This window comes from Aegilops tauschii, chromosome 2 (genome assembly GCF_002575655.3).
Source record: "Aegilops tauschii subsp. strangulata cultivar AL8/78 chromosome 2, Aet v6.0, whole genome shotgun sequence".
Lineage (NCBI taxonomy): Eukaryota > Viridiplantae > Streptophyta > Magnoliopsida > Poales > Poaceae > Aegilops > Aegilops tauschii.
The window spans coordinates 597,375,312-597,519,490 of record NC_053036.3 but is presented as its reverse complement, the minus strand read 5'-3'; the positions used below and the strand labels follow the sequence as shown (position 1 = coordinate 597,519,490).

The 144,179-nt window shown below is 46.2% G+C and overlaps 1 protein-coding gene across 2 annotated transcripts in view; it reads left to right on the top strand.

Moving 5' to 3' along the window:
• Positions 1 to 143,150: 143,150 nt before the first annotated feature.
• The window catches only part of LOC109786328 (universal stress protein A-like protein), a 2,574-nt gene continuing 1,545 nt past the window's right edge, over positions 143,151 to 144,179 (top strand). The window contains exons 1-3 of one of the 2 annotated variants that reach the window (XM_020344906.4): positions 143,151 to 143,495; positions 143,572 to 143,687; positions 143,848 to 143,966. In XM_020344906.4, the coding sequence (XP_020200495.1) occupies positions 143,315 to 143,495; positions 143,572 to 143,687; positions 143,848 to 143,966 (416 nt within the window). In that variant the 5' untranslated portion in view covers positions 143,151 to 143,314. The remainder of the gene's footprint in view (positions 143,496 to 143,571; positions 143,688 to 143,847; positions 143,967 to 144,179) is intronic. The other variant, XM_020344907.4, reaches the window with a different exon arrangement.

Genomic DNA, 144,179 nt, shown 5'->3' with positions numbered 1-144,179 from the left:
AAATATATGTCACTGTTTAAATAACCGTATTTCGTATTTGCACAAACAGGGATGTCTGTCTCCATATCGTTTCGGGATGTCTGTCTCCGTATCGTTTCTATCCGCGCAATCAAAAGCACACACCTTAGTTTTAGTAGAACTGCGCAAAATGAGATGGCTATCCCTCATTGTCGTTGTCTAACCACCCGTCTTCCAGGTATTCCTACATCGGTAGTTACTAGATAGAATGACAAACGCAATCTAAAAGAAGATGATTCATACGTTTTACTCCCTGATTGCAGTGCAGGGACGAGCGAAAACATTTGCATCCTAGTCCGGAATGCACTTTCTTCCAGTTCATCCATGGACCGAGGACAAGCTGGCACGGCTGCACGGAGGTTTTTGTTACAGGTGCGCGGACAAGAGGCATTGTGGTCTGCTTATTTCTGCAAATAGCGGCGCTTAAATTTAGTGGAATGCACAAGACTTTCAGCTGGTCAGTACACTGCATGGTTCAGTTCAACATTCCAGCTGAGAACACAATTATAATTGGTTATTCTGGAATGAGAGAACCTAACCCTGGATGGTGGCAACAAGAAAAACCAGAGTGAACTCCAGGAAATTTAAGACTGCCGGGAGGCCCTTTGCTCAGAGAAGCCTTGCTTGTTTTTTCCTGATTTGTAAACCTTCTCACAACTTTGTCTTTTCCTATTAACTAGTATATGTTTGTTATGTTCTATGAATCATTGAGATGTATAAAATTGCTTAACTTATGCTTTTCAAGTTTTTTATGAAGCCGAGTTTAATGTGAGTGTTCCACATGAACGCTGGACTAGCGTGTGAACGTTTGGAATTTACATTGTGGCCTCAGTTAACTGCATGAACCACTGTAACAAGATACATAGTTGCTTATATGTCAGACAGCAGATTGTTGATTGTTAGTTGGTCGATATCCTAGTGTTGAAGCGAGCTGAGCCAATGTGCCGTGTTTTGCACAACTGCTTACAAGTGGGGTAGCACCAACAGTGTTTACAAGTACTTATGTATACGCTGGCGCACAGTTCTCGAACGAGTACTCTATTTCATCAAAACACACACTACTCATATGATAAAACTAGTGAGGACGCATCTGTTTCGGCAACAATTACGATGATTCACGGGCACACAAAAGTAGCAGCAGTTCCCATAGACGGATTCAAACAGAGTACTAGCCCCAGAGGGCTCGATAACAGGCAAGGTTCGGATAATTAGACAGAATCCAAACTACTATTAAACACTAGCTGGGGCAAGTATTTCATGCCTCGATCTAATTTGGGCTGGACACAAGACGGACCTTGCCATGAACATCATCGAGGACGTCCGGCAGCAGCTCAATCCTGTGAACCTTCATGAAGACAACCTTGTGGCCTTGCCACTCATAAACTTGTTTGTGGAGGCATGCCACATCATCTTCCTGCGTAAGCTTGACAAGAACAGTATGCCTCACAAACGAAGGATTAGATTTGAACTTCTTGTGCTTCAGTACACCCTGGACAACACGCCTGACAACAGTGAGGCTGGAATACAACTCTTCATTGGTATAAGCGCAAATGGCTTCCAGGATCCAACAGCCTAAAAACTCTGTTTTCCCAGTGCGTATATTCAGGTCATCCGCCTCATAGCGAGTGACATATACAACCACACAATCCTTGTCTGCATCAGGGCTCTAATTGAAACATAAACAAATTCTGAATTACTTTCCAGTATAAGAAACACAAGCTATTTAAACCACTATGTATAGCATGGCATCGAAGCTAATAAAATTTTGCATTATTCATCACCACATACTTAGATGAAAATCACAATCGAGATCGGCAAAGAAGAAAATCACCTTGGGCAGCTCAGCAGGGGGGGACACATCCTCGAAGGGGGAAAACTGCTCCTGCAGTGCCACGGGGGCTGTAACCTCAAACGGGGTGTTGAGTAGTGGCCTTGAGCGTATGTGGGGTCGGCTCGGTGGCTGCCTCCATCTTCTTGGAGCTCTCTGTCTCGTGGGGATCAGCCTCCCGCGTCTGCTCCAATATCGGCAGATCTTTGCCTGGTTCTCCTTGGTCCATCATGAAACTGATGAATACTAGGAGACCACTGAAAGGAAAACACAATCGCAATGACAATGAAACAAAAAAAGAGAGTGAGGATCGGTTACTGCTTTGCAAAAGTTCTTTTTTCTTCTCTGAACGAAAATATACCAACATCACGGATCCGCTTACCTTCCCTTCGTTGGGAGAGAAGAACAGTGGCCGATGCGAGTGTTGCCTTTCTTGAAGACGGTGAGGGAGAAGGGGATTCAGCGAAGAGTGAAATGATGGTTGCTTCGTCCGTCAAACTTAGACTGCGGGGAGGTGGGGTTTTGTGATACGATGGCTCGTTATTGCCGCGCTACGACCGGGGTGACTCTCCGCCTGCATACTGCCTTCTAATTTGGTGGATGGCATTTGGGCCCGCGTGCTGCATGGCCCGCATGTCGGTGAACAAAAGTATAACGGCATTCAGTAGAGGGAGACGTTTCGATGACCTAGGAGGAGCCAGAAGCGGTATTGTATCCACTGTACTAGTAGTAATTGTTTTTCTGGGTAGCTGTAGAGTGTCCCCACTGTACTAGTAGTAATTGTTTCTCTGGGCCCAAGACAAAACAGCCCATCCACCCTAGTAAATAGTAAAATCAATTCAAAAGTCCATATATTTACTGAAGGAGAGGCGCTACCCACACCCAGCACACCGCCCCCCAAAAAACCTGGGTGTTCTTCTTCCTCCTCACTCCCACCCATCTCACGTCAGCTCGCTCCACTCGTACCCCCAAATTCCTCACCTCGCTCCTATAGAAAACCCCAGCTCCCCTTCTTCCTCACTACTACAGAAAAACCCCAGCTCCCCTTCTTCTTCACTCGCACTACAACTAGGCTCGTCATTTGTTACTCTGCTCAATCCGTGAGCGCGACGCGACGCCCTCGAGGAAAATGGAGTCGGCTGACCCCCAGCGCCAAGAAGATGAGGCTCCCGCCAGCGGCGATGCCTATTGTAGATCCCGCACCCGGCAGCACGGGCAGAAGCGGCGACCCTGCCCCCACCGGATCCCAGGAACCCGTAGAATCTCGGGTGGACCGCATCAGCGATCTCCCGGACGCCGTCCTTGGGGAGATCATCTCGCTTCTCCTCACCAAGGATTGCTGTCGCACTCAAGTCCTCTCAATTCGGTGGCGCACTCTATGGCGCGCCGTGCCCCTTAATCTCGACTGTCGTCAGCTATCTCTCTTCAATGATTTTGAAATCCCCAAAGCCATCATCTCCTCCCACCAGGGCTCCGTTCAAAGCCTCTGCATCCCGTCATGCTACCTCAAAAAACATACCATGCCCTGCACGGTGGGCGCCTCGCTGAAATCCCCTGAATTCACAGAACTACAGCTGCTTGAGTTCTACTATTCCCCTGGAAATCACCTACCAGATACTGAACGCCATCTACCTGTGCCCTCAGCACCGATGTCCATCTCGCGGTTTTCCTCCTCTCTCCACACCGCCACCTTTGCGCTGTGCGACCTACCAGACAATCTGGTACTAAACCTTCGACTCCCGTTTCTCAAGAAACTTTCACTTGTGCGGGTTCGTATATCGGAGGCCTCGTTGCACAGCATCATCCACTCCAGTTTCCCTGCCCTGGAGTGCTTGGTGCTTGTTTTCACAGTTAGAATCGGTTGTCTCCAAATAAAGTCGCCTAACCTTGTAAGAATTGGAATTTGTTTTGACGGAAGGCAACTCATCATCCAAGATGCCCCTTCACTTCAAAGGTTGATCCTTGATTCTAGTTATTCACCGTTGCAAATAACCGTCCTCTCTGCGCCTAAACTGGATACCTTGGGTGTAATACATGATCTTTGTGCTCATTTCAATATGGTGTTTGGCTCCACGGTTCTTCAGGTACTTTACATTATCATCTACACTTGTAACCATAAGCTGCATTTTCAATTTCTGCGCATAAGTTATGTGTCATCTTGGAGTACACATTTTGTACTAATATTATGTTCTATGCTCAATGAAGAGTTTCTCCATGGATGGCTTATCAATGGTGCTGGATTCTGTCAAGATCATATATATCCAAATGAATAGTTTTGATCTGAACAAGATTATTGGCTTGCTGCAATGCTTTCCATGTCTGGAGAAGTTGTATATAAAGGTGATAATTTCACGCACATTGGAAGCCCGCATATAGTGTACTAGAATTAACCGTTCAGCTGTTGCTCTTTCGACACTCTTTTTTAGACCTTAACTATTTTCAATCTTCATGTCTATTTAGGCAACTGGACGGGGTAAGAAAGTTATAACCAATCGGTGGATTCGTAAGCATCGGGATTTTCTCACTCTCTTGAGATTCGGTTGAAGACAATAACGCTAGAACGATATGTAGCCAACCGTGCAAACACTAGATTTGTCACATTCTTCCTGCTGAATGCGAGGTTACAATTGTCCATCAGGCTTAAGTTTATCAGCAACATGGTTTTGACAGATGGGTATGTGGAAGAGCAAAAAAAGGAGTTTCAGGTGGGCAAAAGAGCTTTTGAACATGTCGGGCTTCTATTTACAACATATTGTGGTCATAATCCAGTAAATTTTACGACCCGGGATGTTCACTCTATGGACCTGACCGATCGATTTGACTGTGACTGCCAAAAACAGTGCTGGAGTTAGATGTTGTTGCCCTTTTCAACCTGGGTTGTTTTGTAAACCTGGTGAACAATTAACCCTCATGCTTTTGTACAGTTTGTAAGATGGAGTTAGATCTTGCCCTTTTCAACTCGGCTGTGACTGTCATATTTTCTTTGAAGCAAGGCAAATGGCTTGCCAGTCGTTTAATTTAGAGTGAAATATTGTAACAACTAACAAATCCCAACCAAGGGAAATGACATCACTCTCGCCGGCTGCTTGTCAGGACCGGTTTTCCAATAAAACGTTTATTGAGAAACCGTCCCTTTTATCGGACCAGTATAGAAGAATCCTTCTTACTGGTAGACAAAACCTTGATACAGAAATCCAGAAAATACTAAATATTATACAGGGTTGAGCTGAGGCTGCTCAACAATTTATTACAAGCACGCCGATATCATACATAAAGGTGGATATGACACAAGGGGTTGGGTGGCATAACTACTGACTCGTAATAAAAGTGGTGGTGGATATGTCACAGTGAAGTAGGTGACATGACTCCTAAATCTTACAACTCATCGAGCGTCGGAGTGAGGCTCGAGGACTTTTATTCTGGGTAGCGGAAGCGTATATAATACAAGTGACCAATTCCAGGATCGCATGGGACTGACTGGGACTCCTCTAGGCGTCGGACTCGCTATCGAACTCTTCATCCATAAGATCGCCTTCCTCAACATCTGGCCAAATCAACAAGCCAGGTGAGTACTTTGAAAGTACTCGCAAGACAGTTTGGACATAAGATATAACAAATGCAAATATGATGCACATGAGCAGATTAGTAATGCGCACTCAGATAATAAAATTGCACTGCATGACAAATAAAAAGGAAGTCAGGTGGTAGTCCTCCCGAAATCCCAATGAAATAACTGAAGACCAATCGAGTGTCTGAAACGACGCCTCGAAAGGTAAAAATAAATTAACAATGCCGCAGTCGGGCGTCAGGGCGACACCACATAAAGGGCTCATATTGGAATATAAACGACAGTGCGTGCCACAATCGGACGTCTGAGCGACATCACATAAAGGGCTTATATCAAAAGTAAATAACAAGAGTGCCACAGTCGGACGTCTGAGCGACATCACATAAAGGGCTTATATCAAAAGTAAATGACAACAGTGCCACAGTCGGACGTCTGAGCGACATCACATAAAGGGCTTATATCAAAAGTAAATAACAAGAGTGCCACAGTCGGACGTCTGAGCGACATCACATAAAGGGCTTATATCAAAAGTAAATAACAAGAGTGCCACAGTCGGACGTCTGAGCGACATCACATAAAGGGCTTATATCAAAAGTAAATGACAAGAGTGCCACAGTCGGACGTCTGAGCGACGTCACATAAAGGGCTTATATCAAAAGTAAATAAAAAGAGTGCCACCGTCGGACGTCTGAGCGACATCACATAAAGGGCTTATATCAGAAGTAAATGACAAGAGTGCCACCGTCGGACGTCTGAGCGACGTCACATAAAGGGCTTATATCAAAAGTAAATAACAAGAGTGCCACCGTCGGACGTCTGAGCGACGTCACATAAAGGGCTTATATCAAAAGTAAATAACAAGAGTGCCACAGTCGGACGTCTGAGAGACATCACATAAAGGGCTTATATTTCATTATTCGAATTCAAGTAGCTCATGAATTTTATTCATCTCGAGGAAATGCTCATGTACGTATAATAAACTGGTTAGTCCATCCACAGGAACAACATTCAACCTGGTTTACCACTCATGTTTGTTCACCGGGGATTTTCACTGAGACTGACACAGAGACTGACGCTGAGACTGATATGGATACTGATATGGATATGTTGACCAAGGTCCTTGACCATGGACACGATTACTCGGAAGGTTTTGACTCTGCAGAGTTTGTACTTTTAACCACAGCCAACGGATTTCAGTAGTCACAAGGGACTAGTTCCGTTTATGGTGTTTTAGGCGAAACACATCTAACCAGTACACACCCATTCCATATTCCGCTGCCAGGCATCTCCCTAGTCAACGTTCAAGAAAAACCTTGAGACGGGGAGGCTACAACCTCGCGTAGCATGGGATCAAATTTATATCGCGCGCTCTAAGGGGTGCCCCCCTCTCGGTCCCAACCGGAAACACCCATTCCCCCTAACCGGATGACTGGCTTTAATCCAGGGCCATGGAACCCTCATCATGGCCCCTCTATTTGGTGTGTACAAGGAAAGAGGTTTGCAACTTACTAAACCGTATTCTTTGCAGAAAACATGTGGCAGCACGAAAGGGGACGGACGGTAACGTGGCTCGGTCCACGTTAACGCCGGAGTTTAACGGTTGACATAAGACTGGCATGCTTCAACAATACCATCTTACCACCTTTCATGTCACCACATGATCAGGTTATCTCCCATCAAAGGATCACATCAAGTTTTGAAGCATACTGGTAGTTTCCTTGCATGCAATATAACACTCACTGATACCCATATAAACATGCCATGCACAAACTATTCAAGCAAACATGCAAAACACTCATCATATCAAAGGTTCAAACATGCTTGCCTGGTTCGGAGTAGTCGGAGTCTAGCTCGGCGAAGTTCGCAGTTCCGTCACCTCCTCTGGTATCTATGGGTTCACGGTGTCCTTCCGCGTCGGTGGGTGGTGGTCTTGGTCGTCGGCGAGCACCACGTCGACGGCGGCCTTAACTCCGGCGGACAGTGGTTCGGACGAGGATGATACTCTCCGACGGGAGCTGCAACTTGAGCAAATCTTGTCGGATCCCCAAGCGGGTCGGGGCGGCCGGAGTCGGGGAAGAAGGCCTCCCTGAGGTCTCTCCAGTGGCTGGGCGTGGTTCTGGTGAGGTGGAGTGGTGGTGCTTGGTCGAGATCGAGCTCGGGGCCTCCTTTTATAGTCGATCCGAGGCGGTTGCCGTGAACGGGATAACGCCGGCGGGCGATTACGGCGAGGCAGGGGTCGGGCAGGCGGTTTAGGTGATTGGGCATCGTCGTGATGGTCCACTGGTACCGTTTCTCAGTTAAATCTCGGTCGGACTTGGGCGATACTCCGGCCCTCGACGGAACGGCCTCACGGGCACGTCGGCGGCAAGGAGCGCGCTCTGTGCCTTCCAGTTCACGATGATGGCTCTGCAGCATGCACAGGGAAGGGGACGGCCACGCGGAGGCTTCTGGTGGTTTGGGCGGTGCTGGACGGCGCCGTCCCTCGCTGCGCCTCTCTGGCAGCCGCAGCAAGTGCTGCTGCCGCCGCTCACGGGGCGATTCTGCCAGCTCGCCGCCGACGCCCGCAACTGTCCAGGCAACCGTGCGGCGCGGTGGATAAGAAGGGGGAATAGGGAGCAAGGCGCCACTGCGGCTACTGGCGAGATCGACGTGAGGCTCTGAAGAAAACGACACCGATGACTGAAACTGAACACTGAACTCTGAACCTGCACAGAAACAGTGTATGCCAGGTGTTCGACAATATGTTTTGGGCACGAGGAAAATTTTTCTGGAGCTGGGACTTGGTGAGGTGACCTCTTGATGCATCTAGAGGCTGCCTGATTTTTCTCAGATTTTTAGGAGAAGAAAACAAATGAATTTCATCAAAATGACAAATCTGGTCCAAACTTTCAGCAAGCAAATTTTGAAAATTTTGAACTGTGGACCAGTGGATCTTCATGGATCTTGGTTGAGGGTTCTAAGGACTAGCCAGGGAAACCTGTTTGGAATCAAAACTCAAAGGAATTCTAGTGGTTCCTTTGTAAATCTCTAAGGGCCCAAAATAGGAGACAGAAAAGATTTTTGATTAAAATAAATGGAAATAAATTCAAGGGGGAGTTAGACTTGCTGGATTTGAAGCTTGACTTGACACAAAGTGGGAAGATGGCTTTTGGGAGGGGGATTTCAACTTAGGTCATGGCAAGAGATAATTTTTGAAAGGGGAAGGATCACTCCATAAGCCATAGGGTTATTTTTAAAAGAAAAGATTTCACAAACTTTCCCAAAGAAAAACATTTGTGTTGAGTCAACACAAGATGAAAAACCCTCAAGACCAAAGATCAAGTTTTGGATGAACCCAAAGAAAATACTTGTCATAAAAGAATTTTTTTGAGAAGGAGAGTCCTTTAGAAAACTTTTTACATAACCTCCTTCAAATCAAATAAAGAATTTGATAAAACCAAAATAAAAATTTTGGGGTGTTACACTGCTTGAGCTCACTGTGCATTACAGAAGCCAATTGATTAGCCCCCACCAGCACCCACAAACTTATTTCCAACTAGCACATCAAATGGGCTGTAAATTTTCATAGGAAGGGTTGCATGACCGTGACAGATTTGGATTCTGACATTTGGGACCCACGAGGAAATAGCCTATCCAAGGTGGTGTCGACTTACTAGCCAGTCAACAAACGATTCTGCCTACCAGTCGTTGGATTGACATCCAACATCTGTCGTGTATCTTCTATCTCTTGTCTTCTTCTTCCTCCAGCCACCCAAACTAAACCACCCTGTCGGCTCCGCCTGCTCCCGCCTCCCATGGCTGGCTACGCCTCCGCCGCCCTACCGTACAAACCCTCCAACGTTGGCCAGTCCCTCCCTCTATTCCCCCACACGTCCTGTTATTCTCCGGCGATGTCAGCCCCAACACGCACCCGCACCCGAACCAGTCAACCCTCGTACTCCCCTCCGCCTGCGACTGGACCGACGCATCTTCCACGGCTCCTGTTCGTTCCGTCCGAGGCCTCACCGTCGTCCTCCGCCCTGCGGCCTTGGTTCGCTCGCCGTGCGCGGTGCATCGCCCTCTTGTGTTGTCAACGTCGTCAACAACCGAGAGGAACAAGGAGATGACTATACGTGGAGAGGATGACAGTAGGGACCCACCAGCGTCATAGCAGTACGCAAGCAAGTGCCTCTATATTACAAGCCCAAAAATATGGTTCCTCCTAATGGTTGGACATCTGGCGCTCACGCCATTGTCAACGTAGTCAATAAACGAGAGAATTACACTACGAGCGGCTAACACCAGGGACCCAGCAGGTCGCGCGGTTTTTTTTTGAGGAACAAGCAGTTGTTATTTATACTAGTTTTAGCGACGGATCAGGGTAACAACGGGGCTGTGCGGGGGCTGTGGCCCGTCTAGCCAGGGTTTTATTTATGTTTACCACATCATGAGCCCAATTGTGTTTTTTTCTTGCTGAAAATGGCTAGCCCAGTTCTATTTTTTTAAAGAAATACCCAAACGAGGCCTACTTGCTTTATCAGCCTTGCTGGGCTGCAAATCTTTCAAGACGAGGAGAGTTTCATTCGGTTTGCCCAGATATGGGCTGTACATTTTTAAAACACATCAAACCGGGAATTAGTTTCAATTTTTTTTCATTACAAGATTTGAAATTCCATTGATTTTTATGCGTGCACAATTACTTGGATTTTATATTTATATAAATTATTTTTCAAAATAGTTTGAATGTGAATCGATATTTTGGGATTAAAAACAGTTGACCGCACCGAAATATGCATAAAATTCGTATACTTTTTAACCGTGGCCACAATATGGGGTGTAATGCTAACAAAAAGAAGATGGACTCCAAAAAAATTCTTAAGAATTAGCAAATGGGCTGTACATTATTAGAAATAATGCACACGAGAGCAGTGACTGTTGGATTTCCATCCAACGGCTGTCGTGCTTCTTCAATCTCTGCTTTTCCTGCTCCAGCCGCTCAAACAAGCACCGGCGGAACTGCCTGCTCCCTCCTCCCGCGGCCGGCTATGCTGCCGCGCAGGCCTCACCGCCCCACCGTACTCCCATTGCTAGCCTAGCCATCCCTCTACTCACCCACACCTGCTGTTATTCTCTGGGGATGGCAGACGAACCAGTAAACCCTCGTACTCCTCCGCGTGGGAAACAACTGCCGAGTCTTCCCTGGCTCCGTGTCGTTCCCTTCCTAGGCCTTGTCGTCGTCCACCGCCCTGGTGCTCTCGGTGCGGCCTGGTCAACATGGTCAATGAACGACATCCATCGGAAGTGGACTGTACGTGGAGAGGCTGACAGCTGGGTCCATGGCCGCACGCAAGGAAATGCCTCCTTATTACGCGCAAAATAATGATTCCTCCATCTGACAGCTAGGACCCACGGGAAGGGCTTCTGTATTTCGTGAAAAAAATGTCCCCCCCCCACCCCGCTGACAGGTCGGACCCACCAGCTATATCTTCGCATGCAAGGAAGTGTCTCCTTATGATGCACAAAAAAATGAATACCCCCTGCTAGCTGGGACCCACCATAGTGGGTGGCTGACTTGTGGGCCTACTAAGTTGACGGGGACAGAGGGCTTTGTCAACTTAGTCAATATGAACGATTCTAGCTCCAGTGACCGTACGATGTCCATCCAACGGCCATAGTGCTTCTTCAACCTCTGGTCTTCTTGCTCCAGCCGCCCAAACCAGCGGCGGTTGTGCCGCCTGCTCCTGCCTCCCATGGCCGGCTGTGGTGCCGCGGAGGCCTCACCGCCCCCATACTACTCCCACCGTTGGCCAGGCCATCCCTCCACTCACCCACACCCCCTGTTATTCTGCGGCGACGGCAGCCTCACACCACAGCCGAACCAGTGAACCCTCGTACTCCTCTCAGCGTGGGCATCCACTGCCGCGTCTTCCCCGACTCTGCGTCGTCCCCTTCCTAGGCCTCGCCGTCGTCCACCGCCTTGGTGCTCTCGGCGCGGCGTGGTCAATGTGGTCAACGACTGACTTCCATCGGAAGAGTACTGTACGTGGAGAGGCTGACAGTTGGGTCCACGGCCGCAGCTGGGTCCACGGCCACAGCCCAGTTTTTTTGTGATTTGCCAAGTAAGTCGCTTTGTCAGGCCTGTTGGGCTGCAAATCTTTCAAGACGAGGAGAGCTTCATTCGGCTGGCCGAGAAAATGGCCTATCAGTAATGAGAAATGGGCTGTACATTTTTAAAACAGATCAAACCGGCAATTAGTTTCAAATTTCTTTTTTTGATTTCAAGATTTTAAATTGCATTGATTTTTATGCGTGGACAATTTGTTGGATTTTATATTGATATACATTTTTTTAATCAGTTTGAATGTGACTCGAAATTTCGGGATTAAAAACAGTTCGGACCGCACCGAAATATGCAAAATTTCGTATAATTTTTTAACCGTGGCCACAATATGGGCTGTAATGCTAACAAAAAGAATATGGGCTCCAAAAAAACCATAAGAATTAGCAAATGGGCTGTAAATTATTAGAAATAATGGTAGATGGGCTATATAATGTATTCCACAGATTTGAGGCTTTCCTTAAAAAAGGTTGACGCACAAGCAGTGACTGTTGGATGTCCATCCAACGGCCGTCGTGCTTCTTCAATCTCTGCTCTTCCTGCTCCAGCCGCTCGAACAAGCGCCGGCGGGACTGCCTGCTCCCTCCTTCCCGCGGCCGGCTGTGCTGCCTCGCAGGCCTCACCGCCCCACCATACTCCCATCGCTGGCCTAGCCATCCCTCTACTCACCCACACCTGCTGTTATTCTCCGGCGACGCCAGACGAACCAGTAAACCCTCGTTCAGTCATACTCCCCTCCGCGTGGGAAACAAGTGTCGAGTCTTCCCTGCCTCCGTGTCATTCCCTTCCTAGGCCTCGCCATCGTCCACTGCCCTGGTGCTCTCGGCGCGGCCTGGTCAACGTGGTCAATGACCGACATGCATCTGAAGTGGACTGTACGTGGAGAGGCTGACAGCTGGGTCCACGGCCGCACGCAAGGAAATGTCTCCTTATTACGTGCAAAATAATGATTCCTCCACCTGACATCTGGGACCCACCAAAAGGGCCTCTGTATTTCGCGAAAAAAAGTTACCGCCGCTGACAGCTCGGACCCACCAACTATATCTTCGCACGCAAGGAAGTGCCTCCATATTACGCACAAAAAAATGAATACTCCCCTTGTTAGCTGGGACCCAGTATAGTAGCAGGCTGACTTGTGGGCCTACTAAGTTGACGGGGACGGAGGGCTTTGTCAACTTAGTCAATATGCATGATTCTAGCTCCAGTGACCGTATGATGTCCATCCAACGGTCGTAGTGCTTCTTCAACCTCTGGTCTTCTTGCTCCAGCCGCCCAAACCAGCGCCGGTCGTGCCTCGTGCTCCTGCCTCCCGTGGCCGGCTGTGCTTCCGCAGAGGCCTCACCGCCCCCTACTACTCCCACAGCTTGCCAGGCCATCCCTCCACTCACCCACACCCCTGTTATTCTGCGGTGACGGCAGCCTCACACCGTAGCCGAACCAGTGAACCATCATACTCCTCTCCGCGCGGGCTTCCACTGCCGCGTCTTCCCCGGCTCCGCGTCATCCCTTTCTTAGGCCTCGCCTTCGTCCACCGCCCTGGTGCTCTCGGCGCGGCATGGTCAACGTGGTCAAGGAATGGCTTCCATCGGACGTGGACTGTACGTGCAGAGGCTGACAGCTGGGTCCACGGCCGCAGCAAGGAAGTGCCTCCTTATTACGCGGAAAATAATGATTCCTCCACCTGACAGTAGGGACCCACCTGACGGGCAACCGTATTTCATAAAAAAACGTTTCCCCCTTGACTGCTGGGACCTACCAGCGACATCTTCGCACGCAAGGAAGTGCGTCTGGGCAAAAAAACGATTCGCCCCCCCTGACTGCTGGAACCCACCAGCTACATCTTCGCATGCAAGGAAGTGCCTGACAGTCGAGACCCACCTGGTCGAAGCGTACGTAGCGTTGTCATTCTGGTCGCGAACGTGTACGTACATACTGGTCGATGTAGAGGCACGCACGTGTCGTAGTAGAGGCGCGCACGTAGCATGTACACGTACGTACAGCGGCCAGGGTGCAAGAAAGTAAATACGGCCACGTACGTACATACGGGCGGGGTCTCGAACGCCTACTCGCGTGTACGTACGGCCAGCGCTCGTGTACATGGCTGGGTCGGAACGGAGAAACAGCGTCGTCGTCGTGTTCATGGGGAGCCAACCGGCTGGGTCGGAACGGAATGCGTCCTCGTGTTCATCGGGAGGGCTTGGACGAAACAGCCGATGGAAACGAGGCTTGGCGTACCGTAGAACGGAGGAAACGGCCTTGTGTTCGACCGGCCACGTTCAAAACGGGATCCTGTTCATCGGGAGGGGTCTGGCGTACCGCAAAACGGAGGAAACGGACCTCCTACGGTCGAAACGGGGGTCCTGTTGATCGGGAGGGGTGTGGCGTACCGCAAAACGGAGGAAACTGACTTGTGTTGGAGCGCTACGGTCGAAACAAGGGTCCTGTTCATCGGGAGGGGTGTGGCGTACCGCAAAACGGGACTCCACGGGATACTGTTCATCTCCACCATCGACCCCCTCCAGCCTCCACGGGCTACTGTTCATCCACCGTCGACCTCCTCCAGCCTCCACCTGCGACTGTTCATCCACGGGCTCCTGTTCATCCAGCCTCCACCGCGCGCTACTCCACCGGCTACTGTTCAACCAGCCCTCTCCACGGGCTCCTGTTCAACCACCCCTCCACGGGCTACTGTTCATCCAGCCCTCCACCGTCTACTGTTCATCTTGCCCTCCACAGGGTGGTCCTGTTCATCCTGCCCTCCACGGGGTCCTGTTCATCTAGCCCCAACCGGCTCGATCGATCGGGGTCCTGTTCATCCAGAGGCAACACCACGGGGTCCTGTTCATCCACCCCCACCGGGAACTGTTCATCCAAACTCCCCAGCAACACTCACTATTCATCCAGAGGCAGCAACGATTGGATTTAGTTAGCAGCAGTAGCAAAGGAATCACTCGATCGGGTTCAGTTAACAGCCATCGATCGATCGCTCGGGTTCAGTAACGCGTAGCCTGTAGTGCAATCGCTCGGGTTCAGTTAGAGCCCAACGCCTCGCTCGGGTTCAGTTAGAGCCCAACGCCTCGCACCCACGCGCGTGCGTGTATGGGAGAAACGCGCATCGCTCAGCCCCGACCACCCACTGTAACCGGGAACACCCCGATATTTTCCTCGCCCTCGCTTCTACCATGGTTTTTTCCGTCATGGACGGCCCAAAGAATGTCATCCAGCCGTGTCACCGGCCCGCCCAGGACGAAAAGCCCATTTTCTGTCATGATTTTTTATCATAGAAGTAGGACCCCACCACATCTATGATGATACCGGATTTTCTCACAATTATCGTCATAGAAGTGTCATAAGTATGACAGAAAAAAATTCGTTCGGCCCAAAATGTCACCGATGTGTCTTTTTTTTGTAGTGTTCAGTTTTTTTTGTGTTGTGTGCTTATTTTCATGACTCTATGGTTTTCTTTAATGAGTTTTTGCCATAGAAAAGTTGGAATACAGTAGATATAATACAAAAATAAAATATGAATTGGTTTGATACAACACTTATAGTAGTGGTTTGCTTTCTTTTACTAACGGATCTCACAAAGGTTTTGTTGAGTTTTGTGTGATTGAAGTTTTCAAGTTTTGGGTTATCTTACGATGGATGAAAGAAGGATAGAAGAGCCTAAGCTTGGGGATGCCCCGGCATCCCAAGCTATTATCCAAGAATGAGCAACCAACTAAGCTTTGGGATGCCCCCGAGTGGCATCCCCTCTTTCTTCTAACGACCATCGGTGTTTTACTCGAGACTATATTTTTATTCGTCACATGATATGTGTTTTGCTTGGAGCGTCTTGTATGATATGTGTCTTTGCTTGTTTTATTTTGTTTTTTAAGTCATCAATCCTTTCTGGACACACCTATTTGAGAGAGCCAAAATTATATCATGACTTGTTAGAATTGCTCTATGTGCTTCACTTAAATCTTTTATGAGCTAGGACTTGCTCTAGTGCTTCACTTATATCTTTTTTAGCACGGTGTGCTTAGTATTTTTGAAGAAATGCTCTCTTGCTTCACTTAGATTTATTTGAGAGTTAGTAAAAAATTTAAGAAATTCTCTCTTGCTTCACTTAAATTATTTTGAGAGAAAGAAAAAATTTATGCTCATGATCTTCACTTATATTTGTTTGAGCTTATGAAAAGCAACACATGAAAATTAGTCCCAAAGTGATAGATATCCAAGAAGGATAAAGTAAAAAAATGTCATGAAGATCATTGGACAAAATAAACTTGATTCTTAGTAATAGTTTTGAGATATGATGATGTGATCTGTGAGTTATGTTGATGAGTAATTATGCTCTAGTAAGAATATTGGTGTTAAGGTTTGTGATTCCCTATGCATGCACGAAAGTCAATAATCATGCAATGAAAATTATATCCTACATGTGGTGCATTATTCGGTGTTAATTATGCTTAATGCTTGCTTATGAGATTATTCGTTTCTTGGTTGGTCGCTTCTCAATCTTTTTGCTAGCCTTCATTTTGCACTAAGTATGACCTCTACTTGTGCATCCAAAATCCTTTAAATCAGTTTTGCCACATGAGTCCACTATATCTACCTATATGCGGTATTCTTTTGCCGTTCTAAGAAAATTTGCATGTGCCATCTCTAATTTTCAAAATAAACTTCTCTTTTGTGTGTTTGTTTCACTCGCGGAACGGTAACGGGTGGCTAATATTTTCCATGCTGGATGTGTTATTCTCACGATGAGTGTTTATTCACTTGTCATTGCACGAGAGTAAGGCAAAGGTTTTAGGGATTCCCAGTCCCGAAATGCAAAAATGAATTTACTTTATGTTGTCAAATAATAAATTCCTTGGAAGGTGTTGGTATGGAAGGCACCCGTGGATACGGTTAGCCATGGAAAGTGAAAGTATGGTGGAAAAAGGAATAAACTTTATTTTCAGTTTGGGAACCGCCTATGGCATATCTAGCATGGAAAGTGTTCGTTGCTCTACGTCGTTTTCGTTCGTGGGATGGACACACGTCCCAAAATGTTTTTATCTCTATTTTTGCTTTGAGCTCTGGCACCTCTACAAATCCCTACTTCCCTCTATGATGGGTCTTTATTTTACTTTATGCTATTTTTATTTTGAATTTGAGTCTCCATCTTCTCTTATAAAAGCACCAACTAAGAGGCAATATGATCGTGCTTAAGTATTGGGTGTACCTAATATTCAAGTGTGTTTCATGAATGGATCAATGTTTGAGCATGATGGGCTAGGGATAACTTGTTTTAGCATTGATATTTTGAAAGACATGGTTGCTTGCTGATATGCTTGAGTATCTAAATTATTATGTCAAAACTAGACTATTGCTTCACATAAAACTCCAAATGCCCATGCTATAAACAAAAGAATATGATATGACATGATAAACAACACTCCACATCAAAAATTCTGTTTTCATCACTTACCTACTCGAGGACGAGCAGGAGTTAAGCTTGGGGATGCTGATACGTCTCCAACGTATCTATAATTTTTGATTGTTCCATGCTATATTATCTTCTGTTTTGGACATTATTGGGCTTTATTATTCACTTCTATATTATTTTTGGGACTAACCTATTAACCGGAGGCCCAGCCCAGAATTGCTATTTTTTTGCCTATTTCAGAGTTTCGCAGAAAAAGTATATCAAAGGGAGTCCAAACGGAATGAAACCTTCGGGAACGTGATTTTCGGAACGAACATGATCCAGAGGACTTGGACCCTACGTCAAGAAAGTTACCAGGAAGCCACGAGGTAGGGGGCGCGCCTACCCCCCAGGCGCGCCCTCCACCCTCGTGGGCCCCACGTTGCTCCACCGACGTACTCCTTCCTCCTATATATACCTACGTACCCCCAAACGATCAGAGACGGAGCCCAAAACCTAATTCCACCGCCGCAACCTTCTGTACCCACGAGATCCTATCTTGGGGCCTGTTCCGGAGCTCCGCCGGATGGGGCATCAATCACGGACGGCTTCTACATCAACACCATAGCCTCTCCGATGAAGTGTGAGTAGTTTACCTCGGACCTTCGGGTCCATAGTTATTAGCTAGATGGCTTCCTCTCTCTTTTTGGATCTCAATACAATGTTCTCCCCCTCTCTTGTGGAGATCTATTCGATGTAATCTTCTTTTGCGGTGTGATTGTTGAGACCGATGAATTGTGGGTTTATGATCAAGTTTATCTATGAACAATATTTGAATCTTCTGAATTCTTTTATGTATGATTGGTTATCTTTGCAAGTCTCTTCGAATTATCAGTTTGGTTTGGCCTACTAGATTGATCTTTCTTGCAATGGAGAAGTGCTTAGCTTTGGGTTCAATCTTGCGGTGTCCTTTCCCAGTGACAGTAGGGGCAGCAAGGCATGTATTGTATTGTTGCCATCGAGGATAACAAGATGGGGTTTTTATCATATTGCATGAATTTATCCCTCTACATCATGTCATCTTGCTTAAAGTGTTACTCTGTTCGTATGAACTTAATACTCTAGATGCATGCTAGATAGCGGTCGATGTGTGGAGTAATAGTAGTAGATGCAGGCACGAGTCGGTCTACTTGTTTTGGACGTGATGCCTATATACATGATCATACCTAGATATTCTCATAACTATACTCAATTTTGTCAATTGCTCAACAGTAATTTGTTCACCCACCGTAAATACTTATGCTCTTGAGAGAAGCCACTAGTGAAACCTATGGCCCACGGGTCTATTTTCTGTCATATTAATCTCCCAACAACAAGATATTTCTGGCGTCGTTTTTATTTTACTTTCTTTACTTTGCATCTTTATCATAAAAGTACCAAAAATATTATCTTATCATATCTATCAGATCTCACTCTCGTAAGTGACCGTGTAGGGATTGACAACCCCTTATCGCGTTGGTTGCAAGGATTTATTTATTTGTGTAGGTGCGAGGGACTCGTGTGTAGCCTCCTACTGGATTGATACCTTGATTCTCAAAAACTGAGGAAAATACTTACGCTACTTTGCTGCATCATCCTTTCCTCTTCAAGGGAAAACCAACACAGTGCTCAAGAGGTAGCGGGGCTGACGAAGGCAATTGTTTCGACGGTGGCGCTCAACCTTCTAAATCAGCCCCATTGCCACCCTCTCCGCCGATTTGCCCCGCCGCCGCACCGGACGGCCATGGCAGCGCCGACGTCGAGCCGCCCTGCTAGTTCCACGGCCCAGCCATGACCGTGGCGCAGCCCACCTCGAGCGCGGGTCCTGGTGACAGATCTGCCTGCAGCCTTGGCCTCGCCATTAGCCTCCCAGTGGCCGCCCTACTATCGTGGCCTCTCGCGGAGCCCCACTTGCCTTTTCCTACCAATCTCAACCCGGCTCGGCTCGTAGGCATGCCCGTGTGTCGTTCGGTGTCTTGTCGTCCTTCCTCTAGCGAGATCCTTCATCCCCCTCGAGCACCTTCTTCTGCAAAATCGAGTAGGTTCTTGGTCATCTTGCATCTCGTGTCCGTCTTTCTTGTTGAATTTGGTTCTCATGGTGGTGAATTCTGCACGTATTGGGGATCGAAGGTGTTTAACTGTTTTGCTCGCTGTTGACAGGTAGCCAATCTCCTGCAGTTTTGTGGGTGCCTCACTGCTGCGTGCATGCATCCTGTTTCCTGCTCCTCTCCACCCTCCCTAGAGGGCATTCAGCTTGTCAGGTGCCGGCGTGTGTGTTTGCAGGTCCTACCGTCCTAGCAACCGATGGGTCACCCCTTTTCAGCGAGCACTGCGTGCAGTGCGGGCGAGCATGGCATGCAGTGCGGGCGAGCGTGCCGTGCAGCTCGCCGGGCGTCTGGGCGACGAACCTGACTTGCAGCTCTCTCTCCTCCACTCCTTGTTGTTCGCGGGAAGCAGGGGACAAGCGCACTGCACTAGGGGTGGCCGGTGCACTAGGGGACATAGCAGCCGCACGGGATGCCGCTGAAGGCGGGCAACACGTCGGCGCGGCGCGGATACTGGACTGCATCCTGAAGGCCGTGCAGCGGTCGGCGTCAGGGATGGCGGGAGATGATCCCACGTGTGAGGCGATCAAGGAGGAGCTGCGCGACCTGAGCGCCCGCATGGGCGACCAGCGGGAGTACCAGTAGACGGGGCACGCGGCCTTGCTGGCCGGCATGAGCTCGCACGCGCAGCAGCCCGCCTCGGCGGTGGAGCTGCAGTCGGGGAGCAAACCCCGGGGCGTACCTGACTCCCAAGATGGAGGAGATGGTGGAGACGTCGCGTGAGCAGAGCAGGAAGCATGGCAACAGCAGCGGTAGCGGCGGATCCAGCCAGCTTAATAAACACGTCAAGCAAGACCTGACCGACGACTAATTTCTCTCCCTGGTGAAAAAAACAAGACGCATGTTGATTATGTTATATATGATATGATGCCTTTTTATTATTCCGAAGTCTAAACAACTTCTATAAGTAATTGTTGGTCCTCGTCATCTATGCGTGTGTGCAAAAACATTAAAAATGAAGTTTGCCTTTTCTTGCAATTCCTATTATGCTAATTTTTTGAGTGGATTTTATCATGCTACTATATATACTACTCCTAGTGTTATTCATTAATGAGAACAGATATAAAGAACAATTTGCAGTACCAAAAACAGTGCTCTACAAAGTTTTAACATTTGCATTTTTATAGCATTGATATTTTTTACCTAGATACCACTTATGTCATTCGTAAAGAAACTCCTTTGTTGTCCGCTTGATGAACACAAAACAAAAAAGATCTCAAAAAAGAAGCTCGCTTCTATATTAGATGTAGTTCACTCGCTCAATCCTTGAGGTCCACTCGCTTGGTCAACGCGCGTAAAAAATTAATAAGTACGAACAAAAGACAACAAAAACGCATGAGGTTCACTTTTGGTAGTATCGCGGTTCACTTTCGGAAGTGTTGCGGCCCACTCTCGTTAAAAAAAGTTGAAAAAAAGACAACAAAAACTTGTGCGACAAAGTTTATGTCCGACAAAAAGAAATCATGAAGTTCACTTGACTGCCTGCTGCAGTGCGGTTTTTCGTTTGAAGCAGTGCGTTCTTTTGTCCGATGAAAGGTCCACTCGCTTGGTCAACGCGCGTAAAAAATTAATAAGTATGAAAAAAAGACAACAAGAACTCATGAGGTTCACTTCGGGTAGTGTTACGTTCACTTTCGGAAGTGTTGTGGTCCACTCCCGTTCGGAAAAAAAGTTGAAAAAAAGACAACAAAAACTTGTGCGAGAAAGTTTATGTCTGACAAAAAGAAATCATGAAGTTCACTTACTGCGTGCTGCAGTGCGGTTTTCCGTTTGATGCAGTGCGTTCTTCTATCCGATGAAAGGTCCACTCGCTTGGTCAACGCGCGTAAAAAATTAATAAGTATGAAAAAAGGACAACAAGAACTCATGAGGTTCATTTTGGGTAGTGTTACGGTTCACTTTCGGAAGTGTTGTGGTCCACTCTCGTTCGAAAAAAAAAGTTGAAAAAAAGATAACAAAAACTTGTGCGAGAAAGTTTATGTCCGACAAAAAGAAATCATGAAGTTCACTTCACTGTCTGCTGCAGTGCGGTTTTCCGTTTGAAGAAGTGCGTTCTTCTGTCCGATGAAGTACACACGACGATTTTGCTCTTGCGAAAAACAGTGTATGTTTTTCGGTAAAATCAAAACCGCTCGTAAACCGTAAGAAATTAGAGAAGTGTTCTACATGAAAATTTTGCGTCTCATCGATATCTTTCCAACAACATATGATTTGAATCATTTCGACCAGCAGTTCGGAAAAATTTAGCAAAAAACCGCCGCCGCCACTCGTCGTCTGCCGCACGATTTCTAAAATTAACTTAAAACCGTAAGAAATCTCAAAAACATTACCACATATGAAAGTTGTGCCTCGTCCATAGCTTTTCAACGGCGTATCGCACGCATCGTTTTGACAAACGGTTAAAAAACTGGAGCAAAAACAGTACCAAAAATTTGAATTTTTTGAAAAAACAGAACTCCGCGATTTAGTAAATTTGAAACTGCTCTTAAACCATAACGAATTAGAGAAAATAATAGATATGAAAAAGATGCGCATCGATGATATCATTCCAACGGTGTATCATTTGCCTCATTCCGATGAGTGGTTTAAAAAAACGTGAAAAAACGCTCGCTGCCACTCGTCGTGGGCTGCACCATCTTCAAAACTGCTCTTAAACCGTGAGGAATCTCGAAATGTGTTTAACATGGAGAAGTTGCGCCTAATTTATAGCTTTTCAACGGTATATTACATGCGTCATTCCAACAAACGGTTAAAAAACTAGAGCAAAAAAGCTACCAAAAAACACAAGCGTGCAGTTTTTTCCGACGCGAAAATCACTCGCCTGAGTACTGCAGCACAGTTGGTTCAAACAATGACGCGCACTTGCGTTGAGCATGCAGTATATATATATATATATATATATATATATATATATATATATATATATATATATATATATATATATATATATATATATATATATATATTCTTCACCCCCCTGTATTTTACCACCAATGCACTATAATTTTACATTCCGTAAGTTTTGTTTTATTTTTGACGTAAAAAGAGACTGTAAAAAAATTAATCGCCGTAAAAAATATTTTATGTTATGTAAAATTACAAACGTAAAAACATAGTGTAAAATATATATAAACTCCAAGTTTCTTGTCTTATGACCTATATTTTTATTTTCTTATACCAAATATTACGTAGTGAATCAATATAAATGTAAGTATTTGAATCCAAATGTAATTTAATTATGAAATGATCGTAAGATTACCTCGGGTGAAGAATAACTTTTTCTGCACGCTGGGTGATGAATATTAGCAGAATAACTATTCTGATAACACTTTCGCACTGCATGCTTAACGTAAGTGAACGTCATTGTTTGAACCAAGTGTGCTGCAGTACCCACACGGGTGAACTTGCCGTCGTAAAAAACTGCACGCTGTGTTTTTTGGTACATTTTTTGCTCTAGTTTTTAACCGTTTGTCGGAACAAGACGTGTAATATACCATTGAAAAGCTATGGATTAGGTGCTCCTTCGCCATGTTGAACACTTTTAGAGATTCCTCACGGTTTAAGAGCAGTTTTGAAAATGGTGCGGCCCATGACGAGTGGCAGCGAGCGTTTTTTCGCGATGTCTTCTAAACCGCTCGTCAGAATGAAGCAAATGATACACCATTGAAAAGATATCATCGAGCCGCATCTTTTTCATATCTATTATTTTCTTTAATTCATTACGGTTTAAGAGCAGTTTCAAATTACTAAATCGCGGAATTCTGTTTTTCAAATTTTTTGAAATTTTCGGTATTGTTTTCGCTCCAGTTTTCTAACTGTTTGTCGAAATGAGGCGTATGATACGCCGTTGGAAAGCGCCGTTGGAAAGCTAGAGACGAGGCGCAACTCTCATATGTTAAAATGGTTTTGAGATTCCTTGCGGTTTTTAGTTAATTTTGAAAATCGTGCGGTTGACAACGAGAGGCAGCGGCCGTTTTTCGCCAAATTTTTACAAACCGTTGGTCGAAATGATTCAAATTATACGCCGTTGGAAAGAAATCGATGAGGCACAACTTTTTCATATAGAACACTCTCTCTCATTCCTTACGGTTTAAGAGCAATTTTGATTTTAACGAAATGCGGACGCACTGTTTTTTCGCGACACCAAAATCATCGTACGTACTGCATCAAACAGCAAACCGCACTGCTATAGACTAAAAACCGCACTTCATCAGACGGACAAGTGCACTACATGATTTTTTTTTTGTGGGACGTAAATTTTCTCAAACGAGGTGGAGTGCACTTCGTGTCGAGCGTTGGTGAACCGCAACACTATCGAGAAGTGAACCGCATTACTTTTTTTCATTCCCGTAACAATTTTTCTGTACTTCACATTTGAGATTAAGTGAACCCCGACACTACTGAAAATGAACCGTGACACTACCGAAAGTGAACCACATGGGTTTTTGTTGTCTATTTTTTCATAGTTATTACCTTTTACGTGCGTAGACCATGCGAGTGGACGACATGGATTGAGCGACTGAACTCCATGATAGGGGCAAGCTAACTGCATTGTTTTTTTAGAATTTTTGTTTCAAAAAATAATTAGATTTTAATAGTTTTTGTTTATAATTAATTGCATTTTTAGTAGGGGATGTGAGCTTCTCAAGAGTTTTTATTATCATGTTTTCTTCACAAAGTAAACCACATGAGGGTTTACATTAAACTGCATCTATCTTTTAACATTACTGACAAATAGGTCGCTGGATTTTACTCAACAGGTCTCAAAACCAAAATACAAATACAATCGGTTCCATTTTTCTTTTGCACAACTGCTCACAGTACCGAAGTGTACTGCTTCTAGAGTAAACATTGGCCATGTGCTCCCACTATTTCTTGGACTAAGTGCTGCACCATTGTCGTCGGTGAGCAGAAACAAAATAATATTGCGAGTACTGCACCACTTTTGCTAGTGCACTGCATGACTAAGTATAAAACTAGAACAATTTTGCGAGTACGGCACCACTTTTACGAGTCCACGGCATGACTAAGTGTAAAACTAACAACCAGATAGCCTCCTGCAATTTTTCTGAAAATGGAAAACAATCAACTTCACAGAGCCATAGATAACTGAACCACGAGCTCATCGTCGGGGCCACCAGTGTGAGCCCACACAGCCGCCAAACAGCCCAAATGAGAGGAACTGCGTGCACGCGAACCTGCCGTCGCCCGAGAATGCCAAACGGCCATACACGGCAGCAACAGAACTAAGTGTACTAGCCACCAAATTTTTCATAACGAACTTGCAAAGTAGACAAGAGTAGTGAACTCCAAGAGACTCCTACATGTTTCTTTTTCACAATGTGAACCACAGAACCTTTTAAAGAAATGAACTTCATTCGTTTTTCTTCAACAATTTTTTATACACAAATTAAAATGCCACTCGGGTGATTGCGGAACTGCACGGTCGTGGACCAGCGCACTACAGGGGTGGCACATGTGCAAGTGCACGAACAACGTACTGAAAACACACATTCATCATAAGTCCACAAGTTCATCAAGGGGTGAAGGAACTTGCTGCTAAACCTTGCCGGCATCACAAGGGCACATAACAAATTTTATCATAGGCAGGCAGCACATAAAAAACGTATCGAGAGAACTGCATGAAATAGCTACCCGAGCCGCATGCCCGCGCAAACTGAGCTTCATGCCGCTCGGGGCCGAACGAAGTGCACGTCCACAAAGAACGTACTGCCCATCAAAACAAAGTGCACGCCACGGCCGCCACACCGCACCGCAATGTTTTGCAATCTGTGGACTCCGCACAGAAAAGAACTAGCAGTCCACGAGCGCTGAACGGCACCACGCCCCTAAAAAATAACTGCACATCGACGACGCCGAACCGCACGCGGCCGGTGGTGAGCTGCGCGTCCATGATAGGGAACTGCACACTATGAGACGAATGGAGGAAGCCTTCGGGGGTGGAGGATCTTGATCCGCAGAGGCGCCAGATCCAGGCGCCCGAAGTCCCTACACGGAGGCAGTGGAGAGTGGGATACGCCGGATCTCGCCGGATCTGGCAGGGCGGCGGCGATGTAGGTAGCCGGGCCGTCGCAGGGTGGGGAGCAGTGCGGCGCGCGCAGGAGATGGGGAGGTGGCTGCGTTGGGGCTTGATGGTCAGGGGTAGAGAAGGTAGGAGGGCTAGGGGAGGGCCTCGGGTAAGCTGGCCAGCGGGAGGAAGAGGAGGCACTCGTTGGGGTGGGGTGGGTCGGGCAAGGAGCTAGGTGGGTGGAGGTGGGGGTCTTGGGGATCCAGTGGTAGCGCCGGCCGGCGGCGCAGAAGAAGGCAAGAGGGGCACCGGCGGAGGTGGCCAGGTGGGGGCGCTGCAGGGAGGGAGAGGAGGCATGGCGGCTCTGGGTGGGTGGTTGGTGGAGGGGAGGAAGAAGAGGAATTGAGGCCAGGATGGGAGGATGGTGGCCGGTGGGTGGGGGTTGTGTGGTGATTGCGGGAGGTGGGGGTGGGGTTTGCGGCGTTTGTTTTTTCTGACGGGTGCGCGGTGGAGTTTGTTCGGTGTTAGCAGAATAAGGCTCTGGTGTTAATAGAATAAGGGTCTTAACGGTGTTATCATAATAGACCCATGCTGTGTGTGTGTTTGAGTTTCATGTCCTCAATAGCATTCACTTATTGCTAATTCTTTAAGTTGTTTTTCTTCTAAGTGAACGTGATCGGACCCGTTCCCCCTCTATGCTAAACTCAACCCAGTCTGTTCACAAATTCTTCACGTGCGTTCTATTTGGAACATATTCAAAATGTTCAGTGTGTCCTTGTCAGCTGAAGAATTTGCGAACGAAACATTAAAATTTTCATATCTAAATTTTTGGCTTTTGTCGCTCAAACCATTCCGCATCCCATGATGGATTAAACTACTCATCCACAATCTACCACGATCTCCACCTCTCTATACATGGGTGACACATGTCGTTAGAAGAGTAAGGGTCAGGGGCATGTTCGTCCAAATTCTTCAGACGGGCAGTTTTTCACCGTGGCTATAAATACCCCTCCCCTTCCTCAGACCTCACTTACTCCGCTCGGCTGCAACTCTCCTTGCTCGAGCTCTCAGACCTAGTGCCGCCGCTATGCTCCATCGTCGCCGTTGAGGAAGAGCTTCACTGCCTCGACCTTGTCGTCGTCGTACTCGCGCCGGCCGCGGAAATCTTCACTCCGCCGCCGCCGTAGCCGTCTCTCGCTGCCAAGTTAGGGCGTGGGAGATCTGAACGGACGAACTTCTCCAACTCCACTCCTAGTTCGTCGTGTTCTTCGTCCAGGGTAATTAAAATCTGATTTTACTGCCCTTCTTTGATTCTCATGATTCCCACAAAATCTTGAAAAGGTGTTTATTCTTCAACTTCTCATTCCTTAAACACCTAATTACATGAGTACCTTGATTTGTTATCCAAGCTGTGTTTTTCTTCAAGATTCCTCAGTTGTGTGGATTTACTAATCTATACAACTCTGGAACCTAAGTCAAGAATGCTTAGTGAAATTTCTCAGGACACCCATGGTCAAATTCCTCAAACTTGATTCTTTTGAAAAAATTCTGAGAACGCATATGACCTCTCCAAATTCTTCGCACCTATACTCTGTTCACAGGTAGAAAAATGTCTGCTGCTGAATCACTAGGTTCTCATCAACTTAACTCATTTGCAGCGTTCCTCGAAGATAAATTGCATACTTCCTCAGAAACATCCATTGTTCAAAATCCTCAAGTGAAGAAAATGGCTAATGGTAAAAGACCTCAGAAGGGAGGAAAGAGACCAGAGTCCAACACTGCTTTTGAGATCCCTGAGGATATATATGTTGGGTACTGTACTCCTGATGAGAAAATTCATGGCAAAGAAAACAAGAATCAACGCAAAGTGTGCATACAAAGAATTGAGAGGAGATGGGCCAAGGAATGGAGGGAATATCGCTATGTCACTCCCAAGTACATGAAGAAATTCGTTGTACACCCTCCATGTCCAAGACCTGCATTGGCTCCAGGCCAAGAAGCTGATCCCTCAAGCATCAGGAGCGGTGAGGAATTTCCCAATGAATGGGCCAAACGCCAAGCCAAATTGGCTAAAGTGGCAAACGAAGCAGTGAAGAAATTCAATAAAGATTCTGTTGCTGCTGCTGCTGAGGCCTCTACAAGTAAGCCTAAGAAGGCTTTGCCGAAGAAATCAGCTGTGAAGCCGAGTTCTTCAACAGCAATGCCCTCACGGCCATCATCAACGCCCTTAAGGCAAATTCCTCAGGCAACCTCTTCAAGGGCAGCTCCAATTCCCTCTGTTGCCACGAAATCCTCAACTGCTACTGCAAAGTCCTCAACACTCGTGCATCTTGGAATGTGCCAACAGACTACAGGATTTTCTATTGCTTTAGGAGCATCTACAAGTTCCTCAGCTACACCACAGTCCTCAACATGTCCAATTATGTTGAAGAAAAAGGCCACTACTGGATGTGGGTCGAGGCCTAGTCCTCATAAGAAGCAAGTGGCTTTTCAAGTTCCGTCTGATGACGATGAAGCTGATGATGAAGAACTTGCTGAAATCATCAGGGACATGCAAGAAAGGGCCGCTAGAGCCAAAGGCAGTGCTGTGCCTCTCATGCTGGATCCGAAGAAGATCCTGGATTATATTGATCTATGGCACAAGGATCCCAACACTCCTCTACCTGACTTAAACCTCACTCCAGGTCAAAGTCATATGTTAACGGCATTCATCAATGAAGAAAAATGGAAATTTGAAAAGGGGAGGCAAGTCAAGAAAGCTCAGTACAAGGAGGAGCGATTTCTGAAGAAAAATGTTCTGAACATGTCTCCTGAAGAACTTGTATCTTTGCAAAAGGATATCAAAGGCCTCAGTGATGAATTTGACACCTATTATGCAGACTGGCTAGGTGCCAAAGTCAGATTTGTCAAACTGGCCACGAACCTCAAACCCAATGTTGCAGCTCCATCGCAACAAGGCTGAAGCATCTGCTCAGCCTACTGAAGAAAATGCAAGCACAGCTGATGAAAATCAGACTGCTGATGACACTGAGAGTACCAGGGCTGCTGAAGAAATTCCAGCTCCTGAAGAAACTGCCAGGGCAACCACCAATGTTGCGCCTGAAGAACAAACCAGGCCAGCTAAAGCATTTGTTGCGCCTGAGGAAACTGAAAATACCAGAGCGACTGCATCAGTCGTGCCTGAAGAAACTGAACCAACACCATCTGCCTCTCCTGGAAAGTCTTCAAAGATGAGGAATATCAACCTTCCTTCTGCATCAGAAGTGAAGAAACCCAAGGCTGCGGAGAGCGCTGCTGTGAAGAAGAGGAAATCATCAACCTCTGCAGAGTCCTCAGCTCCTAAGAAAGTGAGGACTTTGACGAGCTCTTTCAACAACCCAATTGATGTTGTTCCAATTTCGATAGTGCCATCAAAAGAAATTGTCCCATTTGGTGAAGAATATGTCATACCAGATGACATTGATGAGGAAAATTTTTGATGCTTCCTCAGAGCGGTTGGATGAAGAAATTGAAGTGGACGATATCATTTCCACTCCACTGGTATCATCGCCTATGCCTCAGTTCACAGTTGAAGAGGCGGGCGTTGAAGAAATGGATGAGGATGTGGACATTGGTTCTACAACTCCTGTGCTGAATGATGACTATTGGGAAAGGCATCACCCCAATTCACCGTTGACCACACCTCTGCATCAAATTCCTCAGTCCCCTGTGCAAACTGAAGAAATTCAAACGGGATCTGAAGGACATCAAACTTCACTTCTTTCCATTCCTGAAGAATTTCCAGCTACTATAGCTGAAGAAATATAGACTCAACACGCTGCTGAAGAACCTGAACCTTCAATTCCTCAGTCAGCAGCTCTAGAGATTTGAAGCAAGAGGCTGTGAAATCATCAACTGCTAACCTTCAGCCCAAGTAGCAAAACCCTCATGCTAAAAGGCCAAAGTTCAAGGCTGATGATTTCTTCGCTGAGCACCATTTCTTCATGGATTTCAATCCATATGACTCAACAAGACTTCGACGCAAGCGGTTCTGGACTGCAAGCTAGATGAACTTCTATTCTTCACTCTGATGGTGTCGCTAGGACTACGTCGGTATTTCTCCCAAGAGGAGAGGATGATGTAGCACAACAACGGTAGGTATTTCCCTCAGTTATGAAACAAAGGTATCGAACTAGTAGGAGAACCAAGCAATCACAACATAAGCAGCACCTGCACACAAATAACAACACCTCGCAACCCGACGTGTTAAAGGGGTTGTCAATCCCTTTCGAGGTACGGCGCCTCAAGATAGGCAAACGGACGGGACAAAATTGTATTGGATTGAAATAATAGGTCACAAATAAAATAAAGTGCAACAAGGTATTTGTGTATTTTTTGGTTTAATAGATCTGACTAAAACGCAAAGGAAAAGTATATCGCAAAGCAAATATATGAGAAAGAAGACCCGGTGGCCATAGGTTTCACTAGTGGCTTCTCTCGAGAAAAATATCAAATGGTGGGTAAACAAATTACTGTTGGGCAATTGATAGAACTTCAAATAATCATGACGATATCCAGGCAATGATCATTACATAGGCATCACGTCCAAGATTAGTAGACCGACTCCTGCCTGCATCTACTACTATTACTCCACACATCGACTGCTATCCAGCATGCATCTAGTGTATTAAGTTCATGGAAAAACGGAGTAATGCAATAAGAACGATGACATGATGTAGACAAGATCCGTTTATCTATATGGCGGTAGATATAGATCTCGTATTTATCCTTAGTAGCAACAATACATACGTGTCGGATCCCCTTCTGTCACTGGGATCAAGCACCGTAAGATCGAACCCACTACCGGGCACCTCTTCCCATTGCAAGATAAATAGATCAAGTTGGCCAAACAAAACCCAAATATCATAGAAGAAATACGAGGCAATAAGAGATCATGCATATAAGAGATCAAAGAAACTAAAATAACTTTCATGGATATAAAAAGATATAACTGATCATAAACTCGAAGTTCATCAGATCCCAACAAACACACCTCAAAAAGGACTTACATCATATGGATCTCCAAGCACCATTGTATTGAGAATCAAAAGAGACAGAGGAAGCCATCTAGCTACTAACTATGGACCCGAAGGTCTACAAAGAACTACTCACGCATCATCGGAGAGGCACCAATGGAGGTGGTGAAACCCTCCATGATGGTGTCTAGATTGGATCTAGTGATTCTGGACTCTGCGGCGGCTGGATGAATATTTCGTCGACTCCCCTAGGGTTCTGGGATTTTTGAGGTATTTATAGAGCAAAGAGGCGGTCTGGGGGGCACCCGAGATGGGCACAACCCACCAGGGCGGGCCTGGGCCTCCTGGCGCACCCTGGTAGGTTGTGCCCCCCTCGGGGCACCCCCAGGTGCAACCAGGGCCCATTGCCTTCCTTCTGGCCCATAAAAATCATCGTGGAGTTTGTGGCATTTGGACTCCGTCTGATATTGATTTAATGCGATGTAAAAACATGGAAAAAACAACAACTGGCACTTGGCACAATGTCAATAGGTTAGTACCAAAAATGATATAAAATGATTATAAAACATCCAAGATTGGTAATAAAACAACATGGAACAATAAAAAATTATAGATAAGTTAGAGACGTATCACACTCATGTTGGACAAGGATAAGGTATTTGAGCACCGTCAAATTCCTCATGTTGACATGGAGTCCATTCCTTGCTTCCAGCCGGTCTTAAATTTTCTTCACGAAGCTGGGCTTCTGGACTTCTGTGCTGACATCTGCGATTGGAATGAAGAGCTAATTCTTCAATTCTATGTCACACTGCACCTCACTAGAAATGTGGCTGATGTGAACTCATGGGTGCTTGACTGGATGACTGAGAACACTCACTACAAAGCCCCGGTCTCTAAATTACTTCATGTCGTACCAGTCAGTCCTCCTGCTGAAGGCGCCAGGCTTACATATGAAGAACCTGAGCTTCCAAATCATATGATGCAAGTGCTGATGAAGCCTTTGAAGGCTGGCCAAGCTCCAAGAACCACCCTCGTAGTGAAGGATTTGCTCTATGTGCCAAGGACAATCTACCGCATTCTGACCAAAACCCTCAGTCTGATTAAAGGCCACAACTCTGAAGAAGAAGAGGTTGTTGGCATCATGAAGAATCTACTGTTCAACATTATACATGGTATTCCCATTAACTACCATGATTTCTTCATGAGGACTTTGGCGAATGTTGCACTACCACCGTTTGAGTTGAAGCCTTATGCTCCCTGGATAATGAAGTTCTTCAGAACCAGGTCTTTAATTCACTACCAGGTTGATTGTCAGAATCACCTCAGCTTCTTGCCTCCTATTGAAGTCCTCAAGCGGACCATTTCCTCGGTTGATGAAAAAGGCAAAGCTGCTGTTATTGATGAAGGCTCTCGTCCATTGGAGGGTAAGTTTCGCAAAGCTGCATCTTATTCCACCAATGATGACTCTACAACTCAAGACTCTGCCGCAAAAGCTTCAAAGCTAATTCCTCAATCCACTGCTCCACGAGTGATGATTGATCGTGAGCTTCTTCTAAGTCTTCATCAGAAGGTCGATCATAATCACAAGTGGGTCAAGCGTCAATTTGGCAAAATTCTTCAGAATATGACTGTCACACAAAACTCTGTGAAGAAAAATCACTACTATGCGCATGAAATCTTCGATTGCAGTTGGGCCATATTGTCTCACCTCTACGGTGATGAAGACCTCAAGCAGATGGGATTTCAACGGGACTTTGACTGGTCTCAGCCACATTCAAAGAAATTCAAGAAGGTCAAAGTTCCTTAGCTGGCTACAATTCATATTCTTCATCACGCGAGATGGCAGGCCCTACCTCAACGGACGACCCCAACAACACTGGTGCTCGTCCATCGACATCATGATGATATTCTTCAGGGGCGTTAGTCCTCATTTTTCGTCCCTTTTGGTCATTCGATGACAAAGGGGGAGAAATTTGAGTTAGTCTTCAAGCGGGTCTTATATATGGGTTGTTTTTTTGTTAAGTTACAACTCTTGCTCTTCTGAGGTGTTTGCTCTGATGAGTTGTAAACATAAGTCCTATGTGAAAGTGCGTTAAGTCGACTAGAGGGGGGTGAATAGGCGATTTTTATGAATTCTTCACTGAGGAATTTCAGGGTGAGGAAATTCCTAAGCGAAGAACTACTTGCAGCGGAATAAGTACTCAGATGCAAACATAACAGAGCATAAGCATGGTCATCATGAAGAAATGAAAACAAGCATAGAGTACAGAAAGCGTAAACACAGGATAGACAGGATGAAGACAAATAGACTGAAGAAATTGAACTGAGGAAATTGAGAAAGTCTTCAGTCAAAGTCTTCAAACAGATATGAACAAGCACACAACACAGTAACGAGGAGATGAAAGAGTTAAGGAAATAGAACCAGTAGGCTTGGTGAAGACAATGATTTGGTAGACCAGTTCCAACTGTTGTGACAGTTGTATGTCTGGTTGGAGCGGCTACGTATTTAAACCTGAGGACACACAGTCCCGGACACACAGTCCTCACCGTATTCTCCTTGAGCTAAGGTCACACAGACCTCGCCCAATCACTCGTGGTAAGTCTTCAGGTGACTTCCAAACCTTCACAAACTCAATCACTCGGCGATCCACAATTTCTTCTTGGATGCTCAGACCATGACGCCTAACCGTCTGGAAGATGCACAGTCTTCAAAGGTAACAAGCGTCGGATCCACGCAGGATCAATCTCTTCAGTGATGCTCAATCACTTTGGGTTTGTAGGTGTTTGGGTTTGGGTTTCCTCACTTGATGATTTTCGCTCAAAGTCCTCGGAGGATGGGATGCTCACAAATGACAAGTGTCAGTTTCTCTCGGAGCAGCCAACCAGCTAGTTGTTGTAGGGGGCAGTTATTTATAGCCTAGGGAGCAGCCAGACATGATAAGACATAAATGCCCTTCAATGATATGACCGTTAGGTGGGTAAGATATTTTGGGACAGCTGGCGCATAGCATAGCAACGGTCAGAAATTTGACTACCAAATTCCTCAGGGCTATCATGTTCCTCACTTGTAGGCAATCCGCACTGGCGAATTCCTAACTCCTCAGTCAGAACAAATTCCTCAGAGACCAGAAGAACTTCGTCTCTGTCACTGAATAAATTGACTGAACTGTATGAGATTTCCAATGGCTTCACTCGAAGGGATTGGTAGGTGTAGGATTTTGAGATGAGGATCACTTGTAAATTTTTCCTTAGTATTTCCTCGACCCCCTTTAATAGTACGGTGTTTCCTATGACTCAAGAAAGAGAAAATGAAACTACGAAAACAAAAGTCTTCACGCTCCATGTTCCTCGAATGAATTCCAAGTCTTCAAGGTCACACCAATTTCTTCACTTTCAAAGTCTTCAGAAAGTCTTCAGAAATCCAAAGTCTTCCGTCAAAGACATTCATTTTTAGGGGTCGACTTTCTCTGTAAATATCAAACTCCTCATAGACTTATAGACCTGTGTACACTCACAAACACATTAGTCCCTTAACCTTTAAGTCTTCAATACACCAAAATCACTAAGGGGTACTAGATGCACTTACAATCTCCCCCTTTTTGGTGATTGATGACAATATAGGTTAAGTTTTCAATGGGGATAAACATATGATGTGTAAATACAGACATTGAGGAATTTGATTGCAAGATATAGAAGAACTCCCCCTGAAGATGTGCATAGTGAGGAATTTGCTTTTGAAGCAATGTGTTGAAGAGTAGAATCATGGAGATCTCCCCCTATATCTTGTAATTCATACACACATTTGACATATAATATGAAGAATTTGAAATGCATGATGAAATATGGTGACTGATGTAATTCAGCATGCATGCATTAATATATGAGGAATACGCATGCAGAAAAACACAGCAAAAGTATCATACCACCATAGAGTTTAAGTTTACAACTCGATCAAATAAAGTCTCAGAAGAACGAGAGTTGTATCTTTGCAAAAAACGCCCATATAAGTAGACCCGCTTGAAGACTAACTCAAATTTCTCCCCCTTTGTCATCGAATGACCGAAAGGATCGAAAAGTGAGGACTAACGCCCCTGAAGAATATTAAGTTGATGGAGCAGCGCCAGCATTGTTGGGGTCGGTTGTTGTAGTAGGGCCTCCCGCAGTGTCCTCCAAGTCTTCATGCTCATCGGTTTCGCGCGATGAAGAATAGGAGCTGGCCACCAAGGAAGGAACCTTGACCTTCTTGAATTTCTTCGCTGGTGGTGCAGACCAGTCCTCCTTGAGACCCGTTTGCTTCAGATCTTCTTCACCATACAGATGTGACAGAACAGCCCAGGTGCGACCGAAGACTTCATGGAGGTAGTAGTGGTTTTTCTTCACTGCATTGTGTGTAGCATTCATGTTGTGAAGAATAAAACCATACTGGCACTTAACCCATTTGTGGTTGCGATCGGCCTTTTGGTGAAGACTTAGGAGAAGCTCACGATCAGTCATCACTCTTGGAGCTGTGGCTTGAGGATTTGGCTTTGAAGCATTAGCGGCAGAATCATGAGTGGCAGAGTCATCATTGGTGGAGTAAGAAGCGGCTTTGCGGAATTGACCATCCAATGGACGAATGCCTTCATCAATAACTGCAGTGGCCTTGCCCTTTTCATCAGCTGAGGAAAATGTCCGTTTGAGGACTTCAATGGGGGGCAAGTAGCTGAGATGATTCTGAAAATCAGCCTTGTAGTTGAGTGAAGACCTTGTTCTGAGGAATCTCATAATCCAAGGAGCATAAGGCTTCAACTCAAACGGAGAGAGTGCAACATTTGCCAGAGTCCTCATGAAGAAATCATGATAGTTGACAGGAATGCCATGCATGATATTGAACAGCAGATTCTTCATGATGCCAACAACTTCCTCATCAGCTGAGTCGTGGCCTTTGATAGGACTCAAAGTCTTCATCAGAATGCGATAGACTATTCTTGGCACGTACAGCAATTCCTTCACGAGGAATTTGGTCCTTGGGGCTTGACCGGGCTTCAGAGGCTTCATCAACACTTGCATGTAGTGATCCGTAAGCTCAGGTTCATGGTATATGCAACGAGCACCTTCAAGGGGAGGACTCACAGGTAGGTTATGAAGCAATTCAGAGGCCGGTGCTTTGAAGTGAGTATTCTCTGTCATCCAGTCCAAAACCCAAGAGTTCACATCAGAAGCATCTCCTGTGATGTGCAGTGTTGCATAGAACTAAAGAATTAGCTCTTCATTCCAATCAACTATGTCAGTGCAAAAGTTGAGCAGTCCTGCATCATAAAGCACACTGAGGACTGGGGCGAAGCAAGGCAGTGATTCCATGTCCACGTGAGGAATATGCTCATGGTCGAGGACTTTGTCTTTGTTGAACAGCAGTGAAGAATAAAAGTTGGCTTTGCTGGCAGTCCAGAAACGTTTCCTTCTAAGATGAGCAGAGTCATATGGGTTATAGTCGGTGAAGAACACATGCTCGCCGAAGAAGTCATCATCCTTGAATTTTTGCTTCTTCGAGAAGGGATCCTTTGGCTTGGGCTGAGGAGTATCGGTCAATTGCATCACCACCTCAGGAATCACAATCTCAGGATCCACAAGCTGAGGAATTTCAGTTTCTTCTTCAGTGGCAGCCTGGGTCTTCAATCCTTCAGTAACAACTTCTTCAGCACTAGTGGCTGGAATCTCTTCATGTACAGACGGGGTGGCACGAGGTTCTTCAGATCCCATTTGCACTTCAGTATTTACTGGGGACTGAGGAATTTGTTGCAGAGGTGTGAACAGTGGAGAATTGGGGTGCTGACTTTCCCAAAAGTCATCATTCATCACTGGTGTTGTACTCCCAATGTCCACATCTTCTTCTTCTTCACTCATTTCTTCAATGCCGACCTCTGCAGAAGTGAACTGAGGCATGGGCGATGAGATGATTGGGGTTGAAGGGATTGCATCCACTTCAATTTCTTCATCCAACTGCTCTGAAGAAGCAGCAGAAGGAATGTCTTCATCGGATCCACTTGGGATCACATATTCTTCATCAAAAGGAACGAGTTCCTTTGATAGTATGCTTGGGACAGGAACAACATCAATCGGATTCTCAAAAGAGCTAGTCAATGTCTTCATCTTCTTCGGAGCTGGAGAATCTGATGAAGTTGATGCTTTCCTTTTCTTCACAGTTGCACGCTCCGCAGCCTTGGTCTTCTTCACATCTAATGCAGAAGAAAGAATTTGACTTGGGGTAGGTGCAGGAGGAGTAGAGGGAATTGGCTCATTTTCTTCAGGCAAAATTGATGCAGTTGTCCTGGCATTTTCATTTTCTTCAGGCACAGCTGTTGAAGCTTCAGCTGCCCTGACAGTTTCTTCAGGCGCAACACTAGTGGTTGCCCTGACAATTTCTTCAGCGGCTGGAATGCAGTCATCAGCTCTGGTACTCTGACTTTCATCAGCAGCCTAATTTTCATCAGCGGTGCTGGCATGTTCTTCAGTAGGCTGAGCAGATGCCTCAGCCTGAGGAATTTCTTGTTGCGTTGGGGCTGCAACATTGGTTGTGAATTTCTCAGATAACTTCACAAATTTGACTTTGGCTCCAAGCCAGTCAGCATAGTAGCGATCAAATTCATCACTCAGTTGCTTTATCTCTGATTGCAGAGCTACAAGTTCTTCAGGTGAAAGCTTCAAGACGTTTTGCTTCAGAAAGCACTCTTTCTTGTACTGAGCTTTCTTCACCTTCCTCCCCTGTTCATATTTCCATTTTTCTTCATCAATGAAGGCAGTCAATACATGACTTTGACCAGGAGTGAGGTTCATCTCAGGAAAAGGTGTGTTGGGATCCTTGTGCCATAGGTCGATGAAGTCGAGGATCAACTTTGGATCCAGTATCAATGGCACATTGCTGCCTTTGACTCTAGCGGCTCTCTGTTGCCTGTCTCTGATGATTTCAGCAAGTTCTTCATCATCAGCTTCGTCGTCATCAGACGGTACTTGAAAGGCGACCTGCTTCTTGTGAGGACTTAGTCGAGAACCTCGTCCAGCAGTGGCCTTTGTCTTCAGCAGAGTGGGGCCAGTTGAGGAATTTGGAGGAGCTGAAGAACTAGCAGAGGCTCCTGAGGCAATAGAGATGCTTGTTGTCCTTTGGCATGAGGCGAGGTGCACAGGTGCTAAGGATTTGGACGGAGGAGCTGGTGCAGCTTAAGGAATTGGCCGTGAGGGCATAGAGGTTGAAGCACTGGGCTTGTGAGAAGGCTTCTTTGTCATGGCCTTCTTTGGCTTGCTTGAAGAGGCCTCAGCAGTGGTAGCAGCAACAGCAGAGTCTTCACTGAATTTCCTCACTCCTTCTTCTGCTTGTTTGGCCAATTTAGCTTGACGCTTGGCCCATTCATCAGGATAGTCCTCACCACGCCTGAGGCTGGTAGGATCGGCTTCTTGGCTAGGTGCCAATGGAGGTCTTGGGCATGGAGGGTGAAGAGCGAATTTCTTCATGTACTTAGGAGTGACATATCTGTATTCCCTCCATTCCCGTGCCCATCTCCTCTCTATCCTTTGTATGCGCACCTTGCGTTGATTTTTGTCCTCCTTTCCATGTTTGGCCTCATCAGGAGTGCAATAATCCTTGTAAATGTCATCAAGGATTTCAAAAGCAGTGTTGACCTCAGGTCTCTTTCCACCCTTCTGAGGCTTCTTGCCGTCAGCCATTTTCTTCAGCTGAGGAATCTGAACAATAGAATTCTCTGAATACGTGTGCAAATTTTCTTCGAGGAGCGCTGCAAATGAGTTAAGTTGATGAGAACCTAGTGATTCAGTAGCGGACATGTGTACCTGTGAACAGAGTATAGTTGCGAGGAATTTGGAGAGGTCGTATGCGTTCTCAGAAGTTTTTGCAAAAAGAACAAGTTTGAGGAATTTGACCAGATGAGTCTTGAAGAATTTCACTAAGCGTTCTTTGTCTTAGGTTCCAGAGTTGTACAGATTGAAAATCCACACAATTGAGGAATCTTGAAGAGAAATGTTGCTTAGAGAAACATATCAAGAATAGATGTTATGTGAGGTGTCTAGTGTGTGAGGATTTGAAGAATAAGCACCTTTTGAAGATTTTGTAGAAGACATCCGAATCAACGAGGGCAGTAAAAGTAACTTTTAATTACCCTTGATGAAGAACACGTCGAACTGGGAAGTGTATATTTGAAGCTCGTCGGTTCAGATCTTCCACGCCCTAACTTGGCTGAGGAAGACAGCTACGGCAGCGACGGAGTGAAGAAATCCGTAGCCGGCGCGAGTACGACGGCGACGAGGTCGAGGCAGTGAAGCTCTTCCTCACCGGTGACGATGGAAATAGCGGCGGCGCTAGGTTTTGGGAAGCTCGAGCAAGGGAGTGAGGTCGAGCGAAGTAAAAAACGAAGTGAGGAAGGGGAGGGGTATTTATAGCCGAGGTGAAAAAACCACTCGTCCGAAGAAATTGGACGAACGTACCCCTAAACCTTCTCATTCGCTTGACACGTGTCACCCACGTAATGAGAGGTGGCGATTGTGTGAGATCGTGGGTGAATAGATAATAATTTCATGGGATGCGGAACGGTTTGAGCGGCAAACGCCGAAAATTCAGATAAGATAGTTTTAAAGTTCCGTTCACAAATTCTTCAGCTCACAAGGACATAGTGAAGATTTTGAACGAGTTTCATATAGAACGCACATGAAGAATTTGTGAATAGACTGGGTTGAGTTTAGCATAGACGGGAAAGGATCCGATCACATTCACTTAGCAGAAACAAGCAACTTGAAGAAATAGCAATAAGTGAATGCTATATATATATATATAGCCAATGAAGAACAACAATGGAAAGAGTGAAGATAATGCCAAGTTGAAGAAATTGAGCAAATGAGGAATTTCAAAAATGAGGAAAAACTCAAATTGAAGATTTTCAACTTTTGGTGGTGGCGTGACCCACCGTATAAGAATGATGATTTCAGACACCACGTACAATTGTCGTAGGGCTCTGAGAATCAAATTCTTCGTTAATTTCTTCACACTTAGAGTGTTAGTCTTCATTGATTGAAGAAAAACGTTTCTTCGTGTGTTGCACATCTAAGTCATCAATTTTGCATAAGTGTTAGGATGTGTGTCCTTTTCAAAGGACATTCGAAGATTCTAAGATATTTAGCTCACACCGCAACTTGCTAAATCTCTTCTCATCCAAGGGCTTTGTGAAGATATCGGCTAGTTGTTCTTCAATCTTCACATGCTCAATAGAAATGTCACCCTTCAACACATGATCACAAAGAAGATGATGATGAATCTGAATGTGCTTTGTCTTCGAGTGCTAAACTGGGTTATGAGCAATCTTGATGGCACTCTCATTGTCACCGTAGAGATGCACATTCTTCACGTTGACACCGTAGTCCTTGAGAGTTTGCTTCATCCATAGCAATTGAGCACAGCAAGAACCAGCAGCAATGTACTCAGCTTCAGCAGTAGACAGTGATACGCAGTTTTCTTTCTTCGAGGACCAACAGACCAAGGATTGTCCGAGGAAATGGCATGTGCCTGATGTTGACTTGCGGTCCACACGATCACCAGCATAGTCAGAGTCTGAATATCCAATGAGATCAAAAGCCGAGCCCTTGGGGTACCATAATCCAAGTGTTGGTGTGTGAGCTAGATATCGAAGAATATGCTTCACAGCCTTATGGTGTGATTCCTTCGATGTAGCTTGAAATCGGGCACACATGCAAACACTAAGCATAATGTTTGGCCTAGATGCACATAAGTACAATAAAGAACCAATCATGGAGCAGCATACCTTTTGATCGGAGTCAGTACCATTTTCATCAGTGCATAGATGACCATTTGTGGGCATAGGGATTTGACGCCTTTGCAATCTTGAATGTCGAATTTCCTCAATACATCCTTGAGGTATTTCTCCTGAGATATGAATATGCCATTTCGCTGTTGATGAATTTGAAGACCTAAGAAGAATTTCAATTCTCCCATCATAGACATTTCATATTCATTGGGTTTCTTGTCAGTGAGGAGTTCGTATGCAGTCTTCTTGAAGAATTTGTGAAGATATACCCTGTTGATGATGTGGCATGCAGTATCAATTGCCTCAGTCCAGAAACGATGAGGTGTCTTGTATTCATCAAGCATAGTGTGAGCCATCTCAACAAGAGTCATCTTGTTGCGCTCCACGACGCCATTCTGCTGAGGAGTATAAGGAGCAGATAACTCATGAGTAATACCAAGTTCATCAAGATAGTCATCAACCAGTATTCTTGAACTCAGTTCCATTGTCACTTCTAATGTGCTTAATCTTCACACCAAAGTTGGTTGAAGCCCTCGAGGAAAATCGTTTCAAGACTTCCTGCACTTCATGTTTGTAAGTGACAATATGCACCCATGTGTAATGAGAGTAATCATCAACAAAAGCCATATAGAGATGCTTCATTTGTAAAGGCAGAATAGTGATTAGGAGCAAGGAGATCCATGTGAAGCAATTCAAATGGTCGAGTGGTAGTCATAATAGTCTTCGCTGGATGCTTGGCCTTGGTCATCTTTCCAGCTTCACAGGCTCCGCATAAGTGATCCTTGAGGAATTTAACATTCTCAATGCCAATGACATGCTTATTCTTCGCGAGCATGTGCAAATTCCTCATTCCAGCATGACCAAGTCATCGATGCCATAGTCAGCCTTCTGAAGCTTTTGCAAGTAGACATATAGCTGGTTGTGGTCCTGTAGAGAAATCAACAATATACAGATCTCCTCTCCTAAAGCCTTAGAAGACTTTGGAATTTTCAGCTTCCATGATCACAACACAACGATACTTGCCAAACATAACAATGATAACCCACAAGTATAGGGGATTAATTGTAGCCTCTTTCGATAAGTAAGAGTGTCGAACCCAACGAGGAGCTAAAGGTAGAACAAATATTCCCTCAAGTTCTATCGACCACTGATACAACTTTACGCACGCTTAACGTTCGCTTTACCTAGAACAACTATGAAACTAGAAGTACTTTGTAGGTGTTTTTGGATAGGTTTGCAAGATAATAAAGAGCACGTAAATAAAAGCTAGGGGCTGTTTAGATAAGGACACAACTAAATTAGCTTTAGTAGAGAGCTTTTTGTTACGAGAAAGTTATTTGTCCCTAGGCAATCGATAACTAGACCGGTAATCACTATTGCAATTTTATTGGAGGGAGAGGCATAAGCTAACATACTTTCTCTACTTGGATCATATGCACTTATGATTGGAACTCTAGCAAGCATCCGCAACTACTAAAGATCATTAAGGTAAAACCCAACCATAGCATTAATGCATCAAGTCCTCTTTATCCCATACGCAAACAACCTACTTACTCGGGTCTGTGCTTCTGTCACTCACGCCACCCACCATAAGCAAATCATGAACATATTGCAAACCCTACAGCGGGAATCCCTCACGCTTGCGCGACACGGAGAGCACCATACGAAAACACCAATAATAAAACATGCAACTCAAACCAATCTTGATCATCAAGTAACCCATAGGACAAAACAGATCTACTCAAACATCATAGGATAGCCATACATCATTGGGAAATAATATATAGCGTTGAGCACCATGTTTAAGTAGAGATTACAGCGGGTAAGAGAGAGGTTACACCACTGCATAGAGGGGGGAAGAGTTGGTGATGATGGCAGTGAAGTTGTTGGTGAAGATTGCGGTGATGATGATGGCCACGACAGCGTTCCGGCGCCACCGGAAGAGAGGGGGAGAGGGCCCCCTTCGTATTCTTCTTCCTTGACCTCCTCCGTAGATGGGAGAAGGGTTTCCCCTCTGGTCCTTGGCCTCCATGGCGTGGGAGGGGCGAGAGCCCCTCCGAGATTGGATCTGTCTCTCTGTCTCTCTCTGTTTCTGCGTCCTGGGATTCTGCCCTGGCACCATTTCTTTTATATCTGGGATCCGTAACTCCGATTGGATTGAAACCTTCACACAGATCTTTTTCAAAAAATTAGATTTCTTGCGGCCAAAGAAGGGCATCAACCACCTTACGGGTGGCCCACGAGGGTCAGGGGCGCGCCTGCTTGGCGTGGGCGTGGGCCCCACCCTCGTGGCCACCTCGGGAACCGTCTCGCGTTGATTTTACTTCCCAAAAATCACAAATATTCCAAAATAATTCTTCGTCCGTTTTTATCCCGTTTGGACTCCGTTTGATATGGAGTTTCTGCAAAACATAAAACATGCAACAAACAGGAACTCGCACTGGGCACTGGATCAATATGTTAGTCCCAAAAATAGTATAAAAAGTTGCCAAAAGTATATGAAAGTTGTATAATATTGGCATGGAACAATTAAAAATTATAGATACGACGAAGACGTATCAGCATCCCCAAGCTTAATTCCTGCTCGTCCTCGAGTAGGTAAATGATAAAAAGATAATTTTTGATGTGGAATGCTACCTAGCATAATCTTGATCATGTATCTAATCATGGCATGAATATTAAGACATGAGTGATTCAAAGTAATAGTCTATCATTTGATATAAAAACAATAATACTTCAAGCCTACTAATAAAGCAATCATGTCTTTTCAAAATAACATGTCCAAAGAAAGTTATCACTACAAAATCATATAGTCTGGCTATGCTCCATCTTCACCACACAAAATATTCACATCATGCACAACCCCGATGACAAGCCAAGCAATTGTTTCATACTTTTGATGTTCTCAAACCTTTTCAACTTTCACGCAATACATGAGCGTGAGCCATGGACATAGCACTACAGGTGGAATAGAATATGATGGGGGTTATGTGGAGAAGACAAAAAGGAGAAAGTCTCACATCAACGCGGCTAATCAACGGGCTATGGAGATGCCCATCAATTGATGTCAATGTGAGGAGTAGCGATTGCCATGCAACGGATGCACTAGAGCTATAAGTGTATGAAAGCTCAAACTGAAACTAAGTGGGTGTGCATCCAACTTGCTTGCTCATGAAGAGCTCGGGCATTTGAGGAAGCCCATCGTTGGAATATACAAGCCAAGTTCTATAATGAAAATTCCCACTAGTATATGAAAGTGATAACTCAAGAGACTCTCTATATGAAGAACATGGTGCTACTTTGAAGCACAAGTGTGGTAAAAGGATAGTAACATTGCCCCTTCTCTCTTTTTCTCTCATTTTTTTATTTTTTTCCTTTTTTCCTTTTTTTTGGGGCCTTCTCTTTTTTTTGGCCTTTCTCTTTTTATTTTTTTTCGTCTGGAGTCTCATCCTGACTTGTGGGGGAATCATAGTCTCCATCATCCTTTCCTCACTGGGGCAATGCTCTAATAATGATGATCATCACACTTTTATTTACTTACAACTCAATATGACAACTCGACATCTGGCACAAAGATATGACTCTATATGAATGCCTCCGGCGGTGTACCGGGATGTGCAATGATCTAGCGTAGCAATGACATCAAAAAACGGACAAGCCATGAAAACATCATGCTAGCTATGTTACGATCATGCAAAGCAATATGACAATAAATGCTCAAGTTATGTATATGATGATGATGGAAGTTGCATGGCAATATATCTCGGAATGGCTATGGAAATGCCATAATAGGTAGGTATGGTGGATTGTTTGAGGAAGATATAATGAGGCTTATGTGTGATAGAGCGTATCGTATCACGGGGTTTGGATGCACCGGCGAAGTTTGCACCAACTCTCGAGGTGAGAAAGGGCAATGCGCAATACCGAAGAGGGTAGCAATGATGGAAGGGTGAGAGTGCGTATAATCCATGGACTCAACATTAGTCATAAAGAACTCACATACTTATTGCAAAAATCTATTAGTCATCGAAACAAAGTACAACGCGCATGCTCTTAGGGGGATAGATTGCTAGGAAAAGACCATCGCTCATCCCCGACCGCCACTCATAAGGAATACAATCAATAAATAAATCATGCTCCGACTTCATTACATAACGGTTCACCATACGTGCATGCTATGGGAATCACAAACCTCAACACAAGTATTTCTACAATCCACAACTACCCACTAGCATGACTCTAATATCACCATCTTTATATCGCAAAACTATTGCAAGGAATCAAACATATCATATTCAGTGATCTACAAGTTTATATAGGATTTTATGACTGACCATGTGAATGACCAGTTCCTGTCATCTCTCTAAATAGATATAAGTGAAGCAAGAGAGTTTAATTCTTTCTACAAAAGATATGCCCACGCTCTAACAAATATAAGTGAAGCAAAAGAGCATTCTACAAATGGCGGTTTTCTATGTAAAGAGAAACATGCAATCCAAACTTCAAATGATATAATGAAGCACATGAAGCATTCTATAAAGCCATACTCAAAAGATATAAGTGAAGTGCAAAGAGCATTCTATAAATCAACCAAGTACTATCTCATACCAGCATGGGGCATAAAAGAAAAAAGAAAACTAAATGCAAAAAGACGCTCCAAGATTTGCACATATTGCATGAACGAAACGAATCCGAAAACATACCGATACTTGTTGAAGAAAGAGGGGATGCCTTCCGGGGCATCCCCAAGCTTAGAAGCTTGAGTCTCCTTGAATATTTACTTGGGGTGCCTTGGGCATCCCGAAGCTTAGAAGCTTGAGTCTCCTTGAATATTTACTTGGGGTGCCTTGGGCATCCCGAAGCTTGAGCTCTTGCCTCTCTTCCTTCTTCTCACATCGAGACCTCCTCGATCATCGAACACTTCATCCACACAAAACTTCAACAAAAAACTCAGTAAGATCCGTTAGTATAATAAAGCAAATCACTACTCAAGTACTGTTGCAAACCAATTCATATTTTGTTTTTGAATTGTGTATACTTTAATATAGCTTTTTCATGGCTTAATCCACTGATATAAATTGATAGTTTCATCAAAACAAGCAAACTATGCATCAAAAACAGAATCTGTCTAAAACAGAACAGTCTGTAATAATCTGAACATTCACCATACTTCTGATACATGAAAAATTCTGCCACAATTAGGACAAATAAACAATTTATACAGAAAGACAGTGCAAAAAGAATCAGAACCATTTGACGTTCCAGTAAGAAATGTAAAATCGAGCACTACAGACAAAGTTTATGTCCTGCACCGTACAAACCAACAAGCATTATAAACATCCTAAAGGCAAACCTTGGCATGTTATTTTTATTCTTAAACTTTATAAAAGCACACAACAAAAATAAATGACTCTCTAAAACTTCCGAGTTGTCTCCCTGGCAGCGCTTTCTTTAAAGCCATTAAGCTAGGCATATAGTGCTCAAGTAATGGATCCACCCGAATCCCAAGGTATATCAAAGCCAATTTTAATTAACAATGATTTGTAATTTAGTAGTGAGCACAAAGTAACATATATCATGTAATAACGAAGTCTAACTCTCTTCCTATGCATCGGCATGTCATAAAAGAACAATTCATCCACACATAGTAAAGGCCAATGCATAGTATAAACAGTTTCTTGCAATTTTTTCATGTTGGAAACATAGAGAGGTGGAGATATAGTTCCTCTTTCATAATAATTGCAAGTAGTAGCAGCAAGAACACGCATATTATCTTCATCAAAATCATCATGTGCAACGTATAAGGCAACCCATCAGTATAATCCTTAATAAGAGCAAACTTCTCCGATATAGTGTAGTTTGGAGAATTCAAAAAGATAATAGGACTATCATGCGTGGGTGCAATAGCAACAATTTCATGTTTAACATAAGGAACTATAGCAAGTTCATCTCCATAAGCATAATTTATATTGGCATCTTGGCCACAAGCATAGCAAGCATCATCAAAAAGGGATATTTAAAGAGAATCAACGGGATCATAATAGTCATCATAGCAATCATCCTTCGGTAAGCACGAAGGGAAATTAAACAATGTATGAGTTGAAGAGTTACTCTCATTAGAAGGTGGGCTCAGGTAGCTAATCCGCTCTTCCCCCTTTTGTTCTTCGCTCTCCTCATCATCTTTTTCATCCAATGAGCTCACAGTTTCATCAACTTCTTCTTCAATAGATTCCTGCAAAATATTAGTCTCTTCTTGGACAGCAGAGACTTTCTTAATAAGTGCATTAATTTCGTAATTGTATTCATAATTCTCATAACAATATTTAAGGATAGCTAAATTTTCAGGTCTATAAACAGCATCATCAAAATCTTCAAACTCTTTAAACATAGATTCAATTTCATAAGCACCCATAAAAGCAACAAATTCTTCTATTTGTTCCACATCATAGTAATCATATATACCATTAGCATAAGAAGCTAAGGTTTTATTATCATTAAATTTGCATGAAAAGGGAAGGTGTGTGGAGCCTTCATCCTAGAGCAACAAGTATAATCATAACTCAAGCATACTTGCCGAGCATACCACTTCAATATGTAAATATGATCCCATAATAGTTTCCCTTTTTGAGTCAAGCGATAATCCCTAAAGTATTGACGTTGATCCAATGTTACTCCCATTACCAAATTGAATGGGGTTTTCTCTGGATTATCAAAGTAGTACATAATATCTGTCACATAACGAGCATCGAGGGTTTTAGGAGGTTCCTCATCTCCATGAGTAGCAAGTACACCTAATTTTTTTGGTAATTCGTGTTCCATATCCACAACTAAAGATAAAGAACAACTAAGGAAAACAAATAAAAATTACTTAGTGATAAAGCAAACAAGCACACATGAGAATATTCACCCCACGCTATGACTCCCCGGCAACGGCGCCAGAAAAAGGTCTTGATAACCCACAAGTATAGGGGATCAATTGTAGCCTCTTTCGATAAGTAAGAGTGTCGAACCCAACGAGGAGCTAAAGGTAGAACAAATATTCCCTCAAGTTCTATCGACCACCGATACAACTCTACGCACGCTTAACGTTCGCTTTACCTAGAACACGTATGAAACTAGAAGTACTTTGTAGGTGTTTTTGGATAGGTTTGCAAGATAATAAAGAGCATGTAAATAAAAGGTAGGGGCTGTTTAGATAAGGACACAACTAAATTAGTTTTAGTAGAGAGCTTTTTGTTACGAGAAAGTTATTTGTCCCTAGGCAATCGATAACTAGACCGGTAATCACTATTGCAATTTTATTTGAGGGAGATGCATAAGCTAACATACTTTCTCTACTTGGATCATATGCACTTATGATTGGAACTCTAGCAAGCATCCGCAACTACTAAAGATCATTAAGGTAAAACCCAACCATAGCATTAGAGCATCAAGTCCTCTTTACCCCATACGCAAACAACCTACTTACTTGGGTCCGTGCTTCTGCCACTCACGCCACCCACCATAAGCAAATCATGAACATATTGCAAACCCTACAGCGGGAATCCCTCACGCTTGCGCGACACAGAGAGCACCATAGGAAAGCACCAATAATAAAACATGCAACTCAAACCAATCTTGATCATCAAGTAACCCATAGGACAAAACAGATCTACTCAAACATCATAGGATAGCCATACATCATTGGGAAATTATATATAGCGTTGAGCACCATGTTTAAGTAGAGATTACAGCGGGTAAGAGAGAGGTTACACCGCTGCATAGAGGAGGGAAGAGTTGGTGATGATGGCGGTGAAGTTGTTGGTGAAGATTGCGGTGATGATGATGGCCACGACAGCGTTCCGGCGCCACCGGGAGAGAGGGGGAGAGGGACCCCTTCGTCTTCTTCTTCCTTGACCTCCTCCCTAGATGGGAGAAGGGTTTCCCCTCTGGTCCTTGGCCTCCATGGCGTGGGAGGGGCGAGAGCCCCTCCGAGATTGGATCTGTCTCTCTGTCTCTCTCTGTTTCTGCGTCCTGGGATTCTGCCCTAGCACCGTTTCTTTTATATCTGGGATCCGTAACTCCGATTGGATTGAAACCTTCGCCCAAATATTTTTCCAAAAATTAGCTTTCTTGCGGCCAAACAAGGGCATCAAGCGCCTTACGGGTGGCCCACGAGGGTCAGGGGCGCGCCTGCTTGGAGTGGGCATGGGCCCCACCCTCGTGGCCACCTCGGGCACCGTCTCACGTTGATTTTACTTCCCAAAAATCACAAATATTCCAAAATAATTCTCCGTCAGTTTTTATCCCGTTTGAACTCCATTTGATATGGGGTTTCTGCGAAACATAAAACATGCAACAAACAGGAACTGGCACTGGGCACTGGATCAATATGTTAGTCCCAAAAATAGTATAAAAAGTTACCAAAAGTATATGAAAGTTGTATAATATTGGCATGGAACAATTAAAAATTATAGATACGATGGAGACGTATCAAACAACCATATCAAGATCACAAAGCATTGAGACAGACATGAGGTTGTATCCTAAGGACTCGACAAGCATGACTTTGTCCATGTGTCGATCCTTTGAGATCGCAACCTTACCTAGACCCAATACCTGACTTTTGCCTTTGTCAGCGAAGATGATATGCTTCAGATGCGATGGAGATAAGGGGACATCCATCAATAGATTCTTGTCACCAGTCATGTGATTTGTGCATCCACTATCAAGGACCCACTCATTGGCTTTGGGTTGATCATCCTGCAGATGAATTAGTGTAGCTTACGAACTCATATACTTCATCAGTGAAGAATATGATATCAAATTCATCAAATCAATTTCATCAAACAATGGAGCAAATAAAGCAGTAGGAGGACGTGAGAAATGAAAGTTCATTTCTTCATGATTAGCATGCGTCCTTTCAGGCATTTTTCAGGTCTCCAGCAAATTCTTCAGACGTTTAAGCACGTCTGGAGACCTGACCCTGCATAAGAGATTAGTTCTTTTTCTTCACCACCCACATCTGCAGGGATGGCAAAGAGTTCATCATTCTACGAGCTCCATAAGAGAAAGGTGGCATAGAAGCCAGCCCACTTTGTTTCACATAAGAGGAGTTAGGGTAAGCATATGAGTAAGCAAAGAAATTCTTCGAGGACTTATGAACATAATGGATAGAAGAATAATGCTCATATTCATAGCCCTTAAATCTTTCCTGCAAAACAGAAGTGTTAGCACGATGATGTTCATATGAGGACTTTGATCCTTTTGAGGAATTTGATCCACGTGAGGAATTTGGTCCGTATGAGGACTTGGATCCATATGAAGAATTTGGTCCATATGAAGAATTTGATCTGGGGTTCCTATTCTTCACAGGTGGTGTCATGATGACATTCACCTGAAGACTTTCAAGGCACCTTTTGGGAACCCAGATTTTCTTCATAGGGGAACCGTTCCTGCAGTTAGTACCAACATATCTAGCAAATACTTCACCATTCTGATTTTTCAACAGTTTATAATTGGAGTCAAATGACTCATCAGAAGAATGAGGAGATTCACATGTAAAGCCAGATAAATTAGATGGATCTACTGGAGGTCCTTTTGCAGCAACCCATGACGTTTTGGGATACTACTCAGGCTTCCAGTATGTCCCATCAGCATTGAGTTTCCTCTCAAAGGCAATACCCTCTTTCCTAGGGTTCCTGTTGAGGATCTACTTTTTAAGCACATCACAAAGAGCCTGATGCCCTTTGAGGCTTTTGTACATGCCTGTCATATACAATTCCTTCAGCCCTGCATCATCAGTGATACTAGCAATGTCCTCAGATGAGGAATTAGTTATAGCAGAGACAGGTGAAGAATTTGTAGCAGAAGAAGCATTTGAACATTCATGTGAAGAATTAGCAGATTCACGTTCAATGCACTTCAAACATGGAGGAATGAAATCTTCCTGGGTAGCGCTGATTTGTTGAGCAAGTAATGAATCGCGCTCCTTCTGAAGATCTTCATAACTATCCCTTAGCTTTTCAAGATCTTGCTTTCTTTGAAGAAATTCACAAGAAAGCTTCTCATGATCAGATAAGAGAGTGTTATGATGACTTTGAAGGTTGTCAAACTTAGACTGAAGTCTCTGAAGATTTTCAGTCAGAGTTTTAGTGCGATCCATTTCTTCCCCCAACATATCATCACTTTTGTCTAGCATGTTTTGAACCTTTTCAAAAGCCTTTTGTTGTTTCACAGCAATCTTAGCAAGTTTAGAGTAGCTAGGTTTGAGGTTTTCATCAGATTCATCCTCACTTGATTCAGAGGAGGGATATTTGAATACCTTGGCACCCTTTGCCATGAAGCAGTAGGTGGGAGCGTAGTCATCATCGCCTTCATCAGCCTTGTTGGTGAAGACAATTTCTTCAGAGTTGAAGATGGACTTGCTGACGAACGCAGTGGCGAGAGCCAGGCTCGCCACACCAGATTCTGACTCCTTAGATGCCTCTTCTTCCTCATGTTCCTTAGATTCAGCTTCAGAGTCCATTTCCTTGCCAATGAATGCCCGAGCCTTCTTAGAGCTGCTCTTCTTGTGAGATGAAGACTTCAAGGATTTTGATGATGAAGACTTTGAAGATTTCTTTTTCTTCTTTGCATCATCAGAACTGTAATCCTTGTATTTCTTCTTCTTTGATTCCTTTTCCCACCGAGGACAATCTTGAATGTAGTGACCGGGTTTCTTGCATTTGTGGCATAGCCTCTTCTTGTAGTCACTGGATGAGGAATCATTACTCCATGAGGATTTTCCAAAACGACCACGTCTTGAGAACTTCTGGAATTTCTTCACAAGCAGTGCTAGCTCCTGACTCAGTTCTTCAGGATCACCAAGGCTACTACCAGAATCTTCACCTTCAGATTCAGAGACAACCTTGGCCTTCAGGGCACGTGATCTGCCATAGCTCGAACCATAGAGATCTCTCTTATCAGCAAGCTGGAACTCATGAATGTTTAGCCTCTCGAGGATATCAGCGGGATCAAGTGACTTGTAATCTCCATGTTCTTGTATCATCAGTGCCGGAGTATCAAATGAGGAATCAAGCGATCTCAGCAATTTCTTCACCATCTCATGGTCGGTGATGTCAGTGGCACCAAGTGCTTGAAGCTCATTCGAGATGTTAGTGAGGCGATCGAAAGGTTTGCTGAACATTTTCATTGTCGAGTGTTTTGAAGCGGTTGAAGAGATTGCGAAGAACGTCAACTCGAGAGTCACGTTGTGTTGAGACTCCTTCATTGAATTTGGACAGCCTATCCCAGATAAGCTTAGCAGTTTCCAAAACACTCACTCTTCCATACTACCCTTTGCTCAGATGGCCACATATGATGTTCTTCGCTTGGGAATCGAGTTGCTTGAATCTCTTCACATCAGTAGCGTTCAGAGAAGGTGAGACTAAGGGAACACCATTTTCCACAACATACCAGAGATCGTTATCAATTTCCGCAAGATGCATTCGCATCTTATTCTTCTAGTAGGGGTAGTCCGTCCCATCGAAGGTAGGACACCTAGCAGAGACCTTGATCATACCTGCGATCGACATAACTAAAACTCCAGGCGGTTAAACCAAAATCACACAGAAGAAGGGAGTACCTTGCTCTAATACCAATTGAAAGTGCATTAAGTCGACTAGAGGGGGGTGAATAGGCGATTTTTATGAATTCTTCACTGGGGAATTTTAGGGTGAGGAAATTCCTAAGCGAAGAACTACTTGCAGCGGAATAAGTACTCAGATGCAAACATAACAGAGCATAAGCATGGTCATCATGAAGAAATGAAAACAAGCATACAGTACAGAAAGCGTAAACACAAGATAGACAGGATGAAGACAAACAGACTGAAGAAATTGAACTGAGGAAATTGAGAAAGTCTTCAGTCAAAGTCTTCAAATAGATATGAACAAGCACACAACACAGTAACGAGGAGATGAAAGAGTTAAGGAAATAGAACCAGTAGGCTTGGTGAAGACAATGATTTGGTAGACCAGTTCCAACTGTTGTGACAGTTGTATGTCTGGTTGGAGCGGCTAGGTATTTAAACCTGAGGACACACAGTCCTCGCCGTATTCTCCTTGAGCTAAGGTCACACAAACCTCGCCCAATCACTCGTGGTAAGTCTTCAGGTGACTTCCAAACCTTCACATACTCGGTCACTCGGCGACCCACAATTTCCTCTTGGATGCTCAGACCATGACGCCTAACCGTCTGGAAGATGCACAGTCTTCAAAGGTAACAAGCGTCGGATTCATGCAGGATCAATCTCTTCAGTGATGCTCAATCACTTTGGGTTTGTAGGTGTTTGGTTTTGGGGTTCCTCACTTGATGATTTTTGCTCAAAGTCCTCGGAGGATGGGATGCTCTCAAATGACAAGTGTCAGTTTCTCTCGGAGCAGCCAACCAGCTAGTGGTTGTAGGGGGTGGCTATTTATAGCCTAGGGAGCAGCCCGACATGATAAGACATAAATGCCCTTCAATGATATGACCGTTAGGTGGGTAAGATATTTTGGGACAGCTGGCGCATAGCACAGCAACGGTCAGAAATTTGACTATCAAATTCCTCAGGGCTATCATGTTCCTCACTTGTAGGCAATCGGCACTGGCGAATTCCTAACTCCTCAGTCAGAACAAATTCCTCAGAGACCAGAAGAACTTCGTCTCTATCACTGAAGAAATTGACTGAACTGTATGAGATTTCCAATGGCTTCACTCGAAGGGATTGGTAGGTGTAGGATTTTGAGATGAGCATCACTTGGAAATTTTTCCTTAGTATTTCCTCGACCCCCTTTAACAGTACGGTGTTTCCTATGACTCAAGAAAGAGAAAATGAAACTACGAAAACAAAAGTCTTCACGCTCCATGTTCCTCGAATGAATTCCAAGTCTTCAAGGTCACGCCAATTTCTTCACTTTCAAAGTCTTCAGAAAGTCTTCAGAAATCCAAAATCTTCAGTCGAAGACATTCATTTTTAGTGGTCGACTTTCTCTGTAAATATCAAACTCCTCATAGACTTATAGACCTCTGTACACTCACAAACACATTAGTCCCTTAACCTATAAGTCTTCAATACACCAAAATCACTAAGGGGCACTAGATGCACTTACACTATGGTGCTCTCATGTGACAGCCTGGATTTTGCCTTCTCTCTTTTCCGGACTTGCCTTCTCTCTCTTTTCTGGACTTGGTTTTTATCGTGGTTTTTGCCCTAACTTGGTTTGGATTTTGGACTCATTTCAAATGGACTTGTCACTTGGGCATATCCTTGACTTTCACCCAAGTGACCTATCTACTTTATTCCTCTGATAAGTCTCAAAAATAATCAAATGAATATTTTTCATAAAAGAAAAAATATTCATTTTTCTCTCTGAAATTCAATTAAGAAACTTGTGCTCCAAAGCAACCCCAATTTTTCTTGCTCGGAAAATCTGAGATAATTCCTGAATATTCTTAGAACCTTGGCACACCTTCCCATGCAAAAATATTACATCACTTTTTGGAATATTTTAGTGTAGAAAATCATTTCTATTCTGGCCCAAACTTCCAGTTTGTACAGCAAGTACATTTTTCCTTGAGCTTTTAGCCTTGATCTTTCTTGAGCTTAAACACCCTCCTAAGAAACCCTAAACCCCAAGAGATCAGCCCTAATGGCCTTCTAGAAGGTGGCCAAACTTGGCGACCAAGTTTCTGGACAGAGACTTGTCAGCTTAGTAGAGTCAAGTCTGGTCGGCCTGGGCATGAGCTATCACCTCTCCTATACTAAACACTGCACGCATGAACGCGTAGACAAGGTTTGGCTGCTCCTGGGCGTCGTTTTGACCATGCCAGCTTGGTGACCGCGCGATGACACGGCACCTGGCAGCGTCTCGGCGCGCTCTGGCTGGCGCTTTCCTCTCTGTTTCGCGCGTGCTCGTTCCAGCGCTCGCCGACGGCTGCCGCGCCACGCCACAAGCCCCGATCCATCACCCTTGACCGTTCCCTGGCGCTCGCCGACGCCGGAGCCGCCGCAACAAGCATGGGCACGTCGCGGCCAAAACGCCACAGTGCGCGCGTGTGCTTGTCCACTTCCCCAACCCCTCGTGTGCTCGTCCGCGAGCGTGAGCAAGCTCCTGCGTTAACGCTGAGTGTTTGCCCCCTCGCATTGGAGCTTCTCGTCGCCGTTCGCCGCGTGTCCAGAGAGCCCCGGCGGCGACACGTTCCCCCCCCTTCGCTCCGGCTATATATAGCGCTCCCCTCCTCGATTTCTAGCAAAGCACCACTCCACACCACCTCCACGAACACGTAGACAAGCAGCAGCTCGGTCGGGCAGGCCTCTGGCCGTCGCCCCGACCGGAGGACTCCGGCGATCCCCGCAGGCCAGCCGCCGCTCTCCGGTGCCTCTCGAGCTCAAGCAGCTGCTTGGGCGGGGCATTGGTGACCTGTTGGTGCTGCCTGGACTCCGCCGAGCCCACGCAGCCGCCCCTAGCCGTCGTCTTCAACCTCTCCGGCGAAACCCGTCCGCCACCGTAGCTTGCGAGCTCAACCGCGAGCAGCTCCGTCCACCCCACGCCAAGCTACGGGTACGGGCAGGTGCGCCTCGAGCCCCGCTTCAATCCTATCCCTCTAGCCTAGCCCCAAACCCCCTCGTCGCCGGCGTGCGCTCTGGCGAAGCCTCGCCTCTCTCTGATATCGCGCGCCCCCTCTCTCTCCTAACGTGCAGGACCCACCTGTCGGTCTCACCACCCGCGCCCGAAGCGGTACGAGTGGAGGCGTAATTCTGTTTTACGCCTTCGACGTCACCCCCCCCAGGATTTCTGTTTAATTCAAATATTATTCAAAAATTTGACTAAACTTTGACCAGCCACCATTTGTAAACCATAAGTCCAAATGATTTGATTCTTTTTGCATTGTCTTTGTTTCAGAAAGCTCTAGCAGCACACCAGAAGGTGGATTTTTCCTTGTTGCCTAGCATTTCTGGTGATTTTCAGAATTTGTTTTGACAAATATTTTTGTGGTTTTAAATTCTTTTCTGAATGAGAAGCTTGTCTTGAAGCTAACCAAGAGGGGTGTGATCCTCCTCTACACTAAGGCAAGCCACATGAGCATTTGGATGGTGTTATTTCAATATCTATGATTTTCTACTTGAATATGAGTTCTTATTTGCATTTAAAATTTGATAAGTAATTTTGGTAAATTACTAGTTACTTTATTCTGCTAGATATGCTTGTTTTAGTTACTGGTTGAATGCATGAACTTGTGTGGTTAAGTAGAGTAAGATTTTGCACTATACATATTGCTATGGAAATTAATGGTAGTTATTTTAATAGTGAAATTTTCATTTAAATAAAGAACTAATAAAAATATTGCTTGATGATAAAAATGAGTTATAACCAGAGAGTTTTGATCTTTAGTGTTGCAAGATAATTATGTGGTTAAGTTTGATCCATGAATATGAGTTGTTTGCTTTGCATGACGAGTAGTTGCATGAAAAAAAAAATTATCATGTTAATGATAAAAAGTTTTATCAAAGTTAAACTGGATTAAGTTCAACTTGAATATGATGTTGATCACATCATGGTGCCACTGAATCGGGTTTTTAATTCAGTGCGACCACATTTACCTTATGGGAATGTCTTGATTCGGTCCTTTGTTGTGACTCTCACCGGTGCCTCCCGGGAGGGAAGGTTATGGGCGTGCATACCCTGGCCCGGTAGGCAGACATAACCTTGTGTGCTCGTTTTTGTTTTTATGGTACCTTGTCCCCGTTTGGGACCGTTTTGCTACGACGGTGGCCGTTGATGTCTTTGGTAGACACGGGGCCACCCAAGACCTAGCACAGAGAGGGAGTTGGTCGGAGTAGCCGGGGAGAGTGCATGACAAAGGGAGGGTTTCGTCGCAATGCTTTGGTCCACCCGAATGGGAGTGCGAGGCCAGGGTTCCGTAGTGTGGGTAAAGTGCGCTACCTCTGCAGAGTGTATTTAATCTATCGATAGTCGCGTCCTCGGTTATGGGCATAACTCGTGAGTAAGTCACACCATGGATCAACTTTTATAATAAATCTTGCAAACTAAGTGATTGTTGTGATGAATTGGTTCATGATGAATCATGAACGCTGGAGGTGTTCATGAGTGATTGGTTTCAGGTGTGACCCCGGTGCGGTCACCGTTTGGTTACGAGGTAACCGTCTGGTGAGCGAGTCCGTGAGACTCGGATCACGTATTTTTTTGCATTGCATCGGTGGTATTTCTTGTATCGAATTAAACTGATTAATTATCTTGATATTGTCTGTCACTGTGCTTATGTTTGTTGTGAGCTTGCAAGTACATTCAATGTACTGACCTGGCGTGTTATGCCAGCTTTCAGGCAAGTCGATTCGCATCGGAGCGCATCTCGTGTCTAGGTTGTGTCCACGTCGGTGTCCCTGTGCTATGGAGTGCCACTTCGTCGTTCTTCTGCTGCCGCATAGTTCGTGTGATCGAGGCCCCAGCCATGTTCATTAAATAATGTACGTACTGTCCGGCAGCACCGTGTGTGCCGCTTGGTCTCATATCTCGATGTAATATCAGATCTATGTACTCCTCTAGTAATAAAGTGGTTGTTTCTATACCATGTTGTTGTGTGTTGCCAGAAGACTTGATCTCTGGGCTGGCAATGCAAGGTAAACTGGTTGCTCTGAGCCGGGGTGCCACAACGCTTGGTATCAGAGCCGCACTGATTGTAAGACACGCTAGACCGTTAGTGCGTTAGTGAAATGGTAGATAGCTTCGTTTGAGTGCCGGTAGTCATAGAAACTGGTTGTTGCATTGCATGCATGTTTATTTGTTGTTACTAACCATGTGGTTTGTGAGTGTAGATGGAACCAGTACCGATCTTGTACCATCCTGAGCCAGCTCCGTACACATCGCCGCACTTGCTTCAGAACGTGTGGCGACGACTCTATCCAGAGGGTGCTGATCGAGAGTATCGGGTGTATCGCGAGCATCTGGCCGGTGCATTGTATGAGTATTATGCTGAGGTCACTCTACACCACAGTTCCCCTTCCGGCGCTTACACTCGTTCGACTAAGGGTGGTCTTGCTTCTACGCCATCTCAGGCGGTTCAGTTTGCTGCTATCGAGGCTCTTGTAGACTTGCGCTACAATGAGGTTCGCATGCACGCCCACCCTGGTTTTTTCTACTACCCATCTCTGCACGAGAATGGGCGTATCCGCTTTCCTTTGATTAATCCGGCGTGCGATCGTCCCACTAGCCACTTTTCTCGCTACATCACCACTAGTTATCTCCTGAACTACGAGTTAACTCGGGAGCTTTCACGCGCTCGCGCAGCTCTCGCGGCTGCTCGTATAAGGAACCCTCTTCCTGTTGTCATCTATACTTCTGCTCCGGTTCCTTCCGCCTCCGTTCCTCCGACGACCTCGCAGGGTACCGTTAACCCTCTGACGGTGAACCCTCGCAGTGCTCCTGCTGCATGGTCTTCCCTTGTCGCTACTCCTGCCGCTCCTATGCTTAGATCCCATCCCCGCCTGTCCCTGAGGGAGAGCCCTCGAGGCAGCGCCAGCGCGTCTCTCTTCCCCCGGAGGTCTCTACTATCAGTTCAGGATCTGGGTCCGGCTCAGGAGACGAGCCTGCAGCAGCACCATCCGAGCAGTAGACCGTTAGAGTATCGTTGTAGTCATGAGCATGATGTATGGCTGTAATCGCACTTGTCATCATGTGTAGTTTCATGTACGAGGGTAGTAGACTCATTGTGATGTTTATTTTCATGTTGGGGTTATGTATAATTATGTTCGGACCTTTTATTCGCCTTGGTTTTCATTCGCTGTTTTCTTCCGGGATTTGTCATTGGCTTTTTCCCCCATTTTGGAATTTTTTCATCATGGTTGCTATGTATTGGGAAAACGAAAAATAGGATGACGTGTGGAGGCAGCAGCCGCCAAGCTTGTGAGTGATGTCTACTACGCAACCTTCTTCTTGTAGACATTGTTGGGCCTCCAAGTGCGGAGGTTTGTAGGATAGTAGCAAATTTCCCTCAAGTGGATGACCTAAGGTTTATCAATCCGTGGGAGGTGTAGGATGAAGATGGTCTCTCTCAAACAACCCTGCAACCAAATAACAAAGATTCTCTTGTGTCCCCAACACACCCAATACAATGGTAAATTGTATAGGTGAACTAGTTCGGCGAAGATATGGTGATACAAGTGCAATATGGATGGTAGATATAGGTTTTTGTAATCTTAAAATATAAAAACAGCAAGGTAACTAATGATAAAAGTGAGCACAAACGATATTGCAATGCGTTGAAACAAGGCCTAGGGTTCATACTTTCACTAGTGAAAGTTCTCTCAACAATAATAACATAATTGGATCATAAAACTATCCCTCAACATGCAACAAAGAGTCACTCCAAAGTCACTAATAGCGGAGAACAAACGAAGAGATTATTGTAGGGTACGAAACCACCTCAAAGTTATCCTTTCTGATCGATCTATTCAAGAGTCCGTAGTAAAATAACACGAAGCTATTCTTTCCGTTCAATCTATCATAGAGTTCGTACTAGAATAACACCTTCAGACACAAATCCACCAAAACCCTAATGTCACCTAGATACTCCAATTTCACCTCAAGTATCCGTGGGTATGATTATACGATATGTATCACACAATCTTAGATTCATCTATTCAACCAACACATAGAACTTCAAAGAGTGCCCCAAAGTTTCTACCGGAGAGTCAAGACGAAAACGTGTGCCAACCCCTAGGCATAAGTTCACAAACGGAACCCGCAAGTTGATCACCAAAACATACATCAAGTAGATCACATGAATATCCCATTGTCACCACAGATAAACACATGCAAGACATACATCAAGTGTTCTCAAATCCTTAAAGACTCAATCCGATAAGATAACTTCGAAGGGAAAATTCAACCCATTACAAGAGAGTAGAGGGGGAGAAACACCATAAGATCCAACTATAATAGCAAAGCTCGCGATACATCAAGATCATACCACCTCAAGAACACGAGAGAGAGAGATCAAACACATAGCTACTGGTACAAACCCTCAGCCCCGAGGGTGAACTACTCCCTCCTCGTCATGGAGAGCGCCGGGATGATGAAGATGGCCACCGGTGAGGGATCCCCCCTCTGGCAGGGTGCTGGAACAGGGTCCCGATTGGTTTTTGGTGGCTACAGAGACTTGCGGCAGCGGAACTCCCGATCTATTCTGCTCCCCGATGGTTTTACGGTATATGGATATATATAGGCGAAAGAAGTCGGTCAGGGGAGCCATGAGGGGCCCACGAGGGTGGAGGGCGCGCCCAGGGGGTGGGCGCGCCCCCCTGCCTCGTGCCTTCCTCGTTGCTTCCCTTATGTATACTCCAAGTCTTCTGGATTGCTTCCGTTCCAAAAATAACTCTCCCGAAGGTTTCATTCCATTTGGACTCCGTTTGATATTCCTTTTCTGCGAAACACTAAAACAAGGAGAAAAACAGAAACTGGCACTGGGCTCTGGGTTAATAGGTTAGTCCCAAAAATCATATAAAAGTGCATAGTAAAGCCCATTAAACATCCAAGATGGATAATATAATAGCATGAATACTTCATAAATTGTAGATACGTTGGAGACGTATCAGCATCCCCAAGCTTAATTCCTGCTCGTCCTCGAGTAGGTAAATGATAAAAGAAATAATTTATGAAGTGTGAATGCTAGCAGGTGCACAAGTTTGATCAATGATAATATCAATCACCTTTTCTGGCATCATTATATATCATAACAGTAGCTCATATCATAAAGCTTCTCATGATCAAGTAACAAGCTATTCACATGTTAAAGTATAGATCATAAACTTTCTTGAAAACTAACAAAACGTGTTATTAGTCATCAAACAATTACAATTCATCTTATTTTCAGGAAGAGTCTATGTCAGAGCTTTGATTTAGCAAACTCCACATACTCAACTATCATTTAGTCTCTCACAATTGCTAACACTCACGCGATATTTATGGGTTCAAAGTTTTAATCAGACACAGAGAAAGAGAGGGGCTTATAGATTCGCCTCCCAACCTTTTACCTCAAGGGTAATGTCAACAATAATAGTTCATGATGCCTTACATCCAATTGGATATATATATCAGAATCTTTCCAACACGAGGTGCTTGCCAAAGGATAAAATGAAAAAAAGGAAAGGTGAAGATCACCATGACTCTTGCATAAGGTAAAAGACAATAATAAAAGATAGGCCCTTCGCAGAGGGAAGCAGAGGTTGCCATGCGCTTTTATAGTTGGATGCACAAAATCTTAATGCGAGGGAACGTCACTTTATATTGCCACTTGTGATGGGGACCTTTATTATGCAGTCCGTCGCTTTTATTGCTTCCATATCACAAGATCGTATAAAGCTTATTTTCTCCACACTAAAAGATCATACATATTTAGAGCAATTTTTATTGCATGCACCGATGACAACTTACTTGAAGGATCTTACTCAATCCATAGGTAGGTATGGTGGACTCTCATGGCAATACTGGTTTAAGGGATGTTTGGAAGCACAAGTAGTATTTCTACTTGGTGCAAAGAATTTGGCTAGCATGAGGGGGAAAGGCAAGCTCAACGTGTTGGGCGATCCATGACAATATACTTTATTTCGGATATAAGAAAACATAACCCATTACGTTGTCTTCCTTGTCCAACATCAACCTTTTAGCATGTCATATTTTAATGAGTGCTCACAATTACATAAGATGTCCAAGATAGTATATTTATATGTGAAATCTTTCTTCCTTCAATATTCTTTCATGAATTGTTCAAGTGACCAATACAATGTTTGCTAACCCTCAATAAATTTACCACCTCTACTTCTTATATGTAAAGTCATTACTCCCCATGGGATAAGCATATGAAACATATATAATTTCAGATTTATGATATTCAATTCATTCAACCATTTACTCATAGGATCTAAGTGAAGCACACGAGTAAATGACAAACTACTCCAAAAAGATATAAGTGAAGATCAATGAGTAGTTAAATAATTATGTAGCTTTGTGAAGACTCTCTCTCATTTAAGAACTTCAGATCTTGGTATTTTATTCAAACAACAAGCAAAGCTAAATAAAATAAAATGACGCTCCAAGCAAAACACATATCATGTGGTGAATAAAAATATAGCTCCAACTAAAGTTATCGATGAACGAAGACGATAGAGGGGATGCCATCCGGGGCATCCCCAAGCATAGGCTCTTGGTTGTCCTTCAATATTATCTTGGGGTGCCTTGGGCATCCTGATACGTCCATTTTGCATCATGCTTTTATATCGATATTTATTGCATTATGGGCTGTTGTTACACATTATGTCACAATACTTATGCCTATTCTCTCTTATTTTACAAGGTTTACATAAGGAGGGAGAATGCCGGCAGCTGGAATTCTGGGCTGGAAAAGGAGCAAATATTAGAGACCTATTCTGCACAACTCCAAAAGTCCTGAAACTCCACGAAAGTTATTTTTGGAAATAATAAAAAATATTGAGCGGAAGAAATACGTCAGGGGGGCCTCCACCTGTCCACGAGGGCGGGGGGCGCGCCCTACCCCCCTGGGCGCGCCCCCTGCCTCGTGGGCCCCCTGTTGGGCCTCCGGTGCCCATCTTCTGCTATATGAAGTCTTTCGTCCGAAGAAAAATCATAAGCAAGCTTTCGGGACAAGACTCCGCCGCCACAAGGCGGAACCTTGGCGGAACCAATCTAGGGCTCCGGCAGAGCTGTTCTGCCGGGGACACTTCCCTCCGGGAGGGGGAAATCATCACCATCGTCATCACCAATGCTCCTCTCATCAGGAGAGGGCAATCTCCATCAACATCTTCACCAGCACCATCTCCTCTCAAACCCTAGTTCATCTTTTGTATCCAATTCTTGTCTCTGAGTCTGGGGTTGGTACCTGTAGGTTGCTAGTAGTGTTGATTACTCCTTGTAGTTGATGCTAGTTGATTTATTTGGTTGAAGATCATATGTCCAGATCCTATATGCATATTAATACCCCTCTGATTATGACCATGAATATGCTTTGTGAGTAGTTACGTTTGTTCCTGAGGACATGGGAGAAGTCTTGCTATTCGTAGTCATGTGAATTTGGTATTCGTTCGATATTTTGATGAGATGTATGTTGTCTCTCCTCTAGTGGTGTTATGTGAACGTCGACTACATGACACTTCACCATTATTTGGGCCTAGAGGAAGGCATTGGGAAGTAATAAGTAGATGACGGGTTGCTAGAGTCACAGAAGCTTAAACCCTAGTTTATGCGTTGCTTCGTAAGGGGCTGATTTGGATCCACATATTTCATGCTATAGTTAGGTTTACCTTAATACTTCTTTTGTAGTTGCGGATGCTTGCAATAGGGGTTAATCATAAGTGGGATGCTTGTTCAAGTAAGGACAACACCCAAGCACCGGTCCACCCACATATAAAATTATCAAAGTACCGAACGCGAATCATATGAACGTGATGAAAACTAGCTTGACGATAATTCCCATGTGTCCTCGGGAGCGCTTTTCTGTATATAAGAGGTTGTCCAGGCTTGTCCTTTGCAACAAAAAGGATTGGACCACCTTGCTGCACTTTATTTACTATTGTTACTTGTTGCTCGTTACAAATTATCTTATCACAAAACTATCTGTTACCTATAATTTCAGTGCTTGCAGAGAATACCTTGTTGAAAACCGCTTATCATTTCCTTCTGCTCCTCGTTGGGTTCGACACTCTTACTTATCAAAAGGACTACGATAGATCCCCTATACTTGTGGGGCATCAAGACTCTTTTCTGGCGTCGTTGCCGGGGAGTGAAGCGCCTTTGGTAGGTGGAATTTGGTAAGGAAAAATTTATATAGTGTGCCGAAATTTACTGTCACTTGTTACTATGGAAAGTAATCCTCTGAGGGGCTTGTTCGGGGTATCTTCACCCCGACCAGTAGAGCAAAGAGTTGCTCCTCAACCTACTGAACCCACTGAAAATGAAAATGTCTGCTTTGAAATTCCTTCGGGTATGTTAGAAAAACTGCTAGCTAATCCTTTTGCAGGACACGGAACAATGCATCCTGATGAGCACCTAATCTATGTGGATGAAGTTTGTGGATTATTTAAGCTTGCAGGTATACCCGATGATGTTATTAAGACGAAGGTATTCCCTTTATCTTTGAAGGGAGATGCATTGACATGGTATAGGCTATGTGATGATACGGGGTCATGGAACTACAAACGATTGAAATTGGAATTTCATCAGAAGTTTTATCCTATGCATCTTGTTCATCGTGATCGCAATTATATATATAATTTTTTGCCTCGCGAAGGAGAAAGCATCGCTCAAGCTTGGGGGAGGCTTAAATCAATGTTATATTCATGCCCCAATCATGAGCTCCCAAGAGAAATAATTATTCAAAGTTTTTATGCTCGGCTTTCTGATAACAATCGTACCATGCTCGATACTTCTTGTGCTAGCTCTTTTATGATGAAGACTATTGAATTCAAATGGGATTTATTGGAAAGAATTAAACGCAACTCTGAAGATTGGGATCTCGACGAAGGTAAGGAGTCAGGTATGACACCTAAGTTTGATTGTGTTAAATCTTTTATGGATATCGATGTTTTCCATAAATTTAGCACTAAATCTGGACTTGACTCTGAGATAGTAGCTTCCTTTTGTGAATCTTTTGCTGCTCACGTTGATCTCCCCCGGGAGAAGTGGTTTAAATATCATCCTCCCATAGAAGTAAAAGTAGCTGCACCTATTAAAGTTGAAGAAAAGACTATCACTTATAATGATCCTATTGTTCCTACTACTTATGTTGAGAAACCACCTTTCCCTGTTAGAATAAAGGATCATGCTAAAGCTTCAACTGTGGTTCGTAAAAGCAATATTAGAACCTATACACCTCCTGAGCAAGTTAAAGTTGAACCTAATATTGCTATAGTTAAAGATCTCTTGTCTGATAATATTGATGGGCATGTTATTCACTTCCATGATGAAACTGCTGGAATTGCTAAACCTTGTGCTAAAGATAAACATAGACATGTGCTAGGCATGCCTGTTATTTCTGTTAAAATAGGAGATCATTGTTATCATGGCTTATGTGACATGGGTGCTAGTGCTAGTGCAATACCTATTGACTTATACAAAGAAATTATGCATGATATTTCACCTACTGAGTTAGAAGAAATTGATGTCACAATTAAACTTGCCAATAGGGATACTATTTCACCCATGGGAATTGTTAGAGATGTTGAAGTCTTGTGTGGGAAAACTAAATATCCTGCTGATTTTCTTGTTCTTGGTTCCCCACAAGATAGCTTTTGTCCCATTATTTTTGGTAGACCCTTCTTGAACACTGTTAATGCTAAGATAGACTGCGAAAAGGATGTTGTTACTATTGGTTTGGGTGATATGTCTCATGAGTTTAATTTCTCTAAATTTAGTAGACAACACCGTGTAGAGGAATTGCCTAGTAAGGATGAAATAATTGGTCTTGCTTCTATTGCCGTACCTCCTAGTGATCCTTTAGAAAAATATTTGCTAGACCATGAAAATGATATGTTTATGAATGAAAGAAGGGAAATAGATGAAGTATTATTTAAATAGGAACCCATCCTGAAACACAATTTGCCTGTTGAAATCCTAGGGGATCCTCCTCCACCTAAGGGTGATCCTGTGTTTGAGCTTAAACCATTGCCTGATACTCTTAAATATGCTTATCTTGATGAAAAGAAGATATATCCTGTTATTATTAGTGCTAACCTTTCAGAGCATGAAGAAGAGAGATTATTGAAAACTCTGAATAAGCACCGTGTTGCTATTGGATATACTCTTGATGATCTTAAGGGCATTAGTCCCACTCTATGCCAACATAAAATAAATTTGGAGAAAGATGCCAAACCAGTTCGTGATCATCAACGACGGCTGAATCCTAAGATGAAAGAAGTGGTAAGAAAGGAAATACTAAAGCTCCTTGAGGCAGGTATAATTTATCCCGTTGCTGATAGTCAGTGGGTAAGTCCTGTCCATTGTGTCCCTAAGAAGGGAGGTATTACTGTTGTTCCTAATGATAAAGATGAATTGATCCCGCAAAGAATTATTACAGGTTATAGGATGGTAATTGATTTCTGCAAATTAAATAAGGCTACTAAAATGGATCATTACCCCTTACCTTTTATCGATTAAATGCTAGAAAGATTATCCAAGCATTCACATTTTTGCTTTCTAGATGGTTATTCTGGTTTCTCTCAAATACCTGTGTCAGCTGATGATCAATCAAACACCACTTTTACTTGCCCTTTCGGTACTTTTGCTTATAGATGTATGCCTTTTGGTTTATGTAATGCACCTGCTACCTTTCAAAGATGCATGATGGCTATATTCTCTGACTTTTGTGAAAAGATTTGTGAGGTTTTCATGGACGATTTCTCCGTTTATGGATCCTCTTTTGATGATTGCTTGAGCAACCTTGATCGAGTTTTGCAGAGATGTGAAGAAACTTATATTGTCTTGAATTGGGAAAAGTGCCACTTTATGGTTAATGAAGGTATTGTCTTGGGGCATAAAGTTTCTGAAAGAGGCATTGAAGTTGATAAAGCCAAGGTTGATGCTATTGAAAAGATGCCATGTCCCAAGGACATGAAAGGTATAAGAAGTTTCCTTGGTCATGCCGGCTTTTACAGGAGGTTCATTAAGGACTTCTCAAAAATCTCTCGTCCCCTGACTAATTTATTACAAAAAGATATACCATTTGTCTTTGATGATGATTGTGTAGAAGCATTTGAAATACTTAAGAAAGCATTGATCTCTGCACCTATTGTTCAGCCACCTGATTGGAATTTACCCTTTCAAATTATGTGTGATGCTAGTGATTATGTTGTAGGTGCTGTTCTAGGGCAAAGAGTTGATAAGAAATTAAATGTTATTCAATATGCTAGCCAAACTCTAGACAATGCTCAAAGAAATTATGCTACTACTGAAAAAGAATTCTTAGCAGTTGTATTTGCTTGTGATAAGTTCAGACCTTATATTGTTGATTCTAAAGTAACTATTCACACAGATCATGCTGCTATTAAATATCTTATGGAAAAGAAAGATGCTAAACCTAGACTTATTAGATGGGTTCTCTTGCTACAAGAATTTGATTTGCATATTATTGATAGAAAGGGAGCTGAGAACCCTGTTGCAGACAACTTGTCTAGGCTAGAAAATGTTCTTGATGACCCACTACCTATTGATGATAGCTTTCCTGATGAATAACTAAATGTCATAAATGCTTCTCGTACTGCTCCATGGTATGCTGATTATGCTAATTACATTGTTGCTAAATTTATACCACCTAGTTTCACATACCAGCAAAAGAAAAAGGTTTTCTATGATTTGAGACATTACTTTTGGGATGACCCACATCTTTATAAAGAAGGAGTAGATGGTGTTATTAGACGTTGTGTACCTGAGCATGAATAGGAACAGATCCTACGCAAGTGTCACTCTGAAGCTTATGGAGGACACCACGCTGGAGATAGAACTGCACATAAGGTATTGCAATCCGGTTTTTATTGGCCTACTCTCTTCAAGGATGCCCGTAAGTTTGTTTTATCTTATGATGAATGCCAAAGAATTGGTAATATTAGTAGACGTCAAGAAATGCCTATGAATTATTCACTTGTTATGAACCATTTGATGTTTGGGGCTTTGATTATATGGGACCTTTTTCCTGCCTCTAATGGATACACACATATTTTAGTTGTTGTTGAGTATGTTACTAAGTGGGTAGAAGCTATTCCAACTAGTAGTGCTGATCATAACACATCTATTAAAATGCTCAAAGAAGTTATTTTCCCGAGGTTTGGAGTCCCTAGATATTTAATGACTGATGGTGGTTCACATTTTATTCATGGTGCTTTCCAAAAAATGCTTGCTAAATATGATGTTAATCATAGAATTGCATCTCCTTATCACCACAGTCTAGTGGTCAAGTAGAATTGAGCAATAGAGAGCTCAAATTAATTTTGCAAAAGACTGTTAACAGATCTAGAAAGAATTGGTCCAAGAAACTTGATGATGCATTATGGGCCTATAGAACTGCATATAAAAATCCTATGGGTATGTCTCCGTATAAAATGATTTATGGAAAAGCATGTCACATACCTCTCGAACTAGAGCATAAGGCTTATTGGGCTATTAAGGAACTCAATTATGATTTCAAACTTGCCGGTGAGAAGATGTTATTTGACATTAGCTCACTTGATGAATGGAGAACCCAAGCCTATGAGAATGCCAAGTTGTTTAAAGAAAAGGTTAAAAGATGGCATGACAAAAGAATACAAAAGCATGAGTTTAATGTAGGTGATTATGTATTGCTATACAACTCTCGTTTAAGATTTTTTGCAGGAAAACTTCTCTCTAAATGGGAAGGCCCTTACTTTATCGAGGAGGTCTATCGTTCCGCTGCCATAAAATCAACAACTTCGAAGGCACGAATCCAAGGTGGTGAACGGTCAAAGAATTAAACACTATATCTCAGGTAATCCTATAAATGTTGAAACCAATGTTATTGAAACCGTAACCCCGGAGGAATACATAAGGGACACTTTCCGGAACGTTTCAGACTCCGAAAAGGAATAGGTATGTGGTACGGTAAGTAAACCGACTCCAAAACAGTTCTAATGGCAATTTTTCTCCGTTTTGGAATATTTAGAAAAATAGAAAAATAAGAAGCAGTCCGGGAAGGACACGAGGGCTCCACGAGGGTGGAGGGCGCGCCCTACCCCCCTAGGCGCGCCCCCTGCCTCGTGGGCACCTCGTGCGCTCTCCGGACTCCGTTTTCTTGCACGATACGTATTTTGGTCGGTAAAAATTCATTATATAATCTCCTGAAGGTTTTGACTCCTGTATCACGCAATTGTCCTCTGTTCTCGTTTCGAGCTGTTTCTCTGACAGATCTAGATCATCCTGACGTCTCCAAACGCCCCCAAGGATAAGTTCTTCGAGAAGGTACCCCTACCTCGCGGAGGTGCTGCAACACCCTCAAACCATTGAGATGTGTGATGGGTTGCTGCACATCCGTGATGTTGAGGGACCATGGAGGACCGAAAGCGTGGAGACAAGGCTTGAAGCAATGGAGCAACAAGTTTTCAAGTGCCAGGAGATGGTGGAGCGTGGACTTGACTCCAATCACATAATAATCACGGAGTTCACCAACAATCATCAAGCTCCATGAGAAAATCGAGCACCTCCAAGCCCAAATCTATGACCTGCAAAACCAAAACTGTGAGTATGAATATAGATTCAAAAGGATGAGTTTGGCTGCAGATTTAAGGATCCCGGAGACTCGATCATCCTTCTATGATGGTGAGCCTATGCCTTGGAAGATGGACGACAAGCCTACATCATCAACAATCCCTTCACCAGCCAAGGAGACATAATCACATGGGTATGGGCACTCCCCTTGGCAACTGCCAAGCTTGGGGGAGATGCCCCAGTATCGTATCACCACCACATCTCCTTTCTTTACCGATTTTCTTAGTTCGGTCCTATTAGTAGTATCTTGATCTAGTGGAATAAAGTTTTGGTATGATCTATTTTTGAGATTTGCTTTATGATCCCTCTATGTAATCGAGTCTGTGAGCTATATATAATAAAGATTAGTGTTGAGTCAAGGGCTTGATTATCTTGCTATGATCTTGAGTGAAAAAAAGAAAAAAAAGAAAAGAATAAAAAGAAATAAAAAGAGATCATATTGATCTTATGAAGAGTAATGACTTCACATAGAAAGAGTATGATGATTAAAAATTGTTGAGAGTTGACAAACATAGCTTTGGTCATCGTTGCAATTAATAGGAAGTAATAAAGAAAGAGAGATTTCACATATAAATATACTATCTTGGACATCTTTTATGATTGGGAGCACTCATTAAAATATGACATGTTAAAGAGTTGATGTTGGACAAGGAAGACAACGTAATGGGTTATGTTTTCTTATACCGGAGATAAAGTATATTGTCATGCATCATCCAACAGGTTGAGCTTGCCTTTCCCCCTCATGCTAGCCAAATTCTTTGCACCAAGTAGAGATACTACTTGTGCTTCCAAAAACCCTTAAACCCAGTTTTGCCATGAGAGTCCACCATATCTACCTATGGATTGAATAAGATCCGTCAAGTAAGTTGTCGTCGGTGCAAGCAATAAAAATTGTTCTCTAAATATGTATGACTGATTGGTGTGGAGGAAATAAGCTTTATACGATCTTGTGATGTGGAAGAAATAAAAGCGACGGACTGCATAATAAAGGTCCATATCACAAGTGGCAATATAAAGTGACGTTCTTTCGCATTAAGATTTTGTGCATCCAACCTTGAAAGCGCATGGCAACCTCTGCTTCCCTCTGCGAAGGGCCTATCTTTTTTTATTATTTTTATCTTATGCAAGAGTCTTGGTGATCCTCACCTTTCCTTTTTACATTTTATCCTTTGGCAAGCACAGGATGTTGGAAAGATCCCGATAGATATATCTAATTGGATGTAAGTTGGCATGAACTATTATTGTTGACATTACCCTTGAGGTAAAAGGTTGGGAGGCAAAACTATAAGCCCCTATCTTTCTCTGTGTCCGATTAAAACTCCGTAACCACAAGTATTGCGTGAGTGTTAGCAATTATGAAAGACTAAATGATAGTTGAGTATGTGGACTTGCTAGAAAGCTCTGACATAGACTCTTTCTGATGTTATGATAAATTGCAATTGCCTCAATGACTGAGATTATAGTTTGTTAGTTCTCAATAAAGTTTCTGATTCATACTTTGCATTGTGAATAGATTATTACTTGAGCATAAGGAATCATATGACAATATCCATATATGTTGTTGTTATGAGAATAATCATGATACCCTCATGTCCATATTTTATTTTTTCGACACCTCTACCTCTAAACATGTGGACATATTTATCGTTATCGGCTTTCGCTTGAGGACAAGCGAGGTCTAAGCTTGGGGGAGTTGATACGTCCATTTTGCATCATGCTTTTATATCGATATTTATTGCATTATGGGCTGTTATTACACATTATGTCACAATACTTATGCCTATTCTCTCTTATTTTACAAGGTTTACATAAGGAGGGAGAATGCCGGCAGCTTGAATTCTAGGCTGGAAAAGGAGCAATATTAGAGACCTATTCTGCAGAACTCCAAAAGTCCTGAAACTCCACGAAAGTTATTTTTGGAAATAATAAAAAATACTGAGCGGAAGAAATACGTCAGGGGGCCTCCACCTGTCCACGAGGGTGGGGGCGCGCCCTACCCCCCTTGGCGCACCCCCTGCCTCGTGGGCCCCCTGTTGGCCCTCCGGTGCCCATCTTCTGCTATATGAATTCTTTCGTCCGAAGAAAAATCATAAGCAAGCTGTCGGGACGAGACTCCGCCGCCACGAGGCGGAACCTTGGTGGAACCAATCTAGGGCTCCGGCAGAGCTGTTCTGCCGGGGACACTTCCCTCCGGGAGGGGGAAATCATCGCCATCGTCATCACCAACACTCCTCTCATCGGGAGAGGGCAATCTCCATCAACATCTTCACCAGCACCATCTCCTCTCAAACCCTAGTTCATCTTTTGTATCCAATTCTTGTCTCTGAGTCTGGGATTGGTACCTGTAGGTTGCTAGTAGTGTTGATTACTCCATGTAGTTGATGCTAGTTGGTTTATTTTGTGGAAGATCATATGTTTAGATCCTATATGCATATTAATACCCCTCTTGATTATGAACATGAATATGCTTTGTGAGTTGTTACATTTGTTCCTGAGGACATGGGAGAAGTCTTGCTATTAGTAGTCATGTGAATTTGGTATTCGTTCGATATTTTGATGAGATGTATGTCGTCTCTCCTCTAGTGGTGTTATGTGAACGTCGATTACATGACACTTCACCATTATTTGGGCCTAGAGGAAGGCATTGGGAAGTAATAAGTAGATGATGGGTTGCTAGAGTGACAGAAGCTTAAACCCTAGTTTATGCGTTGCTTTGTAAGGGGCTAATTTGGATCCGCATGTTTCATGCTATGGTTAGGTTTACCTAATACTTCTTTTGTAGTTGCGGATGCTTGCAATAGGGGTTAATCATAAGTGGGATGCTTGTTCAAGTAAGGACAACACCCAAGCACCAGTCCACCCACATATCAAATTATGAAAGTACCGAACGCGAATCATATGAACGTGATGAAAACTAGCTTGACGATAATTCCCATGTGTCCTCGAGAGCGCTTTTCTCTATATAAGAGTTTGTCCAGGCTTGTCCTTTGCTACAAAAAGGATTGGGCCATCTTGCTGCACTTTATTTACTATTGTTACTTGTTGCTCGTTACAAATTATCTGATCACAAAACTATCTGTTACCTATAATTTCAGTGCTTGCAGAGAATACCTTGCTGAAAACCGCTTATCATTTCCTTCTGCTCCTCGTTGGGTTCGACACTCTTACTTATCGAAAGGACTACGATAGATCCCCTATACTTGTGGGTCATCACATCCCCAAGCTTAGGCTCTTTCCACTCCTTATTCCATAGTCCATCGAATCTTTACCCAAAACTTGAAAACTTCACAACACAAAACTTAACAGAAAATCTCGTGAGCTCCGCTAGCGAAAGAAAACAAAACACCACTTCAAGGTACTGTAATGAACTCATTCTTTATTTGTATTGGTCTTAAATCTACTTTATTCCAACTTCACTATGGTTTATAAACTATTTTACTAGCCATAGATTCATCAAAATAAGCAAACAACACACGAAAAACAGAATCTGTCAAAAACAGAACAGTCTGTAGTAATCTGTAACTAACGCAAACTTCTGGCACTCAAAAATTTCTACCAAAATAGGAAGACCTAGACAATTTGTTTATTGATCAGTATCAATTGGAATCGATATTTTATCACGTTCTGGTGATTTTTAACAATTGTTTTCGTGAACAGAAAGTTTCTGGGATTTTCAGCAAGATCAAATAACTATCATCCAAGAAGATCTTATAGGTCTTACTTGGCACAAACACTAATTAAAACATAAAACCACATCTAAACAGAAGCTAGATGGATTATTTATTACTAAACAGAACCAAAAAGCAAGAAAGTAAAATAAAATTGGGTTGCCTCCCAACAAGCGCTAACGTTTAAAGCCCCTAGCTAGGCATGATGATTTCAATGATGCTCACATAAAAGATAAGAATTGAAACATAAAGAGAGCATCATGAAGAATATGACTAGCACATTTAACTCTAACCCACTTCCTATGCATAGGGATTTTGTGAACAAACAATTTATGGGAACAATAATCAACTAGCATAGGAAGGCAAAACAAGCATAACTTTAAAACTTTAAGCCCATACAGAGGAAACTCGATATTATTGCAATTCCTACAAGCATACATTCCTCCCTCATAGTAATTTTCAGTAGCATCATGAATGAATTAAACAATATAACCATCACATAAAGCATTCTTTTCATGATCTACAAGCATAGAATATTTATTACTCTCCACATAAGCAAATTTCTTCTCATGAATACTGGTGGGAGCAAACTCAACAAAATAACTATCATGTGATTGAAAATTAAGATCAAGATGACAAGTTTCATGGTTATCATTATTCTTTATAGCATACGTTTCATCACAATAATCATCATAGATAGGAGGCATGCTTTCATCATAATAAATTTGCACATCTAAACTTGGGAGACTAAACATATCATCTTCATCAAACATAGCATCCTCAAGCTTGTGGCTTTTCATATCATTAGCATAATGGGTATTCAAAGGATTCATACTAACAACATTGCAATCATACTCATCATACAAAGATTTAGTGCCAAACATTTTATAGATTTCTTCTTCTAGTACTTGAGCACAATTTTCCTTACCATCATTTTCACGAAAGATATTAAAAAGATGAAGCATATGAGGCACCCTCAATTCCATTTTTTGTAGTTTTCTTTTATAGACTAAACTAGTGATAAAACAGGAAACAAAAAGATTCAATTGCAAGATCTAAAGATATACCTTCAAGCACTCACCTCCCCGGCAACGGCGCCAGAAAAGAGCTTGATGTCTACTACGCAACCTTCTTCTTGTAGACGTTGTTGGGCCTCCAAGTGCAGAGGTTTGTAGGACAGTAGCAAATTTCCCTCAAGTGGATGACCTAAGGTTTATCAATCCGTGGGAGGTGTAGGATGAAGATGGTCTCTCTCAAACAACCCTGCAACCAAATAACAAAGAGTCCCTTGTGTCCCCAACACACCTAAGACAATGGTAAATTGTATAGGTGCACTAGTTCGGCGAAGAGATGATGATACAAGTGCAATATGGATGGTAGATATAGGTTTTTGTAATCTTAAAATATAAAAACAGCAAGGTAACTAATGATAAAAGTGAGCACAAATGATATTGCAATGCGTTGAAACAAGGCCTAGGGTTCATACTTTCACTAGTGCAAGTTCTCTCAACAATAATAACATAATTGGATCATAAAACTATCCCTCAACATGCAACAAAGAGTCACTCCAAAGTCACTAATAGCGGAGAACAAACGAAGAGATTATTGTAGGGTACGAAACCACCTCAAAGTTATCCTTTCTGATCGATCTATTCAAGAGTCCGTAGTAAAATAACACGAAGCTATTCTTTCCGTTCAATCTATCATAGAGTTCGTACTAGAATAACACCTTAAGACACAAATCAACCAAAACCCTAATGTCACCTAGATACTCCAATGTTACCTCAAGTATCCTTGGGTATGATTATATGATATGCATCACACAATCTCAGATTCATCTATTCAACCAACACATAGAACTTCAAAGAGTGCCCCAAAGTTTCTACTGGAGAGTCAAGACGAAAATGTGTGCCAACCCCTATGCATAAGTTCACAAACAGAACCCGCAAGTTGATCACCAAAACATACATCAAGTAGATCACATGAATATCCCATTGTCACCATAGATAAACACATGCAAGACATACATCAAGTGTTCTCAAATCCTTAAAGACTCAATCCGATAAGATAACTTCAAAGGGAAAACTCAATCCATTACAAGAGAGTAGAGGGGGAGAAACATCATAAGATCCAACTATAATAGCAAAGCTCACGATACATCAAGATCGTACCACCTCAAGAACACGAGAGGGAGAGATCAAACACATAGCTACTGGTACATACCCTCAGCCCCGAGGGTGAACTACTCCCTCCTCGTCATGGAGAGCGTTGGGATGATGAAGATGGCCACCGGTGAGGGATCCCCCCTCCGGCAGGGTGCCGGAACAGGGTCCCGATTGGTTTTTGGTGGCTACAGAGGCTTGCGGCGGCGGAACTCCCGGTCTATTCTGGTCCCCGATGGTTTTAGGGTATATGGATATATAGGCGAAAGAAGTCGGTCAGGGGAGCCACGAGGGGCCCACGAGGGTGGAGGGCGTGCCTAAGGGGTGGGCGCGCCCCCTGCCTTGTGCCTTCCTTGTTGCTTCCCTTACGTATACTCCAAGTCTTCTGGATTGCTTCCGTTCCAAAAATAACTCTCCCGAAGGTTTCATTACGTTTGGACTCCGTTTAATATTCCTTTTCTGCGAAACACTGAAACAAGGAGAAAAACAGAAACTGGCACTGGGCTCTGGGTTAATAGGTTAGTCCCAAAAATCATATAAAAGTGCATAGTAAAGCCCATTAAACATCCAAGATGGATAATATTATAGCATGAATACTTCATAAATTATAGATATGTTGGAGACATATCAGTGAGGATGTCCCTGTCCGTCGCTCCGCAAGACAGGCAGGACATTCCCCTGAGCCATACCAGCCACCTCTGTCTCCACCGCCACATCCGCCTTCCACCGAGCAAATCCTGCGAATGTTTGAACAAAGAAGGAGCAACGATCTGCTGGAAATACTGAAAAGTGTACAAGTTATGGTTGGGCAGAATGGAAACCAGAATGGCCATCACTCCAAGCTGTCAGATTTTCAGCAAACCAAGCCTCCCAGTTTCAGCCACGCTGCTGACCCTTTGGACGTCGACGACTGGCTAAGGACTATTGAGAGGAAATTGGAGATTGCTCGCACGGAAGAAGGAGACAAGGTTCCCTTCGCAACGCATTATCTCGAAGGAGCTGCCGCTATATGGTGGGATAATGCCAAGACAATATGGCCTGCAGACGAGGAAATTACTTGGACAAAATTCAAGGATCATTTCCGCAAGTATCATATTCCCACCGGAGTCATGAAAATCAAGCAACGCGAATTCCTCGCTCTCACACAAGGCAGCATGACCGTCAACGAGTATCTGAATAAATTCAACCATCTAGCCCGCTATTCTCTCCATGATGTTGCCACGGAAGAGCGGAAGGTTGATCGTTTTCGTGGAGGCCTGAATGAGCATCTCAGGTGCACTCTCAGCATGTTTGATTTCCCAGACTTCCTAACTCTGGTGAACAAAGCCCTTATCGCAGAAAGGGAACACAAGCTCCTGCACGACCACAAGCCAGATGTTAAAGACCACAAGCGCAAATTCGAGCCAAAGAAGGATATGCAACTAGTGCAAAAGGCCCGTACTTGGCAACAGACTCAGGTGGAGTACAAACCCAACTGGCAGCAGAATGTCAACAAGACTACTACACAAGTCAAGAATGTCGCGACCTGCCCGGTGCGCGACGATTGTCAGCACAACAATTCATGCTTCAGCTGTGGCCAAACTGGACACTACGCTCGACAGTGTCCCAAGAACAGCAAGCACGTAGCTCCATTTCAGCCGCAAGTCAACCACATGGAGCTGTATTCTGCCCCATATATGATCCAAGGGAAAATTCATCACATCTCCGCGGACGAAGCCCAAGAGGACCCAGAAGTCGTCATTGGTATGTTTCTTGTTAATGACATACCCGCCGTAATTTTATTTGACTCTGGGGCTTCCCACTCTTTTATTTCGCGGGGTTTTGCTTCCCAAAACAATTTTCCTTGCTCGATTTTGGGAAAGCACATACTGGTACAATCCCCAGGATCCCTACTCTGAAGCAATCTCGTCTGCCGAAATTTGGAGATTGACATCAAGGGCATCAAGTTTCCAACATCATTGATAATCATCAATTCCAACAAATTGGATGTCATTCTGGGCAAGAATTGGTTAACTCAATATCAAGTCTGCATCAGTTGTGCGACTAGAGAAGTTACCCTGAAATATATGGAAGGTCGCACCACAAGTTTTTATGCCCGCAAGCGCATACCCACGAAAGATATGGTTTTCGCAGCAGTGGCAGAAGAAGTGGAATTAATTCCAGTGGTCAGCGAGTACCCAGATGTATTTCCTGAAGAATTGCCAGGCATGCCACCCGACCGCGAATTGGAATTTGCAATTGACTTGGTGCCTGGAACCACTCCAATACACAAGAAATATTAACGGATGCCTTCCTCAAAATTGGTGGAATTGAAGAAACAACTGGATGAGATGCTACAGAAAGGATACATCCGTCCAAGCTCTTCACCATGGGGTTCACCAGCGATCTTTGTGGACAAAAAGGATGGCAGTCTACGAATGTGCGTAGACTACCGACAGCTGAATGACGTCACCATCAAAAACAAGTATCCACTGCCAAGGATTGACGATCTGTTTGATCAACTCAATGGGGCCCAAGTATTCTCAAAAATTGATTTGAGGACTGGATATCATCAACTCAGGATAAAGAAAGAAGATATTCCTAAGACCGTGTTCACCACTCGATATGGTCTTTATGAATATACCGTGATGTCCTTCGGTCTCACCAACGCCCTTGCCTTCTTTATGCATATGATGAACAAGGTGTTTATGGACTTCTTGGATAAATTTGTGGTGGTGTTCATTGATGACATCCTCATTTACTCCAAGAGCAAGCACGAACACAAGGAACATCTTCGAGCAGTTCCGCAAAGGCTTCGCGACCATCAACTTTATGCCAAATTCAGCAAATGTGAGTTCTGGCTCCAGCAAGTGGGATTCCTCGGGCATGTCCTCTCGGCAGAAGGAATCTCAGTGGACCCAAGCAAGGTAAAGGATGTACTTGATTGGTCTGCACCCACAACAGTCTCAGAAGTACGGAGTTTCCTTGGACTAGCCGGATATTATCGCCGCTTTATCGAAGGATTCTCAAAGATCGCCAAGCCAATGACTGAGCTTCTTAAGAAGGATAAGAAGTTCGTATGGAGTGGACTGCGAACGGAGTTTCAATGAGTTAAAAATCAGGCTGACCTCGGCACCAGTATTAACTCTTCTAGACATCTACCGCAGTTTTGATGTCTACTGCGACGCATCCAGAAAAGGACTTGGGTGTGTACTCATGCAAGATGGCAAAGTGGTGGCTTATGCATCTCGACAACTGCGGCAACACGAAGGAAACTATCCTACTCATGATTTGGAATTGGCCGCGGTGGTGCACGCTTTCAAGATCTGGAGACACTATCTGATTGGAAAGAAGTGCCAGATATTCACCGACCATAAGAGTCTCAAGTATATATTCACTCAACAGCGAAGATGGCTCGAGTTGGTTAAGGACTACGACCTCGGAATAAATTATCACCCAGGCAAAGCTAATGTGGTGGCTGACGCCCTCAGCCGCAAACCAGCCAACCTTAATGCCCTAATGGATTCCTTGCCTCCTGAGCTTTATGAAGAAATCATGCAGCTCAATTTGGTAATCACCGACACCCGTCTTGCCAATATTTTGGAAGTTGCCCCTACTCTTGAAGAAGAAATCTGCAGCGCGCAAGCGAATGATGAGAGGTTAAAAATATATGTTCAGAAGATGCACCAAGGGCATGCACCGGATTTCTCTATGGATCAGCAAGGTTCGCTAAGGTTCCGAGGAAGACTTTGTGTACCCAACCAAGGAATGAAGAAGAAAATATTGGCAGAAGCGCATGAAGCACCATACTCAATTCACCCCGGTGGTACCAAAATGTATGAGGACCTTCGTCAGGTATTTTGGTGGGATGCAATGAAGAAAGACATCGCATACTTTGTGGCCTGTTGCGACATATGCAATAAGGTAAAGGAGGAACACCAAAAACCCGCCGAACTCCTCCAGCCTCTGCCGGTATCCCAATGGAAATGGGATGATATCTGCATGGATTTCATCACCGGACTACCAAAGTCTCATCGAGGAAACGACGCAATATGGGTCATAGTGGACACCCTAACAAAGGTGGCACATTTCCTTCCTATCCGGACCACATACCGTGCAAATCAACTCGCACAGCTGTATGTGTCAAGAATCGTTAGTCTGCATGGAGGACCAAAGATTATCACCTCTGACAGCGGATCTCTCTTCACCTCCGCATTTTGGTCCCGACTACATCAAGCCTTGGGGACCGCTCTGAAATACAGCACGGCTTATCATCCTCAGATAGATGGACAGACTGAGCGAGTAAATCAAATACTCGAAGATATGCTCAGGGCATGTACATTGGCCAAGGGACCAAGTGGGAAGACTGTCTGCCCTACGCCGAGTTTTCCTACAACAACAGTTTCCATGCCAGCTTAAAGATGTCACCCTATGAAGCCCTGTATGGCGGAAATGCCGCACTCCATTGAACTAGTCTCAAACCGGAGATAGCCGCATTTTCGAGACTGATTTAATGCTCGAAGCGAAGAAGCAAGTCAAGGAAATCCGAGACAGACTGCAACTGGCCAAATCCCAACAGAAGAGCTACTATGATGCCAAACATCGTCAGATCAGCTTCAAACCCGGAGAACACGTATATCTCCGAGTCACCCCCATGAAAGGAGTCAAGAGGTTTCAGACCCGTGGAAAATTGGCACCCAGATATATCGGTCCATTCCCCGTCATGGCCAGAGTCGGTACGGTTGCATATCAGTTGGAATTGCCACCGGAACTGTCAGAAGTACACAACATGTTTCACATATCACAGCTAAGAAGATGTATCTCGCTACCGGAGAAAAGGACTGACATGGCAGAGATAGAATTGGCTAAGGATTTGACTTATGAAGAAAAAACAACCAGATTATTGGATCAGACAGAAAGGGTCACTCGCAGCAAAGAAATAAGGTTTTACAAGGTTCAGTGGGAGCACCACACCGAATAGGAAGCGACCTGGGAAAGAGAGGAATTTTTAAGAACTGCATACCCAGAATGGTTTTCCCAAGCAACCGAATCTCGAGGATGAGATTCATCTTAAGTGGGGGAGGTTTGTGACAGCCTGGATTTTGCCTTCTCTCTTTTTCGGACTTGCCTTCTCTCTCTCTTTTCCGGACTTGGTTTTTATCGTGGTTTTTCCCCTGACTTGATTTGGATTTTGGAATCATTTCAAATGGACTTGTCACTTGGGCATATCCTTGACTTTCACCCAAGTGACCTATCTACTTTATTCCTCTGATAAATCTCAAAAATAATCAAATGAATATTTTTCATAAAAGAAAAAATATTCATTTTTCTCTCTGAAATTCAATTCAGAAACTTGTGCTCCAAAGCAACCCCAATTTTTCTTGCTCAGAAAAATCTGAGATAATTCCTGAATATTCTTAGGACCTTGGCACACCTTCCCATGCAAAAATATTACATCACTTTTTGGAATATTTTTGCTGTAGAAAATCATTTCTATTCTGGCCCAAACTTCCAGTTTGTACAGCAAGTACATTTTTCCTTGAGCTTTTAGCCTTGATCTTTCTTGAGCTTAAACACCCTCCTAAGAAACCCTAAACCCCAGGAGATCAGCCCTAATGGCCTTCTAGAAGGTGGCCAAACTTGGCGACCAAGTTCTGGACAGAAACTTGTCAGCTTAGTAGAGTCAAGTCTGGTCGGCCTGGGCATGAGCTATCACCTCTCCTAGACTAAACACTGCACGGACGAACGCGTAGACAAGGTTTGGCTGCTCCTGGGCGTCGTTTTAACCATGCCAGCTTGGTGACCGCGCGAGGACACGGCGCCTGGTAGCGTCTCGACGCGCTCTGGCTGGCGCTTTCCTCTCTGTTTCGCGCGTGCTCGTTCTAGCGCTCGCCGACGGCTATCACGCCACGCCACAAGCCCCGATCCATCACCCTTGACCGCTCCCTGGCGCTCGGCGACGCCGGAGCCGCCGCAGCAAGCACGGGCACGTTGCAGCCAAAACACCATAGCGCGCGCGTGCGCTTGTCCACTTCCCCAACCGCCTCCTGTGCTCGTCCGCGAGCGTGGGCAAGCTCCTGCATTGATGCTGAGCGTTTGCCCCCTTGCATTGGAGCTTCTCGTCGCCAATCACCGCGTGTCCAGAGAGCCCCGGCGGCGACACGTTCCCCCCCCCCTTCGCTCCGGCTATATATAGCGCTCCCCTCCTCGATTTCTTGCCAAGCACCACTCCACACCACCTCCACGAACACGTAGACGAGCAGCAGCTCGGTCGGGCAGGCCTCTGGCCGTCGTCCCGACCAGAGGACTCCGGCGATCCCCGCAGGCCAGCTGCCGCTCTCCGATGCCTCTCGAGCTCGAGAAACTGCTTGGGCGGGGCATTGGTGACCTGTTGGTGCTGCCTGGACTCCACCGAGCCCTCGGAGCTGCCCCAAGCCATCGTCTTCAACCTCTCCGGCGAAACCCGTCCACCACCGTAGCTTGCGAGCTCAACCGCGAGCAGCTCCGTCCACCCCACGCCAAGCTACGGGTACAGGCAGGTGTGCCTCGAGCCCCGCTTCAATCCTATCCCTCTAGCCTAGCCCCAAACCCCCTTGCCGCCGGCGTGAGCTCCGGCGAAGCCTCGCCTCTCTCTGATCTCGCTCGCCCTCTCTCTCTCCTGATGCGCGAGACCCACCTGTCGGTCTCACCACTCGACGTAATTAAGTTTTATGAAAGTTAAACTGGATTCAGTGCGACCACATCATGGTGCCACTGAATCGGGTTTTTAATTCAGTGCGACCACATTTACCTTATGGGAAGGTCTTGATTCGGTCCTTTGTTCTGGCTCTCATCGGTGCCTCCCGGGAGGGAAGGTTATGGGCGTGCATACCCTGGCCCGGTAGGCAGACCTAACCTTGTGTGCTCGTTTTTGTTTTTATGGTACCTTGTCCCCGTTTGGGACCGTTTTGCTACGACGGTGGCCGTTGGTGTCTTTTGTAGACACGGGGCCACCCAAGACCTAGCCCAGAGAGGGAGTTGGTCAGAGTGGCCGGGGAGAGTGCATGACAAAGGGAGGGTTTCGTCGCAATGCTTTGGTCCACCCGAATGGGAGTGCGAGGCCAGGGTTCCGTAGTGTGGGTAAAGTGTGCTACCTCTGCAGAGTGTATTTAATCTATCGATAGCCGCGTCCTTGGTTATGGGCATAACTCGTGAGTAAGTCACACCATGGATCAACTTTTATAATAAATCTTGCAAACTAAGTGATTGTTGTGATGCATTGGTTCATGATGAATCATGAACGCTGGAGGTGTTCATGAGTGATTGGTTTCAGGTGTGACCCCAGTGCGGTCACCGTTTGGTTACGAGGTAACCGTCTGGTGAGGGAGTCCGTGAGACTCGGATCACGTATTTTTTTGCATTGCATCGGTGGTATTTCTTGTATCGAATTAAACTGATTAATTATCTTGATATTATCTGTCACTATGCTTATGTTTGTTGTGAGCTTGCAAGTACATTCAATGTACTGACCTGGCGTGTTATGCCAGCTTTCAGGCAAGTCGATTCGCATCGGAGCGCATCTCGTGTCTAGGTTGTGTCCACGTCGGTGTCCCTGTGCTATGGAGTGCCACTTCATCGTTCTTCTGCTGCCGCGTAGTTCGTGTGATCGAGGCCCCATCCATGTTCATTAAATAATGTACGTACGGTCCGGCAGCACCGTGTGTGCCGCTTGGCCTCATATCTCGATGTAATATCAGACCTATGTACTCCGCTAGTATCAATAAAGCGTTTGTTTTTGTACCATGTTGTTGTGTGTTGCCAGAAGACTTGATCTCTAGGATGGCAATGCAAGGTAAACCGGTTGCTCTGAGCCAGGGTGCCACATAAGATACTTTTGAACTGCTTTCTGCATGCTTATTTCCTCAAGTACCTTAATGCACGCATGCTGAATTTCGTCAGAGGCCATATTTCATCATGCATTTCAGACTCTTCATATTATATGTCAAATGTGTGTATGAATTAAAAGATATAGGGGGAGATCTCCATGATTTTACTCTACAATGTGCATTTGCCATCCAAAGAAAATTCCTCAAATATGCACATCTTCAGGGGAAGTTCTTCTATATCTTGCAATCAAATTCCTCAATATCAGTATTTACACTTCATATATTTATCCCCGTTGAAAACTTAACCTATTTGTTATCAATCACAAAAAAGGGGGAGATTGTAAGTGCATCTAGTGCCCCTTAGTGATTTTGGTGTATTGAAGACTTATAGGTTAAGGGACTAATGTGATTTTGAGTGTACACAGGTTTTATAAGTCTATGAGGAGTTTGATATTTATGATCAAAGTCGGCCCCTAAAAATGAATGCTTCAGTTGAAGACTTCGGTTTTCTTGAAGACTTTTAAAATGAGGAAATTGGTGTGACCTTGCAGACTTTGATATTAATGCGGCGATTATGAAGCGTGAAGACTTTTGTTTTTGTAGTTTCATTTTCTCTTTCTTGAGTCACAGGAAACACCGTACTGTTAAAGGGGGTCGAGGTAAAACTAAGGAAACACTTTCCATGTGATGCTCATCTAAAAGCCTACACCTACCCAATCCTTTCGTGTGAAGCCATTGGAAATCTCATACAGTTCAGTCAATTTCTTCAGTGACAGAGACGAAGATCTTCCGCTCTTTGAGGAATTTGTTCTGACTGAGGAGTTAGGAATTCGCCAGTGCAGATTGCCTACAAGTGGGGAACATGATAGCCCTGAAGAATTTGAGAGCTCAAATTTCCGACCATTGCTATGCTATGCGCCAGCTGTCCAAAATATTCCACCCACCTAACGGTCATATCATTGAAGGAAATTTATGTCTTCTCATGTCTGGCTGCTCCCCGGCTATAAATAGCCGCCCCCTACAACCACTAGCTGGTTGGCTACTCCGAGAGAAACTGACACTTGTCATTGAGAGCATCCCATCCTCCGAGGACTTTAAGTGAAAATCATTAGTGAGGAAAAACCCAAACACCTCCAACCTAAAGTGATTGAGCATCACTGAAGAGATTGTTCCTGTGTGGAACCGACGCTTGTTACCTTTGAGGACTGTGCATCCTCTAGACGGTTAGGTGTCATGGTCTAGAGCATCCAAGAGGAATTGTAGATCGCCGAGTGACCGAGTCTGTGAAGGTTTGGAAGTCACCTGAAGACTTACCACGAGTGATTGGGCGAGGTCTGTGTGACTTTAGCTTAAGGAGAATACGGTGAGGACTGTGTGTCCGGGACTGTGTGTCCTCAGGTATAAATACCTAGCCACTCCAACCAGACGTACAACTGTCACAACAGTTGGAACTAGTCTACCAAATCATCGTCTTCACCAAGCTACTGGTTCTATTTCCTCAACCCTTTTATTTCTTCATTCATGTGTTTATGAACTTGATCGTTACTGTTTGAAGACTTTGACTGAAGACTTTCTCAATTTCCTCAACTCTATTTCTTTAGTCATCTTATCTTCAGCCTGCTTATCCTGTTTACATGCTACCTATGCTCTGTGCTTGTTTCATATCATCATGATGACTGTGTTACTGCCAGGTTATGCTTGCACCTGAGTACTTATTCCGCTGCTAGTAGTTCATCACTTAGCAAATTCCTCAAGTTGTATTTTCTCAGTGACGAATTTGTAAAAATCGCCTATTCACCCCCCTCTAGTCGATATAACGCACTTTCACATGTGTTTGACTATTATTTATCAAATGTACTGATGAGTGTTATCGTTATGCTCATCGCATCAGGTATATGGGATCACGGAGTTCGAACCACGAGGAGGCAAGAGCAGGGAGACCATGAAGCGCTACTCTGAAACTAGTGACAGAAAGGTTTAGTACGGTCACGTGTTTTTATCACCGTGGATACAAGAGGTGTAGTAATTAAAAACCTAATGCTTTTGTCTGGTTCTATCTTAATTATCAAGGCAACTCTGCGCGACGAATAGGGCCTTCGATTGGACAACCAACTCTTGATGCAGGGTATGTTCCGGCCAAGACGTAATTTGGACACATCCACCACTTCGATATGTTGCAAGCACATCTTGACGGGTGTCTTCCAAGTCACAAAATTAATATCACAATGATCCCCTTCGCAAGTATATGGTTTTACGAATTAAGTCCTCATATCCATATCTATTTTTATTATAAGTATCTCTGTTGCAACTCGATTACGATCACCTATAGCGATGTCAAGGCGGAGAAATAGCAATCAACGTCCTAGAGTTCAAGTTTACTTACTACAGTTCTAGCATTCTAGTGGACACAAGCTATGCATGTGAGTAATGAAAATAATAGTCCCAGTAGCGGGGTCGGCAATGCAAAAAAGCAAAACGTAGGGGCCACCTTCCCTCGGGGATGCTATTTGGCACATAGGTCGCCCGATAGCGACCTCACTTTACCCCGGATCCCCGCTGCGTACATGTGGGCCAACCAAACTAGCTCACTTCCGGTTTTAGGAAGGTTCTAGAACCTTCCGAATCCGTTTTCTTTCTTTCGTTCTCCTTTTCTTTTACGTTTTTTCTTTTAATTCTTGTTTCTTTTCATTTTTTATTTTCCAAATTCCGAAACATTTTCTGAAAATCATGGAACATTTTTTCAAATCGGTGAACATTTTAGAAAATTGATTTTTTTTCAAATCAGGTTTGAGATTTATTGAAATTCAAAATTAGTTCATTGAATTCAAAATTTGTTCATCATATTTCAAAACTGTTCATGATTTTTTTTAAATAATGGATTTAAAAAATGTTCTTGAATTTAGAAAAAATTCATCAAATTCAAAAAAAATTAATGAATTTATATTTTTCTCATGATATACAAAAAATGTTCATCAAAATTCAAAAGACGTTTTTGAAAAATTCAAGTTTTTGTTTATCAAAATTCAAAAAATGTTCATAAAAATTCCTTTTTTGTCCTTCAGAATTGAAAAAAATAAACATCAAATCAAAAATGTTCATGTTTTTTAATTTGTGAACATTTTCTAAATTCGCAAACATTTGTTTGCATCGGTGAACATTTTTAAAATTCTAAGCAATTTTGAAATCTCGATTTTTTATAAATAAGCAATAAAACAGAAAAGAAACACAAAACAAAAAAGAACTGAAAAAAATATGGGAGCCCCACCCCACCTAGGCCACCCATGTTAGAGCATGGGGGAGACAGGGGGCGTTGCACCTTTCCCTGTGCGCACGGACGGAATAGGAGCTCCCACCTGCCCCACGCCTTAATGGTAGGGAGCCAACGGCGTTCGTGCATGGTTAGCTGGGGGCACGGCCAACCGCAAGTGAATCGCTCAGTCACTTCACTTGTCGACTGCTTTGTCTAAAAAATCCTCGTCGACTGCTTGCTTTTTACGTATACTCGTTGGCCGCTCTCTATAAAAAAGAAGTAGCTGCTGGCTCTCGAAGGAGAAGACACCCGGTTTTCTGAGAAAAAGCAAGAATTTTAAAAAAAATCATGAACACATGAATGGTTTTATAAAAAACATGTATTTGAAAAAGTTCACGCAACTAAAAAAATTATGAATATGAAAACAAATCTAGAATTTGAAAAAAAAATGAATTTAAAAAAGTTAACGAACTTGAAAAAGTTCACGGATTTAGGAAAACTTCACGAATTTGAGAGAAGTCCACGAAGTAAAAAAAAGTTTCAAAATCTAGAAAAAGTTTGTGAACTTGAAAAAGATCAAGAATTGAAAAACCTATGAATTTGAAAAATATTCACAAAGTTACAAAAGTTCACAACCTTAAGGAATGTTTGTGAATTTTTAAAAAAATATTGGCAAATTTGGCAAAGGTTAACAAACCTAGAAAAAGTTCACGAATTTGAGAAAAGTTCACGAATATGGAAAAATGTTCGTAAATTTGAAAAACATCGTGAATTTTTAAAAAGTCATGAATTAGAGAACAAAAAAAAACAAGAAAATAGAAAATAACCGAAGAAAAGCCTTCTGGAAGAAAACAAGAGAAAACCCCGTCCTAGAAAACTGGGGAAACCGAGATGGTTCCCAAAAGAGGATGGGGGAAAACTAAATGGGTTCGCCTGCTTAAGAGAAGTCCGCGAGCGAGGGGTGTGCTCCATGTACAGTTTGACATGACCAAAGCAAGTGATTTGTTAAACCCTTTGAATGGGATTGGGTCAACCAACCAGCCCACGGTCCTCTCTAAAAAATCAAAAAGTTATTTCATGCTCAACTAGAAGGCCAAAGATCTTGAGCCAGCCTATTTCCTGTTTTCCACCTTATTTTATTTTTACTTTTTACTTTTCATATTTTCCCTTTCTTCTTTTATTCTTGCTTTTCTTGGTCCATTTCTATTATTTTTACATAACATTATACTTGATTTTTTTCACATTACCTGAACATATATTCACATGTGTATGTTTTTTCTCCAAATATACAACTTAGAACTATGATCCATTTTAATCCGCAAATAAATATATTTACATAATAATTTTAATAAAATATGAGATGAACATTTTATTTCATTCGTCTGAAGATTTACGGTGTAAATGTGTTTTTTTATATTTTCCCCAATATAATCTATTCTATTTATTAAACTCATTTGATGGTGTTTTGAAATGTATTAAATAAAAATGGGTCGGTGGAGAGTTGAACGCCTATGCCTTTACTGGGCAATTTGATACACTAAGCATAAAATAGGAGTATGTTAGCAAACAATGTTGTTCAGACATCTTGAAGAACGCGAGCATACCACGTGAATGTGTAGCAATGGGACGGCCCACCATGCCAATTTTCTATGTTTGGTTAAAAAGATCTTTTGGAATTTTATCATTTCAGGAAAAATGATTTTTAGATATGTCACTTATTATTATTGTTATTTACTTTATGTTTCTGCTATGTTTTTTGTGCCATTTCCTATATTTTTCCCTTGGGGTGTATGTGAAAACTTTTTTGTGAAGTATATGAAAGTATTACACATATTTTTACATTAATAAATTATTTAAAATTTTATGAATTTTTAAAATGAACTCTTTTTCAAAATAAATAGCTATTTTTTGTATACATGAATAAATTAAATAGGAGTTGAACATTTTTGTTCACATATATGACTACTTATATTGAATACTGGAACATATCTTATTTTTCACAATACATGAGTGTTCCTATTATCGTTGATTTTTGGAAATCTACTAAACAAAAAACATATTAACAAAATCAGAAGAAAAATGTGCTAATGGTAAGTGATTGTGGTTAGCCCATATAGGAGCTCTTTGGTTGCTCAAGTCCCAATATCGTTGTGCGCATGCTTCCATGAGCTTCACTTATATCCTTTGATGATTGATACTATTGCTTTATGTTTATTGTGGGTTGTCCTACCTAAGTGGGAGTTCTTAAGTAATATGATTAATTGAACTTTAATTTATCATGAACTTAGTCCTGGTAGTATTAGCATATCTATGTTGTAGATCAATAGCTCGTGATGTAGCTCCCCGTTTATTTTTTATATGTTCCTAGAGAAATATAAGTTGAAAGATGATAATAGCAATGATGCGGACTTGGTCCGTGATCTGAGGATTTTCCTCATTACTGCACAGAAAAATTATGTCCTTGATGCACCGCTAGGTGACATAACTATTGCAGGAGTAGATGCAGATGTTATGAACGTTTTGACAAGCTCGGTATGATGACTACTTGATAGTTTAGTGCATCATGCTTTACAGCTTAGAACCGGGACTTCAAAAATGTTTTGAACGCCACGGAGCATATAAGATGTTCCAAGAGTTGAAATTGGTATTTCATACTCATGTCCGTGTCAAGAGGTATGAGACCTCTGACAGTACTTTGCCTACAAGATGGAGGAGAATAGCTCAACCAGTGAGCGCGTGCTCAGATTGTCTGGGTACTACAATTGCTTGAATCAAGTGGGAGTTAATCTTCTAGATAAGATAGTAATTGACAAAGTTCTCTAGTCACTATCACCAAGTTACTAGAACTTCGTGATGAACTATAATATGCAAGGGATGACGAAAGTAATTCCCGAGCTCTTCGCGATGCTGAAATCGGCGAAGGTAGAAATCAAGAAAGAGCATCAATTGTTGATGGTTAACAAGACTACTAGTTTCAAGAAAAGGGCAAAGGAAAAGAAAGGGAACTTCAAGAAGAATGGCAAGCAAGTTGTCACTCCCATGAAGAAGCCCGAAGGTAGACCTAAACCTGAAACTGAGTGATTCTACTTCAAAGGGAATGGTCACTGGAAGCGGAACTACCCCAAATGCTTGGCGGATAAGACGGATGGCAAAGTGAACAAAGGTATATTTGATATACATATTATTGATGTTTACTTTACTAGTGTTTATAGCAACCCCTCGGTATTTCATACTGGTTTAGTTGCTAAGAGTAGTAACTCAAAACGGAAGTTGCAAAGTGAACAGAGACTAGTTAAGGGCGAGGTGACGATGTGTGTTGGAAGTGATTCCAAGGTTGATAGGATCACCATCACACACTCCCTCTACTTCGGGATTAGTGTTGAACCCAAAGGAAATTGTTGGGTACACCTTCTATCACAGATCTGAAGGCAAGATATTCGTTGCTAAGAATGGATCCTTTCTAGGGAAGGAGTTTCTCTCGAAAGAAGTGAGTGGGAGGAAAGTAGAACTTGATAAGGTAATTGAACATTCTCCCGAATTGGAAAGTAGTTCATCACAGAAATTAGTTCCAGTGATGCTTACACAAATTAGTGAGGAAGTTAATGATGATGATCATGAAGCTTCAGATCAAGTTACTACCAAACCTCGTAGGCCAACAAGAACATGTTCCTCACCAGAGTGGTACGGTAATCTTGTCCTGGAAATCATGTTACTAGACCATGACAAACCTACGAACTATGAGGAAGCGATGATGAGCCCAGATTCCGCAAAATGGCTTGAGGCCATGAAATCTGAGATGGGATCCATGTATGAGAACAAAGTGTGGACTTTGGTTGACTTGCCCGATGATCGGCAAGCCATAGAGAATAAAATGGATTTTCAAGAGGAAGACGGACGCTGATAGTAGTGTTACTATCTACAAAGCTCGAATTGTCGCAAAAAATGTTTTCAACAAGTTCAAGGTGTTGACTACAATGAGATTTTCTCACTTGTATCGATGCTTAAAAGTCTGTCCGAATCATGTTAGCAATTGCCGCATTTTATGAAATTTGGCAAATGGATGTCAAACCTGCATTCCTTAATGGATTTCTTAAAGAAGAGTTGTATATGATGCAACCAGAAGGTTTTGTCGATCCTAAAGGTGCTAACAAAGTGTGCAAAGCTCCATGGATCCATCTATGGACTGGTTCAAGCATCTCGGAGTTGGAATATACGCTTTGATGAGTTGATCAAAGCATACAGTTTTATACAGACTTGCGGTGAATCCTGTATTTAGAAAAAGTGAGTGGGAGCACTACATCCTTTCTGATAAGTATGTGTGAATGACATATTATTGATCGGAAATGATGTAGAATTTTCTGGAAAGCATAAAGGAGTGTTTGAAAGGAGATTTTCAAAGAAAGACCTCGGTGAAGCTGCTTACATATTGGGCATCAAGATCTATAGAGATAGATCAAGACGCTTGATAAGTTTTTTCAATAAGTACATACCTTGACAAGATTTTGAAGTAGTTCAAAATGGAACAGTCAAAGAAGGAGTTCTTGCCTGTGTTGCAAGGTGTGAAGTTGAGTAAAGACTCAAAACCAGACCACGACAGAAAATAGAAAGAGAATGAAAAGACGTTCCCTATGCCTCAGTCATAGGTTCTATAAAGTATGCTATGCTATGTACCAGACCTATTGTGTACCTCACCATGAGTTTGGCAAGAGGGTACAATAGTGATCCAGGAGTGGATCACTAGACAGCGGTCAAATTAATACTTAGTGGAATAAGGATATGTTTCTCGGTTATGGAGGTGACAAAAAGTTCGTCGTAAAGGGTTACGTCGATGCAAGTTTTGAAACGGATCTGGATGACTCTATGTCTCAATCTGGATACATATTGAAAGTGGGAGCAATTAGCTAGAGTAGCTCCGTGCAGAGCATTGTAGACATAGAAATTTGCAAAATACATATGGATCTGAATGTGGCAGACCCGTTGACTAAACTTCTCTCACAAGCAAAACATGATCACACCTTAGTACTCTTTGAGTGTTAATCACATTGAGATGTGAACTAGATTATTGACTCTAGTAAACCCTGTGGGTGTTAGTCACATGGCGATGTGAACTAATCACATAAAGATGTGAACTATTGGTGTTAAATAACATGACGATGTGAACTAGATTATTGACTCTAGTGCAAGTGGGAGACTGAAGGAAATATGCCCTAGAGGCAATAATAAAGTTGTTGTTTATATTTCCTTATATCATGATAAATGATTATTATTCATGCTAGAATTGTATTAACCGGAAATTTAGTACATGTGTGAATACATAGACAAACAGAGTGTCCCTAGTATGCCTCTACTTGACTAGCTCGTTAATCAAAGATGGTTAAGTTTCCTAGCCATAGACATGCGTTGTCATTTGATGAACGGGATCACATCATTCGAGAATGATGTGATGGACAAGACCCATCCGTTAGCTTAGCACTATGATCGTTTAGTTTATTGCTATTGCTTTCTTCATGACTTATACATGTTCCTATGACTATGAGATTATGCAACTCCCGAATACCGGAGGAACACCTTGTGTGCTATCAAACGTCACAACGTAACTGGGTGATTATAAAGATGCTCTACAGGTGTCTCCAAAGGTGTTTGTTGGGTTGGCATAGATCGAGATTAGTATTTGTCACTCCGTGTATCGGAGAGGTATCTCTGGGCCCTCTCGGTAATGCACATCATTATGAGCCTTGCAAGCAATGTGACTAATGAGTTAGTTGCGGGATGATGCATTACGAAACGAGTAAAGAGGCTTGCCGGTAACGAGAATTAACTAGGTATGATGATACCGACGATCGAATGTCAGGCAAGTAACATACCGATGACAAAGGGAACAACGTATGTTGTTATGCGGTTTGACCGATAAAGATCTTCATAGAATATGTAGGAGCCAATATGAGCATCCAGGTTCCGCTATTGGTTATTGACCGGAGATGTGTCTCGGTCATGTCTACATAGTTCTCGAACCCGTAGGGTCCACGCGCTTAACATTCAATGACGATTTGTATTATGAGTTATGTGATTTGATGACCAAAGTTTGTTCGGAGGCCCGGATGAGATCACGGACATGATGAGGAGTCTCAAAATGGTCAAGAGGTAAAGATCAATATATTGGAAGGCTATATTCAGACATCGGAAAGGTTCCGAGTGATTCGCGTATTTTTTTCGGAGTACCGGAGAGTTACGGGAATTCGTCAGGGGAAGTAGTGGGCCTTAATGGGCAATACGGGAAAGGAGAGAAGGGCCTCAAGGGGTGGCGGCGCCCCCCCCCATGGGCTGGTCCGAATTGGACTAGGAGGGGGCGCCGCCCCCTCCTTCCTTCTCCCCTCTTCCTCCTTACCTTCCTTCTCCTAATTGGAATAGGAAAGGGGGGCCGAATCCTACTTGGACCGGGAGTCCAAGTAGGACTCACCCCTTTGGCGCGCCCCCTCTAGGGTAGGCCTCCTCTTCCTCCCTCCTTTATATACGTGGGCAGGGGGGACCCCAAAGGCACTCCAAGATTTGTCTTAGCCATGTGCGGTGCCCCCCTCCACAGTTACACACCCCGGTCATATCATCGTAGTGCTTAGGCGAAGCCCTGCGCCGGTAACTTCATCATCACCGTTGCCATGCCGTCATGCTGACGGAACTCTCCCTCGGCCTCAACTGGATCAAGAGTACGAGGGACATCATCGAGCTGAACGTGTGCTGAACACGGAGGTGCCGTACGTGCGGTGCTAGGATCGGTCGGATCGTGAAGACGTACGACTTAATCAACCATGTTGATAAAACGCTTCCGCTTTCGGTCTACGAGGGTACGTGGATACACTCTCCCCGCTCGTTGCTATGCATCACATAGATAGATCTTGCATGATCGTAGGTAAATTTTTTGAAATTAATGCGTTCTCCAACAGGAAGAGGCCTGTTTGGTTGCCTGGTTTCACTGGTGGGCCTGCATCGCACGCTTCTCAAAGCAGCCCAGTGCCTGGTTCACTGGAAACGCTCGGATCGGCAGTTTCTCGCGAGCCAGGCTGTGTGCGGCGCGAGGTCGCATGGGCGGGTGCGACGCGAGGGCGAGGGGTGATGGTGGGAGATGGGAAATCTGGCACGCAGTTCCGGCGCCAAATCTAGCCTCACCCCCCTTTCTACTCGCTCACCCATAGCCAATTTCTTCCATACCCCCCTTTCTTCCTACTGCCTCACCATCGGCAGCGGCTGCCATTTCAGATCTGCGCTAGAGGCGGCGGCGGCAGCGGCGGCGGAAGAGGCGGCGGCGTTTGCGGTGGATCTAGTGCTCCCCTTGTTGTTGGCCACCGTCTGGTCGACCTTGTCTGTGCCATGGCTCCCCCTACGCCGTCCTCGTCTCCGATGCCGGTAAGCAGCACCCCCTTCCCCCTTTGTTAAGTCGGTGTTTAGGCCATTAGGCAAGGTGTAGTAACGATTTTCCACTGAACGAACCGTCGATGTCGACTAGGTTATGGACGCACGGATGAGGCTAATAATTCAGGCAGCAACACTGATAAGGGTGATTTAGGCATGGGTCATGTTCATGCACCAGAGAGCTGTTCGTCGTGCTGGGAGACCTTTGATCCGCTACGGTCCAATGTTTATCTGGGAACAGGAGAGGATCCAAAATCTGAACTACATCTACAACTGCGATGACGTCGAGGCTCTGTGGATGCTTCGAATGAAAAGAGCACCATTTGCCAGGCTTGTCGAGACCTTCAGGAGCAGGGGGCTGCTACAAGATAACTTCAACACCAGTGTGGAAGAGCAACTGGCCATGTTCCTCCATGTTGTTGGCCATAACCAGAGGTTTAGGGTCGTTCACAACATGTTCAGGAGATCAATGGACTCTGCACGCCTCTCAGCCTCGTCCAACCTGGGCCTGAGGGCAGCAGCCCTGCCTGCACCCTCCGTACCTGCGAGCTTCAACTTCAAGTCATGCCTTCCCTCCAGTTCTGCGCGAACCTCGGCCACCTAGCGGTCCACCTCCTCCTGGAACTTGGCCTCGCGAACCCCGACGGCATCTTTTGCTTGGGTGACTTGACGCTCCCTCGTCTCCAATTGTTCAAGCTCGAGGCTGCGCTCCACGGCCTCCAGCGCCAATGCCTCCTCGCGCTTCCGGACCTCTTCCTCCTCGGCAGGCGTCCCCCTTAGCGACACAAGGGCGGCTCTGCGCGCCTCCACCTGCTACTCCAGGGACGCGCTCCAGGCGTGGAGCTCCCATGCGCGCTTCTCCGCGGCCTCGCGACGGCGGTCGGCCTCATGAGCCTCCTCCAAGGCTCGGGAGCAAGCCTTGCGGGAAACCTTAAGAGACGCCTCAGCCTTCGCATTGTCAAGATCGCGCTGGTAGCGGCCGAGGTTGATAGCCACCCTCAGCTTGCGCCGTTCCTCTACCAATCGGAGACCTTCGGCCTCAAGGCGCGACTCGACACCCGCGAGTTCTTCACCAAGCCGGCTCATTGCACCCATTGCCCCCTGCAAGAGCTTGTGACGAACTACGCTCCGCCCGCACTCGAGCTCGAACGCTCGGTCCACCTCATCCTCCGCCTCGGGGGCTACGGGCAGGGCATCAAGCGGCGCACCACCTCTCGGCAGGGGGCTAGGGGCTGGCGCTGCACCTGACATCAACCAATCCTCGCGAGGAGCCCAAGCCAATCGGGGCTCGCTGCTTGAAGAGGAACGCAAGACCGAAGCCAACCAGCTATTGTCCATGACCAAAGGAGGGGTCTTGGGCACGCCTGCCAAGCTCCACACCAGACCGTGAGGGAGGGGCGACAAAGCCGCAGGCTTAGCGCGCCACGAAGGCAGAAACGCTCCCTCAACCGACCCTGCTCCAGGGGCGGTAGGCGGGCCAGGAACGCTTGAGGTCGATGGGGGAGTCAAGGAAGGGGGAGGCCGCTTCTCAAGAAACGCAACATCTTCAACGGAAGGAGCCCTGAAGGATTGACATCAGGATAAGAAGACTGCACACAAGAAGCCATGACAGTAATATACTTACGCGTCAATGGCAATGTACTTCCGTCGCTTCAATGACCCGAAGATGTTGCTGCCACTAGGGGATCCTTTCCTCTTGCAGAGCTCCTCGAAGTCCACGCAAAGACGACCGAAGCGCTGGTTGTGACGGCCGGTGCGTGGTGGGGCCAAAGAAGAGCTGGGAAGGACAGCTTCAGGGGTGCCCGGTTGCGGCGAACAGCCGAGCGCCGTCTCACCACAACCTCCCGAGGCTCCTGGAGCCTTGGCCTCGGGAGCCGCATGCCGCGTCTCCTCTGTGACCGACACCTCAGGAGAGGGGTTGCAAGCCCCCGAGGACGACGCCCCAGGATCACCACTCAGCATGTGCTCCTCAGCACTCGAGCCACCGGCCCCCGTCAGAGCTCGCCTTCCCGCACCTTCACCTGGGGCGAGCTCAGCACCGGCGGCGAGGAAGGGAACCACGTCGACGGGGTTCTCGCGGGACCCCACCAGGCTGATTGGGCGCAGCCCCCACTCATCAAAGGAAGGCATGCTCAAGGCAAATGCGGCTTTGTTCTCGCAGCAGTACATCATGCAGCTATTCCTGGGCATGTCTTCCGGCAGAGGGACACCCGATAGGACCGTGAGCATCGTTTGCCGCGTCGCAAGAGGAAGCCCCTTCTCCTGAAACCTCATATGGTCCTGGCTGCTGAGCAAGTCCCACATCGGGCGGGAGTGGCGCTGAAGCGGAGCGACTCGACGCTTGACGAACTCCTTCACCACCATAGGCGCAGTCACGCCCCGGTCCTTCAACCTCCTCAGCCTGGCCCAGACAGGGGCAAGGTGGGGGCTCATGAGCTTCTGATGGCCCCAGCCGGAGTTTGGAACAGCAGGCCTCGCCGGAACTTGGAGCAGAGGGCTCAGCACGCCGGCGTCAACAAACACCCATCGTGTACGGAACTCGCTCGTGGATGAAGGAAGCCCGAAGTCAATCCCCGCGCCCGCTGTCGCGGCCATGGCTTGGAAGCCCACACACCCCGAGCTCTGCCGGGGACCGGTCAGATGCAATGAGAAGAAATGGCGGAGGAGGGCCATGGAAGGAGCGATGCCCACCATGGCCTCGCACAAGAAGGCGAAGACGGCAAGAAGGGTCACAGATTGAGGGTCGAGATGAAGCATGTGGATCTGATAATGCTCGAGCACCGCGTTGAAGAAGGCGGAGAAGGGAGGAATCAGGCCAGCCCAGAGGGCATCTATGAAGATCGGGACCTCAGTGGCTGCCCGTGCCATGCGAGTGCGAGACGCGGGCCAAGCCACCGTCTCTCCCCACTCGTTGAAACTGGAGGCAAGCATGGGGCGCACCTTGTCCATGGCCTCGTCGTTGAGCACCCGAGGCCGGCTGAGCGCAGGCTCAAAGGACGGAGGCGCAGTTGGCAAAGACAGAGGTTTCTTCCCCTTTTCAGCCTATTTCGGCGCCATGGCGATGAAGCAGGCGGAGCGCAAGTCAGATTGGAAGGGCAAAGCAGGGTCTCGAGGAAGCAGGGAGATTGGAGGAGCCAGGCGTGGGCGAATGAAGAATAACTGTGTGAGATGCGGGGGGCGCATAGCCAGGCGGATTCAAGGGCAGCGTGGGGAAGTGGAGACGCCCACGTCCAATCAACCGCCACGCGTCAATCGAGGTCGTGGGCTTTTGGGGCCTGCAGTGCTCCGTACTTGACCCTTGGCTTCGCGTCCCCAGACTTGGGCCCGGGGGCTACTGTCGGCGTTCTGTGAACGGGGGTCCCCAGACTTGCCTGCATGCGGCCCACGGCGTGGCTAAGTCAGCGGGTCGTACGACCCATCTTCATCAACGAGGCATCCAAGACCCTCGCGAGGGGCCAAGCCTCGCGAGGCAGACGACGCAAGACCTCACTAGTAGAAAAAGGGTCAAATGTCAAACACATTAGTGCCGGTTTGCTTTTGAGCTGGCACTAATGTGTGCATTAGTGCCGGTTCCAACGGCTAGCCGGCCGCTTTCAATAGTACCGGTTCGTGGCCGACCTTTAGCACTGGTTCGTGCCACGGACCGGTACTAAAGTGAGTGGTGGCAGGATGTTGTCAGTCCGGGGCCCCTCCAGCACCTTTAGTACCGGTTCATGGCATGAACCGGTGCTAAAGGTCGTCCTACATAAACCCTTCGTCCACCCGAGCTCGCTCTGTTCTTCCCCTTTCCCGTCTCCTCTCTGTTCTTCCCCTCTTCCTCTCGAGCTCATCACACATTTTGCCCAAAAATTTTCAAGATTTGAAGGCCCCCATCCATTCAAATGATCACAAAGGTTAGCAACTTTGTCCTTTCATCTCTCATTGCTAGATTAGCTCTTGCAATGCTTTGTATAGTGATTAATTTATGAGTTTAGTAATTTGGGAGGAAATATATGTGCTAGTATTTGATTTATATGCAATTTGAGGTCAAAAATAACACTTAGTTTGCATTTGTAGGTGTGGTTTACTTAGTGCCTTCTAAATCTCCGTCATAACCACAGTCGATCGCCCGCACCGTTCCGTCGCCGGCACCACCTTGTGGTGAGCCTCTTGTTCATGAATGTTTTACATTACCAAATTGATGTTTGTGTGATTTGGATATATAGTTACTCGTATAATTATCTTACCCGTACGTTGTTTGTTATACATAGTGCCATGGTTTTGATATCCGTCCCCGTCGGCCCTCGTCCTTGTTATGATTCGGATGTGGTATATTCTCTTTTAAAACTAGTTGTTGCATTTCGTGTTTATGACAAATTATGCCCATCAAGTTGACATAGATATTTTTGTCTAGGAGGTTTGTGAACCGGAAATTCCAACCGACCCTATTGTCGAGAGGTTAAATTTAGTTGAAAGAGAAAATGAGTATTTGAAAGAAAAATTGAAAAGAATTGAGGGGGAGAAGATGGAATTGGAGTTGCATGTTGTCGATGTCATCGATGATCACAAGATCAAGATGGAGAAAATGCGCTTGAAGATTAGAAAGATTAGAAAATATGCCATTGATAGTGAGCCTTGATATCATTATGCTGTTGGATCAATTGTTACCTTAGTTGCCATCTTGATCGCATTTGTTGTTGCATTTAAATTCTTTAGTTAGAGAGTTATTTGTTTGTTGCATTTAAGTCTTGTATGAACTTTATGTATGAACTTTATGTATGAACTTGTATTAATTTGGTCTTTTCGGTGTTGTGTAATGAAGATGAGCCGACAATGGATGTACGATGACCGATGCTCTCCCGAGTTCATTAATGGCGTGCAAACTTTTTTGCTTGCGGCTGAGGCAAACAAGCGGGCAGATGGTTTTATGCCTTGTCCATGTTTAGTCTGTAAGAATGATCACAATTACTCTACGTCAAGAACCATTCACGTCCACTTGTTTAAGTCCGGTTTCATGCCCCACTATAATGTTTGAATTAAGCACGGAGAAAGAGGGGTTATGATGGAAGACAATGAAGAAGAAGAGGACGACGACAGCTATCCTGGCCATGGGTTCCCTGAATACGATGATACAACAATGGGGGAAGAAGCTGAGCCGGCAATGCGGGAAGAAGCTGAAGAAGAGGCATCAAATGAGCCCGCTAATGATCTAGGTCGGGCCATTGCCGATGCAAAGAGAAACTGCGCAAGTGATTTGGAGAAGAAGAAGTTGCAGCGCATGTTAGAGGATCACAAGAAATTGTTGTACCCGAATTGCAAAGCTGACAAGAAAAAGTTGGGCACCACACTGGAATTGCTGCAATGGAAGGCAGAGAATGGTGTATCTGACAAGGGATTTGGAAAGTTGCTGGTAATGATAAAGAATATGCTTCCAAAGGACAACGAATTGCTCGAGAGTACGTACGAAGCAAAGAAGGCTGTCTACCCTCTAGGGTTAGAGGTGCAGAAGATACATGCATGCCCTAATGACTGCATCCTCTACCGCGGTGAGTACGAGGATTTGAACGCTTGCCCGATATGCGGTGCATTGCGCTATAAGATCAGGCGCCATGACCCTGGTGATGTCGAGGGCGAATGCCCCAGTAAGAAGATTCCTGCCAAGGTGATGTGGTATGCTCCTATAATACCACGGTTGAAACGTTTGTTCCAAAACAAAGAGCATGCCAAGGCGATGCGATGGCACAGAGAAGACCGTAAGAAAGACGGAAAGTTGAGAGTACCCGCTGACGGGTCGCAGTGGAGAAAAATCGAGAGAAAGTACGGGAAGGAGTTTGCAGATGACGCAAGAAACGTATGGTTTGGTCTAAGCGCAGATGGCATTAATTCTTTTGGGGAGCAAAGCAGCAACCATAGCACCTGGCCTGTGACTCTATGTTTGTATAACCTTCCTCCTTGGTTGTGCATGAAGCGGAAGTTCATTATGATGCCAGTGCTCGTCCAAGGCCCTAAGCAACCCGGCAACGACATTGATGTGTACCTAAGGCCATTAGTTGAAGAACTCTTACAGCTGTGGAATGGAACAGGTGTACGTGCGTGGGATGAGCACATGGGGGAAGAATTTGACCTAAAGGCCTTGCTGTTTGTGACCATCAATGATTGGTCTGCTCTCAGTAACCTTTCAGGACAGACAAACAAGGGATACCGCGCATGCACGCACTGTTTGGATGATACCGACAGTATATATTTGGAAAATTGTAGGAAGAATGTGTACCTGGGACATCGTCGATTTCTTCCGAGCAGGCATCCCGTAAGAAAGAAAGGCAAGCATTTCAAAGGTGAGGCGGATCACCGGACGAAGCCTCGCCACCGTACTAGTCTGATGTACATGATATGGTCAAGGATTTGAAGGTAGTCTTTGGAAAGGGTCCTAGCGGACAACCTGTTCCGAATAACGCTGACGGCCATGTGGAAGAAGAAATCTATATTTTGGGACCTGCCCTATTGGAAAGACCTAGAGGTCCGCTCTGCAATCGACGTGATGCACGTGACGAAGAATCTTTGCGTGACCCTGCTTGGCTTCTTGGGCATGTATGGGAAGACAAAAAATACACCTGAGGCACGGGAGGACCAGCAATGTATGCATGGAAAAGACGGCATACATCAGGGTCATGCCAGCTATGCTCTTACCAAAGAAGAGAAGGAAATCTTCTTCGAATGCCTGCTCAGTATTAAGGTACCGTCTGGCTTCTCGTCGAATATAAAGGGAATAATAAACATGGCAGAGAAAAAGTTCGAGAACCTAAATTCTCATGACTGCCACGTGATTATGACGCAACTGCTTCCGGTTGCATTGAGGGGGCTTCTACCGGATAACGTTCGGTTAGCCATTGTGAAGCTTTGTGCATTCCTCAATGTAATCTCTCAGAAGGTAATCGATCCAGAAATCATACCAAGGTTAGAGAATGATTTGGTGCAATGTCTTGTCAGTTTCGAGTTGGTGTTCCCACCATCCTTCTTCAACATCATGACGCACGTCCTAGTTCACCTATGCGAAGAGATTAACGTTTTGGGTCCTGTATTTCTACACAATATGTTCCCCTTTGAGAGGTTCATGGGAGTCTTAAAGAAATATGTTCATAACCGTGCTAGGCCATGAAAATGAGGAGGTCATTGAGTTTTGTATTGACTTTATTCCTGACCTTAAGCCGATTGGTGTTCCTGAATCGCGGCATAAGGGCAGACTGGATGGAAAAGGCATGCTAGGAGGGAATCAAATAATATGTATGGATGGACATTCTCTCACTGAAGCACACTACACAGTTCTACAGAATTCCGCCTTGGTGGCTCCGTATATGGACGAACACAAGAATTTTCTACGCTCCAAACACCCGGAGCGGTCTGATGACTGGATTACACGTGAACAAACCAGGAGTTTCACCGGCTGGTTGCAGACATGTACCATGCATGACGCCTCTATTGAAGATGACCTGTACTCGCTGTCCCAGTTACCATCTTCGAATATAATGACTTTCAAAGGGTACGAGATAAATGGTAATACATTTTACACGATCGCCCAAGATAAGAAGAGCACCAACCAAAACAATGGTGTCCGCTTTGATGCAACAACCAAGACGGGAAAGGAAACATATTATGGTTACATAGAGGAGATATGGGAACTTGACTATGGACGTGGTTTGAAGGTCCCTTTGTTTCGGTGCAAATGGGTCAATATGACACGAGGCGGGGTAACGGAAGACCCGCAGTATGGAATGACAACAGTGGGTCTCAACAATCTTGCGTATGCAGATGAACCATTCGTCCTAGCTAATGATGTGGCACAGGTTTTCTATGTGAAGGATATGTCTACCAAGCCGAGAAAAAGAAAAGATAAGGAAGCGAATGCATCATACGATGAGCCAAAGCGCCACATAGTTCTTTCTGGGAAGAGAAACATCATGGGAGTGGATGACAAGATAGACATGTCAGAAGATTATGAAAAGTTTGATGAAATTGCTCCATTCATAGTGAATATTGACCCGAGCATCCAGTTAAATGATGAAGATTTTCCATGGCTACGGCGCAAAGGGACACACGTGAAGAAAAAGTTTCACACCCAAAGATCTGGGATGTGATCGGCTTCACTATCATCACTTTCTTCTGTGTTTCACACCCAGGAGGGAATCTCTGTAATAGTTAGGGTAGTTATGTGTTTTGGCATTTGAAACGCGAAGAAATTTTATGTGCAAACAAATTCTTTCAAGCATTTACTGATTTTTTCAGCTAAATAACCCTAAAATTAAAAAGCATTTCAAATGAACTCAGAAAAGGTTGAAAGTTGGCATGGTATCATAATTTGACCCACATAGCATGTGCAAAAAAGTAGAGAGGGTTACCACAAAAACTGGATGCACTTCGTGTACAAAATGGACAATCTCTTTCAAAGTATCAGGGTTTCGGACGAAAACTCATCCGTTACAAAGGCATTTCATTTTTTAAATAACCTAAGCATTACCAAATTGAATATAATGATAAAACACACTAATATTAAACATAAGAAAAAAGAATCACTGAAAAATCTATTTTCAAAGTTAAGTTATTCACAAACTAGTGATTCACACAAATTTCCAATAATTCAAAATGTAAACTATTCAAATTTGTAAACTACCGGCACTAATAGAAAGTTTGTAAATTTTTGTACCTAAAGCAAAAATATTCACAAAGAAACTATAAATACAGCAAAAAACAACTCAAAAATAAATAAAGCAAAAATAAATAAAGCAAAAATATAAGAAAATAAAAAGCCCGCCTACTGAGACAAAGCGGCCTGCATACGACTAGAAACCCAACCTGTTGTTGGGCCAGGATGCAGGCCCGCAAAGGCCCAATAGGCCCACAGGGCAGCACAGAACAGGTAGGCCCAGAAGGCCTGCAATAGAGAGGAGCTCGAGACAGCTGCCGTGGTGGGGCTTATAAGCAGGTGCGGGCGCCCTTCGGCTAGCGAGGTGGGACTAAACTTGCCCGCACCGCACCTGCGCCACCGCACCCCTTTAGTACCGGGTCGTGGCTCCAACCGGTACTAAAGGGGGGTCTTTAGTACCGGTTGGTGCCACCACCCGGTACTAAAGGTGTGCGCTTCCCGCCGCTTGGGCTGGCCAAATTTGACCTTTACTACCGGTTGGTGGCTCCAACCGGTACTAAAGGCCCATCCTATATAAGTAGCACTTACAAATTTCGTCAGTTTTCATCTGCTTCTTCTCCTCTGCCCCGTCGCCCGCCGCCCCCCATCGCCGCCCCCGTCGACGCCCCCGTCGCCACCCCTCGTCGACGCCCCCGTCGCCGCCCCGTCCCCGTCGTCGCCGCCCCGGTCGTCCCCGTCCCCGTCGTCGCCGCCCCGTCCCCGTCGTCGCATCCCCGTCCCCATCATCACCATCCGCGTCATCGCCGCCCGTCGCCGTCCCCGTCGCCTCGCCTCGCCGGTGAGCGCCTGCCCCGGCCGCCATGTCCACACACACACACACATTGTTAATTAGTTGTAAAATTGTTAGTAATTTTTTTATTTTTAGTTATAGAAATATTTATAGAAATGTTAGAAATTTTTCTGTTTTTTTAGTTATAGAAATATTTGTGTTTTTTAGTTATAGAAATATTTATAGAAATGTTAGAAATTTTTCTGTTTTTTAGTTATAGAAATATTAGAAATGTTATAGAAATGTTAGTTATATAGAAATGTTATAAATTTTTCTATTTTTAAGTTATAGAAATGTTAGCAATTTTTTTTGAGGGTCATGTTAGCAATTTTTTTGTCTTTTAGTTATAGAAATGTTAGTTATATATATAGAAATGTTAGAAATTTTAGAATTAGTTTTAGTTAGATGAATTAGATTAATGTCAAATTGTTAGAATTTGCATATAGAATTTTAGTTATCACAATCCAATCATTTAAAAATGTTACTTTTTGCGGGCATATAGTATTTGTTCTCGACGATGCCCGGCCCGCATCCTCGCCGTCGACCGGTTCGCGACGACGTCCGGCTGACCCATGTCCGGGATTGGGCTCCGCCGGGCTGGCACTGGGACGTGCTACCTGGAGGGGCGCGCCGCTTGGTGAGGAACCCGGCCTCGGGTCCCGTCGTCGACCCTGATCTCCTTTGGTGGCATTCGCGTGGGCCACATTCGGTGCAGAGGGAGCTGGCCCCGCCGGAGGTGGTGCGTCGTCGTGTCAGGGAGGAGGACGAGCACGTCCATCGCTACATGGCTGCTATGGACGTCAGGTTCTCCAATACCTGGCAGGTTCTTTGGGCAGATGACCGGAGATATGATCCTGTGATGGTTCCTTGTCTTTGGGTGTCCACTGCCCGCGCCCCAGGAACCGCGAGTGGCCTAGATTCTTCTATAGTATTTGATCTTTATTAGCTACCTAGCCAGTGATGTATTCGAGATTATATATTATTCGAGACGATGTATTCGAGATTATATATTATTCGAGACGATGCATATTATGTACTATATGATTCAGTTTTTCCTTATTGATTGCATCCATGCATTGTAATTTGAATACTAAATTGTTTTATATTTCTTCTGTATTAGTTAAATAAAAAATATGGCGGACAATACCGGTAGAGAGGGAGAAGAGGCCCTGTTCGAGATCATACGCAGCCCTAACAGGCCAGATGATCTGAATGAAGCAAATGACGGCTCCCAATATCTGAACAATACCGGGGAGGGTGATGATAAGATATTCGATCTCGAGACCGAGCTGATAAGTCATGAACTATGATTATGATTATGATGACGCAGACAATGATTATGATGACGAATACAATGTTAATCTTGAAATAACAAAGACTATGTCAGAGTAAATGGCCACGGGTAGCCTAACCGACTGCCCCTGGTTCTTCTGAAAAAATTATCAGGCCTTCGGGCCTCCAAGCACTCCAAGCATTGGGCCGCCTTCCCCGGCCGGCTACCTCTGGAGCCGACTCCTGGAAGGCGACCCAGCCTCAGCAACCCCTCCCCAGGACGACTACGGGGTGGCCGACTCCAAGAAGCCGGCCAAGAAGGACGTCGACTCCTAGAAGCCGGCCGAGACCACAACCACCAAAGCAGCACCCACATTATGGTGACAAGACGGGGTGTGGCCACAGTGCGGCCCACTACCCCCGAGGCCCGAGGCAGGCATGGCCACAGGAGGCCGTACGGGATGACCGTCTCCTGTGCGGCTCGGCACTGTAGCCATGCCAGCCTCGACGTCATCCACGACCGACTCCTGTACGGCCCGCAGGCGCCGGGCCCCTTCCGCCAGAGAGAGGTGCGGAGGCGGCCCGGCCTCCCCCAGTCGGCCAAGGGTGAAGCCGGCCCCCAGAAGCCGGCAACCCCCTTCCTCGAAGCAGGAGCCCCATTAAGGAGACAAGACGAGGTAAGGCTACAGTGAGAGCCCCCGAGGCGGCCCACTGTAGCCACGCTTACCTCGACAAAGCCCTCGTCATCAGAGGCGAGGCTACAGTAAGCAGCCGCCGACAAGACCCTAGGCGGTGGGGCCGGCCTGTCGACCAAGAAGCCGACAGCCGACGGGACCCACCAGTCGGCGGGACCCAACAGCCGGCGGAGAAGCCGGCGAGCGTAGACACTGACGGCTGGGACCAGTGCCCAGCCGGATTACCATCGTACCCCCGGGGGGTAGGCCTATATAAACCCCCCGGAGCACCCATGCAAAGGGTTGGCTTCTAAGCATAGAACACACACACCATAGATCGAGAGAAGCAAGAGCTAGCCTTGTTCTTCTTCTCCCTTGATCCCCACAGTTCTAGGAGCGATTGTAGCTACCCATTCTCGATCTAGTGATCATGCGGAGACCCCGCAGAGCAGGACTAGGGGTGTTATCTCCTCGGAGAGCCCCGAACCTGGGTAAGATCCGCCGGCGTGCATGTCTTCGCCTCATCCCGTTTCCAGGCACCGGCGATGTCTTATTGGCACCCACTATGATAAGCCATCCTTTGGCATATGTCGCACCAACCACCCGACATTTGGCGCCCACCGTGGGGCCAGGTGCACCGTCGTCCGGAGACCTGTTCTGGACGGGAACCCTCTTCCTCCCCCGCGAGCGTAGCCAGCCTACTGCGCCCGATGGCGCTTGCCTCGACGCGCTGCAAGGCGTCGACGACGCCTGCGCAGCGAGCCGCCTCGCCGATCTGCTCGGCGAGACTCGCATCTCCGACGAGCCTGCGTCCGACGCAGGCACCGACTACCCCGAGAACCACCTCGTCAGCCTCCTCGACCAGCTTCACGTCTCCAGCGAGCCTGCTGCAGACATGGAGTCGGTCGGCTCCACCGACCCGATGCTCATCGACTCCGACACGGCATCGCTTGACGCCTACCCCTCCGACGTGGTGGTCTTCGATGACCCCCTCCCTCGAGCTGACAGCGGCAGCAGCGCTGTCACCGAAGTGCTGGTCATCAGCCACGTCGCCAACTCGGGCGAGAATGCCCATGACGCCCTGCAAGCGGCAATGCACGACCTCTCCGTCCCCATCCCGGCCGACGCCGACGCCGAGACCCTGGAGGCACGCCGCCTTGCCCTCATCACGGAGGGCCAGAAGATAGCCTCCATGAGACGCCTCACCGAGGCCCACCAGCGCGAAGTCGACCGCGCCGCCTTCGGTACGCCGCCGCCTAGCGGCCCGAGCCGAGCCGGCTTCGTCCAGAAGCGCGGCGCGGCCGTCGCCAGCATGCTGGGGGCAGATCGCCCCGTCTACGCCACCCCGCTCGAGAATCTGCGAGCCGCTCAGGCGGCCGCAGAAGAGCTCAATGGGCTGGGAGCCGATGAGCTCCCCTACATGACGAGACGGATCCAGCAGCTGCTCGACGCGGCTGCAGAACGGCACGAAGCCGGCGCTCGTGCTGATAGTCATCCCCCGCGCCGGGAGCACGCCGCGATGTCCCGCTCGCCGACTGCGAGCGGCGCGCACCAGAAGAAAGACAAGGAGCCGGCTGCCAGCCGCAGCCGGACTCACATTACCATCGAGCGCGACGCGGAAGGCCGCCCTCGAGCGGTTGAACACCAAGGAAATCTGCCTCCTCCCCCGCCTCGAAGAGAAAGACGCCTCACTCCGCCACCTATCACGCACCCGACTCTTGGCGACCGACTCGACCGCCGAGAAGGAGTCGGCGAGAACGACGCCCGCCACAGGATCGACCGCCTTGCTCGATCCTTGGCGTTAGAAGAAGAAGATGATGTCGGCCCGCCATGCTTTGGCCCCCGCATCCGCGACGAGCCCTTCCCCAAAGGGTTCTCGCTCCCCAGAGACACGCCCAAGTACAACGGCTCGGTGAAGCCGGAAGATTGGCTCATCGACTACTCCACGGCCGTCAGCATAGCCAACGGCAATCGGCGCGTCGCCGTGAAGTACGTCCCCCTCATGCTGCAGGGCACTGCGCGCACATGGCTCAACAGCCTCAAGCCCTACAGCATCAACAGTTGGCTGGACTTCACCGAAGTCTTCGTTCGCAACTTCACCAGCACCTACAAGCGGCCTCCCAAGCCTCGCCAGCTCTCCCTCTGCGTCCAAGGGCCCAACGAGTCGGCCCGCGACTACCTCACGCGATGGGCCGAGCTCCGCAACTCCTGCGAGGGGGTGCACGAGGTCCAGGCCATCGAGTACTTCACCGCCGGGTGCCGAGAGGGCACCCTCCTCAAGCACCAACTCCTCTGCGACGAGCCGGCTACCCTCGATGAGTTGCTGGTCATCGCGGACAAATATGCCACGGCCGACTCCTCGATGAAGACCGAGCTGAGAGTAGACGCCTCTGGGAAGGTGATTGCTCCGGCTCCCAAGGCGCCGGCTGGCGACCCTAATCGGCGCCCCTACCAGAACGACCACAAGCGCAAGGCCCCCATGCCGACTTCCTCCAGTCGGCAGGTGGCCACACTTGAAGACGAGCAGCCCGAAGAGCGGCCCGCTCCCAAGAAGAAGGGTGGAAGGCCGGCTTGGCAGCCGTCTTTCTCCTACGAGCAAGCTCTCGATGCCCCCTGCAAATTCCACAGCGGCGCGAAGCCGTCCAACCACACAACCCGGAAATGCCACTGGCTCACCCGCATCACCAAGGGCGAGGGGATGTTGCCACCTCCGCCTCCCGGCCCGCCGCCTCCAGCCCCTCAGCAGCCGGCGGCTCGGCCAGCACTCGGCGCCATCCAAGACGAATTTCCCGAAGAGCACGCCGCCTACGTCGTCTTCACTAGTCAAGCCGACGACAAGCGCAGCCGACGCCGACAGCACCAAGAAGTGAATGCAGTTGCCACCAGCGCCCCCGAGTTCATGCACTGGTCAGAAAAGCCAATCAGCTGGAGCCAGGCCGACCACCCAGAGGTGATGCCTTCGCCTGGCTCCTACGCGATGGTCTTGGACGTCACCCTCGCGACGGAGAGGCGAGCTGCCAGATTTTCCCGCGTCCTGATAGACGGCGGAAGCAGTATCAACATACTGTACCGCGATACCATGGAGAAGCTGAACATCAAAGCGAAGCAGCTCATGCCGAGCCGCACCGTCTTCCATGGTATCGTACCCGGCCTGTCTTGCTCTCCAATCGGCAAGATCAAAATGGATGTTCTCTTCGGAGACAAAGATCATTTTCGCCGGGAAGCAATCTGGTTCGAGGTAGTGGATTTGGAGAGCCCCTATCATGCACTGCTTGGCCGACCTGCTCTGGCCAAGTTCATGGCTGTGCCCCACTACGCCTACCTGAAGATGAAGATGCCGAGCTCGAAGGGGATCATCACGGTAGCCGGCGACTACAAGAAGTCCATCGAGTGTGCCATGGCCAGTAGCCGGCTGGCCGAGTCCCTCGTGGTGGCAGAAGAGAAGAAGATGTTGGAACGGGTTGTGGCCATGGCCGGCAAACAGCCGGCCTTGTCCCCCAACCCCAAGGATTGTGATGCGTAGGGCTCCTTCCAGCCTGCAAAAGAGACGAAGAAGATACCTCTGGACCCGGAGAACCCGGAGAGGTTCGCTGTGATTGGGGCGAACTTGGACAGTAAATAGGAAGGCGAGCTCGTCGACTTCCTCCGTGAGAATCGAGACATCTTTGCATGGTCCCCAAAGGACATGCCGGGTGTCCCGAAGGATATCGCCGAGCACAAATTACATGTCCGAGCTGACGCGAAGCCGGTCAAGCAACCCCTCCGCCGACTGTCAGAAGAGAAGCGAAGAATTGTGGGAGAAGAGATAGCCCGGCTCCTTGCCGCCGGCTTTATCATGGAAGTGTTCTTTCCCGAATGGCTTGCCAACCCCGTTTTGGTTCTGAAGAAGAATAACAAGTGGCGTATGTGTATAGACTACACTAGTCTGAACAAGGCCTGCCCAAAGGATCCGTTCGCTCTGCCGCGGATTGACCAAGTGATAGACTCCACGGCCGGATGCGAGCTGTTAAGTTTTTTGGATGCGTACTCAGGGTACCATCAGATCAAGTTGGACCCAGCTGACCGCCTGAAGACTGCCTTCATCACACCCTTTGGAGCTTTCTGCTACCTGACTATGACATTCGGCTTGAGAAATGCCGGTGCTACTTTTCAGCGTTGCATGCAGAAATGTCTCTTGAAACAACTCGGCAGAAATGCCCACGTCTACGTAGACGACATTGTGGTGAAGGCAGAGAAGCGCGATACCTTGCTGGAAGACCTGAAAGAAACATTCGCCAACTTGCGCCGATTCCAGATTAAGCTCAACCCCGAGAAGTGCGTGTTCGGAGTGCCAGCCGGCCAGCTGCTAGGCTTCCTGGTCTCCGAATGCGGCATCGAGTGCAACCCCGTCAAGATCAAGGCCATCGAGAGGATGGAGATTCCCACCAAGCTGCGAGATGTGCAGAAGTTCACTGGCTGCTTAGCCTCCCTGAATCGTTTTATCAGCCGACTAGGAGAAAAGGCTCTCCCCTTGTACCGACTCATGAAGAAGTCCACTCACTTCGAGTGGAATGATCAAGCCGACCAAGCCTTCCATGAGTTGAAGAAAATGCTGACCACTCCGCCTGTCCTGGCTGCGCCGACTGAGAAGGAGCCCATGCTCCTCTACATCGCCGCGACTAGCCGAGTCGTCAGCACTGTTGTTGTGGTCCAGCGCCCGAAGGAAGGCCGAGCCCAGCTAGTCCATAGGCCAGTGTACTATCTCAGCGAAGTGCTGTCCAGCTCAAAGCAAAACTACCCGCACTACCAAAAGATGTGCTATGGGGTGTACTTCGCTGCCAAGAAACTGAAGCCCTACTTCCAAGAGCACCCCATCACGGTCGTGTGCACTGCCCCGCTCGCCGAGATCATAGGCAGTCGGGATGCATCCGGCCGGGTGGCCAAATGGGCCATTGCCTTGGCGCCCTACACGATCTTCTATCAACCCCGCACCGCCATCAAGTCGCAAGCATTGGCCGACTTCCTCGTCGACTGGGCCGAGACCCAGTACTTACCGCCGGCTCCTGACTCTACCCATTGGCGGATGCACTTTGACGGGTCCAAGATGCGCACCGGCTTGGGAGCCGGCATCGTCCTCACCTCTCCCAAAGGCGACAAGCTCAAGTACACGCTGCAGATCCACTTCGCCGCCTCCAACAACGTCGCCGAGTACGAGGCGCTCGTACACGGGCTCCGGCTAGCCAAAGAACTCGGCATACGCCGGATCCTGTGCTACGGCGACTCAGACTTGGTGGTCCAGCAATCATCTGGCGACTGGGACGCCAAGGACGCGAACATGGCAAGCTACCGTTTCCTCGTCCAACAGATAAGCGGATACTTCGAAGGGTGCGAGTTCCTTCACGTGCCAAGGGCCGACAACGACCAAGCAGATGCCCTAGCACGGATCGGCTCCACCTGACAAGCCATACCGACTGGCGTCTCCCTCCAGCGCCTCCTCAAGCCGTCCATCAAGCCATCTCCAGAGTCGGATTCCATCTTCGTACCGCCTGCGCCAGAAACAGTCGGATCCGACTCGAGAAATCCCGCAGGCGGCACGGGGACCTCGACGACTGGCCCGGGGACTGCCGTAGTTGCACCCGGCACGGGGACTTCAGAACCCGGCCCGGGGACTGCAGCAGTCGGCCCGGGGACTGCAACGACACAAGAAGCGGTGGCCGACTCCAATGCAACACCCAACCCACCCATCGGAGTCATGGTGGCCACATTAACAGAAGAAGAAGTCACAGCTCCCTCATGGGCCCAGCCCATCCTCAAGTTCCTAGTCAGCAGAGAGCTGCCGGTTGACGAGATCTCAGCAAGACTAGTGCAACGACGAGCCGCAGCATACACAATAATCAACAGAGAGCTCGTGAAGCGCAGCGTCACTGGAGTCTTCCAGCGTTGTGTCGAGCCAGAAAAAGGAGTGGCAATCCTCAAAGACATCCACCAAGGCGAATGCGGCCATCACGCAGCCTCAAGATCCCTCGTGGCCAAGGCTTTCCGCCACGGTTTCTTCTGGCCGACTGCCTTGGAGGATGCTAAAGAAATAGTCAAGAGCTGCAGAGGATGTCAAATTTTTAGTTCCAAGCAACACCTGCTGGCTTCTGCCCTCAAGACCATTCCCCTCACCTGGCCTTTTGCCGTCTGGGGACTGGACATGGTGGGCCCCTTCAAGACAGCCCGCGGTGGCCTGACACATCTACTTGTTGCTGTCGACAAGTTCACAAAGTGGATTGAAGCAAAGCCAATCAAGAAGCTCAATGGGCCGACTGCCGTAACATTCATTACCGACATCACTACTCGGTACGGCGTGCCGCGCAGCATCATCACCGACAACGGCACGAACTTCGCCAAAGGAGCACTGGCACGTTACTGCGCGACGCAGGGCATCCGACTGGACTTAGCGTCCGTTGCCCACCCGCAGTCAAACGGCCAGGTCGAGTGAGCAAATGGACTCATCCTCTCCGGCATCAAGCCCCGACTGGTTGTACCACTTGAGCGATCGGTCGGCTGCTGGCTCGAAGAGCTGCCGGCTGTCCTCTGGAGTCTGCGCACTACACCCAACAAGTCAACCGGCTTCACTCCATTCTTCCTCGTGTACGGTGCCGAGGCTGTCATCCCCACAGGCATCGAGTTCGACTCGCCTCGGATCACCATGTACACGGAGGAGGAAGCCAAAGAAGCAAGAGAAGACGGCGTTGACCTACTGGAAGAAGGCCGGCTGTTAGCCCTCAGCCGGTCTGCCATCTACCAGCAAGGGCTGCGCCGCTACTACAACCGCAAGGTCAAGCCAAGATCCTTCCAAGAGGGCGACCTTGTGGTCCGGCTGATCCAGCGAACAGCCGGCCAGCACAAGCTCTCGGCCCCTTGGGAAGGCCCCTTCGTCATTAGCAAGGCACTCGGCAACGACTCCTACTACTTGATCGACGCGCAAAAACCAAGAGCACGCAAGAGAGACGACTCCGGCAAGGAGTCGGAGCGACCATGGAACGCAAACCTCCTAAGACGATTTTACAGCTGAAAAGCAGTATGTATCACGCTCCCCTTTTGTATTAAGTACAAACCAACAGGCCCCCCAAACAGTACTCGGGGACTGCCTTTTATTTATCTATGAATGACAAGTGTCATATCCATGAATGTATTATTACATTTTCAATTCTTGTCCGGCACCGGGTTCGACTAGTCGGCCCGGGGACTGGCCGCCTTGAGCTATATTGAAAGTTCTTCCTAAAGTCAGAAAAGTAGTGCGCCGGCTCCCGAGTCCCCTCTTGTTGCAAGTCGCAGCTCAAAGAACTGACTGCCCGACTAGCAAGAGGCAAGACAGAAAGGACGCCCACACGAAAAACGGCTAAGGAACAACAAACCTATATAGCAAAGAGACGGCCTGCAAAGATGCCTGCCGGCTACCAGAGCAGCCGGCTGGCCGGCTTCCTAAAAAACTTAGCTTTAGTCCAGCAGAGCTAAAGTACTTCCCCCTCCCCAATCGGCCAGGCACTCCCCCGGCTACAGATTGCAGAGCAACTGTTTGACTGGGGAGGCGGCAACCAAGGGAGGACGGCAAAGGAAAAAGCAGAAGGACAAAAAGCAAAAGTACAAGGAAAGACCAAATGCATAAGTTATATATACATAAAGCCCCCAATAGGCAGCAACAGACATAAGTTTGAATACACCCAGTGGGTGGAATTGCGCAGACTTAACCAAACATTGTTCAAAAGTAACAAGACAGGAAAAGCAAAAAATGAAGGACTAAGGGCGCGACATGGAGGCCGAGCTGGTCGGTGAAGGCGGCCTCCCCGACTGAAGGAGTGGCTGCCTAGCGGGTCTCGGCTTGGCTACCACCTGCGGCAGGCGACGCACTCGCGCGCGACGTGGTGCTGGAGGCGCGGTCAGGCTGAGGCTAGCCGGCTGCTCCACCAGCCGGCTCGTCGTCTTCACCTTCCTCCTCCTCCTTTTCACCCTCGTCGCTGGAGTCGATCTCCTCCGCCGAGTCTTCGCCGTACGCCGGGTCCAGCCTGAACCAATCTTCCGGCTGGGCGACTCCATTGTCGTCCACCTCGGGGGCGAAGACACCGGTGTCGGTGTAGTCGGAGATCGCCGAAGCCCGCCGAATGATGGCCGGCCGCGCCGGCTCCAGCTCCGTGTCGGCTTGCTGCCGCTAGGTAGCCAGCTGCTCCAGGTTCAGGCCGGGATACCAGGCCTTGACGAACTCCAGCGCCCGCCTGGCGCCGGAGCGAGCCGCCGAGGCCTTCCAAGCCTCGTAGCGGCCGACTGCCACCTCCAGCCAGTCGGCGGTCCGACTGGGGGTGCGAGGGACCGCTTGGCCGGGCCAGAGGGCGGCCAAGACCTGCGCCCCGGCATGCTGAAGCCGGCGGAGCAGCCGGTGAGCCGGCTGGATGCGAGCCTAGATCGCCAGGAGCTGCTCCTCCAGCGAGCGGCCGGCGGTTGGCGAGATCTCAAAGCCAGCTTGCCTCTTCGCTTGGCGACGGGCCTCGATGGCTTGGTTGGCGGCAGTTGAATAGCCAGGGAAATACTCTGTGCGAGAAGAAAGGAAGAAAAGAACACCAACAGAAAGCAAGCCAAAGTGGCAGACGGCAAGAAAGGATGGAGAGGTAGACGGCTTACCGTCAACCAGATCCTCAATCTGGCCATAGCCGGAGACCAGAGTCTACCTGGCCTCTGCCCAGCCGGCCGCCTCCGTCTCGAACTCGGCCTGGAGAGTGGCCTCGCGGTCCTGCGCCGCCTTCAGTGCCGCCTTGTGGCTTTCCTCCTGGTCGGCTAGCTTCTTGACCAGGCGGTCGCACTCCTGCACCAAGGCGGCGAGCTCGGCGTCCTTGGCATGAAGAGCAGTCTGGGACTCCCCCAGCTGTGCCCTCAGACTGGCGTTGGCCGCTGCAGAGACGGCAGAAGAAGAAGAACAATAAGAAATCGTCAAGGAAGATCCGAGCCGACTGCTCAGCAGTCGGCCCGAATCTCAGGGACTACACCCAGTGGGTGCGCTGACGTGCCCCCACATGAGATAAAGATCAAGCCACGTACCTCGGCTCTCAGTAAGGTCGGCAGTCTTCTGAGTCAGCTCCCGAGCCTGGGAGTTGAAGGCGGTTGCTCGAAGGTTGTGGTAGTCCTGCAAGATGGACAGAAGACCAAAGTAAGAACAAAAACAGCAAATACAAATCCTCCAAGAAGTTCCAAGCCGCCTGCTCAGCAGCCGACTTGGAACTCGGGGACTACACCCAGTGGGTGCGCTGACGCGCCCCCACGGAAGAAATCAAGATCAAGAAGAGAAATCAAGATCAAGAAAGAACAAGATGGGAATACTAACCCGGATGGCCGCTCGCGTTGCGAGGAACTCGTCGGTGAACTGCCTCAGCGCCGCAGCTTGGCCTTGGAGCCGGGTCCGGACGTCTTGCGCAGCCACGTTCACCACGGCCGTCCCTCCGCCTGGTGTCCACCCCGAGGTAGCGCTGGCCGCCTCCGCATCTTGGGCCGACGAGCTGGAGCCCACGGCCGGCTGTGGCTCCGACGCAGCCTTCTGCGGCTCCGACACGGCCTTCCCCGCACGCCGGCTTGGCGGAATCCGGACCGCCACCTCAGCCCTCGCAGCCGGCTCGCCCTCCGCCGACTGTGCGGGCGCAGGCTCAGGCTGGCCGCCTTGGGCCGCCCTAGTCGGAGGGGTCGGTTCCGGCGCCTTCTCCAAGATGATGACGTCGTCGCCGCTTCCCCCCAGCCCTGGCTGGTCGCTGCTGGCTCCCCCTGGCGAGGGCTCCGTGTCCCCAGGCGCCATGGTGCGCAGGGGGTGACCATCAAAACCTCCCCTGCCGCCGCTGCGGCCTCAGCCTATGCCTGGGCCCTGGCTGCGGCCTCGGCGAGTGCCTTCGCCGCCTCCTCCTCCTGAGCCTCCTGGGCGGCGGCTGCCCTCCGCGCCTCCGCCTCCCGTGCCTCCTGCTCCTCCCGCGCCTCCTGCGCATTCCTTTCCGTCGCCTCCTGGAGGTCGGCGCGGGGGTCCACGCGGCGGGTGGTGCTCCCAGAGCCCCTTGGCGACTCGACGACGGAGCCGGCAGCCGCCCGCTCAAGTGACAGCGGAGCCCTGATCGTTGAAGAAGAAGACAAAGGTTCAAGAACCACCAAAGAAAAGAAAGAAAGAGAGTCCACAGAGAAAGAGAACTTACGCCGACACGGTCTGCGGCTGCTTCACCACTTTGCGGAAGCGAGCCGCCTTCGCGGCCGCCTCTTCCCGCCTGGTGGCTGCCGCCCTGCCCCTGGGCTTCTTCGTTCGGCTGCCGAACAAGCCCTGGGCGGCGCGGCGCTTCTGGCCTCCACCCCGAGCAGGCTGCGCGCCGGAGGAGCCCGCGCCGCGTCCGGATGCCGGCTGGCGGCGCGGGACGGCTTCGGCTTCATCCTCGTCCGGCCAGTCGTCGAAGGTAGCAGAGAACCCGGAGCCGCCTGCTTCACCGCCGGCTTGGCCACCGGCCGGCTCGACGGCGTCGTCCATATGGACCGCCCCCAGGTCGGGGTCCTCCAGGTCGTGTTCGGTCCGGTCGGGGACGAAGCGACGCTCCGCGTCTGACCCGCTAGCCGGCCGAAGCAGAGGGCTCTGTCGAAGAACAAGCCGACTAAGTCAGAGTCGGCCAAGAGATACTCGGCAACAAGGCTGAGAGAGAGAGAGAGAAAGAGACAAGGGGAGCGTACCGTAGGCGGAGGGTTGGCACGGCTATATGGCTCCTTGCCGAATTGCCACTCTTCAGAGAGTTGGCAGTTTGCGAGGTAGTTCACCATGTAGGCGACCTCGTGGCGCGGCATCTCCTTGGTGCACATTCGGCTCGGATCGAGCTGGCCGCTCATCTGACAGATCAGATGAGGCCGACTTTGGAGCGGAAGAACCCGGCGCGTGACGAACGCGGCCAGGAGGTCGGGCCCCGTCAGGCCCTCCGACTGGACCATCACCCGCAGTCGGGCGATGGCGGCGTTTCCTGCCTGCGACAGCGTCACAGCCCGGAAGGACCATTGGGGCAGCCTGCCCGCCGGTGGGTCGGCTACGTAAGCTGGCAGGTTGATGTAGTCGCCCCGCGGAGCGATGTTCCGCACGTAGAAGTATGACTTCTGCCACTTCTTCACCAATTGGATTAGCGTGATGACGGGGAAGGGATTGTCGGCGCCCGATCTCCGCAACGCGATGAAGGCGCCAGTATGAGCCGGCACGCCCTTGCTGCGCGTGCCTAGCTTCGACTGGAAGAGCTCCCCCCAGAGCTCAAGGGTGGGGAGGACGCCGAGATAGCCCTCGCACAGGGTGACGAAGGCAGACAGCAGCACCACCGCGTTGGGGGTGAGATGGTGCGGCTGGAGCTGATAAAATTCAAGCCAGGAGCGGAAGAAGGCGCTCACTGGCAGGCCGAAGCCGCGCAGGAAGTGCGAGCGGAAGACCACCCGCTCGCCCTCCCGCGGCGCCGGCCTGATTTCCTTCGCCGGCGCGAGGCGGACCTCCACTTTGTCCGCGGTGGGCAGCCGCCGTGTGTCGCGGAGGAAGTCGACGTGGTCGTTATGGACGATGGAGCCGTCCCAATCGCCGCCAAGCTGCTCTACGTGGGGAGGCATGGCGAGAGCTAGCACGGCGGCGGAGGAGCGCGCGGTGGAAGAGCGCGGCGGCGAGGCGCTGTCGCGAGAACGGGCGAGCGAAGAAGACGGTGGAAGTAGGAGGAGCGTGCAAGGGCCTGCCGCCCTCCACCTCCCCCTACTTATAGCTTCACGAGGCCGAAGAGGCCGGACGTGGGGGGGAGACGTGGGATTAACTGCGCCCACTCCCCCCACGTCTCGCGATTATTGCGCGTAAATGCGAGCCAAAACTGCCGCACGGAACGTGCGAGCGGTTTCGGGATACAAAGGATCCGCGCCTGGGCCGGGCGCGGACGTGGCGGGCCCCCTCCCTGCGGCGACGTCCCGTCACGCGCGTGGGCTGGCAGGCTTTCCGGACACGTGGCTCGCCGACGGCCCGTGGCCGGCCCGCGGCCCGGTGCACGTGCCAGCGGGTTCCCGCCCTCTGACTCCAGAAGATTTTGACTCAGGCGGCGCGCCTGACCAAGGCCGGCTCCCAGCTGCCGGCTTGTCACGATAGGAAGCTGATCGAGCTTCTCAAACCCCACTCCACCTCGAAGCCCAATCAGCTTCGGGGACTACTGTCGGAGTAAATGGCCATGGGTAGCCTAACCGACTGCCCCTGGTTCTTCTGAAAAAATTATCAGGCCTTCGGGCCTCCAAGCACTCCGAGTGTCGGGCCGCCTTCCCTGGCCGGCTACCACTAAAGCCGACTCCCGGAAGGCGACCCAGCCTCACCAACTCCTCCCCAGGACGACTACGGGGTGGCCGATTCCAAGAAGCCGGCCAAGAAGGACGCCGACTCCTAGGAGCCGGCCAAGGCCACAACCACTCCAAACCACTCCCACGTAACGGCGACGTGACGGGGTGTGGCCACAGTACGGCCCACTACCCCCGAAGCCCGAGGCGGGCGTGGCTACAGGAGGCCGTACGGGACGGATGTCTCCCGTGCAGCTCGGCACTGTAGCCATGTTGGCCTCCACGTCACCCACGACCGACTCCCGTACGGCCCGCGGGCGGCGGGCCCCTTCGGCCAGAGAGAGGCGTGAAGGCGGCCCGGCCTTTCCCAGTCGGCCAAGAGCGTAGCCGGCCTCCAGGAGCCGGCTACTCCCTTCCTCGAAGCAGGAGCCCCATTAAGGAGACAGGACGAGGTAAGGCTACAGTGATAGCCCCCGAGGCGGCCCACTGTAGCCACGCTTACCTCGACAAAGCCCTCGTCATCACAGGCGAGGCTACAGTAAGCAGCCGCCGACAAGACCCTATGCGGTGGGGCCGGCCTGTCAACCGAGTAGCCGGCAGCCGGCGGGACCCACCAGCCAGCGGGACCCAGCAGCCGGCGGAGAAGCCGGCGAGCGTAGACACTGACGGCTGGGGCCAGAGCCCAGCCGGATTACCATTGTACCCCCAGGGGGTAGGCCTATATAATCCCCCCGGAGCACCCATGCAAAGGGTTCGCACCTAAGCATAGTTGGCCTCTGAGCATAGAGTTGCCTTCTTAGCATAACACACACCCCATAGATAGAGAGAAGCAAGAGCTAGCCTTGTTCTTCTTCTCCCTTGAACTTAAACAGCTCTAGGAGCGATTGTAGCTACCCTTTATCGATCTAGTGATCATGCGGAGACCCCGTAGAGCAGGACTAGGGGTGTTATCTCCTCGGAGAGCCCCGAACCTGGGTATGTTTTGCCGGCGTGCATGTCTTCGCCTCATCCCGTTTCCAGGCACTGGCGACGTTTTATTGGCTCCCACAATGATAAGCCATCCCTTGGCATATGTCGCACCAACCACCCGACAGGCCCGATGCACGCACTAGCGGGCTCCCGCCCTCCGACTCTGGAAGATTTCGACTCAGGCGGCGCGCCTGACCGAGGCCGGCTCCCAGCTACCGGCTTGCTAAGAAGGGAAGCTGATCGAGCTTCTCAACCCCTACTCCACCTCGAAGCCCAATCAGCTTCGGGGACTACTGTCGGAGTAAATGGCCACGGGTAGCCTAACCGACTGCCCCTGGTTCTTCTGAAAAAATTATCAGGCCTTCAGGCCTCCAAGCACTCCAAGCATTGGGCCGCCTTCCCCGGCCGGCTACCTCTGGAGCCGACTCCCGGAAGGCGACCCAGCCTCAGAAACCCCTCCCCAGGACGACTACGGGGTGGCCGACTCCAAGAAGCCGGCCAAGAAGGACGCCGACTCCTAGAAGCCGGCCGAGACCACAACCACCAAAGCAGCACCCACATAACGGTGACAAGACGGGGTGTGGCCACAGTGCGGCCCATTACCCCCGAGGCCCGAGGCAGGCATGGCCACAGGAGGCCGTACGGGATGACCGTCTCCTGTGCGGCTCGGCACTGTAACCATGCCAGCCTCGACGTCATCCACGACCGACTCCTGTACGGCCCGCAGGCGCCGGGCCCCTTCCGCCAGAGAGAGGCGCGGAGGCGGCCCGGCCTCCCCCAGTCGGCCAAGGGTGAAGCCGGCCCCCAGAAGCCGGCAACCCCCTTCCTTGAAGCAGGAGCCCCATTAAGGAGACAAGACGAGGTAAGGCTACAGTGAGAGCCCCGGAGGCGGCCCACTGTAGCCACGCTTACCTCGACAAAGCCCTCGTCATCAGAGGCGAGGCTACGGTAAGCAGCCGCCGACAAGACCCTAGGCGGTGGGGCCGGCCTGTCGACCAAGAAGCCGGCAGCCGGCGGGACCCACCAGTCGGCGGGACCCAACAGCCGGCGGAGAAGCCGGCGAGCGTAGACACTGACGGCTGGGACCAGTGCCCAGCCGGATTACCATTGTACCCCCGGGGGGTAGGCCTATATAAATCCCCCGGAGCACCCATGCAAAGGGTTGGCTTCTAAGCATAGAACACACACACCATAGATCGAGAGAAGCAAGAGCTAGCCTTGTTCTTCTTCTCCCTTGATCCCCACAGTTCTAGGAGCGATTGTAGCTACCCATTCTCGATCTAGTGATCATGCGGAGACCCCGCAGAGCAGGACTAGGGGTGTTATCTCCTCGGAGAGCCCCGAACCTGGGTAAGATCCGCCGGCGTGCATGTCTTCGCCTCATCCCGTTTCCAGGCACCGGCGATGTCTTATTGGCACCCACAATGATAAGCCATCCTTTGGCATATGTCGCACCAACCACCCGACAGACTACCGGCGAGGTATATTTATATAAGCAGGCATCTAGTGATCATCACATGTTTTTTTTATTTGAAGATATATTAACAAATCGATCTTTCTTCTTTCAGCCCTCCGGATCGAGCAAATCTGCTTCTACAGACAGCAGGACAAAGCGCGGCCCGGGCAAAAAGTTGAAGGAGGGTGTAAAGTACAACATCGATTCCATCAAAGCTAGTGGCGAACCCCTCACGCCTAAGAACATTGCGAACAAGTTCGTTCGTCAGTGCAGAGTTCTTGTGAAGGACCAACTCCCGATCTCCATTCAAGAATGGAAAGAGCCAAAAACTAAACGCCCAGATGTTACTTGGGTCGATGACAGAGCAAAACAAAAGCTTTGGGAATCTCTGATGGAACATTTCACCCTACCAGATTATTTCACTGATGCAGATGTGCAGAAAGTCAAGGACGCTGCTCTTAAGAAGATGGCAATTGCATTCAACACCCACAAGAAAACTGTATGGGCCAACTACCTCGCTGCAGAAAGGAAGACTCCAGAATTCAAGGGAACACTGGAGAAGCAAAGAGAACACTAGCCCGCTTTCGTGAAATTCAAGGAATCAGAATTATCTAAGGAACGGTCGAGAAAAAACAAGGCCAATGTCGCAAAAAAGACGCAGTTCCATAGGCTGGGTCCAGGTGGCTACACGGTGGCAATGCCTAAGTGGGATAAGTATGAGCAAGAGATGGAGGATGCAGGGGTCACTCTGGTTACTAGGAGATGGCCCCCCAGGTGCAGAACTTGGTTCTATGCGCATGGGGGCATTGGACCCGAAGACAGGCGACGTTTCAAAGAAGGCGAGTCTAAAAGGAGCAGAACAAAAGTTACTTGACGCAATAGAAGCTGCTCGAAAGGGGGTGTTCATGCCCAACAGAGAGAACGACGAGCTTACGCGCGCCCTGAGAAATCCTGAACACCTGGGAAGAACACGAGGCAAGGGCATTATTCCCTGGTATGAGGGCTTTTCGGAATGGAACGCCGACTACAGGACCCGTGCAAGAAAGAAGATGGAGGAGGAGAAGAAGAGGAAGCTGGAGGAGGAGCAGAGGAAGCAGGACGCGGAACGCCTTCAAGGCCTAGAAGCAAGGCACGCGGACTTGGCACTCAAATTCCGGCAGCAGCAGCAGCAGATCGACTCACTTGGCCAGGAAAGGGGGTCTCAGCAGCGGCAGAAGCAAGCGGATGATCATCCAGCATTGGATAGCACCGTCCCATCCATGCCGAGAAGCAGCGTTGGTTCCGCCCCAGGCGACGCACTGCTGGATACATACCCTGTGGATGACATCATAGAGAACACTAACTGTGAGCTACACTTCAAAATGAAGAACATATCCATGAAGGTGGCGGACGTCGTTGCTTTTACAATTACCCCCGAAGCAACCTTCCATTGCGCCCCGATTCCAGCGGGCTATGCTCGCGTCTTGGTTGATGAGGTGGTGGACCCATATTCGGGGCTAGAGCTTGACATTCCTGGAGGTGACGACGAGCACACACTGGGAGAGGCCATACATCGTATCATCCTATGGAGAAAGGATTGCATCATCTTTCGAAGTCCACCGACACCGCGTCCGCCGACTCCTCCTCGAAGTCCGCCACCGTGTCAGCAGACTCCCGCTCCTCCAAGTCCACGAACGCGTGAGCAGACTCCTGCTTCAACTCCAGCACAGCGTCAGGCCACTCCTCCTGTTTCAAGTCCGACACCGTGTCAGGCCACACCTCCTGCTTCAAGTCCGGCACAGCGTCAGGCCACACCTCCTGCTTCAAGTCCGACACCGTGTCAGGCCACACCTCCTGCTTCAAGTCCGGCACAGCGTCAGGACACTCCTCCTGGTCCAACTAAGCCACGTCAGCCGTCTCCGCCGCCTAAGCAATCGCAGAAGAGACACGCCGCAGCTATGGTGCGTAGCGGTACGAGTCGAGGTAGTACAGGAAGTACAGGCGGAGACAAGCGATATAAATATGGTCCAAGCCTCGCTCCTCGTCCTCAGAGGCCTTACGACATGACCGAGGAGCAAAACGATGCCATAGTGAAGGCCCAAGTGGACGCCCATTTTGGACCGAAACCGGCACTACCGCCGAGGGAGAAAGTGCCTGAGGAAAAGATTGACCACTTCATTCATATGGCTAGACCACCAGCTCCCAAGCCTGTTGACTCAGACTATGAGCTCCAAATCAGGAAGGCACATCGAGCATGACTACAGAAAGAAGCGAGCTCGAGCTCTAGACAACAAGCAGCTGTCAAAAAATGCGGGAAAACCGTTCCCCAGCTGGGAGAACAGGCGGCGCAATCGACCCCCCCCCCCCCCCGCTTGTTGTGCCAACAACACATGAGAGTACGCGCGCCCAATATTATTGTGGGCAAACCGTTTACGTTCCCGAGCTGGGCGATGTGGTAATAACCGAGGAGCATATAATGCAGGCTGAAATGCTCAAGATCACTGTTGGACAACTCCTCGATATCGAGCCCATGGCTCCGCTTAGAGAGGACGAAATAAAACGGAAATATGTCCGGGGCCAACCTTTGGTCGAGCCCGAGGAGGTCAAGAACCTCCCAACGAGAATGTATGAATTGCATGATTGGTACATGAAAATTACCAAGATTTCCAATCGAGAGTCCCTCATGGTGCAAGTCGAGGAAGATCATTACTTCAATAAGAAAGCTCTGTCCGTTGAGTATTCAGAACTATTTCAGTTATTCAATCAAGATGCACTCGACAAATCTATCATCAGTTGCTATTGTCTGTAAGTGATTTCTTTCTGTAATTTAAGTCTCAAGCTAGCTCTAGTGCTCATTGATTGATCATTAATTACCTGTCCTCACTATATATTCTTTTCTGTGGTATTATGCAGGATGAAGATGTATGAAATGAAAAAAGCTGGACGCCATGGCATTGGGTTCATTGACCCAAATACCGTTAATGAATACACATGGAAATTGGAATGGTGTAGACAAGATGTAGAGAAATGCATGGTAGAGTTCTTGAAGCGCCTCAATAGCAATGAAGATATACTACTTCCTTACAACTTCGAGCGAGTCACACTGTCTTGTACTAAAAATTCTGTTTTTGCTTACTAGCTAGATGTTAATAAGTGTATAGGGTTTAGGGTTATAGTTGATTAGTGTTATGCACATGCCCGCTTAATTTATACATGCAAACGTATGTGCATGCAGCTTCCACTGGATCTTGTTAGACATTAAAGTTGACGAAGGAAAAGTTGAAGTACTGGACTCACTACTTAAAAAAGATAGTGACTACAGCATCGTGAAGGGGATAGTCGACAGGTTATTTCAATCATTATTAACTATATCTCTGCCTATTTAGTTCGTCATTTCCTGATATGAACTATTTTTAATAACCCCTTTATTAATTTTCTTTGCCGGCGGGCAGGGCTTGGGCAAAGTACATCAAGGCGACTCCAGGAAAATGGCGACAAAAGCTATGTTGGTATCGACCCAAGGTAAGTAATTAAGTAGTACTAGCTAGCTAGCTACCATCTCTTTAATTCTTGTTTCAATACCATTAATTAATTAACATGCTTGATTAATTATTATCTGATTAAATTCTATTCTCGTAAAGGCCCTGAAGCAGGCGCCGGGGACTGAAGTGTGTGCATACTACGTTTGCGAGAACATTCGCATGATGGCGTCCGAAAGGCGCAGATCTGATAGACAGGACTGGGTACGTTTGCCAGAACACTATTCACAAATCTTACATGATTGTCGATATCTAGCCACACAACTAATACACATGCATATTGATCTCCTTCTTAACAGTTCAAAGAGGTGCGGGACCAGCTCCTACCAGAGGAGCGCATACGAGCACTTCAAGAGGAAATAGCGGGATTTTTGCTCAACCAGGTCATAGATCCCAAAGGAGAATACTATTACCCGCTACCGCCCCCATGAACCACTTGTCATCGTGCTCCGAAGGCACCAAGGCAACATGTAGGAGAAACTGTATATATATACATGTGTATGTGTGAATAATTAATGGTGGTTGTGAGACATTCGATTATATATATATGATCGGTTCTACGAGAAAATCTATTTATATATATATGCATAACGTGTACAATATGTAGTATCGTAAAATACCAGCAAACGAAAAAGAATTAAATGGAAAACACAAAATTAATGGAAAAATAAAAATTAAAACCAAACCCCCCCCCCCAAACATTTAGTACCGGTTTGTGCTACCAACCGGTACTAATGGTCTACCAGCACCCGGGCCTGGCTCGTGCCACATGGTGGCACTTTAGCGCCAGTTCGTGCCGACCGGTAGTAAAGGGGGGGGGGCTTTAGTCTCCACTCTTTAGTGCCAGTTGCAGAACCGGCACTAAAGGCCCTTACGAGCCGGCGCTAAAGCCCGGTTCTGCACTAGTGCCTCCTCAGGAGTGGCCTAGCCAGGCAAGCTCACGAGGAGCGGAGATATCAAGGCGGGGCAAACCTCACGAGGCTCTCATGATGTGAGCCATGACAATCGGCACCAGGTGGGCGCCAGCGCGCGCAGCGTCCTTGTTTCCTCTTTGGTGCTAAGGAGGCGAGCACAGGCGAGGAGTACCGAGGCATCAGGCAAAGGTTGCCATATCGGTGCACCGAGACCAAGACCAGAAGGACGGCAAGGCGGAGGTCATCATGGATCCCAAGATGGCGTCACCACCAGAGATTTTCGCAGGCGAAGACTACTTTTGTCAGGATAGCTTGTACTAGTTGTCCCCCTTCAAATTCGCCCGCCGTTGTTGGCTCCCTTCCCGCTCAATATTTGGGAAGAGGACTAGGGCCTATATAAGTAGAACTAGCCACCACAGTAGAGGCATCGGATCTTGATCTCAGCTTGATCTGATCTGACCGAGTCCTGACTCACACAAATTCGGCAAGCACAAGAACACCTCAACCTCAGGAGGCCGTTCTTCCCCTTGTACTGTTCATCGTCAGCCCAAGAGGCAATCCACCACCACACACACTGGAGTAGGGTATTACACCACAACGGTGGCCCGAACCAGTATAAATCTCATGTCTTCTGTGTGTTGCGAGTTCGTCAAGTTCGTCCGCAAGATCTCAGAGAGCTAGGGCGTGGATCGGTAGGAGGGAAAGACTTCGCGCGCACCCCAGAGTTCGAACCTTAAGGGTTTGCCGGAACCCCACATCCGACACATATGCAGATATGGCCTCGGAACACTGGAGACCGAAAGGTCAAGCGTGAATCATATAGAAGATATGATCAACATAGAGATGTTCACCATTGAAAACTACTCCATCTCACGTGATGATCGGACATGGTTTAGTTGATTTGGATCACGTGATCATTTAGATAACTCGAGGGATGTCTATCTAAGTGGGAGTTCTTAAGTAATATGATTAATTGAACTTTAATTTATCATGAACTTAGTCCTGGTAGTATTAGCATATCTATGTTGTAGATCAATAGCTCGCGATGTAGCTCCCCGTTTATTTTTTATATGTTCCTAGAGAAATATAAGTTGAAAGATGATAGTAGCAATGATGCGGACTTGGTCCGTGATATGAGGATTTTCCTCATTGCTGCACAGAAAAATTATGTCCTTGATGCACCGCTAGGTGACAGAACTATTGCAGGAGCAGATGCAGACGTTATGAACATTTTGACAAGCTCGGTATGATGACTACTTGATAGTTTAGTGCATCATGCTTTACAGCTTAGAACCGGGACTTCAAAAATGTTTTGAACGCCACAGAGCATATAAGATGTTCCAAGAGTTGAAATTGGTATTTCATACTCATGTCTGTGTCAAGAGGTATGAGACCTCTGACAATACTTTGCCTACAAGATGGAGGAGAATAGCACAACCAGTGAGCGTGTGCTCAGATTGTCTGGGTACTACAATTGCTTGAATCAAGTGGGACTTAATCTTCCAGATAAGATAGTAATTGACAAAGTTCTCTAGTCACTATCACCAAGTTACTAGAACTTCATGATGAACTATAATATGCAAGGGATGACGAAAGTAATTCCCGAGCTCTTCGCGATGCTGAAATCGGCGAAGGTAGAAATCAAGAAAGAGCATCAATTGTTGATGGTTAACAAGACTACTAGTTTCAAGAAAAGGGCAAAGGAAAAGAAAGCGAACTTCAAGAAGAATGGCAAGCAAGTTGTCACTCCCATGAAGAAGCCCGAAGGTAGACCTAAACCTGAAACTGAGTGATTCTACTGCAAAGAGAATGGTCACTGGAAGCGGAACTACCCCAAATGCTTGGCGGATAAGACGGATGGCAAAGTGAACAAAGGTATATTTGATATACATATTATTGATGTGTACTTTACTAGTGTTTATAGCAACCCCTCGGTATTTGATACTGGTTCAGTTGCTAAGAGTGGTAACTCGAAACGGGAGTTGCAAAGTGAATAGAGACTAGTTAAGGGCGAGGTGACGATGTGTGTTGGAAGTGATTCCAAGGTTGGTAAGATCACCATCACACACTCCCTCTACTTCGGGATTAGTGTTGAACCTAAATAAATGTTATTTGGTGTTTGCGTTGAGCATAAATATGATTTGATCATGTTTATTGCAATACGGTTATTCATTTAAGTCAGAGAATAATTGTTGTTTTATTCAATAAAACATTTTATGGTCATACACCCAATGTGAATGGTTTATTGAATCTCGATCGTAATGATACACATATTCATAATATTGATGTCAAAAGATGCAAAGTTAATAATGATAGTGCAACTTATTTGTGGCACTGCCGTTTAGGTCATATTGGTGTAAAGCAAATGAAGAAACTCCATGCCGATGGGCTTTTGGAATCAATTGATGCTTGCGAACCATGCCTCATGGGCTAGATGACTAAGACTCCATTCTCCGGAACAATAGAGCGAGCAACTGAATTATTGGAAATAATACATACTGATGTATGCGGTCCAATGAATGTTGAGGGTCGCGGCGGGTATCGTTATTTTCTGACCTTCACAGATGATTTGAGCAGATATGGGTATATCTACTTGATGAAACAGAAGTCTGAAACATTTGAAAAGTTCTAAGAAATTTCAGAGTGAAGTGGAAAATCATCGTAACAAGAAAATAAAGTTTCTACGATTTGATCGCGGAGACGAATATTTGAGTTACGAGTTTGGTCTTCATTTGAAACAATGTGGAATAGTTTCGCAACTCACGCCACCTGGAACACCACATCGTAATGGTGTGTCCGAACGTCATAACCGTACTTTATTAGATATGGTGCGATCTATGATGTCCCTTACTGATTTACCACTATCGTTTTGGGGTTATGCATTAGAGACAGCTGCATTCACGTTAAATAGGACACCATCTAAATCTGTTGAGACGACACCATATGAACTGTAGTTTGGCAAGAAACCTAAGCTGTCGTTTCTTAAAAGTTTGGGGTGGCAATGCTTATGTGAAAAAGTTTCAACCTGATAAGCTCGAACCCAAATCAGAGAAATGCATCTTCATAGGAGACCCAAAGGAAACTGTTGGGTACACCTTCTATCACAGATCTGAAGGCAAGATATTCGTTGCTAAGAATGGATCCTTTCTAGAGAAGGAGTTTCTCTCGAAAGAAGTGAGTGGGAGGAAAGTAGAACTTGATAAGGTAATTGAACCTTCTCCCGAATTGGAAAGTAGTTCATCACAGAAATCAGTTCCAGTGATGCTTACATAAATTAGTGAGGAAGTTAATGATGATGATCATGAAGCTTCAGATCAAGTTACTACCAAACCTCGTAGGCCAACAAGAACACGTTCCTCACCAGAGTGGTACGGTAATCTTGTCCTGGAAATCATGTTACTAGACCATGACAAACCTAAGAACTATGAGGAAGCGATGATGAGCCCAGATTCCGCGAAATGGCTTGAGGCCATGAAATCTGAAATGGGATCCATGTATGAGAACAAAGTGTGGACTTTGGTTGACTTGCCCGATGATCGGCAAGCCATAGAGAATAAAATGGATTTTCAAGAGGAAGACGGACGCTGATAGTAGTGTTACTATGTACAAAGCTCGAATTGTCGCAAAAAATGTTTTCGACAAGTTCAAGGTGTTGACTACAATGAGATTTTCTCACTTGCATCGATGCTTAAAAGTCTGTCTGAATCATGTTAGCAATTGCCGCACTTTATGAAATTTGGCAAATGGATGTCAAACCTGCATTCCTTAATGGATTTCTTAAAGAAGAGTTGTATATGATGCAACCAGAAGGTTTTGTCGATCCTAAAGGTGCTAACAAAGTGTGCAAAGCTCCATGGATCCATCTATGGACTGGTTCAAGCATCTCGGAGTTGGAATATACGCTTTGATGAGTTGATCAAAGCATACGGTTTTATACAGACTTGCGGTGAAGCATGTATTTACAAAAAGTGAGTGGGAGCACTACAACCTTTCTGATAAGTATGTGTGAATGACATATTGTTGATCGGAAATGATGTAGAATTTTCTGGAAAGCATAAAGGAGTGTTTGAAAGGAGATTTTCAAAGAAAGACCTCGGTGAAGCTGCTTACATATTGGGCATCAAGATCTATAGAGATAGATCAAGACGCTTGATAATTTTTTTCAATAAGTACATACCTTGACAAGATTTTGAAGTAGTTCAAAATGGAACAGTCAAAGAAGGAGTTCTTGCCTGTGTTGCAAGGTGTGAAGTTGAGTAAAGACTCAAAAGCAGACCACGACAGAAAATAGAAAGAGAATGAAAAGACGTTCCCTATGCCTCAGTCATAGGTTCTATAAAGTATGATATGCTATGTACCAAACCTATTGTGTACCTCACCATGAGTTTGGCAAGAGGGTACAATAGTGATCCAGGAGTGGATCACTAGACAGCGGTCAAAATTATACTTAGTGGAATAAGGATATGTTTCTCGGTTATGGAGGTGACAAAAAGTTCGTCGTAAAGGGTTACGTCGATGCAAGTTTTGACACTGATCCGGATGACTCTAAGTCTCAATCTAGATACATATTGAAAGTGGGAGCAATTAGCTAGAGTACCTCCGTGCAGAGCATTGTAGACATAGAAATTTGCAAAATACATATGGATCTGAATGTGGCAGACCCGTTGACTAAACTTCTCTCACAAGCAAAACATGATCACACCTTAGTACTCTTTGAGTGTTAATCACATTGAGATGTGAACTAGATTATTGACTCTAGTAAACCCTGTGGGTGTTAGTCACATGGCGATGTGAACTAATCACATAAAGATGTGAACTATTGGTGTTAAATAACATGACGATGTGAACTAGATTATTGACTCTAGTGCAAGTGGGAGACTGAAGGAAATATGCCCTAGAGGCAATAATAAAGTTGTTATTTATATTTCCTTATATCATGATAAATGATTATTATTCATGCTAGAATTGTATTAACCGGAAACTTAGTACATGTGTGAATACATAGACAAACAGAGTGTCCCTAGTATGCCTCTACTTGATTAGATTGTTAATCAAAGATGGTTAAGTTTCCTAGCCATAGACATGTGTTGTCATTTGATGAACGGGATCACATCATTAGAGAATGATGTGATGGACAAGACCCATCCGTTAGCTTAGCACTATGATCGTTTAGTTTATTGCTATTGCTTTCTTCATGACTTATACATGTTCCTATGACTATGAGATTATGCAACTCCCGAATACCGGAGGAACACCTTGTGTGCTATCAAACGTCAAAACATAACTGGGTGATTATAAAGATGCTCTACAGGTATCTCCAAAGGTGTTTGTTGGGTTGGCATAGATCGAGATTAGGATTTGTCACTCCGTGTATCGGAGAGGTATCTCTGGGCCCTCTCGGTAATGCACATCATTATGAGCCTTGCAAGCAATGTGACTAATGAGTTAGTTGCGGCATGATGCATTACGGAACGAGTAAAGAGACTTGCCGGTAACGAGATTGAACTAGGTATGATGATACCGACGATCGAATGTCGGGCAAGTAACATACCGATGACAAAGGGAACAACGTATGTTATTATGCGGTTTGACCGATAAAGATCTTCGTAGAATATGTAGGAGCCAATATGAGCATCCAGGTTCCGCTATTGGTTATTGACCGGAGATGTGTCTCGGTCATGTCTACATAGTTCTCGAACCCGTAGGGTCCGCACGCTTAACGTTCGATGACGATTTGTACTATGAGTTATGTGATTTGATGACCGAAGTTTGTTCGGAGGCCCGGATGAGATCACGGACATGACGAGGAGTCTCAAAATGGTCAAGAGGTAAAGATCGATATATTGGAAGGCTATATTCGGACATCGGAAAGGTTCCGAGTGATTCGCGTATTTTTTTCGGAGTACCGGAGAGTTACGGGAATTCGTCGGGGGAAGTAGTGGGCCTTAATGGGTCATACAGGAAAGGAGAGAAGGGCCTCAAGGGGTGGCGGCGCCCCCCCCCCCATGGGCTGGTCCGAATTGGACTAGGAGGGGGCGGCACCCCCCTCCTTCCTTCTCCCCTCTTCCTCCTTCCCTTCCTTCTCCTAATTGGAATAGGAAAGGGGGGGCCGAATCCTACTTGAACCGAGAGTCCAAGTAGGACTCACCCCTTTGGCGCACCCCCTCTAGGGCAGGCCTCCTCTTCCTCCCTCCTTTATATACGTGGGTAGGGGGCACCCCAAAGGCACTCCAAGATTTGTCTTAGCCATGTGCGATGCCCCCTCCACAGTTACACACCTCGGTCATATCGTCGTAGTGCTTAGGCGAAGCCCTGCGTCGGTAACTTCATCATCACCGTCGCCACGCCGTCATGCTGATGGAACTCTCCCTCGGCCTCAACTGGATCAAGAGTACGAGGGACGTCATCGAGCTGAACGTGTGCTGAACACGGAGGTGCCGTACGTGCGGTGCTAGGATCGGTCGGATCGTGAAGACGTACGACTACATCAACCACGTTGATAAAACACTTCCGCTTTTGGTCTACGAGGGTACGTGGATACACTCTCCCCGCTCGTTGCTATGCATCACATAGATAGATCTTGCGTGATCGTAGGTAAATTTTTTGAAATTAATGCGTTCTCCAACAGGAAGAGGCCTGTTTGGTTGCCTGGTTTCACTGTTGGGCCTGCATCGCACGCTTCTCAAAGCAGCCCAGAGCCTGGTTCACTGGAGACGCTCGGATCGGCAGTTTCTCGCGAGCCAGGCTGACTGCGGCGTGAGGTCGCACGGGCGGGTGCGACGCGAGGGCGAGGGGTGATGGTCGGATATGGGAAATCTGGCGCGCCGTTCCAGCGCCAAATCTAGCCTCACCCCCCTTTCTACTCGCTCACCCATAGCCACTTTCTTCCCTACCCACCTTTCTTCCCTACTGCCTCACCATCGGCGGTGGCTGCCATTTCAGATCTGTGCTAGAGGCGGCGGCAGCAGCGGCGGCGGCGTTTGCGGTGGATCTAGTGCTCCCCTTGTTGTTGGCCACCGTCTCGTCGACCTTGTCTGTGCAATGGCTCCCCCTACGCCGTCCTCGTCTCCGATGCCGATAAGCAGCACCCCCTTCCCCCTTTGTTAAGTTGGTGTTTAGGCCATTAGGCAAGGTGTAGTATCGATTTCCCACTGAACGAACCGTCGATGTCGACTAGGTTATGGACGCACGGATGAGGCTGATAATTCAGGCAGCAGCACTGATAAGTGCGATTCAGGCATGGGTCATGTTCATGCACCAGAGAGCTGTTCGTCGTGCTGGGAGACCTTTGATCTGCTATGGTCCAATGTTTATCCGGGAACAGGAGAGGATCCAAAATCTGAACTACATCTACAACTGCGATGACGTCGAGGCTCTGTGGATGCTTCGAATGAAAAGAGCACCATTTGCCAGGCTTGTCGAGACCTTCAGGAGCAGGGGGCTGCTACAAGATAGCATCAACACCAGTGTGGAAGAGCAACTGGCCATGTTCCTCCATGTTGTTGGCCATAACCAGAGGTTTAGGGTCGTTCACAACATGTTCAGGAGATCAATGGAGACCATCTCTAGGTACTTCAAGCAGGTGCTTTTTGCTGTTGGGGAGCTTAGAGGAGAGATGATCAGCAGACCATCTGGCCAGACTCCACCCAAGATTCGCGGAAGCCCAAGATGGTATCCATACTTCAAGGTGAGCACTGACAATATACACTTTTCATGGCTTGATATGCTTGGATTGTTCAAGTTGAGCACTAACACAGGCTTGTGATGCCATTTTCAGGATTGCATTGGGGCAATAGATGGTACTCATGTCACTGCCAGAGTTCCTAGGTCACGGTCTGCGGCATACAGGGGGAGGAAGCACTACACAAGCTAGAATGTGCTTGCTGCTATTGACTTTGATCTGAAGTTCACATATGTGCTGGCTGGCTGGGAGGGGTCAGCGCATGATGCTAACATTCTCAGTGACAGCATGAGTCGACCTGATGGGATCAACATCCCCGACGGCAAGTTCTACCTTGGAGATGCTGGCTATGCATGTCGGCCGGGTATTCTTCCACCCTTCAGGAAAACCAGGTACCATCTCAACGAGTTCTCTGGTAGGAACTATCCTAGGACTGCACAGGAGCTGTTTAATCTCAGACACTCCAGCCTTAGAGTAACTGTTGAGAGGGCATTTGGAGCTCTGAAGAATAGGTTTAAGATCCTGGATCAGAAGCCATTCCACCCATACTCCACTCAGGTTAAGCTTGTTCTTGCTTGTTGCATTCTGCATAACTGGATCCTCCAGTGGGGCTTTGATGAACACGTGCCTGGGGAGGAAGAGGTCGAGCCTGACGATATTGTTAGCTCCGGCCATGGTGTGGAGGCATTTGACAATGACGCTTGGAAGAACAAAAGGTTGGAGTGGGCAGAGGCAATGTGGCTTAACAGAGGTCAGTGCAGAAGAAGAAGAAGAAGAAGAAGAAGAAGAAGAAGAAGAAGAAGAAGAAGAAGAAGAAGAAGAAGAAGAAGAAGAAGAAGAAGAAGAAGAAGAAGAAGAAGAAGACGCCCTTACTGGATTGGTAAAACCTAGACGATTAGATTTGCTGCAAGTGTTCCCTGTTATTTAGAGATAAACCATCTTTTTTGCCGGTGAGATAAAACAACTCCGGTAACATAAACAGCGTATACCTATCTATGAAGTGAAAACTGATAGGAAGCTTGAGTCCCCTCCTGTGATCTGATGCAACGTAGATGCGCCTCGAAGAAGAAAGGTAGATGAAAGTGAGAAGAAGCCAGAGGCATTGGGACTGATAAAATCCCAAGACCGAGGAAGATGGGGTGATTACCTTGACCAGGACTGTGGGAGAACCAAGGGAGCATGTGAGGGAGATTGGGCTTTATGCAGGAGCAATTTCCACTAGGAGACAAAATCGGTGGCTTGACTGTTGAAGGATGTAGCTATTATAAGACTGGTTGGTTACTGAAAGCAGAAGATGAAACAATAGCTTGGCTTCATGACTGTCTTAAAAAGAGAAACGTACTCGTACGCTGGTTATGGAAGCCACGGCGTGGCATCATGCAAATACAAAATGAAGACAAGACTTGCTCATGTGGCGAGATTGCTGATGTGGACACGCTCCATATAGAGATAAATCCTATAGTGAGGATGAACTTTTTAAGTATGTAGGATGTAGGGAGTGCCAAGGTGTATGTGATTTGGTCACTATTCTACCTAGCATAGGAGAACTCCTACCTACTGCAGGTTGCCTGACACAAGGGATTACAACCAACGGTAAGAACTCGACCTAGTTTTCTAATTTCTAGACACCGTCTACTACCAGAGATCGTCTTTCTCACCCTTGCCAACCTGACGTTCGACCTTCCCATGGCAATGATCTTTTGCGCACATGGGTGGTGCCGCTAAAGTGTTAACTTGTCGTGCCTCACCTCGCGATCACATTCAATCGCCACAAGTGATCCTGTTACTCCCTCAGGCTTGACGTGATTTTCTTATCTAGTGTCGATGCACCACCCCCACCACTAACCCCACGAATATCCATCCTTGCATATTTTGCACTCATTGTACCCTTAGAATCAATCTAGGATCACTGTTGATAAGCACAAATCACAAGGAGATTCTAACGCCCCAGCTACAACCATTAGTTCTCGGCTGTTATGTCTGGCCACCACATGGGATTTAGAGCGGCAGCACTGACCGACACTGATCTTTCTTGCACACTTTGTGCTCAGTTGTGCGCACCCCGGGAACAACTTCCCAATTGATCGCAGTCCTCAAATTACCCCAAGCCAAGCACACTTAACCTAGAGGTTCTTTGAACATGAGCTTCCAAAAAAGGCGCTTCTGGTTGATATGCATAGTCTATCACTCCTAAGCCAGGATGTCACGGAGATCACATGGTTGGAAAATCAGATGTTATTTTAAAAAATGCAAATTCTGCACTTTAGTATATCCCTAAATGGGAAATAGCCGAAAATGGAAGAGTTCACTCTGCTACACCATGTAGCCATTAGACATGGTCAATTAGGCGGTATCAGATGAAATATGCGTCAAACTCGTGATAAAAGAGTTGTCACCCATCTACTCACTCTACGAAACTTTTGTCATAAAAACATGCATCTTGTATAAAGATCCTTCCGAACAAACAAGTGAAAACTCACCGAATAACAAAACGATACATTGTACTCCCTCCGGTCCATATTAATTGTCATTGATTTAGTACAGTTGTCGTTGTTGTACTAAATTAGTGAAAACTAATTGGATCAGAGGGAGTATGTTCTTAGAAGCCAATTACAAACAAAAACGTGAACTCATCATGTGTTTCAGAAAGAACTTTAACTTCCATCCGTATGCAAATCACAATGTAAATTGAGTTAAATGCACTGGAGGTCCTAGAAGTTTTGTAGTTGTGCCACTTTAGTCCTATTTCTTTGAAAATGCACCTTTAGGTCCCAATTCTTTAGTAAGTGGTTCACTGGAGGTCCTTTTTTACATTAGCGCTCGCTGACCTGCCCGCGTGGCGCGTTGACCCACGCCACATCGACAGAGGGCCCAACCGCCAGGCGAGAAACTTTGCAATTAGCCCCTCGATCTATTCCCCTCTCATTGGCGCCCCATCTCCTCTTTCGGGGCTACTCTGGCGGCAACGCTGGAGGCGATCCGCGGCGGCGCCGGCAACAATTTCCTTTGCACGGCGACGATTTCCTTCGTGCGGCGATGACCGAAGGTGGTCTGGAGGCCAATCCGAGCAGGTGCCCGTGAAGATGCCCCTTCTGCGGCGGCCAGTGGGCGATCCTCCTCCATGTTATGGTAAGAACCCTAATCTTGTCATTCCTCTTCTCCTGTAGTGCTTCTAATCTGCCATAACTGTGCCATAGTCATTGATTTACTTTGATTTGCACTGTCACATTTAGGATTCCGAAACCACATGCTCTGATTTGAGGTTAGGGTTAGGGTTTCAGTTCTAAATTCCAAAAGACCACAGTTTTTGTAATTTTTTTGCTGCAATACATCAATTGAAATTTGAAAAATTGTTTCCATTGTAATGATAGGACCAAATGAAGAAGTGTTTCTGTTGAAATCAATTATGGTGGACTGTTTTGTGGATTTGGGTCGAACAAGTCTTATATTGATGGAAAAATTGAGTATTTTGATGGATGTGAAGTTGAGACATGGTCTCCACTTTGGATCAAGGACTTTCTGTTGCAGTTAGGATATGATATGGCCCAATGTAATGTTTATTGGCTGCTCCCTGATATGAATTTGGATACATGACTACGAATTGTTGACAGGGATACAGACACACTTAGCACGTCTGCTATTGTTCCTAAGCTCCAGAGCTTTCAGCTATACGTTGATCACAAAGAGTTAACTGGTAACATAGGCTTTGATCATGTGTGCATCACTGGATCTACAGAGCTTCCACCAGTGTTGAGTCCAACAAAACATGGTGTTAATTTGCATATCAGGAATAGTCCTCGACTAAAACCAAAGCTATGAAGGGCATGCTAAATGAAACACATGTAGCCAGTAGCAGTGTGACAAGGGATGAGACAGATGTACAAAAGGAGAGAACAAATAAGCGAAGAGAAAGAGTGGAAGTGCATGAGCAAGAAACTGATGACAGTAGTAGTGGCTCAGAGTGGGTTGACTCTGACAATGAAGTTCAGAAGGATGATGATGATCGGTTTGTAGAATGGGTTGATGACAAGCATGAGAAGAAAAAGAAGAGGAAATCAGAGTGGATTGATGATAGTGACTATGATTCAGAAGAATTGGTTGAACTCAATGATTCCGATGTTGAGGATGTTAAATCTGAAGAAGTTGAAGTGAAGGATAAACATGGACAGAAGAAAAAGAAGAAGACGGTAAAGCTTAAAAGATTCGGGCCTGAGAACATGAAGGAACTTGATTTCCACATTGGCATGGTGTTTCTGTCAGTCATTGAGCTTAGAGGAGCAATACAGGAGTACATTGTGCAGAATAGAGTGCATATCAAATATCTTAAGAATGATAAGCAGAGAGTTAGGGCTCATTGTGTGGAGGGTTTTCCTTGGTATTTGTTTGCTGCACCTGACAGCAGGACAGAGAGCTTTGTGGTGAAGAAATACATTGGAGAACACACATGCTCAAAGGAATGGGAACCGGAACAGTTTACTGCAAGATACTTAGCAAATAGATATTTGGAAAAATTCAGGGCAGATGAGAAAATGTCACTTCAGGACTTTGCAAGGATAGTGCAACTTGATTTCAATATGACCACAACAAGGAGCAAACTTTCAAGAGCCTGAAGGATTGCACTAAAGCAAATAAAAGGAGATGAACTGAAGCAATATGACATGCTATGGGACTATGCAGAAGAAATAAGAACAACTAATCCTGGGAGCAGCATGATTCTAACAATTAAGGATGGGAAGTTTGAGAGCCTGTACATGTCACTAGATGCTGCCAAAAGAGGGTTTTTAGCTAGTTGTAGACCTGTCATATGCATTGATGGGTGTCACCGGAAGACTAGATATGGGGGAATTATGTTGACTGTTGTTGGAATTGATCCCAATGATTGTATCTTCCCTATTGCCATAGGTGTAGTAGAAGTTGAGGACAAGAACACATGGAAGTGGTTTTTGAACACATTAAAAGAGGAACTTCACATACAGAACACTGCCCCATGGACACTGATGAGTGATAGACAAAAGGTATCTTAGTACATAATGCACACTTCCTTTATTATTTGTGTCTTCATGTGTTTGTTTGGTAATCTAGTTGTATTTGTATGTGAGTGTAGGGGTTGATCAATGCAGTAGAAGTTGTTTTCCCTAATGCTGAACATAGATTTTGTGTAAGGCATCTACAACAGAACTTTGCCAAGAACTGGAAAGGGGATATCCTGAAAAACAAATTGTGGCAAATTGCAAGGGCCACCACTAGGGCAGATTGGCTTGCAAGAATGGCAGAGATGGAAGAGTTGACCCAGGAGGGATATGAGTATTTGGAGGCAATTAGTCCTAGTTCATGGTGCAAAGCTTATTTCAGAGAACTTCCTAAGTTTGACCTACTTCTCAATAACAATTGTGAAGTGTTCAACAGGTCAGTTATCCTCTGCCTTTAATTATTTGAATGATCTCTCTAATTGTGAGTTGGTAGATAACTAACATAGTATCACATAATTTACTATGTAGGTATATCCTTGATGCTAGAGAGTTGCCCATTATTACTATGTTAGAAAAGATCAAGGATCAGATGACTACTAGATATTAAGAATAGTAAAACCGAGCCTAATCCCTTCCCTCTCACACCCTTAGTATTCTGGTCCGTCCGATTTCACCACTGGACATTTTTTGGCCGTTCGATCAACTTTAACGGGATGTCCAATGGGCAGCTGCTCCAGTAGCCAAATCAGAGGCTTGTGGTTAATTGGGCCCTCCCTCTCGTGTGAAGCCCACTTCAGCCTTGGGTAAAAAAACTGACGAACCAGCAGGTCCCTTCGCTCGACGGATCGACGCCTGATCCCCTTCGTCTCAGCTTCTACCCGCGTCTCTCTTTCTCCCCACAACCCTAATCACTACAGCTCCGGCGAACGACACCTCATCCTCGGTCCTCCCACTTGCAGGTCTCTCGATCCCCATCTCATCCTTCTCTTTCCCAACCCGGCGGTGCAGACGCAGGAACACGGCTCGGCAGAGTTCCGTCGGAAGCATGGAGCGCCTTGGGACAAAGCAGATGTCGCTTGCAGTATGCTATTCGCCACTGCAGGAGCGCGACTGCAGTGACGATCTTGATTGCTTGCAGGAACCACAGAATACATTCTCTTTTAGTCTGATGAATATATCATGAAACTTGGCAATGGCATATACAAATATCCTTAGCATAGTACTATTTACATTATTGTGCGTGTATTTCACCATATAATTTTTTTGCTTGTGATATTTTGTGTTGCATTAATATAATACGATTCTCCGTAAATAACATGTGCAGGATATTTGTTTACTCCGATGGTCAGAGTCAAAATCTCGGTGCTAATCTCCCTTTGGCCATTTTCATAAAACCTGCAGGTTTGACTTACGGTCTTATTAAGTACTTCTCTTTTATTTAGTAAGAATGATGATATTTTGTTTACCCGATGGTCAGAGTCAAAATCTTGCATGGTGTTAATCTCCTTTGTCCATCTTCTTGAAACCTGTCGGTTTGACCTCTGATCTTATTAATTTCTTCTCTTTTATATAATAGGGATGAAGTTTAAGTAATGCGAGCAACTTTGTTTTGAAAGTTTGAACAAATCAGGTTAGATCACAAAATCTTGAATTGCAAACTACAATTTCATTGCTTAACCTGAATGAAAAACATGCAACTCAGATGGAGTCATGGTTAACCACCAAACCAAATGCCAGTGGTGACACTGGTACAGAGCACCTGAATTTTTCTGGGTGCAAGGCAATATTTTACCCTGTTGATTTGTGTATATTTCTGCTGAAATGGCTAATCTTGTGTAGTCTTGGCTTGCCCAAAGAAACACCTAATCTCGGCTATACACGTGGTAAAATATTTCATTTTCGTGCAGAATTATGGGCACTCCTAATGAATACACCTGGCCAGGTGTTTCTTCATATTGCTTTGGCCAACATTTTTCATATTGCTTTCTTATTTACTCTTGCAGTCATGTTCCCTCTACTAAATTTCATGTGAACCACTACATGAACTCAACCACACCAAATTAGTACGGTGAGTTTCCTCTTACAGTCTCCTTCAAGAAAACAGCACCTCTTACTTTGCGTGCCTTTTGTTTGGCTTGTCAATGCCGATATTGATGTTCCATGCATGTAATATACATGAATTGTAGTTGTAGCGATGTACCTTTTCATTCTCTGGCATACATTTATGCACACAAAATCTGGACTTACAAGGGCATGTATATAGTAGTTGTAGAATGTGTATATGAAGGTGAAAGTTATCTGTCTGGTAATATATCTATGCAATTATCTACTGCAATTTTTATTTTATTTTTTATTTAATCTCCATGTTATATGCCACTGCACATTTACAAAATCTTTTATTGTTCTACTGAAAGATGGACGGGCGCGCACCATCAACATTTTTTTTCCTTCTGTGATCCCCACTTCTACCACAGGTTACATTCTGATAATAACTTCCCAAACTATTTTTTTTGCAGGTGGTGTTCATGGTTGATCCATTGGGGTAAATCTTGGAGACATGTTCTAAAATTTTAATTTGGTGAATTCTTCACTTCTCACTTCTCAGTCTCCAATGGCTCTTGACCAGATTACTTCACCATGACTGCCATACATTATATTTTCATGTTTTAGTATCTATGAATCTATCTATATCTATATTGCTCAGATTATGTTTATGTCTTGTTCCTTCGACCGCTCTTACGCCGTTGGTTGCCGAAGCCCTTATTCCTCTTGGTGGTAGTGGTGCAGGTAACATGGCCGGCAAGGGCAAATACGAGGACCTGGCGTGGCTTGGTTAACAACGCCATGTTACCTGCATACTTGATTAACAACGCTTTGGTTCCCCCATTAGATGTTTCTTTGTCATTTCTCTGTAAATATAATTCACATTTTTATGGTTAGGTGTGAAATGGATATCTCCATGAGCTGAAAGGAGTGTAGAGTAGTGACAAATTTGTATACTCACCTGAAAGCAAGTTAATCGATATGGTTTGTCATAATAGTGCCTTGCTTAGGTTTGTGTTATGTGATGACAAATCAGTGTAATCTGGCGGAATATCGAGATGGGAGAAAAGCGCGAGGAAAGCCAATTGACAATATGCCAAGTGTTTCAATAAAGGTTAGTAACATTTCTGCGTAGGTGGACATCATGCTAGGGAATTTTGTTGCTGATTTAAATTTAGTTTTAATCCCCTGTTCCATTTTTCAGCATTGTTTTTTAGTTTTAAATGTATTTGTGCTATGGGCATTATCACTAGAAATGTGGTTTATCTTAGTGGTGTCTACTTTGTGCACATGTTTTACCTGTACGAACTTATGCTTCTAACGTCTCAACATGGAAGAAAAGGTGCACTTCTCTTTTCATAAGATTCACCAATGATGTTGTTTAGTATCTTTAAAACACGTGGGAGAAAAGAAAAGATATGAAACATGTGCACTTGATTTCACTAAACAATGAAACCAAGGTGATATCATTGTGGTAGAAAACTTGATTACACTAAACTGTGATGTTCCAGCAATTATTCAATATTTGCTTCAAGCACTAACATTCAATATTACAAAAAGACGGGTGCAGCAACACGCGCCATCAATGATCTAGTTATAGCAAAAAACAAGGAGGCGGAGGAGTGGTGTGGGACTATATGTCCAAAGATAAGGAAGAAGCTGGACAAGCACATAGAGATGTCTAATAACTGCATTGCATATCCTGCTGGAAAGGGGATTTTCAAAGTGAAAGGTTTAACTGGACAGTACACTGTTGACATACTTAATATGTTGTGTACATGCAAATACTGGCAGCTCACAGGAATTCCATGTAGACATGGTATTTCTTGTTTAAGGCATGATAGAATTAAACCTGGAGAAGTGGTGTCACATTGCTACAGCATGGCTGCATTTAAGAAAGCTTATGGTCATGTCATAATGCCAACTAGAGATCCTAAAGATTGGCCCAAAACTAATGGTGTTGCAATTAAACCACCAAGGTATGAAAGTTGTTCGAAGGCCTAGTACAAAAAGAAAAAGAACCCTGTTGAGGAGGAGGAGGGAAGAAGGATGAGTAGACATGGAATTGCAGGCCATTGCAGTGTTTGCAATACAGAAGGACACAACAAGAGAAAGTGCCCTCAGCTAGGAAGGGATCCAACAGGAGCGGCTAGTCAAGCAACACATGTTGGTGAAGATGCACCTGCTAAAGCAACACCAGCTGGTGAAGATGCACCTGCTGAAGCAACACCAGCTGGTGAAGATACACCTGCTGCTCAAGCTGGAGCTGGTCAACCAGCAACAAAAGCAACCAAGAAAAAGCTTCCAGTGAAGAGGAAGATTTTGTGCAAACCAAAGGTACAATTCATTATCATGTTCTGACCTATATTTTGTTGCCACTAGTGTGGCTGATCTCTATTTGTATTTTGCAAGGAAACTGCTAGCACGAGTGTGGCTGCATCTACCACAACACATGTGCATGAGCAGAATGTTTCAGTGTTGGAGATACTACAGGAACAAGTATGTTGTAATATTCAAGTTAGTTGTGTGTTGATCTCAAACCATTTCAAACTCATAATATTTGTTGTTCTTTCAGGCCATATCAACTCAGTAGTCTCAAACCACTGCTCAAGGCCCTCTACCAGAAAGTGCATTCATTGCAAACTGCAGAGATGTTATTCCAAAGCCAAGACCTACTACAACAACTGTTGGTTTAAAAAGGCAGAGGAAGAAAAGGGTAGTGAAGACCAAGGAGAACACAATTCTTGAAGTTTAGAAGAAAAGTGTTATGATGCTGTAGTTTGAGCTTGAAAACTAAAAAGCTTCTTTTGAGCTAGAACTGATTGGTTTGAAATTAAACCTAGTGTTCTCATGTTGTAGGTTTCATCCAAATCATCAACAGTTTCTTTTGAACTAGACAAGCAGGGCATGTTTATGTGCTTGCCTAGTACTAGTATGGCCGAGTGAACTATTCTATGAACTATGCAATGTTGGATATGAGCTATTGTGTGAGCTTTGTTGTTCTACATGTCAATGCATTCTTGTGAATGTTCCAACAATGCGGACGATCGTCCCGACCATCCGCGAAACCATAAATAAGCTAACCATCATTGGGGGCGATCGCCGCGACCATCCACATTGACCAAAATGAAGCTATTCATCAATGTGGACGATCGGCGCAACCGTTCACGAGACAAAAAATAAGCTAACTTTCATTCAAATCAAACACTTCATTTAGATCAAAATGCTTCCAAAATCGCACTCTTGATTTTCAATTCAGATTAAACACTTCATTCAAATACTTCATCCCAATAGTGCTTACATGCTCATTCATTTCAGAGCCACTAAATAAACCATCACAGCCAACAAAGTGACAATACAAAACAAGATCATCCTAACTAAGCAGATCAGCTCATCCAACTTCTTCACAACATCAATCATCACACCATTGCAAATCTTCTGGACTTCAACACCTCTGTCTTCTTCCTCCTCTGCCTCTTCACTTTCTATGTCGCCCAATGAATGACCAGAGCTACCTCCAGATCTTCCTGTTCTTGCAATAGATAAGTGGCCATTCCTAACCAGAAGATCAAAATAGTTATCTGGTCCATCTTCCAATAGTAATGCTGGCATGGATTCGGTCCAACCTGGACGAATTTGATAGATTCAGAAAAAGAGAAATGGGATAGAATCAAAGATAAATGCTTCAAAACATCAAACTCTTGGTTCTTACACGATGATTGGGGCACTTGTAGAACACCCGTCCAGGGTTGTCAATAGATTTCGATCGGAGCACAATGGTGTTACGGACATGGCAGCAAGGACAAGCCACCAGCGGCAACATACCAGGCGAAGTTGGAGCTTGCGCCGGCAGCGGCGGCGCTGACGACGACGCTACCATGCTCCTCTTCTTAAACTACTTCCCCGCCGAGGAGCTTGAAGTGCCGGCCATGGCTAGGGTTAGGGCATGTGAGAGAGAGGGGGGATTTGGGGAGGAAATAGAGCCAGCGACCGGGGAATGTGAAGAAGAGTGTTTCTAAGGGGTTTTCTATAAAAAAGAGCAGCCTCCGCAGCCCCTCTGTCGACGTGGCGCGGGTCAACACGCCACGCGGGCAGGTCAGCAAGCGCTAATGAGAAAAAGGACCTCCAGTGATCCACCTATTAAAGAATTGGGACCTAAAGGTGCATTTTCAAAGAAATAGGACTAAAGTGACACAACGGCGAAACTTATAGGGCCTCCATTGCATTTAACTCATGTAAATTATTTGCACACAAAAGATGTACCAACAGGTCAGATAACTTTAAATATATTATGGTATCTAAACTTTTCCTTCAAATACCTTCATATTCTCATGTTGGACGTGAATCCATGGAAGCAGTTATGTTTCATATTTTTTTTATTGTGCAGCCTATTTATGAACCGAGTTTCAAAAGAAAAAAAGGTGGAACGAAATCAATGGACTAGAGAGTGGTGAACAATTCTATAAAAATGTCTTTAGAGTGGGAAGATCTAAACTTTGCTAATAGGTCCTTAAGAACCCCTACAGTGTAAGCTATCAAATAGTGTGAAGGCCAAAGTAAAACTTACAAGAAAATAAGTTAGTTGAATTAGAGAGATGCAAACAAGGGGTGGCTCAACAATGTATCCATGGGTTTGAATAATTGATGCTATGCTACTCCTAGTTGTTGGAAACTTGAACCACAAAGGCTATAAGGCCACAGATCGGGTATCGGCAATGTACCCACAAATAGCACACATAGTGCATGGCCGCCTATACCACCTTGGCTTATGGACTACAAAGTCCAAGCCTCATTTGGGTTAGCTCTTCCACAAAAGAAAGATGGTTTCCAGACCTTGTATAAACTTTTGCTTCCTCCATAATATGATTAGAGGCTCTCAAGAGACCTATCTATAACACTAGCGTGACAATAACTTTAAATATTAGCCATTGGATATGCTCCATCCAACACTTGAGAGATGGTAAGTCAGCGCATTATTCCGTTGCATAAGGTCTTCAACTCATAGGATTTTGCTACATGGCCTTCTAATCCCCACCCCCCCCCCCCCCCCCCCCCCCCAACCCCCACCCACACACACACATGCTCATTTGATTCTCTAAATGTGTTCAACTTCTTCCTCCGCCAAGTGTCCAACTATGGTGACGTGGCCAGCCTTTCGGCCTGGGTTGAAGCTTGTTACAAGGACCGATATGCAAGGTACAGATTGCAATTTCCTTTTTTATGGTGGGTCCTGTTAAGATGTATGCTCATGCTTATCCAATGGAGATCTGGTCCTTCTGGACCCTGCTACTTATACTGTTCAAAGAAAAGGAAAACTAAACCGTGTGCTATCCGTGGGCTCAATCAAAACAACGGGAGAGGTCTAGAAAACGGAAAGAAGAAGGTCGCCTTCAGCCGACGCGACGCGGCGACGGCGTGGACCTTTTGTACTAGTACTTCAGACAGACAGAAGCAGAAGCAACCAGCCGAAGCTCGTTCCTCGTAGACAGTTGGACAGTCGTCTCGATCCATCGTCCATCCCGTCTCGCCAGCAGCCGACCATGGCCGCGCAGGCGCCGCCGCCGCCGCCGCCGGAGCAGAAGATGATGGTGGCCATCGACGAGAGCGAGTGCAGCCACTACGCGCTCGAGTGGGCCCTGCGCAACCTCGCGCCCCGCCGCCTCATCCTCTTCACCGTCCAGCCCTTCTCCCCTCTCAGCTACCTCCCCGTCGGCTCCCCGCGTAAGCACCGCGCCTCTCCCCGTCCATCCAGTTACTTGTAGTACTAGCTAAATCGTATTGCTGGCTTCTACTGAAGGAGCAGTTGGCCCGTCGGTGGCGTCGCCGGAGCTCATCAGGTCGGTGACCGAGCACCAGCGGCAGCTCGCCCAGGCGCTCGTCGACAAGGCCAAGGCCATCTGCGCCGAGCACGGGGTATGTGAATCCCTTGCTAACTTGGTTAATTACTTCCTCGATCTGTTCAATGGGCGCGAAAATGGCTCTGAGAATTAGTAATTTGGGGGCAGAACTGGATCTTGGTTTCCCGGATTAGTTGACCGGCTATGTCTCTCTGGTTAATTGGTTGTGTGTGTAGGTTGATGCAGAGACCGTCATCGAGGTGGGTGATCCCAAGGAAACCATATGCGAAGCTGCGGAGAAGTTGAATGTTGATCTGCTCATCCTGGGAAGCCACAGCCGTGGGCCTGTACAAAGGTACCAATCATAATCCTTTTCTGCTCCTCGGGATTTTCTCTTGGGTTCCCGAAATGTGCCACTCCCTAGTGCTGTGTAGGAGTAAATCAATTAGTCAATGCGGTCCCCTTTCTTCGATTTTGTAGTGAAATGTATTTCCTGTCGATGCTAATTTGTGATGCTGTTCTTCTTATCTGCTTGCCATATGTGACTTACACCTGAATTGGAGATGGA